At 37.9% G+C, this 126533-nt stretch overlaps 9 protein-coding genes and 1 non-coding gene across 11 annotated transcripts; 4 read left to right on the top strand and 6 right to left on the bottom strand.

Annotated features, from left to right (window-relative positions):
• The first annotated feature begins 9197 nt into the window (after positions 1 to 9197).
• Positions 9198 to 10124, top strand: LOC115525626 (olfactory receptor 4C46-like). Its single transcript, XM_030332878.1, has one exon. It carries the CDS (start codon positions 9198 to 9200, stop codon positions 10122 to 10124), a length of 927 nt encoding a protein of 308 aa, XP_030188738.1.
• An 8128-nt stretch (positions 10125 to 18252) lies between these two features.
• Positions 18253 to 19188, bottom strand: LOC115525964 (olfactory receptor 4P4-like). Its single transcript, XM_030333403.1, has one exon. The coding sequence runs from the start codon at positions 19186 to 19188 to the stop codon at positions 18253 to 18255; it is 936 nt and encodes a 311-aa protein (XP_030189263.1).
• A 9144-nt stretch (positions 19189 to 28332) lies between these two features.
• LOC115526371 (olfactory receptor 4P4-like) lies at positions 28333 to 29283 on the bottom strand. The gene has a single exon (XM_030333782.1). It carries the CDS (start codon positions 29281 to 29283, stop codon positions 28333 to 28335), a length of 951 nt encoding a protein of 316 aa, XP_030189642.1.
• Positions 29284 to 38872: 9589 nt separating this feature from the next.
• On the bottom strand, positions 38873 to 39802 carry LOC115526555 (olfactory receptor 4P4-like). The gene has a single exon (XM_030333962.1). It carries the CDS (start codon positions 39800 to 39802, stop codon positions 38873 to 38875), a length of 930 nt encoding a protein of 309 aa, XP_030189822.1.
• A 14545-nt stretch (positions 39803 to 54347) lies between these two features.
• LOC115525505 (olfactory receptor 4C46-like) lies at positions 54348 to 55277 on the top strand. Its single transcript, XM_030332724.1, has one exon. The coding sequence runs from the start codon at positions 54348 to 54350 to the stop codon at positions 55275 to 55277; it is 930 nt and encodes a 309-aa protein (XP_030188584.1).
• Positions 55278 to 69836: 14559 nt separating this feature from the next.
• Positions 69837 to 70769, top strand: LOC115525680 (olfactory receptor 4C11). Its single transcript, XM_030332967.1, has one exon. It carries the CDS (start codon positions 69837 to 69839, stop codon positions 70767 to 70769), a length of 933 nt encoding a protein of 310 aa, XP_030188827.1.
• An 11787-nt stretch (positions 70770 to 82556) lies between these two features.
• LOC115525646 (olfactory receptor 4S2) lies at positions 82557 to 83507 on the top strand. The gene has a single exon (XM_030332918.1). The coding sequence runs from the start codon at positions 82572 to 82574 to the stop codon at positions 83505 to 83507; it is 936 nt and encodes a 311-aa protein (XP_030188778.1). The 5' UTR covers positions 82557 to 82571.
• Positions 83508 to 89160: 5653 nt separating this feature from the next.
• On the bottom strand, positions 89161 to 90087 carry LOC115524530 (olfactory receptor 4P4-like). The gene has a single exon (XM_030330874.1). It carries the CDS (start codon positions 90085 to 90087, stop codon positions 89161 to 89163), a length of 927 nt encoding a protein of 308 aa, XP_030186734.1.
• A 12604-nt stretch (positions 90088 to 102691) lies between these two features.
• On the bottom strand, positions 102692 to 106348 carry LOC115525718 (olfactory receptor 4C16-like). Of its 2 annotated transcripts, XM_030333021.1 has the most exons (2): positions 105450 to 106348; positions 102692 to 102713 (listed from the first exon to the last, which is right to left on the bottom strand). In XM_030333021.1, exons 1-2 carry the CDS (start codon positions 106346 to 106348, stop codon positions 102692 to 102694), a joined length of 921 nt encoding a protein of 306 aa, XP_030188881.1. The 2 variants fall into 2 exon arrangements, with proteins under 2 accessions (XP_030188881.1, XP_030188880.1); XM_030333020.1 differs by lacking the exon at positions 102692 to 102713 and having other exon boundaries at positions 105416 to 106348.
• Positions 102939 to 103083, bottom strand: LOC115526649. Its single transcript, XR_003972697.1, has one exon. It is a non-coding gene; the product is annotated as a small nucleolar RNA SNORA18 (small nucleolar RNA).
• Positions 106349 to 126533: the final 20185 nt, after the last annotated feature.

Genomic DNA, 126533 nt, shown 5'->3' with positions numbered 1-126533 from the left:
GGAAGTGAGGTGGATGAGATAGGCACAGGGAAGCAGGGTTAGGCTACTACTGACCTTCTCACAGTACATCAGATAGAGATCGTCTGCCTCCAGACCGTGGTTGACAGAAGGTCGCCAAAACCATGGAACATGAACCATGGGTAAAGGGGACTGCTGTATTATTGCCCCTGTTTTGCAAATAAGGGAACTTGCATCCAAGGTTACATAAATCCTAAGGGGGAGATCTCCATCTAAACCATTTCTGTATGATTTGGAAGCTTATGCTTTTTTTCATCTATGCTTAGATGTCTCCTCCTAAGTGAAAATAAAGGCTTAAAACCCTCATCAGTTGCACTCCAGCATTTTCCTGAATGCCCTCTCAAAATTGCCACCAAGAAGGGGAGCCTGGGTCGCTCAGTCAGTTAAGCATCTGCCTCTTGATTTCAGCTCAAGTCAGTATCTCCCAGTTTGTGAGTTCGAGTCCTGTGTCGGGCTCTGTGCTAAAAGTGAGGAGCCTGCTCAGGATTCTCTCTGTCCCCCAACCCTCTCAAAATAAATAAATAAACTTTAAAAAACACCAATGAAATTACAGAAGAAATTAAAAATTTTAATTATGACATCAAATTTTGTATTAAACGAAGACTTGTGGAAATCATAATGATTTCATCTTTATCTATATATTATACGTATTTTTATATGTAATATTGTATATAAATGTCAAGGTGATCCTTCTGGCGGTTCCCTTTACTCTCTGTGTCTGTGTTATATTACAGCAAACATGGAGCATCTCCAACTCTCCTGTGAATCTTCCATCCAAAGAGCCTTTCACGAAAACATTGTTGGGAATACCTTGAGTTAAAGCATGAGAGGGTCCTGAGGGGAAATCTCCCACAGGCATTTTACAGAAGCAGATGTGTGTGTGATTAGAATTTAAAAAATACAGCCCATGTTATTATAGCGGTCATATAGACGACCTTGAGGCTTACTTCATTTATCTCTAGTAATTCAATACTTCTGAACGTTGTAATACTGATGTAATATGGGCATCTATTTTTCTCTCCCCCTTCTCCTAGAATAATTTCATCAAAGCCTGGAGATATGTATTACATACACATATAGATTTTAAATTGTTCATATCATCTAATGAGGTAGATATGCAAAAAGTGTATAGAAGAGTATTAATATTTTACTCATCAACATGGAATCATTGCCATTAGCATGAAGATTTTGAAATTATCCTCAATGGTTAATTACACCCATTGGAAACTTAGAAGTCATGCACATTATTTTGTGTTACCAGGTATCATCTAATATTAGGGTACCAGTTAGGATTTGGAAAGTGCCACAATGCATCGTTAGTTATTTTCCTTATTTTAGTTTATTTTTGTTTTACTTTGAGTAAATCAGGTTTAATAAATTGAAGCCCTTGGTTCACGCCAGGTCCATCTAAGGTCTAATTTTATTTTATTTTTTCTGCATTGCTCATTTCCACGTCTGCTTGCCACTTCTGTGCCCCCACTGTACTCAATCATACTCAACTCCATGAGCCCCAGGACCTTGCACATTCCTTGTGATTTTCCTCTAATTGTCCACGTCGTAAAAATAACCTCTCGCAACACTCCTTAAATAATGGTAGTTGCCTCTGTCTTCTGGCTGCAGACCCTGCTTCATGCATGCACTTAATAAGGTAGCCTCTAAATGCACACAACAAGGTTAGAGAAATCCACCTGAGGAAAAATACGAATCCACCTTCACAGTGGAAGATGGCAATGTTCCTTTTTCAATTATTGGTGAGGAGAGAAGGCAGGAAGTTCAGAGGGTCTGAAAGATCTGAACAACAGAACTTAAAATATATAGAAATGTATGTAAAATTACACATCTAGCAAGGAGTATATATTTTTGCATGCATAGATAGAATATGCATAAAATTGGTTATTAGACTATTTTTAAAAGTCTCACCATATTGTAAAGAAGGAAACAATACAACGTTCTGAGCACGATAAATAGCATAAGTAGGTCTAGATATAGATATCAGTGGTTCTGAATATAAACACATACACATATATACTATTAGGAAATTACATCTATATTCTGCAAAATAGCTAACTTGTTAAGAAATAAATAATACTGGAAAATAAAAAAACTACCTAGACTTAAACTATAAGGAACCTACTACCTGTCCAGGTTTATAGGATGCAGGAATAGTGGTGCTTTTGAAGAAAATTATAACCTTAACATTTTCATTAGAAACAAAGAAAAGCTGAAAAGGATGCTATCTTTAGAAGACAGGAGCACATAAAAAAGTAATAAGGCAAATGCCATATTATTTCACTCATGTGTGGAATTTAAGAAACAAAACAGATAAACATACAGGAAGGGGGGACGAGAAGAGAGGGAAACAAACCACATACCCTTAATGATAGAGAATAAACTAATAAGAGTTGGTAGAGGGAGGTGGGTGCGAGAGGGGCTAGATGGGTGATGGGTATTAAAAAGGGCTCTTGCTGTGATGAGCACTGGGTGTTGCACGGAAGTGATGAACCACTGAATTCTATTCCTGAAACCAATATTGTACTGTATGTTAACTAAATAAAATATAAATATAAGAAATGTTTAAAAAGTAATAAGAAAAAACATAAGGCAAATCAGAGTAGAAATTAAAAGGAAACAAAAAATACAAAAGAAAGAGCAACAAAGTTTAATGTGGGATCTTGGAAAAAGCCTTTCAGAATAGTTCAGCTTTTATCAATATGGATCAGTATAAAATAAAAAAGATAAATATATAATGTTAATGAAGGATAACATAACTACTGATAAAACTGGAGATGAAAAATATAAAATATTATCAACAACAAAATGCCAATAATTTTGAAGGCATACACAAACAAACAAACCAAGATGTTTCTACAAAAAATTATACCCAAACTAACTTCAGAGGAATTGCAAAAGATGGCTAGTCTATAACTAGTAAAGAACAGAATTCATTAAAATTAATCCCATAAAAGAAATACCAGTCACAAATGGATTTTCAACATTTTATCAAAATAGATTACTCCACTCTTTTACAGAGTTTCTCATAGATGAGTAAAAATCAAACTTTCATCCATTCATTGTGAAAGACTATGTTTCAAGGAAATACAATTGTTCACTGGTGCTTTTCCTCCTGAATTTAAGACTGTAAAAGTCTTAACAAAATATTAAATTACTTTGACTGTGTATAAAAATTAACATTCCATTACCAAGTTTTATCCATTCTATAATAGGTTTATTATTAGAAACTTGATAAATATATCCACAAAAGTGAAAATTAAAAGTGAAAAGCCAAATAGTCATTTCAACAGATGCAGAAAAAGTACGGGATAAACTTATATGTTTATCATCTAAATGTTTAGCAGTATTAAATTCAAAAGTATATTAATGATATAAAGGAATTTTCTTGACGCTAAAAATAATGGTTCTTAAAAGCTCTACTGAAAACATTATCCTAAAGGGATTAAGTTAGATACATTCTCCCTACATCAAGAATGAGACAAAATGGTGGGGCGCCTGGGTGGCTCAGCCAGTTAAGCATCGGATTCTTGGTTTCTGCTCAGGTCACAATCTCACAGTTCGTGAGTTCTAGCCCCACACTGGGCTCTATGTTGGCAGCGCGGGACCTGCTTGGGATCCTCTCTCTCCCTCTCTGTCCGCCTCTCCCCTTCTTGTGCTCTCTGTCTCACAATAAACAAATAAGTGGAGAAAAAAACGAATGAGACAAAATGCTCATTTCTATCACGATTTCTATTCAACACTATTATGCAGCGCAGTAAGACAGAAATCTGATATGCAGGTAATGGGAAAGAGGAAATAAAGTTAATATTATTTGCAGATGGCATGATCATTCACATGCAAAATCCAAAAATTTTATAGATATGATTAGAAATAGCAGAGCTGCATAGTGCCAACCATAAGATTAATATACAATATTCAAATACATGTCTATTTGCCATCGATAAACAATAAGACATGTAATTAAAATAGACATGATTTACACTTGTATTAGATAATGAAATATGAAGCAACTAAGATTTTCTTTAATTTGTTGTTTGGCTATGTCACAATTTGCTCATTCATCTACTAGTAAATTTTGAGATTATTTACAATTTTGGGCTATTACACATAAACTGTTAGAGTCTTTGTATGCACATACGCTTTTGTTATTCTTGCCTAAATACCAGCGGACTGTCTGGGCCACATGTTAGGTGTCTGTTTAGCTATTTAAATCACTGCCTAGGATTTCCCAAAGTTTAGGAACTATTAAACCTATTGAAAAGCTACCACAACCAGTGGAATGATTCATGAAGAAAGAAGCTGATACGCTTTGGGAAGAAAACACTGTGGAATTTTAACTTACTCCGCATTTCCCACTTCCCAACTCAGCTGCAGCCATGAGGATGATGGCCCACCTTCTTCATGTGGCTTTGCTGGTGCCACAACTTGGCCTTGAAAACTTGGGATGGTATGTTTTGCACTTTTGGGGGCGCCCTGAAGAATTGGCTCACTAGCTTGATTTTGTTGAATCTGCCTTAGAGACTTCTAGAGGATGGAAAGGCCTGCAGGGCAGATTTTATCAAAAGCATTTGAGCAAATGTACTGGCTACAACTGCCTGAGGCAAAGTATAAGATAAGGAAAGCAGTAAATCCACTGAAAATTTTAGGAAGAATGAGGTTTGGAAAGTAGATACATGTGAGAATAAAGGCCATGAGAACCACCTATGTATATACCAGGGAATCTAGAAAACCATCCGTAGATGCTCAGGGCTGGATGGGTGCTGAGAAATGTTCAAGAAGACACTAAAATATTCACCACTCATGAAAGCAAGAAGTGAAGGCTAAGGCAGAGTTTTAAACAGCCTGGCAAAGTACAGGCATACTTCAGGTATTGTTGACTCAAGTCCAGATCACCCCCATAAAGTGAATATCGCAACAAAGTGAGTCAGTGGCTATTTTGGTTTCCCAGGGCACATAAACATAAATTCAAGAATTGTTATAAAGCTCCATGATCAATGCTGTTTGGTATTGACGAAGAGGTAAACATTGAGACCTTGAAACCAATAGAATGCCCAGAAATAGGCCTGATCATGTGACTTTTTACAAAATGTCAAGTAATAAAATGGGGAAAGTATAAGCTTTTCCACAAATTATACTGGATCAATTGTATATCCACATGAGAAAAAAAATTAATCTTAACCACAATCTCACCTCATACCATGCACAAAAAATTAACTCAAAATGAGACAGAGACCTACATGTCAAAGTTAAATATCCATAGTTAAATCCATAGAAATTCCAGAAGAAACCATTTTGACCTAAGCAGTACACCAATATTTATTAGATACAAAATAATAAACATTAATCATAAGAAAAAAATTAAAAATTAGTATTCATCAAAATTTTAAAACTGCTGCTATTCAAGTAACACCATTTTTTAGATGAACAATCTATGGACTAGGAGAAAATTTTGTATATATACATAATATATGTATGACAAAGACCTGTACTATATATAAAGAACAATTGTAACAGTGATAAGGAAAACAGAACCGTTATTTTTGAATTATGCAAAGGACTTGAACAAAATTACACAAAACAAGGGTTACAAATGGTCAATAATATGAAAAAAAATCTCATCATTAGCCATCAGGAAAAGAAAATTAAAACCACAGCCATCCATCACCACACGTCTCCTGGAATGACTCAAAGGAAAAACTAACAGTACCAAGTGACAAAGATGTGGAGCAACTAGGACTCTCCACTCGTGTTCTGCTGTCTCGCCACAATTTCAATGTTGCCTAGTATTCTGTACTGACCAGACCATAAGTCCCTAAGATAACTCATTGGGAGCCTTGTAGAGTTTTTATTCACATCCGTAGCTTCCTGATACATGTGAAAACCAGCTTTTGGAGTCTTGACTTTAAAGGGGCTGCATGGGGGCGCCTGGGTGGCGCAGTCGGTTAAGCGTCCGACTTCAGCCAGGTCACGATCTCGCGGTCCGGGAGTTCGAGCCCCGCGTCGGGCTCTGGGCTGATGGCTCAGAGCCTGGAGCCTGTTTCCGATTCTGTGTCTCCCTCTCTCTCTGCCCCTCCCCGTTCATGCTCTCTCTCTGTCCCAAAAATAAATAAACGTTGAAAAAAAAAAAATTTAAAAAAAAAAAAATAAAGGGGCTGCATGATCTTATGCCCTCATCGATCTAGCTCTCAAGCAATCCTTAGCAGGTTCCAAAAAAGTTTTATTCTTGCCAAGGAGACAGAAGTTCTCTCTGTGACGTGAGTCAATGGATAAATTACATCACAAGCCCCCACACTGGAATTATGGCATTTTTCCGTTCACAGGACATGTAGCTTTCTTAGACACCAAGTTTCACATAGAGAAGGGAACTCTCACATGGTTAGGTTCCAAGTACAAGGAATGCAATTCCCTATTCACAATTGGCTATTTGTCAAACATGTCTCTTTAACATGGCTTGAACACAAGGTCTTTCCATCTGAGGAGATAATTAATTCCTGGGAGAGACAGTAGCAGCTACAAGACAAGGTCCTTGAACCTTTATGGAAACCTCTTTAAATATCCATGCAGTGCAAGTTGAAAATGGTTTCTGTTGATCACATTTTCCAGAGCAAGATTCATTATGGTTGGAATGACCCCTTTGAATGTGTTTCCTCCATGCTTCTTGCCTCTTGCCTATGGGACCAAAGCCATCTGTAGATCTTTTCTCCAAAGTGTTTCAAAAGAATCCATTCTAAGTTCAAATCCCAGGTCTTCTGTAAAAACTTTTTGAGGCTTTGGGCTAGAAGGGAAGCTTTTGACTTATAAAAACACTTCATTAAAAACTGGTAATTTGATATGGAATTATTTGAAGAGTCTCTTTCCAAGTGTCTCATATCTTTCATATTGAAAGTTACTTATCTAGAGAAGGCTACTTTGAAGATGGGATTATTTCCAAAACTCTCCAAACATCAGGAAGATCTATGTCTGTAAGGTAAGTGTTCAATATTGCTGATGTGTCTTAAAGATTGTTACTTCCCACATGTATTAAACATTGTTTCTGTCCCTTCAAACATAGTAATGGAGTATTTTATCCTCACCCCATTTCTTCAAAAGATAGTTGGTAAATATCATTTACCTAAGTTGACAGATGAAAACTTTGAACTTCATGGAATTTAAGCCAATTGTAGAACCCAGCTGTCTGTCACCAGACCACTTGCAATTGCAATGAGGTATCTAGTTTAATAATCTAGATTAATCATGAGAGAGAAAAAAATATAAATGTACTTCTCACATAGAAAAGACTGAAGTATGAATACAAATGACATATATCATCAGCCGTTTAGTCCAAGCATGAGTGGAGAATTCTTCTTGGTAACAAAGGCTATGGATAATGGAGTCTGTATGCCTTCTTTAAAAGTAAAATTGGAGTTGATGTTTCCTGAATGCTTGAATAATTAAATTATTGCATAATTATCACTCAACATGTCAACCATTCCATTATCCTAGATGCATAAACGTTGAAAAATAGATGAGAGCCCTCTGTGTGTGCAACACTGTGGTAGTCTGCTCAAATATATATCCATAATCGATTCTCATAAAAATCTGTAAGATGGATATTACTAATCTTGCTTTATAGGTGAGGAAACAAAGATGTGACGTGCTAGAAATATACTCCAGATCAAAGAAGATGCAAGTAGAAGAATCAGGATTCTAATCTGGTCTTTTTGATTTTCAAACCAAAACACTTAACCACATGGCAATCCTTTTCAACATTTTGCAGGTGTTTTGCTTTGGAAGTGGATTATAGTAGGGAGAACTAGGTCTGAGGGAGAAGTCCAGATAAAAAGATTTTTCAGTGAATGTAATACCACATTTGATAATTGGGAATTTAAACATGTCAGTGTGTGTGTGTGTGTGTGTGTGTGTGTGTGTGTGTGTGTGTGTGTGTGTTTGTGTCTACTAATGAAACCATTTTATATACCCTTGCCTCCAAAGTAATAATAAAGCAATTATAATTATTGTGGTCATATAAAGAGGAAATTACTAGTTCAATGTTGTTAATTATAAGAAAATAGGGCACAGGTAAGAATTTTAAGGAAAAAATTAAGAAATATAATCTGAACTAATCTTGGCTCTGTCCTTAATTAGAATATTGATATTGGCAGGATCTTTACCTTCTCTATGTTTCTATTACATAATGTATAAGACAAGTATTTAAAAAATAGCAGTGATTATCTTAGAAGGTTGTAGTGGGGATTATATCAACAGATGTCTACAAAATATTTACATCCACTAAACATTTAATTTTAGTTAATATTATTGTTATTATTACCATCTACATAAGTCTCTGAGACTGTTTCCTCATCGCAAAATGTATGAGATAATACCAGCCACACAGGATGTTACCAATATTAAGTAGGATCATATGTACAGAGCACTTGTTACAATGCCACGAACATAGAAATCAGTTATTGAGGTATATAAAAATTGTTAGCAATTGTAATGTTATTGTATTTAGACAACAAGCATTATGAATTATATTTATAGCAGCTTTGGTATACTCTCTTTACATACCCACCACCAATGCCCTGTTCCTCCTATGTCAACTGTTATAAATAATCTCCTAACTGGGCTTTCTGTCTCTGGCTTCTGTCTCCTTACTGAACCTCACCCCACCTCATCCAAGGCACAGTAAGATTTTTACTAAAATCATATCCCTTATTCCCCCTTCCTCAAATTCCTCTCCATTTTTCCACTTGTATTTTCAATTTGTGCCAATGGTTCCCCATTTCCTAAGAATAAAGGGAAAGTTTTTTTAACTTTGCATTCATAGACTTTACATCATGTTCCATCTCCCTTTTCTTACTTAGCTGCCACTATGTGTATGATGCACTATTTTCTGTCAGGCTTTGTCATCTCAGGTGATTATGTGCACAAATATGGTCTTCTACCTATTTGTTTACAAAAGTTTCTCATGTCTACATGCAACAGAATCTTCACCCCGGAGATAATGTAAGTAATATTCAAGAACTCAGAACTTATTTTCTATCTCAACAAACCTCATGAGAATTCATGACTTAGTAGAATCTAGGAATTTATTATTTACTACACGAAGAAGTTTAAATAATTCAAGGTTGCACTAATCACAAAAGATTTTTGTCAGGTAATGTAATGAAACATAATATGAAAAAATGGAGAAGAACAATGTGACAGAGTTTGTTCTACTGGGGCTCACAGAGAATCCAAAGATGCAGAAAGTCATATTTGTTGTGTTTTTGGCCATCTACATCGTCTCTATGGTAGGAAACGTGCTCACTCTGGTCACTATCACTGCCAGCCCATTATTGGGGTCCCCCATGTACTTTTTCTTGGCCTATCTCTCCTTCATTGATGCCTGCTATTCCTCGGTCAATAACCCCAAATTGATCGTAGATTCACTCCGTGAAAAGAAGACCACCCTATTCAATGCATGTATGACTCAAATCTTTGGGGAACACTTCTTTGGAGGTGCTGATGTCATCCTGCTTACGGTGATGGCCTATGACCGCTATGTGGCCATCTGCAAGCCATTGCACTACATGACCATCATGAATCGGCGGGTATGTGGCCTGCTAATGGGAGTGGTGTGGGTGGGAGGCTTTCTTCATGCAACCATACAGATCCTCTTTATCATCCCATTACCCTTCTGTGGCCCTAACGTCATAGACCACTTTATGTGTGATCTGAACCCTTTGCTCAAACTTGCCTGCACTGATACACACACTCTAGGGCTCTTCGTCGCTGCCAACAGTGGTTTCATCTGTGTCTTAAACTTCCTCCTCTTGATGGTCTCCTATGTGGTCATTCTGCGCTCGCTAAAGAACCACAGCTTGGAGGCAAGGCGCAAAGCCCTCTCCACCTGTGTGTCTCACATCACAGCGGTTGTCTTTTTCTTTGTGCCCTGCATATTTGAGTACATGAGACCCGCAGCTACTTTATCTATCGATAAAGCAGTGGCAGTGTTCTACACTATGATAACTCCCATGTTAAATCCTCTAATCTATACCTTGAGAAATGACCAGATGAAAAATGCCATTAGGAAATTGTGTAGTAGGAAAGCTATTTCAGGGGACAAATAAATATGCCTGGACGCCCACATTGATTTCACCAAGGCAAGCATCAAAAGCACATTTTGGATGATCTCAGCAAGAATACTTACCAAATAAAGAAAAAATAAACCACTATGAATTATAAATACTGCACTTAGTGGAGCAAAAATGTGTACAAGATTAATAAAGCATAAACATGGACTGTACTACAAACTATATATATATATATTCTTTATGTATAAAATCCTATATATTTTATTAGTAATTCTCTCATTTTTATACATCGGGGTTGACAGTAATATGTTGTGTATAAAATTATGGCAAAAAAATACCATGGGGTGGTAAAAGCAAAGGGCCATTTAACCTCTAAGGGGTAACAAAGATACCTCATGTTTCCAATTTCCTTGCAGATTTCAGAGCCATTTTGAATTGCTCATGCCACCCACTATAGACTTCTAACCCATCAGAAAGAGCAATGACTTGAATAACTGAATATTTTATTATTTGACAGGAATTTCTATTTATTAAATAAAGTCACTCTCCTTAGGGTACTTAACTACTTGCTAAAAATAGTTTCTACACTAAGGTTTAATGTCTGGTGCACAATAGATATGGAATGAATGAATAATGGTATAAAGGAAGATGAATGAAGTCTATAAAATGTTGAACAAATAAATAGTCCTGGAGATAAGGGACTTTTTCCTACTTTTATCTGATAAAGACTTTTATCTGATAAATCCTAGCTAGATCTCTTAGAGAAACCACAATTTCTTTTAACTCCTGCTTGGCCTGTGTAATGAGAAAGAATTTGAAACTCTGATTCTCAGTGAAGGGGAAAATAGCTTACCTTGATATTCTCCCTGCTCTCAGCAAGATTTCATCATCTTACGATTGTGGGCTGTTTATGTTATTCTTCTCTGATAATTAGTTTACTTCTTGGTAACATCTCATTATGAAAAGGTGTTTTTAAAAATATGTGGCTCCATTTACACACAAAATAACTTCAGGATAAATATATTCCATTTGTTCCTTCCATCCCTCACTCATTAGTCAACAGTAATTTCTTGAGCCCAAAGGTACATCAGCCACATTGATAATTGCTGGAACTTCAGTGGTGAATAGAGAGGAACCCAGATCTTGCCTTCACAGGCTTAGGATCCGCTGACAGACATCCAGAAGGGAGCAGAAAATGACAACACCATGTTATAAATGGTAAGAGAGTGGCAGCACAGGGTGCTATGAAAGCATGTTTGGGGGACACATGACAAAGACTCGGGAGTTCAAGGAGACGTCCTAGATGAAAACACAACTAAAATGGGATACAAAGCATGAAAGGAAATCATCAGTGTGAAGAGGCATGTGTTGGGATGAGAGTATTCTAGGAGAGGACCCATAACAAAGGCCACTGGGTGAAAAAGAATAAGCAGAAAACCTTATCATTTCAATATGGTTGTGGCTATTAATTCATCTATTTATTCAATAATGAATTACTGAGCCCCTCCTGTGTGTCAGGTTATAAGCTGGACACCGCGCTTGTAAAAGTCTAATTAGTAAGATGTGAAACTGGCAAATTAGCGACAGTGAAGATCAAGAAGAATCGTGTGTGTTAAAGTTGAACGCCTGCACACGGGGAAGACATTGCGATGTTCTTCCACATCTTTTCGTGGCCTGATAGCTCATTTCTTTTTGCACTGAATAATGCTCCATTGTCTGATGTCACACAGTTTATCTCTTCTCACCTACTGAAGGACATCTTGGCTGCCTCCAATTATTTTGACAGCTATGAATAAAGCTTTATGCATAAAGATCTGTGTGCAAGTTTTTTATGTGGACATAAGTGTTCAACTCCTTTGGGTAAATACCAAGGAGTGAGGTTGCTGGACTGTGCAGTAAGAATATGATGGTTTGGGAAGAAACTGACGAACTGTCTTCCCAAATGTCTGCACCAATTTGCCTTCGCACCAGCCATGAATGAGAGTTCCCATTGTTCCACATCCCCATCAGCTGCATTGGTGGCAGTGTCCCACATTTGGGCCAATCTAATAGGTGTATTGCGGGAAAACGTACGTGAGTCACCCACTTATCCAAAATGTGCAGATGAATTAACAAAAGAAAGCTCAGGAAGTTGAAACTAATTGGGCGAAGCCTCACAATTAAAATATGACAGGGTCAGAATCTATGCCATGTTTGACTTGACATAAACCCCAGCCCCATCCGTCATTGTGAATTCTCAGATCAAATTAGTGTGTTTTGGTCAACTTATGTTGAATTCTACTTACAACACTGCTCTTATACAAAGTAAGCTTTTATCCCAGGGGCAATGGGATATTGCCCACATTTTCCGAGGAGGGAGCAATAGGATCATATTTGTCTGTTAGAATGCTGTTTCCCTCAGTCTTCAACTCTACAGACTCACATTTTACAGGTAGACCCTTTACAGTTCAGATTCAAATATGAATGTCAGATTTCTGGGTGGGATGGAGTGACTGACAGCAGACACGCATTCCTACATGAAAAGGTGGAAAAGATGGAAACAGAGAATCATCTCCAAAGAGACTGGAGAGCTACTAAGGGAAGAAGAACTAGAAGGAATGAGATGAATATTGGGGGGGGGGGAGGTGGGATAAACACAGAGCTGAGGTGAACAGTGACAACCACATTTACCCTGAGAATTTTCGTTTCTGGGTACAGGATGGAACCGAGGATCTAAGTGTGTGTTTTTTTATTTTTTAAGTTTATTTATTTTTGAGAGAGAGAGAAAGAGAGAGACAGAGCACTAACATTGGAGGAGAAAAGAGAAAGGAGACAGTGAGTCCCAAGCAGGTGAGTTGAGTGGAACCTAGGGTTCCAACTCACCTATAGCAAGATCATGACCTGAGCTGAAGTCAAGAGTCAGATGCTTAACTGACTGAACCACCCAAGCACCCCAAGGTTCTACGTTTTTATACACATTTACAGCTACTGCTGAGACATATAGGAATCAGCAGAGCTTTGGTCAGAGACTAGAGAACCTCAAAGATACACCAGTTTTTCCCTCGATTCGTATGTGAAATATTGAAACCATAGAACACAACCAGGAGAGAAATGGACTTCCTTAAAAAAACGACGTAGTGTGTAATTTTGTTACCTTCTTCATTTACCATAATGTTTTAGAGGTTTATCACGTTGTATTATGGTAATTCCTCTTCATTACCGAAGAGTATTCACTGCATGGCTCCGCCATATTTCGTAGACTTATTCACCAGTTGGTGGACATTTGAATTGTGTACAGTCAATGGCTACGATGAATGATGCCGCTGTGAACATTCATGTACAAGTCTTAGTATGGAGATATATTATCGTTTCTCTTGGACTGATACTTAGGAGTTGAATTGCAGGGGTTTAGGTTAACTGTATATTAGCATTTTAAAAGTGGTGGCACTATGTTACATTTCTCATGAGCAATGTCTGAGAGCTCCCTGTTTCTCCACAACCTCACCAACACTTGGCATTGTCTGTCTTTTTAAATTTAGCATAGAATTGTTCAAAATATTCTCTTATGGCTCATAATTTCTGTAGGTCTACACAAAGAGTATCCCACTCATTTTTGATACAATTCTTATTTCCATTCTTCTGTTTGTTTCTTTGTTTGACTTATTGCTTGGCTAGGACCTTCAGTATAATATTGAATAATGTCAATTTAAATTGTTGATACTAAGGGGCATTTGGGTGGCTCAGTAGTAAGTGTCTGGCTTTGGCGCAGGTCTGGATCTCAGGGTTCGTGAGTTTGAGCCCCACATTAGGCTTTGCACTGATGGTGCAGAGCCTGCTTGGGATTCTCTCTCTCTCTCTCTCTCTCTCTCTCTCTCAATTCCCCTCCCCCCACTCTCTCTCTCTGAAAATAAATAAACTTAAAAAAATGTGTTAAGTTTAAACTGGTGATACTAAGTGTCACTTCTTCCTGATTTCAAAGGAATAACTTTTAGTATTTCGCAGTTCAATATGTTGTTTGTTCTACAAGATTTTAGGTGAGGCACCTTGGTGGCTCAGTTGGTTAAGCATCCAACTTTGGCTCAGGTAATGATCTCCTGGTTTGTAGGTTCAAGTCCCACACGGGGCTCTGAGTTGACAGTTCAGAGCCTGCTTTGGATCCTGTCTCCCTCTCTCTGCCACTCCCCAGCTTGCTCGCTCTTTCTCTCTCTCCCAAAATAAATAAACATTAAAACAATTGTAGATAATTATTTTAAATATTTATAGGGAACACTTTGGGGATTAAGATACAAGATACAATTAGGTTTATTTTCAAGTTTTTATTTCAATCCCAGTTAGTTAACATGCAGTGTAGTATTAGTTGCAGGTGTAGAGTTTAGTGATCCAACACTTACATACAACACCCAGTACTTTGGCTAAGATCAAGTGTAGTTACATTTAAGTGGAAACAAATCATCTATGGATGCCATAACGTATGGATTTGTGCTAGAAATTTACCTCTAAGCATTGGTATACTTTCTTTGATAAATCCTATTTTTATAGTTTTATTTTTAGTTATTCTTTAATTTCTCTTATGATTTATTTTCACTTTTTATTGTAAACAGTTTTTAAATTACCATTTGTTTGAGATTGAAAGTTGCCTTTATTTTTTGTTTCCTACTTTAAGTGAATTATCATCAGATAAGTTGCTCTAGTGGTGTGCAGAGAATTTGACACTTGTGGAGAATAAATCTGTGGCATCAAATTAGGTGAGTTCTTTTAAATAACTTATATTCAGTCACAAGCTGATGAGTGTAGCATTTTTATATATATCCAGAGCTGGCTGCTTATTGGTTTGGATCAAATCCTCTATATCTTTCCATATGCACACACATTCAGATTTGTAAATGCTTCAATGTTGCAAATTCTATCAATGTTTAAGAATTTGAAGAATTGAGAATGGCTCTTATCTGAAAGTCTGTTTGGTTTTATATATATACGTGTATATTTGTATAATATGATACATATCATATATATAATTTCTTCAAATGCCAACAGCATTTTGACTGTTCTAACATTTTCATGCCTTTATTTTCAATCTTTTCACGGCCTAGGGGTTAGGTGCATCTTTTGTAAAAAGTACATATCAGCAGATGATAGAGAGTCACCAAAACATGTTTCAAAATGTTCAAAGCAGCTCAACTCATACTATCCGTAAATTAGAAATGGCCTCAATGTCTAGCAACAAGAGAATGGATCAGCTGTCACATGTCCATGCAGTGAGCGACTACAAAGGAATGAAAACGACCAGAATATAGATAAAGCATGAAGACTGAATCTCACAGACTTGATAATGAGAAAAGAGACCCTTAGGAGCACAGGATGCACTGCTCTTTCTCTACAGAATCAAAAACTAGGTAATTTTAGTCGACTGTATAGGTGAAGAGAGTGATTACTTTCAGAAGGTGAGGATTTCACAGAAGCACAAAGAAGACTGGTGGTGTGGTCTACTGGTAACTTGTGACTGAATCTGATTGCTGATTACATGATACTGCTCATTTGAATGATCTACCTACTCTAAACATGAAAATTATTTTTCTTCTAGTACTGAAATTGGTTTTGCTTTGTTTTGTTGGGAGAGGGAGAGGGACAGAATCTTAAGCAGTCTCCAGACCCAGCACAGAGCCCAATGCAGGGCTCAATCTCAGGACCATGAGATCATGACTGAGCTCATGGCCTGTGCCGAAATCAAGGGTCTGATGCTTAAGTGACCTAGCCACCCAGGGGTCCTTGAAATTGGTCATTTTAAGCACATACCCCTTCAACCTTTCGACTGACAAATGTTTTTGTGATGTTTTTTAAGAGATAACATGAAATTTTGCAATATTTTCTTTCTTCCCTTAGTAGCTACTGTGATAGCAATTCACCCAATTTCTCTTTGCTATAAAAACTCTAATTTTATCTCCCTCATCACTTTTGCCTGCTCTTTATGTTTCTTTGCACAGTTCTCCCAAAACGATTGTACCTCCCGCATCGCACTTGCCTAACCTAAAACTCTTTCAGTACGGTAACTATCTTCCTTTTCCGAAAATTCCACTATCCAGTCCCTTCTCTGTTATCATTGCTGTGTTTCTTAGGCAATCTTAAGTTTAAAACTGTTAAGCATGAGGAAAAGACTTTACACTAAAGTTGAAAAGCTTTATCTGGTCCCAGTAGAAAATCTTTTTCAGAAGACTCTTCTTCATTTAGTGACAAGATGACTTCGTTTAGGTATTGTGCCACAAGGTATTTTTAATTAATAAAAGTGCCGCTATTCTCCCCCTTACTGGGAGAATCTCTCCCTGCAAAGCATTACATTTTTATAAGTAAATGAACTTACATCGACACGTCATTATCCCCCCCCCAAATTCAGTTTACATTAGAGTTTGTCCTTGATGTTTTACATTCTGTGGCTTTTGACACGTATAATCACAATATCCAAATGAGGTAACATACAGAACAGTTTCACTACCCTAAAGATCCTTTGTGGCCCACCTATTTACCCCTCTCCCTTCCCTAATCCTTGGCATCCACTGACTGATCTCTTTGCCGTTTCCATAGTTTTGCCTTTCCCAGAATGTCACGTATAGGTGGTCCCCACTTACAATGGTTGGACTTATACTTTTCTAACTTTCCCATGGTGCGAAAGTGATACACATGCAGTAGAAACTGTACTTTGAACTTTGAATTTGAATCTTTTCCTGGGCCAGTGATGTGAATTATGATATCTTCTCATGATGCTGGACAGGGGCAGAGAACTGCATCTCGCAGTCAACCAATCGATCGCGATGGTCAACCATAAACACACCTGTAACCGTTCTGGGCCCGTACAATCATTCTGGTTTCCGCTTTCAGTACAGTATTCAACAAGTTACATGAGACATTCAATACTTTATTATAAATAAGCCTTGTATTTGATGACTTTGCCCCCACTGTAGGCTAATGTAAGTGTTCTGACCACAGTTAAGGTAGGCTAGGCTAAGCTATGAAGTTTGGTAGGTTGGGTGTATTATATGCATTTTGACTTAAAATTTTTAAAGAGATGATGGGTTTATTGGGACATTACCCCGTTGTAAGTCAAGGAAGACCTGTAGTTGAAATCATATAAAAGATAGCCACGTTACATTGCCTTCTTTCACTTTGAAATATGCATTTATGTTTCCTGCGTATATCTTCTTAAGCTCAGTTTTTAGTGCCGAATTATATTCCATTCTCCATATTTCCAATAGTTGATTTATTCACCTACCGAAGGAATCGTTGTTGCTCCCAACGTCTGGTGATTATGAATAAACCTGCAATGAATACCTGTGTGCACCCAAAATGCATTTTGTTTCTTCATTTACTTTGTGCTATTCTCTCTCTCTCTCTCTCTCTCTCTCTCTCTCTCTCTCTGTCATGTCAGCAGGAAAAGTCTTAAGTTGTGGATCCAGTGACCAACCATGTACTTACCAATTTTAGGCAAATAGCAGTGAGTCAACACTTAAAGTTTAATAGATATAGTTTCTGAAGTTAATGGGAAATGTTGTTAAACTCTGCCCAGTAGGTGGAATACCAGTACGTGTGTTTCAGCATTCTGAATTCTAGACTTTCATTCTGTCGTCACTACTTATTATTATTGATTTCAATGGGACATGAGGAGAGCTGACCCCCAGGAAACACTTAAAAGCAGATTCTACTCTAAATATTTATTCGTTTGCACAACGGATTTCTACATGAACTAGAGGCTGTATATATGCATGTTGTACATGAAATTTAAGTTAATTCATTTAATTTTAGATTATAACCTTCTTTTTGGATTTCAAATTCTGAGCTACCCAAGAATGTCTGTCATTGTGTGGTCTGGCTTCTACGTCTGAAGTTTTAATAAAATTATCATTAAAATATTTTCCGTTATAATTCACTAATCAATATACCACTGGTTTATTTGCTTTGCCCCAATTGTTTTTTTCATGTAGGTTACCCTACATATACACCATAAAACTAACTTAGTTGCCAATTAATTTTGGCATGCAAGAATTAATAGTTGCTTAGTGATTACTTTAAACTTTAGTCCCATTGCTTTCATTCATTCCATTCACAAGAGTGACGGTTTACAAAATCTATGAGATAGTCCCCACCTTTTTCATTCACAAAGTTTCTCAAAGTTACGTAGCCAATAAGCTTCTTCACATTAATTGTGTGTTTCCTTTGAAAATAATGTGTGACGCCAAACTTTCCTCATCATGTTTTTCATCTCTGAGTTTCTCAGAGTGTAGATTAAGGGATTGAACATAGGAGCAATGATCGTGTAAAATAGAGCAAATATTTTGTCCTCAGGAAAAGTAGTAGGTGGCCTAAGGTAGATAAAGATTGCTGGTCCAAAAAATAAGACGACCACAGTGATATGAGACCAACAGGTGGAGAGGGCTTTGCGTCTTCCCTCAGCTGAGAGATTTCTTAAAGTGAATAAGATAATACCATAAGAAACAAATAAGACAATAAAGGTAACTAAGGCGACCAGACCTGAAAAGGCAATCACAAGGATACCAGTGACGTAGGTGTCGGTGCAGGCAACTTTTAGCAAAGGAAAAATATCACAAAAGTAGTGATCAATTTCATTAGGACCACAGAAGGGCAAACCAATCGCGGTAGAAAAGAGAGGGAAGGCATGGACGGCCCCACCAGCCCAGGCAGCTACGACTAGCAGATTGCATCTTGTCCTGTTCATGACAATCACGTAGTGGAGAGGTTTGCAGATGGCAGCATAGCGATCAAAGGCCATGGCGGTAAGAACGAAGATCTCGATGCCTCCAAAGAAGTGCATTGTAAACACCTGTAACATGCAGTTACTATAGGAAATGGTTTTTCTTTCCACCAGCAGGTCAGCAATAAACTTGGGTGTAACAGTAGAGGTATAGCAGATGTCTATTAAGGATAAGTGGCTGAGGAAATAGTACATGGGTTGGTGAAAAAGAGGGCTGCATCGAATGGAGACGAAGATCAGCAGGTTTCCTGCCAACAAGGCGACGTAACAGACTAAGAAGAGGACAAAGCAAAATGCTTGTATGTTCTGGTCGTAGGAAAGTCCCAGAAGGATGAATTCTGAGATGTTTCTCTGGCTTTTCATATATTTGAGTTTGGTGTATGCTGTCACAAGGACTTCTGTTTCTGAAAGAACGAGAACATAATTGGAGGTGAGAATTAACTGTATGAACACAATAATACAAAATTTATTGAAATACATGCTGACATTAATGGAGTTGATAACAATTGATTTCTTGAATTAGGCTAACTTTTTAATGCTGTCTTTTATAAATGTGTCATGAAATAATTTTGTAATGACAGTAATGAGGATAATTATATATTTTACTCAATATTACTAGAAGTTGTCTTAAATATTTAAATGCTATTTGGAAAATAAAGCATTAATACCATTAATTGTATATTTAGATAAAGAACTGCTAATTATATTATTTAGTCACATTGACCTAACACAAAAAAACTCCTGTATTTCTCAATTCTTGTAACTTACTGATAAAATCTACTTTCCTTCTTTTAAAATTATCTGAGTACACTTCCTTAATTTTCTGGAAATGAATCCCAAAGAGATTCACATTTGTTTAAACATCCAGTTTGAACTCCTGGACTTTAATTTGTGTAAAGCATACTACACATTGTTTTTTGGCCAAACATTGTCAATGGGTCATGTTAAACAAATGGAATTGCTCTTACATTAAAAAACAAAGAGTGTTTGAAAACTATACAGCAAAAGGAAGATGTCAATTAATGACTGGAATTGTGAAAAATACTCAGGAAATCTATTCATTTATCATTTTTATATTTTATGAGTTAAATACAATTTCAAAAATATATACTGTCGTATCATCCACATGGCTCAGTGGGTTGAGCACCCAACTCTTGATTTCAACTAAGGTCATGATCCCAGGGTCATGGGATCAAGCCCCACAGCGGGCTCCATGCTGAGTGTGGAGCCTGCTTAAAATTCTGTCTCTCTTGGGGCGTCTGGGGGGTTCAGTCAGTTATGTGTCTGGCTTCAGCTCAGGTCATAATCTCACAGTTCATGAGTTTGAGCCCTGCATCGGGCTCTGTGCTGACAGCTCAGAGCCTGGAGCCTGCCTCAGATTCTACATGTCCCTCTCTCTCTGCTCCTCCTATATATATATATATATATATATATATATATATATATATATAGTGATATGTATATACATATGGATATGTATATATAGAGAGAGATTGAAGTTTGTGATAGCAATTGTTAAAGAAAAGATAAGCATGTTAAATTGTCCAGGTATATTTGAATTATGAATATTCCATGGCTTACATGAAAAATTTCATGTTTTAATTATAATCTGAATATCAAATGTCAATAAAAGGAGGTAATACAAAAGCAACTTGAAGACAAACTTTGTGGTGAATTAGCACTCAGTGGTGTATGTTAATGAAAAATTCAGGAATTTGCATCTTTGTTTCTAATATGTATCTTAAACATTCTTTAGTTAGTGCAAAAGGAGTGTAGAATAGAGAGAAAGCATTTCCAAGAGCTATTTTACCCACTGTTGAGGAAATATGTGCTTCTAGTGGGTTTACAAAAGCTAGCACACCTTCCACCTTAGTCTGGATCTGGAGTGACAGTTCTATCTGGCCCCCAGATGCCTACTTAAAATTAAAAAAAAAAAACACAGAAAATGCTTTTGTTGTAATATTACTTAGAAACCATCATCTCTCGGGGTGCCTGGGTGGTTCAGTCGGTTAAGCTTCTGACTTCGGCTGGGGTCATGATCTCACAGTTAGTGAGTTCGAGCCCCACATCAGGGTCTGTGCTGACAGCTCAGAGCCTGGAGCCTGCTTCGGATTTTGTGTCTCCCTCTTTCTCTGCCCCTCCTCTGCTCACGCTCTGTCACTCTCTCAAAAATAAATAAACATTAAAAAAAGAAACTATCATCTCTAGGGACTCACAAATTTAACATCTATGTTATTCATAGTCTTTGAGAAGATTTCAGATGGCCAACGGTTGACAGTTACGGCATTTTTAAAATGGCCCATACTGTAAGACATCCATTCTATTTTAAATTACTAGTCAAAATTCTGCATTCCTAAAAGTATAAATGTTTGGTTTGTTCCTACTTTGCTTTCAGAATCGCTAACAAGGATTCTCCATCCCCACTGATATAACAAAGTGAAATAATTATTGTGACAGTGTCCGGAAGTTAGCAGTCACTAAGGAGTACTGAAAAGTTTTAGGAGTGTGAGGGGCATTGGCCCACCTTCTACCTGTTGCCTCTGATACTAGGTGGAAAGAATGTTAATTTTCAGATACACTTCTTGATATAAAACAAATTGATTTACAGGCAACCATTATTTCAGTAGACTGTGAGCAATATACATGTGGAAAACACTTGACCAATTCAAATCTCTGATTCTAGATAGAAGAAACATATCGAGAGTAATTTCTCAGGTTTGAAAAGTAATACGCTATGAATGTTAAAAGACAGAAATCCTGTTTCTTCCTCAATCTGGGGCTATGTTCCAAGGCAGAGTGCTGAGAGATGCCATGAAGGGCAGCAGTGAAAAGACTGTTTTGATTCCTCATCGGAGTAGAAAAAAATATGCAAGATGATGGGTTCACAGACACCCCATGTGTCTTTCCAGTATTTCTGTAAGTAAAGAGATAGGGAATATTTAAGATAGATATGTATTCTAGAATCCTCTGATTCTAAAACATTTGAAATTCTTTCCCTTCAGCCTTACAAAAATGCAAATTCCTCATCAAGATTCCTCCTTGTTTTCTGGGGCACCTGAGTGGCTCAGTCAGTTAAGTGTCTGACTTCAGCTCAGGTGGTGATCTCATGGTTTGTGAGTTTGAGCCCCACATCAGGCTCTGTGCTGACAGCTGGGAACCTGGAGCTTGCTTCAGATTCTCTTTCTCTCTCTCTCTCTCTCTCTCTCTTTCTCTCCTTCTCCCTCTCTGTCCCTCCTCTACTTGTGCAGGCTTTCTAAATAAATAAATAAACTAAAAAAAAATGCCTGCTTGTTTTCTAGATCATTATTGGAATTTAATCTACTATAGCTCGCAACCCTGCCAATGCTGTATGATCAATGCTGTTAGCAGGGGTGAAAGCAAAGAGGGGAAAAAATCAGTTGAAGAGAATTACTATCATCAAACAATATAGCAATCCTAAGGAACCCTCTTATGGGAAAACTGAAATCACAATGGATAAATAAGAACTTCGGGCAACCACTGAACAAGTGGCCGAAACACTAGCAACGTAGAAAGAATTGGAATCTCAAACTGACCAGGGCAATCCTTGAGTGAATTCTTTAAAATCTTCTAAGCATCATCGCACTCATTTTACAACTGACGTATCATTACAAAATTCAGAATTTTGATGAGGAATACATGAGGTGATATGAAATAGCCCAAGACACGTGTGGTTCAAAACATTTTTCTCTCACTGTCTTTCCTCTCTGAGCGATTAGGTTAGAACCACAGATTGTCATGCACACACATTCGACCAGCAGAAAAACTAAGGAAATAAAGAAGAAGATACATAACATGGATTTGACAAGTATGATCAGGTAAACGCCGATTTCAACCATCTGTTACTGAAAATCTGTTAACATCATAATCTATTGGTTATCTTAGCATGTTTGTCTACAAAATGTACTCAAACGATTACTTTATTTTTTGGTATTATTGAATCCAAATTATGTGTACTTTTTGGATCACGCTGTCCATAAAGGAATAGAAGGTCTTATACGTAACTACAAGTTACTATCATACGTTCAAATCTTCTCTTAGTGTAACAGATTGTAGATAAACTCACCATAGTTGACTCAGATAAAACTATTTTAGGAAGGCAGATGTTTTGAAATAAAACAATTTGTTATTGTACGTATTCAAGTATAAGCTGGTCTGTTTCTTAATAGTAATATGAAGGATGCCGTTAAACAAGAGTTGGGGACACGATGAAATTCACTGCCCACTTAAAAATGCTTTATCTCGTTCTACTCCCGTTCCCCAGAAAGGGAATTTTGCTTGTAGGTAATGCGCAGTTGAAACTAAACAAATGCCAAAGCATTGTTATCGTAATCTAATTATCCTATGCTGCAAAAGAAGTTATAGCCCTCAAATGAAATTATATAGAATAAATACAAAGTACACATAATCGGGGCACCTGGGTGGCTCAGTCAGTTAAGTGTCTGACTCTTGATTTGAGCTCAGGTCATGATCTCAGTGTCGTGAGTTCGAGCCCCGCGTTGGGCTCTGTGCTGTCAGCTTGAGATTCTCCCTCTCTCTCTGCCTCTCCGATGCCCCCATTCCCTCTTTCTCAAAAAACAAAAGAAACAAACAAAATACTTAAAAACACACACACTCTCTCTCTCTCTCTCTGTCTCACACACACATACGCACAATTAGCCTAGCACATGTGTTGTGGGACCGTTCCCAAACCAAGGTGACAAGGGTAATTCACTAACCATGAGATCGAGTGGCTGTCGGGTTAGCTGGGGCATGCATCAGGAAGCATTCCGTCCTCGGACACTCACTCTGCCAGTTCATCTCTAGCACCGAAATCTGGAATACGTTGCAGAGAGTTTACAAACCCATAATTCGAACACGTTCAGGTTTATTCTCTGCAAATATCTGGAAAATTTCAACATGTCTCAAACCTTCTACAGTTTACCAGGGAAACGGACTTCAAATATTCACTAAGACGAAGTGATGAAGAAGTGGATCTTCAGCCCCCAGAGAAACAGGAATATTGAAGGCTGATTTAACTTCTTAGTAAGAGCTCGGAAGAACAAATAAGCTACATGTATTTTTATATTCCTGCAAAAGCTAACACAAGTATTTAGGTCCCAGGAATCGTGCATTTATTTTATGTCTACACCCGAGGACAGTTTGGTTCAGAGGAACAGAATACAAACTGACGTGGCAAGAATTAATAGGTCTTTGAAAGCTCTGTGTAATTATATTCCCAAAGGCATTTCTAGACAGATCTTAGCCCAAGTGCTGCCAAAGCCACCGTCGATAGTAATGTGCTTGGTGCTCTTGGGTATGAACTTGCCATATTTGCCTCTTTGGAAAACAACTTGGCCCGTTTCCCCTGCAGGCCCAAAAAGGCTACAGTCAAAGCAATTCGTGAAACCCTGGCTGCCCTGTGTTCTTCCAAATTTCTGAGGAATAGGAGGGAAATTTTGGGCTGTAATAGGGTCAGGTTCTCGTTCTGGAAAATCTGAGATGAGGTAGGACAAGGAGAACCAAAGATGGCCGCTTACAGTCCTTTTGCGGGGATTATCAAGCTCCTTGGTGTGCGGAGCAGATAGATAAATAAAATCAATGACTTGTGATATCATACTTGGTATGAGGTTACCATTGATGACATACATGTTGAAAAATGGAAGACAAAAGAAAAGATAAGAGTAAACATCTCTTCCTCATAACTTGGCAAGGAGGAAAAACAGAAATGATATGGAAAAATCAGAGAAAGGGAGCAAAGACCAACAGAGCTTTTATTGTGTTTAACATCCGGTTCTTTCTCTGCTCACTGACTCTTCACATGTCGTTCAGACTCAGTCTCATCTGCAGGCACTGAAACCAGACAGTCTCTCTCTACCATTCATGTAAAGTTTTCTCACACAAAAAATGTCAGAAAATCAAATTTTATAATGTTTAATCTGTTTCAGATCAAACAACTTAGCCAAACAGTAGCAAAAATACACTGAGAGATGATTGGGCGGATCGGGTTCATCATATTATTCAATGCTTATAATAACACGTATTTTGACACAAATATTATTAGCTTTACTGGTAGATAAAAACACGGAAGGTCCTGGAGGTTAAGTAACTAGCTCAACTAGCCAGTAAAGATCTGAAGCAAGAAAACGTGTTGTTCTAAGTTTAGTGCTTGCTTCCAGGCTTTAAAAGGTTAAGAACCCTGAGTAAATGAAAGATTCTACAACTTCGGCATCAAGGACATCAGGGCCCAGTGATTTCCAACTAGTCTACCTCAACGTTATGCCCAGTGTTGACCGCGCTGTACTCAAGAGCTAGCCTGTAGCAATCTACAGCAGGAGATAGCCAGTCCTATCTCTAACCTTGCCCTGTACACACCTTCAGAGACAGCTACTAGTTGCATTTACGTCTGCCACTATTTAGTTCATCTGCCTTTATATAGTAGTTCTCCTGCATAGTCTTAATATTGATGAAGCACAAATCATCTTTTTTTACAGACACTTTTGCTTCACATGTTTGGAAAATTTTTGACTCCAATTCAAGGTCACAGAGATCTTCTACGTGTTACTCCACATGTCTTGTACCTTTACATTTCATATAACACTCATATTGCATTCATACATCTAGTCTTCCTGAATGACATGACACCACGAGTGTGAATTACATGTAAGACATGGACCCTGGAGCCTCAGGGTGGGGAATCCTAAGCAGAAGAACGGCTGAAGTAAAGCCACAGAGCTGATAGGTTCTAGAATATGTTTGGAGAATGGACGTGGACCCAGTGTACCTGGATGAAAGCTTCTGAGCTTAGGGACACACAGAGAGAAAAGCAAACAAAAGAAAAATAACTCACATGAGGTTCTGGTAGCCACGTGCCGTGCTAAAACTTCACACGTGTTAGCCAAAGTAATATTACATCTTTGCGACGTACAGTATCTTTTTAAAAGAGAGACTAATATAATTAGAGCCCAATGTCAAGACCCAGAAATAAAAGCTGTCAGGAATCACCCAGCTCTCCCTGACCCTAAAGCCTATCATTGTAATACCACACTTTCTACCAACGTAGTGATTTCTGAGATGGGCAAATTAGACTCAGATAACTTATGGAAGATTTCTAACAAGCAGGAAGGTTGGATTTCATTCCAAGGAAAATGGGATTTCTTACAAACTTTTGGAGAGGGGAGTGAGGGGAGAGGGGAAGCATCAGAGAGATGCTTCAGGCCATTTTTAGCTTCCTCACATGCAAGTGGGCACACGTGGAACCAGCTGGATCTTTTAAGGTGCAGATTGTAATCTGATTCCCAGTAACTTGTTTCTTTGACTCATGTGACAGCAGTCATGGGTAATTTAGCCCAAGTGTCCAGGCAAAGCTTATGTACTTTCTACAACACCTCAAATGTTAAATGCCTTTGCTACACAGGATCAAAAGCACGATGATTATCACTCATGTACATGAATTCTGAATGGGCCATTTTAGACCATGCCTTCCGCATGCTGGTTTTCATCTCCATGTTTCTCAGGGTAGAGATGAGACGATTCAGCATGGAGGCAATCACTGTGTAAAACCCCACATGTAGAACTTAAGGATAGACACAGGGGGCAAAGAACAAAACTACCACCGTTATGTGAGAGTTGCAGGTGGAGCTTTGCAGTACCTTGAAGAGGAGCGGGTTTAAGGTTAAATCACACGAGTAGGTAAGAAGCCAGTAGGGCAACAAAATGTCTGCCACCAACATCCCGGAATTAGCAATCGCGAAGACACTAACCACACAAATATCTTTGAATTTTTTTTTTTCAACGTTTATTTATTTTTCGGACAGAGAGAGACAGAGCATGAACGGGGGAGGGGCAGAGAGAGAGGGAGACACAGAATCAGAAACAGGCTCCAGGCTCCGAGCCATCAGCCCAGAGCCTGACGCGGGGCTCGAACTCCCGGACCGCGAGATCGTGACCTGGCTGAAGTCGGACGCTTAACCGACTGCGCCACCCAGGCACCCCACAAATATCTTTGCATACCTGTTTCAAAAGGGGCTTCACATCACAGATGTGGTGAAATACCTGGTTAGGACCCCCGAAAGGTAAGTTGAGTAAATTTGGTTAAAAGCAACACATTAAATAAAGGGTAAAGCTTGAACTTTTAAATCTGGCAATAGTTTTGTTTTATTAGTAACTTGACGAACTGATTATCTGTCCAATTTCTCTGTTATAAAAACTCTACTGAATTACATCTTCCTCATAAACTTTTCTACTTTTCTATCCTTCTGTATATAAGGCCTTTATAATCATTGTAATTTTAGTATTGCATTGACATAGGCTAAAACTATTCGTGTATTTTCATTGTCATTCTGTTCATATAATCTGGTTACACAATCTCTTCCGTTTTGTGATATTTCCTGTTTTCAAAGAAAGCATTTAGTTTTGCATCTTATTAGAGATACAAATGAACACATTTCATCAAATTTGTTTCAGGTTCTTCTAGAGAATCCTCATGTTCGTTTCAAAGATGATCTGCCATTTCCACGCATTTCCATGATTTGTATCAGAGGGTTTTTTGATTGAAGTTTGGTTGTTTGAACTCGCTTCTTGTGTAAATAAGAAAGACTCTGGATCTTATAAACAGTGTCTGTCCTCCTAATTTCTGGCATTTTATGATTCAGTTCCTGTATGGATTTTTTTAATGGACCAATATGTAGAAAATCAGTGAGTGTGTTTTTAATATCTTGAGTAATTGATTTCACTCTATGTTTACCAGTTTATTTATCATTACAAAAAATTTTAAGTGTATTTATATTTTGAGAGAGAGAAAGAGAGAGAGTGAGCACAGTGGCGGGGTGGGTTGGGGGGGGGGGGCAGAGAGGAGAGACAGAATCCCCAGCAGGCTCCACACCACCAGCCCAGAGCTCAACACGGGGCCCAAACCCATAAACGGCAAGACCACAACAAGAGCTGAGACCAAGAGTCAGACACCCAACTGACTGCACCACCCAGGTGCCCCTTTACTAGTTTATGTTTATTTCCAACGTGAAGTCCAGAGTTAAAACCACAGAATCACTTTAAATCATATTTCATTATGCCCACTTCTTGCTATGTAATTAATTTCTAAATACCTCTGGAGTTCATTTAGGTGACGATCCTATCATAAACCAAAATTTGGTCTTAAAATCATGGAATTTAACCGTCTCTTTGCCATACAGAATGGCTCATCGTGTGGTCTAGCCACCAAACCTGCATTTGTTAACGCAAGATAACTCCAATTTTCTTTTTCACATCACAATTCTCAGCTCCTATAATATTGTCTTAACTATGCATATAACTGATTTTGTGCATGTCAACCTGTTCATAACATCTCAAAGCCCGCAAGATGAACTAAGTTTTAAGCTGATATTTTGTATGGATGACTTACTATTTCTTTTTAGTCACTATGAAACTCCAAGTCCTATTTCTGTCACTCATAAAATGTTACCAATGGAAAAATTACTCTGTGAGATGGTTTCCTCTCTCCCCTATCCGTACCTAGCTGCCTCTCTGTTTTGTATAAAAGATATTGAGCTCCAATGTTTGATTCCAGACATTTCTCATGGCGTTTTTCATCTCTGAGTTCCTCAGAGTGTAGATGAAGGGATTGAACATCGGAGCGATGATGGTGTAAAACAGAGCAAATACCTTATCCTCAGGGAAAGTGGATGGAGGTCGAAGGTAGGCAAAGATTGAAGGCCCAAAAAATAAAACTATGACAGTGATATGCGACCCACAGGTAGAGAGGGCTTTGCGCCTTCCTTTGGCTGAATGATTTCTTAAAGTGAATAATATAATGACATAAGAAAAAAACAAGACCACAAATGCCACTAAGGTAACCATTCCTGAATTGGCAACCAAAAGGACACCGGTAACATAGGTGTCAGTACAGGCAACTTTTAGCAAAGGAAAAATGTCACAAAAATAGTGATCAATCTCATTAGGACCACAGAAGGGCAAGCTGATTACCAGAAAAAATTGAGGAAAGGAGTGCACGGCCCCACCAGCCCAAGCAGCTAAGACCAGGAGATTGCACCTTGCTCTGTTCATGACAAGCAGGTAGTGCAGAGGTTTGCAGATGGCAGCGTAGCGATCAAAGGCCATGACGGTGAGGATTAAGACTTCAATCATTCCGAAGAAGTGCATGGTAAAGACCTGTAACATACAGTTACCATAGGAGATGGCTTTTCTTCCCACTAGGAGGTCAGCAATGAATTTGGGTGTAATGCTAGAGGTGAAGCAGATGTCCATACAGGATAAGTGGCTGAGGAAATAGTACATTGGTTGGTGGAAAAGAGGGCTGCATCGAATAGAGATAAGGATCAGAAGGTTTCCTACCAAGAGAGCAGCATAACAGAATAAGAAGAACACAAAGCAAAATATTTGTGTGCGATGGTCATACGAAAGTCCCAAAAGAATGAATTCTGAGACATTCCTCTGACTCTCCATCTGTTTCAGACTGGCATATATTATAAACGAATGGGTTACACACCTGAAAAGAAAGAGAACATGAATCTTTATAAAAACAATTAGCAGCATGGCAACAATAATTAAAATTCACTAAAAAAGTAAATTGACGCCATTGAATGAGTAAAGTTAATTATTCCTGATACATAGATTTACACTTCTTTTTATTTTATTTTAGTCTAGTCTAGTTTAGTTTACTTGAGTTTAGTTTAGTTTAAGTTTATTCATTTAATATTTCTGAGAGAGAGAGGATGAGAGCTCAAGCAAGGGAGGGGCAGAGAGAGAGAGGGAGACACAGAATCCGAAGCAGGCTCCAGGCTCTGAGCTGTCCGCACAGAGCCCAACGTGGGGCTTGAACTCACAAACTGTGAGATCATGACCTGAGCGAAAGCCAGACGATAACTGAGCCACCCAGGCACCCCTATTTCTCTCAATTTAGAAATCTATTGTAAATAATTCTATAATGGGGAAAATGATGTTAACTTTTCAACATTAACAATAATGATTATGGAACATTTCAATGTTAGTTTGATGTTAAAAAATTAGCTATTGTTAATTTTGTAAATTAGATAACAAAAAGAGTATAATTTACGTCCTTTAAAAAAAATTGTGCACATTTTAAAATGCATTCTTTTATCCATAGAGTCAACTTTTTTTTTTTTTTTTCAGAATGATCTGGACAAATTTCCTGTTTGATTTGGGAGTATCCTTGGGAATAAAAATTTATCAAAAATATTTCAGTTTGTTCTCTATAGTTAAGAGTCTGCTTCTTGGTTTTCTCTTTTTCCTCCCCTGTGTTCATCTGTTTTGTTTCTTAAATTCCACATATGGGGATTAAGGACGGCACTTGCTGTGATGAGCACGGGGTGTTGTATGTAAATGTTGAATTGCTAGCTTCTACTCCTGAAACTAACATTACACTGTGTGTCAACTAATTAGAATTTGATAAAACGCTTGAAAAAAAAAGGAAAGAAATACATCAGCTTGAATTGTTTAATTTGTTTAAAGGATGAACTTCCTTGTCCTGTCAATATACATACCAGTTGCCCACCTTATACTAAAATAGTTTTAGGTACATTAAAAGCAAAGAATGGTTGAACACTAAGCAGCAAATAGACTGACAATGGATTAAAGTTGTAAGAAATAAAGCCAATTTATTCATTTATCCAATTTACAGTTTACAAGTTAAAATTTAAAAAATGGTTAAAATTAATCTAAATTTGTGATGGCAAGTGATAAATGAAAGATAAAAAGCAATTGCCCAAGCATACGTGCATTGTTCATATTTCATGACTTTTCCTAAGAATTTCACTCTAGGCGATAAAATTCAACAAAGGAAGATGATATAGAATGTAGCTCCAAGACAGATTTGTTTCAGCACTCAGCAACTAGATGTTGTATTAATGAATGGATCAAAGATTCGCAAATTTGCATCTTTTGGACAACCTTGAGATATTATTTATGTAGGGGGAAATAGTGTGTAGGATAGAGAGAATGCGCTCCGGGAGCCGTTTTCTCCAGTGCTGAGGACTGAACTGACACTCCATGAGATGCAAACACTATTCCACACTTTCCACCTTTGTCTGACCCGATGTAGCCACCTTATCTTGGCACTCTGGATGACTATTAAAAAAACAGAGACTGTAGGGGCACCTGGGTGGCTCAGTTGGTTAAGTGTCTGACTTGGGCTCAGGACACGATCTCACGGTTCACGAGTGTGAGCTCGGGGTCTGATTCTCTGCTGTCAGCGTAGAGCCCACTTCAGATCCTCTGTCCCCCCTCTCTCTGCCCCTCTCCTGCTCGCTCTGTCATTCTCTCTCTCTCTTTCTCTCAAAAATAAATCAACATTTTTAAAAAACCACCAAATGCTACTGTAGCAAAACTATTTGGAAGTCATCAAATCCCATGACACACAAATTCAAACTTTTGTCTTTAAGATTAGTTTAGATGGTGAGTGGGTAATTGGTGTAGCATTTAAAGGGGTCTATACTATGAGAAACGAATTCTATTTTAAATTACCATTCAACCTCATTTCATCAAGAAGAAAAAAACTCAGTCTCTTTCCACGATGACTTATTGCTACAAGGCTTCCTAACCTCTGTATTGTTCTTAACAAACCAAAAATAATTATCAAGTTCATCGTGTTCCATAGTGACCTGTTCTTAAGTAGAGGTTCATAATTTTATGATTTATTGATCAATTTTCTCCTTACCTTATTATAGTTAATGCTGATTCCTAATGTAGGAGATGGCATGCTGTGTACTTGACAGATTGATGTGTTTGCCTAAAACAAATTGACTTAAAGTTAATTGTGAGACAAGTCGGTTGGTCAACAACGTAAAATGGGTATCACTTGACGTATCCAAACCCCTGATTTTCAATAACAGAGACTCAGATCAAGATATTCTAAGTAATTTATTAACATCAGAAAGTAATATTCTGTGGAGGACAGATATCTGGATTCCCAGTCAGTCAGGGGCTGTATCCCACGCTTGTGAGCAGAGCAAGACAACGGGGTGTCCCAGAGGCCAGCAGTGAGGGGAAACACTTTGAATCGCGTCCCAATTTAAAAAGTATGCAAGGTCACAGATTACCAATCACCCAGTCTATGTTTGTGAATATTTGGGGGGATATAAACATGGGGTCCAGCCTTCTTGATTCCAAATCATTTTGAAATAATTTTAGGTCATTTTTAGCAAAATGTGTATTCCTTCAGATAGGATTTTGGCGTGTTTTCTAGATTATCACAGATGTTTCATCCACAGTAGCTCTTAAACTCTGATCCTGAAATCTGGGGAAAGTGCTATTATAATCACTGCTATTAGTTGAAGTAAAAGGGACATGTGGATGCAGCCCAGTGAGAGGATTATTGTCATTGAAACATGCAGTAGATTCCTGAGCACATCTTCCAATTTGTCAAATAATTGAAATCATAAGTGATGAGAGGAAGAAATATTATGCACTCCTTCTGAAGGTGGTTGGAATCACAGAACAATAAAGATGCAGAAACATGGAAAAGTATAATTACTGAATGGTGAACTGTTTTGATTCAAATTGTGTTTCTATAGAGTTATAATTTGAACGTAAAAAGAAAACCAATTACCTAAATATGTCTACAATATGAAGTGAAATATGCCCTTATATTTGCCTTATTTCACTTTAAATATAGTTATTTAGAGTTGAAGCGTAGAGTTTAAAATGGGCAATCTGGCCCATGTTCTGTGAGAAGTCAATCACCCCATTTGAGTAAAGACACTATGCAAACATTTTTCTTACTAACTTTATTAATGTCTTCCTTTCTTATAGACCGATAACTTCTAATAAGAACTCGTAAGCAGAATTCACTTTCTCCCCTTCCATGTCATTTATGAACATTGAAGTTATTGCTAACCTCTTAAAGCTTCACAGCCCACATTTATAGAATCGACAAACTATTACATAAGGCAAAAATATAATGAGGAATAAAAAATAATATGAAATACCCCAGGGTCATACGTGGTTCAAAACTACACATTATCTTCCTTATACTTTTTCTCTTTTTTTGAGTGAGGAGTTTCTGAAAATGCCATGCCTACATATATAACCAGTCTAACAAGGAAACAAGAAACCTGAAACTATCACTATGTGTTAATGAGGATGACCATGATAAATTTCAATTTGGAGCAATCTTTTAGTAAAAAGAAACAAAATTACTCTAAACAATTAGTTGTCTTTAGTCATTTCTTTTTTCGGTGTTTAAAACTTTTTATCAAAGTATAGAAAAGTATGTAATATATAAATCTGAATGACCCAAAAAACACAATCCATTAAAGATAAAGTTGGTAAATTGGACTCCATCAACATTAAAGCTTCTGGTCTTTGGTCATTTCTTAATGCTAACCATTAGCATGCAATTTTCCTGTACTCTAAAAATCCAGTCAGATTATTACTTTATTAGTTTGGTCGTATTGCATAAAAATGCTGCATTTTGACTGTGCTATTAAAACAACAAGAATTATTGCTCTCAAAGTAGTTTCCACTGTAAGTTCATATTTCCTCCTAATGATACCAGAATATGGCCCGCTATAAAGCTAACTTAATTCAATCAAACAAATCTAGTCCATTTTAGGGTAGCAAAATTTTTGAAAGTTAGAAAATAACTCATCATTGGGATATGCAGTCATAAAAGCTGGGCTGTTCCTTCAGAAGAATATGGGGGAAATATATAAAAGCACCAGAAAAGGACTCAATAAATTTTGCTGAAACTTGAAGATTTCCTTAACTTCGACTCACCTATTCTTGTTCACCCGTGGAATTCTTGATTCCAAATCATTTTGAAATAATTGTACTTTGCGAATAATGTACAATAAGACTAAAGTTAGCTACATTATTTTTATAGTAATCAAATTCTCTTGTGCTGCCACAGAAAATACAGTGTAAGAATGAAATTCAATGGAATAAACTTAAATAGCATAGAACCACCTCAAAGCAGGTGGTGGAGCATCTCCAAGGAAGCGGCATGGTTAATTCACTGATCATTAGATCTCAGGGGCTGTAAGATTAGTTTTAGACCAAATCAGGAGAGCCCCCTCCTGAGGTACTCACTCTACTGATTCTTCTCCAGTGTCTAAAGCTGAAAGAAAAAGGCAGAGATTTATACACCAGTCACGCAAACATGTGTAGGTCAATTCTCCAAAATTATCTTGAGAATCTCAGCATGTCTTAGAACATTTTATACATCTGCAAGGGGAGGGGGGCGGAGATTAAATATTCATTAACCCTCAGGGATGTAAGAAATGGACCTTCAGACTACAAAAAAAAAAAAAAGAAAAAAAGAAAAGAAAAACATGAAGTATTTTGAAATTCTTACCAAAACAAACACACATTTTAAGTTTTAGAATCTCATTTATTGCATGCCTATCCCTAAAGGAAAGCTGCTTTGGAAAAGCAGAATATAACATATGACAACACAAGAATTTATAGGTCTTTGAAAGTCTTAAGAAATTACATTCCCAGAGGCATTCCTGAACAGATCTTCACCAAAGGCCTCTGTACTGCTCTCCATGAGACTGGCCCTGGTGCCTGTGGGCATTTGGGCATCTTCTGGATATAACTTTACATCTTATCCTTTTTACATCTATCTTTTTGTTTAAGAGATAAAGAGAGTGAGGGGGGTGGGGGGTGGGGAGTGGGCAGAGGGAGAGGGAGAGAGAGAATCTTAGGCAGGTCCAGGCCTAGTGCAGAGCCTAAAGTGAGGCTTGATCTCATGACCTGAGCCAAAATCAAGAGTTGGACTCTTAACTGAGAAAGGCACCCTAGTACCCTTTTACTTCTTATCTTTGTGTTAGCCTGTGTCCGGCAGTTTCCCTGAAGGTTCCCCGATGCTCTATTCAGACAGAGCGATTCAGAAGCTCTGCCTGCCTTGTGTTCGTCTTACTTTCCGAAGAAAAATAATATAGCGTGGAATAGTATTAAGCTAGTATTGACTAAGAAAAAATTCACTGAAAATTAAAACATAGAAACATTTATTTGGGCAACTGCAATTGTAATTGGGGAGGCACAGATTCTGGTAGGAACCTAAACTGCGTTCCCAGGAAGACAAAGGGAGGCAGAGTTATAGAGGCAAAAGGCTATGAGTGTAATTCTCATTCAGGTCCCTTCTGCAAAACAGAGATTGGAATTAGGGTAACTGGGATTGGTTGGGTTAATATGCAAATGAAGGATTGGAACATTTTTAGAAGCAAAGAATGCTGATGACTCAGGTGTCATGAGGAGGAAGGAAGTTAAGTCCAGGCTAAAGGCTGCCAGCTCTCTGAAAAGTTCAAAAATCTTCACGGTTTCTCCAATGCGGATGTGCCTAAACGCTTCCTTACTTATGGCCTCCTGATCCTATTTGTAAAAAGAGACTATCTTAAGTAGGCTTGCTTGCTCCATTTTGGAATTTTCCTTTTATAGTAGCTTCAGAAAGATCTGACTTGGGGAGGGACAAACAGAACCAAACACACGCGGTACCGTCCAATGTGCATCATTATCCAGAGTAACGTATGTGGGTAGAGCAGACAGATGAATAAAATTAGTGACCTGTAATATCAGGACTGGAACCCAAGGTATTTGTTGCCGGGACCAATACTGATGAAATAGATGGTTGGGGAATACAGAACAGAAGAAAAGGAAAGATTCAAGAAGAAACAATCTATCTTATATATATATATATATATATATATATATATAATCATTAAGTGAGAAGATAATAAAATATGAAGGGACATCCAGTCTCAATATATAGCCCAACTTTTATTCTGTTTACCATTTGGCTTAGTCCTGTGTTACTTCATCTCTACAGGTTAGTTGGTTCAGTCCAAAATGAGCACACTGTTACGAGGTGAACCAATTCTCCTCCCTCATACACAAATTCATATATGAAAAATTTCCTTAATACATGTAAAACTTTAGGAGATCAACTTTTATAGGAAATTATCTGGTACAAAACAACAAAAATAACTAGAACTTATTGAGAGTTTATTTTGTGCTTTAACTTCCTTGTATCGTTTTATCTCACAACTGAACATATTGAGAGATAAATAGAGTTAGTTCTGTGGTTCCAATAAGAACACGAGCTTCCAGAGGTTAAAAAGATTCACTCAAAGAGCTACCAAATGAGCATAAGAAAAAGAACGCTGTGCCTTCTGTGTGTGAAAGAAACAGGTTTTTACGTGTTTACTGCGGGCTTCCAGGCTTTTAAAGTAGAGTAACCCTGAGGAAATGAGAGATTCTAGCATGTCAGAATGATGGATATCAGAGCTCATGTTTTACTGGTTGTCCATTTCAGTATAATGCATCTTGTTGACCACGCTTCACTCAAGCTGGCTTGTGTCAACACACAGAAGGAGGTAGCTGGTCATATCTCTACCCATAACGCAAAAACACAGGATCATCCTTATTAGACATGTGTATAAGTGACTCACTTACAACCCCAATCCCTGCATTTGTCTCAGTTCTCTGCTGAAAATTGATTTTGTTCTTTTTATCCCTCTTTTCTAATCCCCTTCTAAAACCTTCTGTTTTATGGAGTACATGGATTTACTTATAAAACCGAGATTTTAGGGGTGCTTGGGTGGTTCAGTTGCTTAAGTGTCTGACTTCAGCTCAGGTCATGATCTCATAGTTAATGGGTTCGAGCCCCACGTTGGGCTCTGTGCTGACAGCTCAGATCCTGGAGCCTGCTCTAGATTCTGTGTCTCCCTCTTTCTCTGCCCCTCTCCTACTCACGCTGTCCCTCTCTCAAAAATAAATAACCATTTAAAAAAAAGATTTAAAAAAATGAGATTCCAGGTATTTTTGAAGTTATTAAGTATTGTTCTATAGACCGGAAAGAGAATTCTAGAAAGAACAACTTACAACTGGATAACTAATCTTAGCTCAGTATATTTTTGGTGGGCTTACTATACAAAATAGTCATGATTTTTTGCCAATAAAATCTTATGAATTCTTGAGGAAAAAAACAAATGATAAGAAAATGTTTTGGTTTTGTTGTGTAGTATTCTTTCTGATGGGTCACGTATTTCCTCTGACCCGTCCGCAAGACCATCAACCTGCCCCCTACTACACACACACACACACACACAGAATTATCACACATACACAGGAACAAATATACACACTACATTTCTATATTAAAAATAATCCAAATATTCTTCGGAGAATTACTATATTAAGCCAGTTCAAACCAAACTATGACTAGACAGACTTGATTTCCTATGAAATAGAATGTTTATCTTTGATAATCCACAGGTTTTCCTGGATCCATGAAGAACAAAAAAGTAATTCGATGTGTGAAAAGTTCTAAGAGTAGAACTATCAAAGGAAGATTTCCTGACATTAGAGCAAACACTATCTCATTTATGTTTTGTCCTGGACTTCTCCTTGGCTCTAGGACAGGAGTAATTCAATCGAGGAAACTGTGAAAACAATGCAATCATTCTGCTAAGAAAGGCAAATACTTTCGCAGAGAGAAATGTCTACACAAATGGGAACCAAGACCCAGGCTATGTGATTCACAGGATAAGGAAGAAATGAAAATTAAAATAGTAGTACCTCAAAATGCAGAAAATAAGAAAAAAGATATTATAGGGGGCTGAGAGTCTGTTGGACTTCATCCCTGATTGCTACAGGGAATGTATGTTGAAGTTTTAACCTTTCTGACATTACACATTTTATTAATAATGCATGATAGCTCATAACATAAGGGGAAGTGCTGGATATGTGAGAACAATGTATAAAGGCCAATAAAAAGAGAAGATAGGATCTTTGAAAGTAATTCATTACCTGTTAACTTCTTAATTTGCACGGGTTTATTGCTATAAAACAGATAACAGAAAATAAATATATACCACTTCTTTGAGTTGGCTCAATCAAACTGGAAAAACACACAAGAAACACTAATATGGGGCACAGGATTATTTTAAAAGGAGTAGATGTATAGTTTCATATCAATAAAAGAACAGGGAAGAAATCAGAAATGCTTCTGGTCTGTCCATGAGTCAGCAAAATCTTCTGGAATAAGAAACATCAAGAGTCTGACTTATAGGTAAGACATGAACACTAAGGCATAGTGGGGGCAACATTATAAGCAGAGAAGAGAGAAGAAATAGTCATAGTGCTGACAGACTTTAGAGTATGTTTGGAGAATGTGGAGAAGTCCAGTGCAGCTGGTTGAAAGCATCCAAGCACAGGGAATAAATGAAGAAAGGTAGAGAAAGAACGAAAATATGTAACGTTTCCATCAGCCATATGGCCTGCTAAATCTTCACATGTGTTAGTGAAAGTAATATTACAATAGTACTCATTTCGTAGATATTTGAGAAAAGGGGAGGCATATGGGGCACTTGGGTGGCTCGGTCGGTGAAGCGTTGGACTTCAGCTCAGGTCATAATCTCACAGTTCATGAGTTCCAGGCCCATGTCTGGCTCTGTGCTGACAGCTCAGACCCGGAGCCTGCTTCGGATTCTGTGTCTTCCTCTCTCTCTGCCCCTCCCTTGCTTGCACTACCTCTCTCTCTCTCTCTCTCTCTCTCTCTCTCTCTCAAAATTAACTAAATATTTAAAAAGGGGGGAGGATGCATATATGAAGCAAATTAACAAGACACAGAGATAAAAACACACCAGAGTCAATAATCACCCACCTCTCCCTGGCCCCAATATCTGTCATTGTGACACCATGCTTTATACCAATGTAGTGACTTCTGACATTAGCAAGTTTGGCCAGGGGAAATTTTCACAAACAGCGAGAAGTTTGGATTTTGTTCCAAGGAATATAGGGTTCCTTGCATATCTTTGGAGAGAGTAGTGATATGATTGGGCATGTGTTTTAGAAAGGCATTCCTAGCATTCCTCAAACCCATGCAACCATATCCGGAACCAGTTGGAAAGTTTAGAGTGCAGACTACAATCTGAACTGCAGCGACTTCCTTCTTTGGCTCTACTATGTTAGAGGCCATTTGGTCCAGCTTCCCCCCAAAAGTTATATGTTTTCTATAACACCTGAAATAATATGCTCTGGGGACACAAAGTCGGAAGTGCAGTTAATACCACCTTTACTGGAAATTTGAATGTGCCATTTTAGACCACACCTTCTGCATGGCGGTTTTCATCTCCGTGTTTCTCAGGGTATAAATGAGAGGATTCAGCATGGGGGCAATCACAGTGTAAAACACGGAGATTTCCTTATCCTTGTTCTCGCTCCCCGCAGGTAGAACATAGATATAGATACAAGGCACAAAGAATAAAACCACCACCATTACGTGAGAGCTGCAGGTGGAGAGAGCTTTGCGTCGCCCTGCGGAGGAGCGGGTCCTAAGGTTATGTAATATGAGTACGTAAGAAGCCACCAGGACAAGAAAAATGAAAACCGCCACCATCCCTGAATTAGCAATCGCTAAGATACTAACAACACGAATGTCTCTGCACACCAGTTTCAAAAGAGGCTTCACATCACATACGTAGTGATCTATCTGATTAGGACCACAGAAAGGTAAGTTGAGTACCATGAGCAACAGAGCAATGGAGTGCCAAAAACCCACAGCCCAGGCCGTGAAGATCAACAGGTTACACCTCTGCCGGTTCATGACGACCGTGTAGTGCAGGGGCTTGACAATGGCAACATAGCGGTCAAAAGCCATGGACACCAAGATGAATATCTCCACACCCGCCAGCAAGTGGGCAGCGAAGAGCTGGGTCATACAATTGTTATAGGAGATGTTTCTTCTGGCGGCGCCTAAGTCCCTGAGTAGCCTGGGGACCACGGTGGAGGTGTAGCAGAGATCCATGAGGGAAAGGTGACAGAGAAAGTAGTACATCGGCTCTTCGATTAAATGGCTGCAGGTGATTGTGAGTAAGATAATGAAGTTGCCCATTAAGATTGCCAAGTAACAGAGCAGGAACCAGAAAAAGAACAGGAGCTCCATTTGCTTATTTCCCCACAGACCCATGAAAACAAATTCTGTGACGTTGTTCTGATTTTCCATGAGGTTGAGGTGAGTCCAGAATTAAACATAAAGTTAATTCATCTGAAACGATACAGAACATACATTGTCAATAGCACCTTTTGAGTTTGGGGGTATTTACACACTAAAAAAAGACGCAGGTCATAGAGAATTTGTCACAGGCTCAATCTTTGAAATCCTTTTGGGTTAAGGGAGTCATTATATTTCAAATGATATTTGTTTAATTTTTTCTTTCTTCAAATTTTTATTTACATTCCAATTAGTTAACATACGGCATAATGTTAGTTTCGGTTGTAGAATTTAGTGATTCGTCACTTACATACAACCCCTGGTGCTCATCACATTGCGGTCCTTAACACCCATTCACCCATTTAACCCACCCCCACCACCTCCCCTCCAGTAGCCATCATTCTATTTTCTATAATTAAGAGTCTGTTTCCTGATTTGTCTCTCTGATTCCCATTATTTTCATTTGTTTTGTTTCTTAAATTCCAAATATGACTGAAATAATATGGTATGAATCTCAAACTGACTTATTTTGCTTAGGACGATACTCTCTGGCTCCCTCCATGTCATTGCTCTATATACCCTACATCTTCTCTATCCATTCATGAGTCAATGGACATTTGGACTCTTTCCATAATTTGACTATTGTTGATAAAGTGTTATAAACATCAGGGTGCATGTATCTTTTCAAATTGGCATTTTTATATCCTTAGGGTAAATAGTAGTGCAATTGCTGGGTCTTAGGGTAGTTCTATTTTTTAACTTTTTGAGGAGCCTCCATATTGTTTTCCAGAGTGGCTGTACCAGTAGGGACTGTAAATGGTATTCAATGAAAGCATATTGTCTGTTTGAAACTCTTGTAAGCATTTTGCATTCATTTAATTCATAACAGACCAATGGTTACTATGCTGATACTCATTTTACATGTGGAGAAACAGAAAAATAGGTGGGTTCAGTTAATCCCACCAAATCATTAAGGTATCAAGTAGCAACCAAAGATATGAATTGTTTCAGATGCCATGTCCATGCTCTTAACAACTCCGCCATATTACCCACTGAGCAAATGGACTTCCAACTGTTTTCCATCTCCTTAAAAGATATGGGTTTTACCTCTCTCTGCCATTTGCCACCTGTATAACTTTAAACAAGTCCCTCCCCTTCTCTATGCTGTATATAATTTATATATAGTGTCCCAATACACACAAACATTGCATGTATCCATTGAAACTGAAGATATATTCTTAAAATAAGAACAAAATCAAGGCTCTTAATCATAGCAGAGAAATATCCTTGATTAGTGGATAATAGTTTCAGTGATTCCCCTTTTTGACAGGTTTGGTCAATATTTAGAACAAGGAGATACAGGAAATGGGATTTGGAAACCCTGTTTGGGCATCTGGAAATAGGAACACAGGTTCTTGTCATGTAAAAGCTTTCCCTTTTTCCTAACCATTCTAAAGACACATATTAGAGATTGTTGTTAACATGTTAGGAACATTGTGGAGAGTTAGGTGTTCTCTGTTGCCATATTGAAGAACCCAGTGTGATTAAAGAATGTCCTGAATATTTAACGGTACATTTAGAGCAATGCAACCACTTAGACGCAGTAGACACAGGAGCAGAGAGTGAATATGTGGAGACATCACCTTTTACCCATAACCAAGCATCCTCCTCAGCAAAATCATGATTTGCCTAAAAGACTATTAATGTCTATGAATTATTTTAATGGTGCCAACGGGGGAAACATATGACGTAGTGGACAGATTCTTCATCTGATGATTGTGAAGGTGAGAATCCAGGCTCCCATGTCTTGTTAAGTATTTCTTGTTCACACTGAGCAGTTCATTCTCCCCGATCCTACTCCTTCAGCTGGTATGTGGAACTAAAACTTCTGGATCCAAGAGCAAAATGAAGTTCATTTAAGAATATACAATAGAAGGCCTGACAGTTCTAACTCGTCAAGTCCCAAAAATGTTTGGAGAGGAACAAACTGTTGTATAAAAAAATAGATATCAGAACTTTCATTGGCTCATTGGATTTACCTATGGATTCTTTATTTGGCCACAATGGTATGGGTTGAAGTACTCATGTTAAATATACAGTAAGTACAAGGAAAAACTTAGCATTGGTATTTATTTGTCTTCCATTCAAAACAGAGCTTAGTCAAATACGTATTTATTTGTAAATTGAGAATATCTAAACCTAACCCTTGTTTGTGGAAGAATATGATCAGTTGAAGGACATATATGGATCTACAGATAATTTTTCATAAAGCTGTCGAATGAACCTGTAGCAAGTTCAGCTGTTGGTTTAGAATGCATCCTGAACAAGACTCAACTTGCATTCTTGTGCAAGATTCAACATCTCTCAACATTTGGTCCAGTGTTGCTTAGAGTACAAAGATTGAACATCAGTTGGGAAAACACAGGCCCATATAGAAAAATATTTTCCAAAGCAGAATATATATATACATATATATATATAAATATACATACATATATATGTATATATATGTGTGTGTGTTTATATATATTATATATTTATATATATATTTATATTTATATATTATATATTTTATATATATATTTATATATATATTTATATATTTATTTATATATTTATTTATATATATAATTTCATATGATCAAATTTTTATACAAGATGAATTGTTAAAAATCCTTCTTGTTTTCTCCCAATTTAAATATATATTACATATAAATGAATATATATAGAAAAAAATATATATAGAAAGAGACACACATATAATTACATATATATATATATATCACCATATGTATGCTTAGATGCACAGGGGGTTTGGAGTAAAGAATTTTTTGAGTCCACTTTTTTACATACCTTTTATTTAAAGAATTTCTTTCAAGAATCTCTCCTTAAACTTTAAATTACTTGAGAAATATCTCTGTGAGGACTGTTTGCAAATACACAACCATAGGTTGAAAGGGAAAAAAAGTTCATAAGGTGATTTGGAAGATGGATTTATGACTAAAGGACATAAGAGTCTGTGGATAATGTAAACATCCACCAAGGACAATCTGAAATGATTTTTCTGGCTTTTAAAAACTACTTATCACATCCATGAGGCACCTGTGTGGCTCGGTTGGTTAAGCATCTGACTCTTGATTTTGGCTCAGGTCATGATCTCACAGTTCATGGGTTTGAGCCTTGCATAGGGCTCTGCGCTGACAGTGTGGAGCCTGCTTGGGATTCTCTCTCTTGTTCTCTCTCTGCCCGTCCTCACCAAAAAACAAATAAATAAATTTAAAAAAATCTATTGTATCCATAATAAAGGAAAAATTGTGAAATAAAAAGTTATGGTCTTAACTAGGTGCTGTAGTTAGACTAAAATGTTTAGACACAAAATACTAAGTAATAATATATTCTAGGCACTTTAGTAAATATTTTTAATTTAAAAACCATTTCATCTACAGTATGACCTGATCAGCTATTATACTATTGTCCCCGTTTTTGCAAATAAAGAAACTTCAACCCAATGTTATACAAGTACTAAGCGGAAATCTGTATGTAAACCTTTTTCTGTATGATTTAGAAGCTCATACTTTATTCATTTTGCTTAATACTCTCTCACAAGTACATATAAAAGCTTTAAAGCCTCAATTTTCCCTCAAATTATCCATATTTTCTCCTGAATATTCTGAATGCCCCCTCTTGCAAGTAACCACAAAGAAAATGCATTCCAGAAGAATTTAAACTTAAAGATAGGAATTTCATAAGATCAAATTTTTATATAAAATGAATTATTGTTAAAAATCCCAATTATTTTCTCCAAGTTTATACATGCATATTTTTATATAAATGAATATATAATATATATTATATATTTATATTAATATATATATATGTGTGTACACACACACACACACACACACATATACTTACTGATCAGGAGGCTCACTTCTGCAACATTTTACGTCTCTTTGGAATGTGAAGATGATCCTTCAGGCTGTTTTGTTTTGTTTTGTTTTGTTTTGTTTTTTACTTTCTGTGCCTGTGCTATAAAACTGCAAACAGATGCGGAAGGCCCCTGACTTTCCTGTGAAGCTTCCAGCCCGATGAACCTTTCAGGAAAGCATTGTTGGGAATACCTTGAGGTGAAAGCACACGAGGGACCCGAGGGAAAAACTCCCGTGGGCATCGTACGGTGGCCAATGTGTGTGTGGTTATAATTTGAGAAACAAAGCCTATATTTTTATAAGGTCATATACATGGGCTTGAGGCTTATTTCATTTATCTCTTGAGAGTTATTACCTGAGTGATTCAATACTTCTGTAATGTTATGGCACTGATGTAATAATATAGGTCTTTGTTTTTCTTCCTCTCCTCTCCTTGAATAACTTCCTTGAAGACTGAAGAGTCTGTTGTTTATCATGATACATAATAATTAAATAAATGTAGAATTATTTATCATTCTAAGTATAATCCTTTTGTTTAATTGGATATTACCTACTTAGGATACTGGTTAGAATTTGGAAGTGCCACAATGCACATCTTCTCCCCTTATTTTGGTTTGTTTTTGTTTTGCTTTGTATTATCTCCCTCTCCATGTTGTGTGAGAGAGAAATAGAGTGTCAGTGGAACCTAATGGGAACAGATTGAATAAATCATAGTCTTTGGTTCACAGCAGAAGATCCTCCTAGCTCCATGCAAGGTCCATCTAAGGTTTCATTTCATAATATATTTTTCCTTTTTGCATTGCTTATCTCCACTTCTGCTCATCCCTTCTGTTCACGCACCATACTCTAACACACTCAACTCCACTAGCCTGAAACATTGCACATTCCTCGGGTTCTCCTACAGTGGTCCACATCATGAAAATTACCTCTTACAAACTGCCCTTAAATTACAGCATTTGTCTTCTCCTTGCTGCATGACCATGACTCATACATGCACTTAGTAATATAGCCTCAGAAGGCATGAAACAAAATTAGGTAAGTCCATTAAAAAAAATGAATCCACCTTCACAGTAGAAGATTTCAATGTTCCTTTTTATATTACTGATGAGAAAAGCAGGCAATATGTCAGGAAGGATAGAAAATATCTGAATAATGCAGTCTAGGGGCACTTGGGTGGCTCAGTCAATTAAGCGACTCTTGATTTCAGCTCAGGTGATGGTCTCATGGTTTGTGAGGTGGAGCCCGGCATTGGGCTCTGTGCTGACAGCGGGGAGCCTGCTTGGGATTCTCTCCCTCCCTCCCTTTCTCTCTGCTCCTCCCTTACTTGCACGCACATACTCCCTCTCTCAAAATAAATAAATAAACATTTTTAAAAAGACAATGCAGTTTAAAAGGATATAGATGTATATATAAAATTATATAAATAACAAAGAATACACATTATTTGCCTTGTGTAGATGGAAGACTTACACAATTAAGTATTAGATCATTTTTTAAAAAGCCTCAATATATTGTGAAGAAGCGACATCACACAAAAGTCTGAACACAACCGAAGATAGATCTAGATCTGTGTTATCATTATTTTTGTGTGAATTGTTCAAAGATGTCTCTGTCAAATACCTAGCTAACCACTAAGCTAATAGAAGATATAGTTCGGGGCTCCTAGATGGTTCTGTTGGTTAAGTGTTCGACTCTTGATCTCAGCTCAGGTCTTGATCTCAGGGTCGTGAGTTTAAGCTCTGAAATGGGTTCACACTGGGTGTGAAGCCTACTTAAAAGAGATACAGAGAGAGAGAGAGAGAGAAGTTTTCCTAACCACACATAGCAAAGAATATAGATTTTAGAAAAAATAATTTAGACAAATCACTCAACAAACATCCTCATCCCACAAAATATTTCTCTCAGAAAGTCAGAGCAATACCATGATGCTCACTCTCACTCCTTATATTCAACATTTTACTAAAGATTATTACCAGAGAGGGATGCATGGGTAGCTCAGTTAGTTAAGCATCCAACTTTTGCTCTCAGCTCAGGTCTTGATCACAGGGTCATGAGTTCAAGTTATGCATTCGGCTCCATGCAATGTGAGGAAAAAAAACATGTCACTTGCAAATATGTCCTCCAATCCCATATGCTGCCTTTTAGTTTTGGTGATTGTTTCCTTTGCTGTGCAGAAGCTTTCTTTCTTGGTGAAGTCCCAAAAGTTATGTTTGCTTTCATTTCCCTTGCTTCCAGAAACATGTCTAGTAACAAGTTGCTCTGGCCAAGGCCAAAGAGGTTGCTGCCTGTGTTTCTTTCTATGATTTTGATGGTTTTGTCTCCCATTTAGGTCTTCCATCCATTTTGAATTTATTTTCACGTATGGTATAAAAAAGCAGTCCAGTTTCATTCTTCTGCATGTCTCTTGCCAGTTTTCCCAACACCATTGGCTGAAGAGAATGTCTTTTTTCCACTGGATATTCTTTCCTGCTCTGTTGAAGATTAGTTGACCATAGAGTTATAGGTCCATTTCTGGGTTTTTTTTTATTCTGTTCCATTGAACTATGTATCTGTTTTGGGGGCAGAACCATGCTGTCTTGATGACTACAGCTTTATAACACATCTGATAAATGTCTACTATCCAAAATGTATAGAGAACTTATCAGACTCAAAGTAAATTACCCAGTTAAGAAATGGGCAGAAGACATGAATAGACACTTTCCCAAAGAAGACATCCACATGACTAACAGACACATGAAAAGATGCTCAACATCACTCATCATTAGGGAAATACAAATCAAAACCACAATAATACACCATCTCACATCTGTCAGAATGGCTAAAATTAACAACACAAGAGACAACAGGTGCTGGTGAGGATGAGGAGAAAAGGGAAGCCTCTGATACTGTCGGTGAGAGGGAAAACTGGTGTAGCCACTCTGGAAAACAGTATGAAGTTCCTCAAAAAACTGAAAATCGAACTACTCTATTACCCAGCAATTTCACTATTAAGTGTTTACCCAAAGGATACAAAAATATGAATTCAAAGGTGTATATACATCCCAATGTTTATAGTAGCTTCAACAACAATATCCAAACTATGGAGAGGGCCCAAATGTCCATAAATTGCTGAGTGGATAAAGAAAATGTGAGACTTGTAATTGTATATATACATACAATGGATGTATGGAATATTAGTCAGCCATCAAAAGGAATTGAATATTGCCATTTGCAATGATGAGGATGGAACTAGAGAGTACTATGCTAAGAACAATAAGACAATCAGAGAAAGACAGATAGCACATGATTTCACTCACATGTGGAATTGAAATAAAACAAATGAACACATGGGAAGGTAAGGGGAAAAAGGACAGAGGGAAACAAATCACAAGAAGTTCTTAGCGATAGAGAACAACCTGAGGGTTGACAGAAGGAGGTAAGTGGGAGTGGGGTTAGATGCATGATGGGTATTAAGGAGGGCCCTTGTTGTGGTGAGCACTGGATGTTGTATCTAAGTGATGAATCACTGAATTCTATTCCCGAAGACAATATTGTACTGTATGCTCACTAAATAAAGTTTAAGTTAAAAATAAATAAATAAATAAATAAATAAATAAAATTTTTAAAATATTTTTTTTTAATTTTTTTTTCAACGTTTATTTTTATTTTTGGGACAGAGAGAGACAGAGCATGAACGGGGGAGGGGCAGAGAGAGAGGGAGACACAGAATCGGAAACAGGCTCCAGGCTCTGAGCCATCAGCCCAGAGCCCGACGCGGGGCTCGAACTCACGGACCGCGAGATCGTGACCTGGCTGAAGTCGGACGCTTAACCGACTGCGCCACCCAGGCGCCCCTAAAATATTTTTACTAGAGAAATTAGATTTAAAAAATAAATGAAAGGCATCTTATTGAGAAAGGAAAAAATAAAGAAGTTTCAAAACATTTTTTCTCTTTTTATTTATTTTTTTAATATGAAATTTATTGTCAAATTGGTTTCCATACAACACCCAGTGCTCATCCAAACAGGTGCCCTCCTCAATGCGCATTACCCACTTTCCCCGTCTCTCATGGTTTGCCTCCTTCCCTCTCTGTTTTTTCCCCCTTCCCTCCCCCATGGTCTTCTGTTAAGTTTTTCAGGATCCACATAGGAGTGAAAACACGGAATCTGTCCTTCTCTGTATGACTTATTTCACTTAGCATAACACTCTCTAGTTCCATCCACATTGCTACAAAAGGCCATATTTCATTCTTTCTCATTGCCACGTAGTATTCCATTATGTATATAAACCACAATTTCTTTATCCATTCATCAGTTGGTGGGCATTTATGCTCTTTCCATAAACATTTTTGAAAGAAATTAAAGAAGCCCTATAATAAAAAAAATCTCATATTCATGGATTAGTATAATTAAGATAGCAATACGTCTCAAAGTGATCTACAGATTTAGTGGAATTTCTATCAAAATATCAATAACCCTGTTGGTAGAAAGAGAAAGTTGACCCTAAAATTCTCCATAATTTGTCTCAGAAATAGAGGAAAGAATACTAAACACATCATTTTATGAAGCGGCATCGTCTAAAGGTCCTCACATTACAAGAAAGAAAATGGCAAATAAATATCTTTTACAAACATACGCACAAAGATTTTAAACAACATACTAACAAATGAAATCGATCATTTTTTAAAAATAATAATTTACTGTGACCAAGTAGAGTTTCTGCCAGGAATAAAACATTCAACATTCAAAAATCAATCAATGATTTTCACTGAATTACTAGAAAAAAAGGAGAAGAAACACACGACCCTTTTAATAGATGCATATAAAGTGACAAATTCCAGCTTAGGTTTATGATCTTTTAAAAAATCTTTAAACAAATAAAGAATAAAGAGGAACTTGCTCAACCTGATAAAAGCATCTGCATAAAACCCACAACTTACATCCTACTTTATGGTGAGTACTAAGATTGGAAGCGACAGTCTTCCCAATCCCCATTTCATTTCTGCATTGTACCTTAGGCTCCACCCCTTGCAATAAGGCAAGGAAAAGAAATAAAGGACTCACAGATTAGAAAGAAAAATATTGAAACTGTAAAAATTTATGTATGTGCAGATGACACAATTGTATAAGTGGAAAATGTTAAGGCTCTACAAAAAAAAAATCTAATAGATCTGATCAGTTAATTTAGCAAGGTTACCAAATACAATGCTTGATCCAAAAGATCAAGTGTATTTTTATAATAACAACAATTAGAAATTAAAATTACAAATAAAATGCTATATAAAATCCTACTAGAATCATGACATTTGAAAATTACATTTTCAAAATATATTCAAGACCCGTATAGGAAACTCAGAAGACACTACTAATGTGTGAAAGTAAATACATAAATAAATAAATAAACAAACAAACAATGATAATGGATTCAAAGACTTGATATATTTACTACATTAATTTCATAATTTCAATAGAATTCCAGTAAACTCCCGACAGAATGCTTGGAAAAACTGGCAATCCTATCCTGAAATTGTATTCTATTGTATAGAAATATACAATAATAAAGGAATCTGGAATAACAAATCAATCTCAATAAAAAGAACACAGGTAGAGAGCTGATTCTGTCTAAATAAAAAAAAAGGCCTTATTAAGCTCCTGTAAACAACATTGTGGTATTGATATATACACATATAGATCCTTGAAGCAAAATACACTGTCCATAAATACACCTCAATGGGTGAATTTTTTACAAAAGTATTAAGTAATTTAGTGAGGGAAAGAACAGACTCTTTTTTTTTTTCCAAAAAAAAACTATGCTGGGTCAATTGGATATCCATCTGAGAAAAAACCAACCTCCACTACTACCTCCCACCACACACAAATATTAACTCAAAAGGAGTCAGAGATCTAGGTGTGGAAGGCTAAACACATAAAAATACTAGAAAACTTATTTTTAGCCTTGGAGTAGATCAATACTTATTAAGTATCACACGATAAGCACTATAAGAAAAACTGAAAGTTGAAACATTAATATTTTAACTCTTCTACTGGTCAGATGTTATCTTATTAAAAATGAAAAGGCGAGGCGCCTGGTGGCTCAGTCCGTTGAGTGTCCGACTTCGGCTCAGGTCATGATCTCACAGCTTCTGAGTTCGAGCCCCACGTCGAGCTCTGTGCTGACAGCTCGGAGCCTGGAGCCTGCTTCGGGTTTTGTGTCTCCCTCTCTCTCTGCCCCTAACCCACTCGCATCTGTCTCTGTCTCTCTCAAAAATAAATATTATGGGGCGCCTGGGTGGCGCAGTCGGTTAAGCCTCCGACTTCAGCCAGGTCACGATCTCGCGGTCCGGGTCAGGATCTCGGGGTCCGTGAGTTCGAGCCCCGCGTCAGGCTCTGGGCTGATGGCTCGGAGCCTGGAGCCTGTTTCCGATTCTGTGTCTCCCTCTCTCTCTGCCCCTCCCCCGTTCATGCTCTGTCTCTCTCTGTCCCAAAAAAATAAATAAAAAAAAAAAAAAGTTGAAAAAAAAATAAATAAATATTAAAAATTTTTTTTAAATGAAAAGGCAATCCATGGACTAGGAGAAAACTATATAAATATATTATGTATAAATATTTTACATTATGTACAACTTATATGCATGGCATTATATATAAGTTATATATAAATATATATATAATTTTTAATATATAATTTATAGTCAAGTTGGCTAACATACAGTATATACAATGTGCTCTTGGTTTCAGGTGTGGATTCCATGATCCATCGCTTACATACACCACCCAGCGCTCATCCCAACATGTGCCCTCCTCAATGCCCATCACCCATTTTCCCCTCTCCTGCCCCCCCCATCAGCCCTCAGTTTGTTCTCTGTATTTAAGAGTCTCTTATGGGAAGGAGGCAAACTATAAATATATATTTTATATTTATTACATATATATATGAATAGGTATGAAGAAAGATCTATATCTAGAATGTATAAAGAATTTTTATAGTCATAAAAAGCCTACAACTGCCATTTTTAAATTGTACAAAGGAGTTGAAGATAAATTTTTTTAAAAATACACAAATGGTCAATAATATGAAAAAAAATGCTCAACCTCATTAGTCATCAGGGAAAGCAAATTAAAACCACAATAATATAACACTACAAACCTCCTAGACTGACTAAAAGGAAAATAATTAACAATAGCAAGTGACAAGAATGTGGAACAATTCTGGTGGTTAAAATTAGAACTTTCTGCCTGTGTTTTGATATCACTCCACAATTTTAATGTTGCCTAGTATTCCTTACTGACCAGACCATAAATCCCAGCGATTACTAACTGGGAGACTTAGAATTTCTGTTTACTTTCCATAGCCCTCTGATGAATATGACCAACAACTTTTGGAGTCAAGTTCTTTCATGGCTGCCATTCCATTGACTTTATGCCCTCACTGCTCTAGCACTCAAGCAATCAGGAACAGGTTTACAGAAAAGTGTTAATATTGTTAAGAAGGCAGAAGTTCTGTCTGTGACACAGGTCAACAGATTAACTCCATCACAGGTCCCCACTCTGGAATTATGTCATTTTCCTATTCCCATGACATCCAGCTTTCTTGGAAAGCTGGATTCACATAGAGAAAGGGAATTCTCGTAAGTTCAGGTTCCAAACACAGGGAATGCAATTCCCTATTCAAAATCGGACATTTCTCAAACATGTCTCTTCAGCATACCTACTTCTAAGACAAAGCCTTTCTGTCAGAGGGGATAATTAATTCCAGAGAGAGAAAGCAGCAGTTAAAAGACAAGGTCCTTGAGCCTTTATGGAAACCTCTTTAAATATCCATGCAGTGCAAGGTGAAAATATTTTGGAGAAGTTACATCTTCAGAGCAAGTTTCATTATGGTAGGAATGATTCATTTGAAAGTGTTTCCTCCACACTTCTTACCTCTTGCCTCTAGGACCAGAGCCATCTGTAGGTCATTTCTCCACAGTGTGTCAAAAGAATTCACTCTAAATTTAAATCCCAGGCTTTCTATGAACAATTTTGGGCTTTAGGCTAGAAGGAAAGATTTGGACTAATAGAAACACTTTCTGCACAGCTATTGATTTGTTACTGAATTACCTAAGTAGTCTCAGTCTGAGTGTGCCATAACTTTCATAGTGTAAGTTTCTTACCCAAGAAGAGGTCAGTTAGAAGATGGGATTATTTCTGAAAACCCCCAAACATCATTAAGATCATCTAAGAGTACAAGGTAAGTTTTTCAACAGCGTTGAAGCATCTTAAAGAGGGTTACCTTCTCTATATAGTAATCACTATGTTTCAACACTTTTAAGTATAGTAATATTTTATCCTCTCCCAAGTTCTTCAGAAGATAGTTGATAAGTGTCATTGGCCTAATTTGGCAAATGAACAATCTGAGGCTCATAGAGATTATGAAATGTTGTAGGACCCAGCTCTCTGATCAACCAGGCACTTGGTATTGCACGAGACCTCTCCCTTAACATCCAAGACAAATCATGAGCATGAAAATCAAATGTAAATACACTCCAAACACAGAAAAGACATACATATGAGTAATACATGAAATAGATCATCCGTCATTTAGCCCAAGCATGAACAGGGACAGCCCTTCCTTAGATTAACTGCTACAGATAATGTGGGTCTCTGTGCCTTCCTGAAAAGTAAAATTAGAGATTAATCTTCCTGAGCTTGTTGCATGGTCAAATGTTTTTCTGTATTTTGCTCAAAATGCCAACTCTCCCTATCTCCTAGGTGCAGGCACAGTCACAAAAATTGGTGTAAGTTTTTTGTGTGCCCACAGTAATGTGGTGGCTATGTTCATGTATGTTTCCTCAATCAATTCTCATAACACCCAGGACATGGATATTATCATTCTCACTCTATACCTGAGGAAACAAGGATGTAGGGTGCCAAGAAATGTTCCTGGGATAAAAGAAGTTGCAAGTGGAAAAGGCAAGATTCCAATATGGTCTCTCTAGTTCTACAACCAATACATTACACTTAACAACTGTGGTAGTCATTTTCAACATTTAGCAGAGTCTGGGGACCCATGCTTGCAAGCAGATTGGGAAGGGAGGAAATGGGGCTGTGGAAGAGGCCAAGGTCAAAGGGATATTCAATGAAAGCAGCACCACATTTTTGTTAATATTTAGTGATTCTGATGTATTTAGTGATTTTGATGTGTTGATACTTGGTGATCATGTGTGTGTGTGTGTGTGTGTGTGTGTGTGTGTCTGTTGATGAAATTACTTCATGAACACTTGCTTCTGAAGTGGTATTAAAGTCATTATAATTATTATGGTCATATCAAAAAGAGATAACGAGTTCAGCATTGTTTGTAATAACATAACAATGTAGGGAATGGATTAAAATTTTGGAAGAAAAAAGTCAACAAGTATAATGTGATATAATGTTGGCTCTGCCCTTTATTCTCTGCTTGATCTTGGACAGGACCCTTAACTTCTCTATATTGTATTGCCTACTGTATACAGTAAGTATAAAATAATAGTGGTAATCATATATATATATATATATATATATATATATATATAGTTTGTTTTTTAGAGAAAGAAAGAGAGAGAGCACTAGCAGTAGAGGGTGAGAGAGGGGAACTCAAGCAAGGCTTCCCGTGGAACCTGACACGGGGCTGGATCTCACAACTGCGAGACCATGACCTGAGATGGAACCAAGGGCTCTGCTTAACGAATTGAGCCATCAAGGTGCTCTATCATCTCATGGGTTTGTAGTGACGATGAAACAACCACATTTCTGCAAAACCAGAACACAACAAGTATCCAGAGATATAGTATCATTTTAGTTAATAGTATCATTATTATTACTGTAACATCAGTCTCTGAGATTGTTTCTACATTTGCAAAATGGATGAAATAATGTAAATCACACAGGTTACTACTATGCCATGCATATAGCAATAAATCATTAAAAATATACTTATTATCTATTATAATATTACTGGCATTTGGTAACGTGCATTATCAATTACTTTATAGTAACTCCTAGAGCCCTTTATAATATTCTCTTAAGAAATACCCTGTTACACTTTTTGTCAACTATTATAAATAGTTTGGATATGGGGCTTTCTTTCTTGGACTTCCATCCCCTTACTGACCCTCAGCCGACTTCATCCAAGACGCACAAAGGTCTTTACGAGAGTTGTATCCAAGATTCACCCTTCCTCCAACTCCTCTTCGCCCTCTCATTCATATTCTCAATTACCTTCCATGGTTCTCCATTTCCTAAGGATAAAGGAAAAATTCCTAGCGTTGCATTCATAGCCTTTGGATCCATTTCTTACCACTTTTTTCACACTTAGCTGCAATATGACAACTTCAAGATAGGCCTTAAGTCTTCTCAGATGAGGAGGTGTACACAGATGATCTCCTGCCTGTGTGTTTGCAAAGTTTTTCATGTCAATGCTCTTAACAGAATCTTCACCCAGGAGATAATTTAAGTAATAGTCAAGAACTCAGATCTTACTTTCTATCTCGAACAAACCTCGTGAGAATCCACAACTCTACAGAATCTAGGCATTTGTTATTTACTAGATGAAGAGCCTCAATAAATTCAAGGTTGCATTAATCAAAAAAGCTTTTTCTTTTCAGGTAATGTAATCAACCATAATATGAAATAATGGAGAATAGGAACAACGTGACGGAGTTTGTTCTACTGGGACTCACAGAGAATCCAAAGATGCAGAAAATCATATTTGTTATGTTTTTGGTCATCTACATCATCTCTGTGGTAGGAAATGGGCTCACCGTGGTCACTATCACTGCCAGCCCATTATTGGGGTCCCCCATGTACTTTTTCTTGGCCTATCTCTCCTTCATTGATGCCTGCTATTCCTCTGTCAACACCCCTACACTGATTGTAGATTCACTCCGTGAGAAGAAGACCATCCTATTCAATGTATGTATTACCCAAATCTTTGGGGAACATTTCTTTGGAGGTGCTGATGTCATCCTGCTTACGGTGATGGCCTATGACCGCTATGTGGCCATCTGCAAGCCATTGCACTACACGACCATCATGAATCGGCGGGTGTGTGGCCTGTTAATGGGAGTGGTGTGGGTGGGAGGCTTTCTTCATGCAACCATACAGATCCTCTTTATCATCCCATTACCCTTCTGTGGCCCTAACGTCATAGACCACTTTATGTGTGATCTGAACCCTTTACTCAATCTTGCCTGCACTGATACCCACACTCTAGGGCTCTTCGTTGCTGCCAACAGTGGATTCATCTGTCTGTTAAACTTCCTCCTCTTGATGGTCTCCTATGTGGTCATTCTGCGCTCCCTAAGGAACCACAGCTTGGAGGCAAGGCGCAAAGCCCTCTCCACCTGTGCCTCCCACATCACAGTGGTCATCTTATTCTTTGTGCCCTGCATATTTGTGTACATGAGACCCGCAGCTACTTTATCTATTGACAAAGCAGTGGCAGTGTTCTACACTACGATAACTCCCATGTTAAATCCCTTAATCTATACCTTGAGAAATGACCAGATGAAAAATGCCATTAGGAAATTGTGTAATAGGAAAGATATTTCAGGGGAAAAATAAATATGCGTAAAGCACAACATTGATTCAATGGAAGCAAGGATCGAAAAGACATTTCGGATGATCTCAGCAAGGAATACCTATAAGATATAGAAGAAAAAAAATGACTGGTATGAATCATAGATTCTGCATTGAAAAGAGCAGAAATGGGTGCAAGAAAAAGACAAAAAACTAACCCAGGATCACTCTTTGCATATTTGAACAACTCTACCAAATTGGGGCTTAGTTTTCCTAGCTTCATTCATGTATATGGATTCATAAGCTTTCATTCTAATTAAGAAATTAAAAATTTAATTCTAATGTAAAATTATATTGGTATTGAGCATCAATCTCTAGGACAATCCAAAGAAATAGGCACTGTTATTATCCCCACTTTATAGGTGAGGAAACGGAAGGGGGAAGTATCAAAGTAGGTATATGAGAGTCATTAATCAGAAGCTACCTGATTTATAAGACCATGCTCTTACACGCTCTGATACAGCACCAGGCAAAGATGATAGAAAGATAATTATAATAGCTACCATGAACTAAAGGCTATGCCGGATGCCACATATATAATATATAATATGTAAAATATGGTATATGTACACATGTCATATTATTATATACACATATTATATATCATAATTATATATAATTATTTATACTATTGTATATGATATTTATATTAATTCATTAACTATAACTAAATTCTAAGAACTTTTCATTAATAACTCAATTTTATAGAAAACTATAACATAGTTTATGATAATTAGTTCACTGTAATATTGTGGTATGTACCCATTTAACCTCTAAGAGCTAAGTGAAGAATATTATGCCATGTGTCCAAATTTCCTCGTAGACTTCAGAATCATTTTGTATTGTTCACGTCACCCATCTTATGCTGATAAGCCATAGAAAATGCAATGACTCAAATAAAAGAATATTGTAATGTCAGACTGGAATTTTTATTTTTTAATATACATTTATACTCCATAAAGTACTTATCTGATAACTCAGAATACCTTCTACAAGTAGAATAATGTATAGTGCGTGATAAATAGTGAATAAAAAATAAAAGTATAAAAGAAGGTGAACAAAGTCAATAAAACGTAGAGAAAAAAATACTGGTGGGTAGGGAATTTTTTTTCCTCCTTTTATCTGATTCCGACTCAGAATTCTGGCTAGATCTCTTAGAGAAACCACAATTTGTTTTTTACTTCTGCTTAAACTGGGTAATGAGAAAAAATTGAACCTGAGATGCTCAGTGTGAGAATAGCTTACCTTGATATTCCCCCTGCTCTCAGCAAGATTTCATCATCTTATGAATGTGAGCTGTTTCTGTTATTTTTCTCTGTCAGTTAGATTACTTTTTGGTAACATTTCATTATGAAAAGGTGTTTTTAAACATACGTGGTCCCCCTACACAGAAAACAACTTCAGGATAAATATATCCCATTTATTCCTTCCATCCCTCCCTCATTAATCAACAGACATTTTTCTTGAGCCCAAAGAATAGATCAGACAGATTGATAGTTGCTGGGGCTTCAGTGGTGAATAGAGAGGAACCCGGGTCTTTCTTCACAGAGCTTAGGATCCACTGAGAGGCACCCGGAGGGGAGCAGAAAATGATGACACCGTGTTATAAATGGTAAGATAGTGGCAGCACAGGATGCTATGAAAGCATGTTGGAGGGACACACGACAAAGACTCAGGGGTTCAGGAAAGTTCCCAAGATGAAAGGACATAAAAAATGAAACTTCAAGCTTGAAACCAGGTTTGCAGAATGAACATGTATGCATCAGGGGGAGTGGCAGCATTCCTACCAGAGAGAATGTATAACCAGGGCCAGAGGGTGAAAATCAGTGTGCATGTGGTTGTTAATTCATCTGTTCATTCAACAATTGTTTATTGAGCTCTCACCACGTGCCAGGTGATGTGCTGGACAATGAGCTTAAAAATGGTCAGCAGTGTGACATGAACCTGGATAGACAGGAACAGGGAAGATGAAGACTGGTCTCAGAATCATGTTCAATCTTACCGCTAAATACCACAGGGCAAATACGGAAAGAGCTTTTAAGCCAGTGAGTGATGCACTTTAATATGAGTTTGAGATAACTATATGGGTTGTCAGTGTAGGAGGTATAATCCACGAGGAGCATATTACACTCCAAAATAACAACTTGAGTTTTCCAATTTTTAAAGACATAAATCTGTGGAATACATGTGGGAATGGATACTAAAAATACAGGATAGGGGCTCTTGGGTGGCTCAGTGGGGAAGCATCCAACACTTGATTTTGGCTAAGGTGACCCAGGGTCGTGGAATCCAGCCCCGCGCTGGACCCCATGCTGGGCTCCACACTGGGTGTGAGGCTTACTTAGGGTTCTCTCTCTCTCTCTCTCTCTCTCTCTCTCTCTCTCATTCTGCCTCTCTCCTCTGCTCCCACTCTTTCAAAAAAAAAAAGGATAGGATAATCATGGGAGAAACAAAATTCAATGAAGCCAAATTTATTTGTTTGTTTGTTTATAGAGAGAGCAGTAGAGGGAGAGAGAGAATCTTAAGCAGGCTCCACACCCAGCACAGAGCCCCACTCAGGACAATACACAGGACTTGATCTCACAAACTGTGAGATCATGACCTGAGCCAAAATCAAGAGCTGGATGTTTAACTGACTGAGCCACCCAGGCACTCCAAACCAAATTCATCGATATGGGTTCACTAAGTAGAGATTCTTTATTTATTTATTTATTTATTTATTTATTTATGTTTTTATTTATTTTTGAGAGAGAGAAAGAGAGACCAAGCACTAGCGGGGAAGGGGCAGAGACAGGGAGACACAGAATTCGAAGCAGGCTCCAGGCTCTGAGCTGACAGCAGACAGCCCGATGCGGGGCTCAAACCCATGAACCGTAAGATCATGACCCGAGCTGAAGTCGGACTCTCAACCAACTGAGCCACCCAGGCACCCCGAGATTCTTCATTTAATGTTGCAGCTGGGGGACTGAGGAAAAGTTAACAGCTTTTCAGCTTGTTAGCTAAAACATGAACCAAAGGTAAGCAAATTAGAAACCCACACCTGCTTTGGTTTAATGTGGAGGGAGAGATTTAAGGGTATAAAAAAGGGGCGTCTGGGTGGCTCAGTCAGTTAAGGGTCTGACTTGATATCGGTTCAGGTCATGATCCCGCATTTCATGAAATCAAGACCCAAGTGGGGCTCTGAGCTGACTGTGCAGACCCTGCTTGGGGTTCTCTCTCTCCCATTCTCTCTGCCCCACCCCATGCTCTCTCTCTCTCTCAAAATAAAATAAAGGTATAGGGAAATTGTAGGGTTAGAATGGATTTGTCATTTAAGATACTTAACCATCCTGGGAGTGTCCAGAAGATACATCTTTGATCATGACCATAAGAAATAAATTTGTCAGGTGAGTGCCAGCACCCTTGAAAAGCTCTGCAACACTGCTTTCTGTAGGCCAAAACTCTCGTGGGAGCTAGGGTCACTGAACTGGGAAATTCCAGTGCAGTGGGAGTTATGTGATCCCAGGTAACAGTGGCCAAGTGGTAACACTCAACCTTTTTATTTTTTTTTTAATTTTTAAAATTTATTTATTTATTTATTTATTTATTCCAAGAGAGACACAGAGAGAGCATGAGAGAGAGAGGAGCAGAGACAGGGAGAGACCGAATCTCAAACACGCTCCATGCTGCCAGCACAGAGCCCAATACGGGGCTCAAACTCACGAACTGTGAGGTCATGACGTGAGCCGAGATCAAAACTTGGATGCTTAACTGACCGAACCATCCAGGTGCCCCAATACTCAGCCTCCTTAAAGGCAAGGTGGGTGTGCTCCCCATAAACGACAGCGGAATCAAAATAGCAGTCAGAATAATCAATACAAGCCAACTTAAAGTGTTCACTAGGTCATGATGGTGTTCCTAGAAGCGAAATCGAGAGGAAGCCTATTCAAGTCTTACTTGATCCGTGTTAGCAAAAAAAGTTCTAGGTTAAGTAAACAAAAGTGTAACTTAATCATACAGACAGAGATTCATGGTCTGGCAATCAATTTCCAGACCGGAACCAGTTTATAGACTCAAAATTCCTTGAATCAAGGGGAGATTGGATCCCTTGCAGAAGAACCCCAGGACATTGCCAAAAATGTGTGTGTGTGTGTGTGTGTGTGTATACACTTTTTTTGCAAAAAATGTATATATTAATCCTTCCCTCAGTCTTCTCCAATAGGGGCCTATGGTCTTTTATTAACCTAATTGTGCACTGGATAAAAGGAATAAGCAGACCTATTTTATTATTGTTGTTAACTGCTTATTGTGCCTAATTTATAAATTAAACTTTGTCACAGGTATGTATGTATAGAAAAAAACATGTATGTATAGGGTTCAGTACTATCCAGTTCCAGGCATCCACTGGGGATCTTGAAACATATTCCCCCAAAATAAAGAGACTGCTGTATATGTGATCTGACCCAAGCAGGAACCGAAGGCAAAATTACATGAAAAAAATGGCCAAATGTTACGGTCCCCACTTTTGCAACAATGCCTTCTCTCTCCCAGCCTACACCCAAGGCCTTATGGGGGGGGGGGGGGCAGGGAGTTCACTGTGATCAATTGACAGAAGGATAAAAGACTTGGGCCTATACAGATAATTGGGCTATTAGATAATTCGACTTGGGCTATTATACAGATAATTCTGCAGCAATATGTGGGCATAGCTCAAAAGTGAATAGATGCAGCACTACAGCCCCATTACGGAAAATCCCTAAAGGTCAATGGCATAGGGAAATTATTTCAGTGAGTAGAATTTCAAGCAGTGTACCTGGTTCTTCACTTTCATGGGAGGAGAAATGGTCAGATGTGCAATGTATACTTATTTATGTGTTTTAGCCAATGGTTTGGCTAAATGGGCAGGGACTTATAAGAAACATTATTGGAAAATTGGTAACAAGAAAATTTGAAGAAGAGGCATGATTACATACCATTATGAATGAGTAAAAACACATGAAGATATTTATGTCCCTTGTGAATGCTCACCAAACACTGACCAGCAAGGGAGGATTTTTAATAATCAAGTGGATGGGATGACCCATTTTGTGGATACCAGTCAGCCTCTTTCCCCAGCCACTCCCATCATCTCCCAATGGGCTCATGAACAAAGTGGCCATGGTGGCAGGGATGGAGGTTATATATGAGCTCAACAATATAGACTTCTACCCACCAAAGCTAGCCTGGCCATGACCACTGATAAGTGTCCACCAGCAACAAAAACAACATTGAGTCTTCAATATGGCACCATTACTCAGCATGATCAGCCTGGTTTCAGGTTGATTACACTGGATTGCTTCCATCATGGAAGGGTAATAATTTGTTCTTACTGGGATAGGCACTTGTTTGGATATGTATTTGCCTTCCCTGCATGCAATGCTTCTGCCACAACTACCATCCATGCACTTAAAGAAATTTTTATCCACCATCATAGTTTTAGATACAGCATTGCTTCTTATCCGTGATTTCACTTCACAGCAAATGAAGTGTCACAATGGACTCATGTTCATGGAATTCACTGGTCTTGCCATATTTGCCATTATCTTGAGGCAATTGTCCTGATAAAATGGTGGGATGACCCTTTACAGAATTAGTTATAGTACCAGCTGGGTGGCAATACCTTGCAGGGATGGAACAAGAGTCTTCAGTTCTCTGGAAGGCCGTGTGTGTTCTGAATCAGCACCCATTATATGCTGCTGTTCCTCCCATAGCCAGGTCCTGTAATCAAAGGATAGAAATGGGAGAGGCAGCACATATTGTTATCCTTAGTGATTCACTAGCAAAAATTTTGCTTCCTTTTTATAATGCCATTTTTGTATTTCTTAGTTTCTATCACAGTATTTAACTTACTGAATATCAAGAAGAAAATAGTCACCCCAAAACTCTACCTTCCCTTCTTGTGGAGAGTTTAGTGCATTTTCAGTTGTATGCAGGACAGTTGTATAATGTTAGGTGGAATTGTGACCTTGTGTTGTATTTATTTAGAGATTAAGTATGGCTTAAGGTGATATGTATAGGTGCTAGGTTGATAAACAATGGACTTGTGTTGGCTAATTTTATACGTTAACTTGCCTGGGTCACAAGGTGCACAAATATTTTTTTGACTATTGCTTTGTGTCATGAGTATGAGGTTTTTCTGGCTGGGATTAACACTTGAATTGATAGACTGAATAAAGCAGATTGCTCTCACTGATGTAGGGTCCTCATCCAACCAAATGAAGACCTGAAAATTACAAATGGCTGATCTCCCCTGAGTAAGAGGGAAGTTTCCTGCCCATGAGCCTTTGAACTGAACCATTATCTCTTCCTGTCTCATGGCTGGCACACTGACACATTACTCTTCCTCATTCTACAGCAGCCTTCTGCCGCTGGACCCTAACTGGGACATCAGTTCTTACTGGTTTATAGAAGTTTCTGGTCTTTAGGCTCAGAATGGGACATTGGCTGTACAGCTTTTGCACTTTCTAGCCTCCATATACACAAAAGCCAATTCTTGATAATAAATCTCTTCACATGTATGTGTGTGTGTGCGTGTGTGTGTGTGTGTGTGTGTGTGTGTGTATACTCTGAAAGATACCACATTTTTTCATGGATCAGGAGATTCAATAATTGTTTAGATGTCGATAATATCTAAAACAATACATATTTAATATAACCCCTATAAAACCTCAATGATAATTTTACAGGTAGAGAAAACTCAGTTGAAAGGTTCATATGGAACCTCAAGTGATCTTTAGCTTAAAAAAATTCTTGAGAAGAGAAAGCTGTATGTCTCACATCTCCTGATTTTAAAGCTTATTATAAAGCTATAATAATCAAAACAGTGTGGTACTGGCATAAAGACAGGCACATAGACAAATGGAATCAATTTGAGAGCCCAGAAATATACCATCACAAATATGGTGAAAAGACAAGGGTGCCAAGATCATCCAAGGGGAAAAAGAGTTTTTTCAACAAACGGTTTTGGAAAAACTAGATATTCATGTGGTAAAGAATGAAGGTTGACCTTTAATATATACCATATGCAAAATAAACTCAAAATGGATCAAGACCTAAATATAAGAGCTAAAACTATAAAGTGTTTAGAAGAAAATATAAATGAAAAAAAAAGCTTCAGGACCTTAGCTTACACATTAAGTTCTTGAATATGACACCAAAACACAGGCCCAGAAGAAATCAATTAATTAATTAAACTGCCTCAAAATTAAACATTTCTACATATCAAAGGTCAATATCAACAGAGTAAAACAGCAACTCGTGGAATTCTGACACCTCAGTATCAACAAAGGACTTGAATAAATATTTCTCAAAACATATCTCTATGCAAATGGGCAAAGAGCATGTGAAAAGATACTCAGCATCAGTAAGCACTTGTGTACACACTGTTCATAAGAATATAAAAATTGTGGGGCGCCTGGGTGGCTCAGGTCATGATCTCACAGCTCGTGAGTTCAAGCCCCACGTTGGGCTCTGTGCTGACAGCTCGGAGCCTGGAACCTGCTTTGGATTCTGCTTTGGATCCTTCTGTCTCTGCCCCTGACCCACTCACATTCTGCCTCTGTCTCTCTCAAAAATAAATAAACATTAAGCAAATTAAAAAAAATGGATATAAAAATGGTGCAGCCACTGTGAATCACACTATGACTTTCTTCAGAAAGTTAAAAATAGACTGACCATGTGATCCAGGATTTCTACTTCTGGGTTATAGCAGAAGAATTGAAAGTGGGGACTGGAAGAGATATTTGTACACTCATGTCCATTGCAGCATTATTCATGATAGCCAAAATATGGAAGCAGCCCAAGTGTCCATCAACGTATGAATAAATAAAATGTGGCATACATCCAATGCAATGTTACCCAGCATTGAAAAGGAAGAAATTTCTGAGCCATGCTAAAACACAGATAAACTTTGATGATGTTTTAAATGAAATAAGCTGTTTATTTTTAATAAACTTTATATTTTATAACAGGTTTACATTTACACGGGAATTGTGGAAATGATACAGAGAATTCCCATATACCGTGCACTCAGTTTCTCCTGTTGTCATCTTACATAGTATGGTACATTTGTCACAACTAATTCACTTGATGTGAACACATGATTTTTAACTAATATCCATCCTTTATTCGGGGTACAGTAAAACCTTGGCTTGTGAGCATAATTCATTCCCAGGAACATGCTTATAACCCAAAGCACTTGTATATCAAAGCAAATTTCCCCATAAGAAATAATGGAAACTCAGATGATTCATTCCACAAACCAAAAAATATCCTTATAAAAATGATTACGATACTGTAATATAGTACCAAATAATAAAGAAAATACAACATATAAGAAAAATAAACAAATTAACCTGCACTCACCTTAGAAAATCTTCGTGGCTGGTGTGAGGGTAATAAGAGAGTGGAGAATTATTACACGGAATGACTTTCACTATCAGTAACAAAACCATTGCTATCTATTGGCTCAATGGAATCTTCTTCTGCATCTTTTGCTAGCATGGATGTTAACTGTAGTACAATATTAATAAGCACTTGTCATATACTGTATTTGCTATAACTGTCAAAAAGACAGCAGAGGAAAGGGTCTGTATCTGCAGGCAGCCTGACCTGGAAGGAAGCAAAGGATTCCTCAGCTTACTCTTGTATGGAAAAGCAAAGGACTGTCCATAGATGCTTTGAAGCGATAAAAAATACACTAGTTCCAGTTGTGGGCACCTTCCAACCTCCTGAAAAATCACTGATTTCTACCAAACCCCATGGCCTGAGACCAAGCATCTGAGCATAGGAGATGATCACCCACAATCCCACAGTGAGAGACAGAGAGAGAGAGAGAAGAACCATTGGCTCAGTTGTGATCATGTGATGTTAGGCATGATGTAGTACTTGTATTGCAAGACATCGCTCGTTTATCAAGTTAAAATTTTATTAGAAATATTTGCTTGTCTTGCAGAACACTCACAGAACAAGTTACTCGCAATCCAAGGTTTTACCGTACTTTGTTTTTATTTTTTTTTTATTTTTTTTTATTTTTATTTTTTTATATATATGAAATTTATTGACAAATTGGTTTCCATACAACACCCAGTGCTCATCCCAAAAGGTGCCCTCCTCAATACCCATCACCCACCCTCCCCTCCCTCCCACCCCCAATCAACCCTCAGTTTGTTCTCAGTTTTTAACAGTCTCTTATGCTTTGGCTCTCTCCCACTCTAACCTCTTTTTTTTTTCTTCCTTCCCCTCCCCCATGGGTTCCTGTTAAGTTTCTCAGGATCCACATAAGAGTGAAACCATATGGTATCTGTTCACCAAAAAAAGAAAGAAAGAAAGAAAGAAAGAAAGAAAGAAAGAAAGAAAGAAAGAAAAGTTAAGCATGCACTTATCATGATCAGCACTGAGGAAGGTGTAGAACTGTTGAATCGTTGTATTACACACCTGAAACTAATATATAATAAAGTATGAAACTGTGTGTTAGTTATACTTGAAATCAATAAATAAGAGAACAGTTGGAGGAACTGTCACTGTCTGGAAGTGCTGAAGAAGACATTGACAATGGAGTGTAAGGTGGCATGCTGGATGGGGTTCTGGAGAAGAAAAATGGCATTAGTTAAAAACAGATACCTAATGATACCTAATGCCATTTTTCTTCTCCAGAACCCCATCCAGCATGCCACCTTACACTCCATTGTCAATGTCTTCTTCAGCACTTCCAGACAGTGACAGTTCCTCCAACTGTTCTCTTATTTATTGATTTCAAGTATAACTAACACACAGTTTCATACTTTATTATATATTAGTTTCAGGTGTGTAATACAACGATTCAACAGTTCTACACCTTCCTCAGTGCTGATCATGATAAGTGCATGCTTAACTTTTCTTTCTTTCTTTCTTTCTTTCTTTCTTTCTTTCTTTTTTTTTTTTTTTTTTTTTTTGGTGAACTTGACGTTTTGAGAACTAGCCAGACATTTTATATAAAAACTTTCATTTGGGGTTTGTCTGATATTTTACTCAAGATTAGACTGGTGTTGTGGGTTATGGGGAGAGAGGTCACAGAGGAAAAGTGCCATGTTCATCACTTCGTACAAGTGAGTATATACTTTCAATGGGACTCATCACTGTTGATGTTAACCTTGATCACCTAGTTGAGCTCGTGTTTGTCACATTTCTTCTCCTTATAAATTTACCTCCCCACCCTGCCCCATTCCACAATGTGCCTTTTGGAAGGATTGAGAGTTATCCTATGACTCTTTGAGCACAGGGTACCTACATAATCATTAGGAATTCTTTTTTATGGGAGATTTGTCTATTACCCCCTATTTATTAGCTATTTATTTCATTGCTACATCAATATGAACTCATGCATTTGTAATACTATGAGTTATATTTCAATTCAGTGTCATTTATTTTGTTGCTCAATTTTTTTTCCTGCTTTTGGCACTAGGGGCTATCTCAGTTTGCTCCTGTGTCCCCTTGGCATATTGTCATCACAGCGTGAGTGTACGTGTGTGTGCATTAGCACTTTCTTACTTTCTAGCATTACAAGGTATTCCAGTTCATCTTGTACATTCCCCACCCCATACCTAGAATCAGCCATTTCTTTAACAAGTCCCAATTCATTTTCTTGGATAATGGAATCAGGAACCACGTCTTGGACACTGGATTATAGATAATATTTTTTCTTATTCCAATCAAAAGATGACATTTATGATTCAAATAAACAGCTTTAACTGCAAGAATATATCACCTTTTTTCTCATAATCTAATTATATTAAATATTAAGTTCTTTATCACATCTAGTTCATGCTTCTTAATTAAAAGGGAAGGGACACTTTAGGGAATGACCTTCCCCAGACTCTATCATCATTAATATTTAAATACTACCATAGGAAAAGGAAAAGAGAAGCATTTCCCAGTCAAAATTCCGTGTGACCGTGGATTTCAGAAAGTGTGGGATAAATCGGAGACCAATTTTGTCTTCTAGCATGCAGGTAAGAACCTGAGTCTTAGTGACATTGAAGAGATCCTGGTTCCAGATAATCAGACAGAACTTTAGAAACAATTTTTTTTGTTCTTTTTAATTCTCATTTGAGTAAAGAGTGGCCAAATTGCCTTGTGAAGAAAACAGAACAACTGAACGTCCTAACCTTTACATAAGCTCTTATCAAAACCAGTAAGATTTGTGTTGGGAATTAACTTAGTTGTATTTAATACCCAGGGAAAATTAATCTGATCAATGCCACAGTATGCATCTAATACATAAAAGCCATTTGTGGGAAGGAAAGAAAGTTTGGTGAATTTTCTGGAAGTACTTTACAATCTAAACTGAGAAGATGGAAATAAAATAAATGCACAGCAGCTCCTGACATAGAGATAGTCAATTGGAAATAACATTTTTTGAGTGTTCCAGTAAATGCTCCATGGAGATGATGGCTTTATTTTGGATGGAGTAGGCTTCCCTTTTCAGTGGTAACTGAGTATTGAATAGGACCAAATACTATTGGGTTGTATCAGTAGGAAATTCTCTTAATTATTCCATTCACTCAAAGAATACTTATATTAACTAGATACATTTTTTCTAGGTGCTTAAATCCAGAAGTGAACAGATAAAAATAACCTACCTTATGTTGCTTCATTCTAATGTAAGTCACTCTTATACCTATTTTTATGTGAACTATACAAATGTTTCAGTCTCTATCAGGTAGATGATAGATAGATGATAGATAGATGATAGAGGATGATGATAGATATATACATATATAGATGATAGATAATGGATGATGATGATGATGATGATGATATAGATAGATGATAAATAAGTAGATGATATATAGATAGATACATGATTGATAGATATAGATATAGATAGATGATAGATGATATAGATGGATGGATAGATAGATAGACAGACATAGGTATAGAGAGGATAGATAGATGATAGATAGATGATAGATAGATAGATAGATAGATAATATATAGGTGTTTTTTTTATAATACTTAATCGTTAGAAACCACAAACAAGTTTTTATTACTGTTTGCTGAAGTGTTTGACCAGGAGCATATCTGGCAATCTCCTAAGACTTCAGGAGCACATGTAGCGAATGGCAGTGTGGTGGTACATGATGGGGTAAAGAGCCTTAAGTCCAAAACTGTCCCTATAGCCAAATCACCCTCTTACTGAGACTCCTCAATCTTACTCTAGCTCTAAGAATCTTGCTGTTCCCACAGCCTACATCAGAAGACAGTGTTATGAATGAGTCATATGTCAATGTGAATAACAAACCATCTACTAAGGTGTTTAAAATCTTTATTTTTAATGCAACATGATTATAACATATTCTCACTCACCAAAGACAATATTTTAAAAGGAAGGTCATCCCCCTAACTGTGTTACCAAGAATGCAATTTCCCCACCCTGAGGCCACATATATTATGCTATTTGGTACTCTCTCAAATACAATTAGTTGATATGAGTCTATGCGTGTGTGATATTGTTAATAAAAATATTACTGTCCTCAGCAGACAGTCCTGAACTCTTTTACTTTACAGCATATTTTAGAAATCATTGCATATTGTGTTGACAATTTCATTTTTTATCAGCGATTGCATAAAATACCATTCCCTGATTCATTTGGCTCCATTGTGAGGGGCATTGAAGTTGTTTCTTACTGTTTGCCAACATGGAAAAGGCTGCTATGATTATCTTTGTACCCATGAGTGGGATTATCTGCAGCAAACAGAATCACCAGACCTATGTGTAGGTGCAGTTGAAATTAGCATCCATGTTGAAAATCACTCCCTGAGAGATTGCACCCACTTAAACTCCTACCAAAAATGTGTGGGGTTGATTGTTTCCCATATCATTTTCAGCACTGTTTGTTAAAAGACATTCATCAAAAAGGTCATTTTGTTAATCTGATAGTTGAAAAGATATATAACTGGAATTTAAATTTGAATGTATTTAACTATGAGTGACATTGAGTATCTTTTCCCTTGCTTAATTATTTTTAATAAGAAGAGTTCCTTTTGAAATCAGCTCTTTTGCCCATTATTCATTTGTGCTGTGTTTTTAAAGATTGACCTCTGAAACCCATTTATATTTGAGAAAACTATGCTTTGTCCCGAATATATGTTGTAAATATACTTAAACGATTTGGCACCTTCTAATTACCTTTTAATTGTGCTACTATTTGGAAGATATATGTGATGAGAATAAAAAAGGATTTTTCCATTGTTTGGTATATATAAGGAAATATTTGTTTCCTTCCTGTGTCTATCTTCTCTTACTGAAGTCTGGGTATGGGACACTCAAGAATATAGATTCCAAGAATTCTTTTGAAAAGTTTCAACTATGATTTGGAGCTTCCTTAGCTAATTTTCCAAATCCCTGGTGCTTAAGATAACATGACATTTGAAAAAATATTTTGATTTATGCCAAATGTTCTCTATTTATCCTTAATTTCATTCTCAATCTCTCCTGTGTCTCAAGAAAATTGGGCAGCCTGAGTGACTAAGTCGGTTAAGTGTCTGACTCTTGATCTCGACTCAGGTCATGATTTCACACTTCGTGAGTTTGAGCCCTGCGTCCTGCTCTGCACTGACAGCACAGAGCCTGCTTGGGATTCTGTCTCTCCCTTTCTCTTTGCCCGCCCCCCCCCACCTCAAAATAAGTTTAAAAAAAACTTTAAAAAATAATAATTAAAAAAAAGAATGTATGATAAAAGACCCATAAAAATTCTGAATGAAGGGACAACATAATATAGTATAATTATTGTATAACTGTAAAAGTACAAAGTTTAATGATAGATACCAAATTTAGAACTGTAAGCAACTAGAAATTATTGAGTGGTAAAGTAACAGGAAATAAATTTAGTCAAGGTAACAGATTAAAATAAGTTTCACAATTGAGTGGACCAATTGATTGAATGATCACTGTTAAGACTCTCTCTCTCTCTCTCTCTCTCTCTCTCTCTCTCCTCTCTCTCTCTCTCTCTCTCTCTCTCTGTGTGTGTGTGTGTGTGTGTGTGTGTGTTTAGGTTTTTGTTAAGGAAAACACTCTCAGTGTTTCTACATCATTCCTTCAATGTTCAGAATGTTTACTAGAAGAGACTTTATAACTGAACTACCAGGTTCAAGTAATAGGAAAGTACAGCATGTAAATCATGCATGAGTTGTCTCCATTTTGCAACATTCTATTCTCATAGGTCCTTGTTGTAAAGTAAAGAAAGACATTCAGCTCAAAAAGATACCCTCTCATAACAAATCCCCTAAATTAATGTTTATTATGCCTGAAGAATCAGGTACTCTTTCATTATCGACATATTTCATCATTTCCATAAGTAGTCAGGTGAATAGATTGTGAATATTGTGATTTCCACTTTATTCAAAAGAAAACGAGGGATTACCCATTGGTAAGTGAACCTTCCATGATCAAGCATATAGATTTGACCTCCAAATGGAGAATTCATTTCATACTTTTTTCTTTGCAGATCATTTCTAAACTGCGCTTTCTCCAGTTTGCCTGAAATTATGCAGCAAAATAACAGCGTAACTGAGTTTATACTATTAGGATTGACCCAAGATCCTATGAGACAGAAAGTGGTATTTGTAATCTTCTTCATTTTTTATGTGGGAACTGTGGTAGGGAATTTGCTTATTATTGTGACCATCAAGTCCAGCCGGACACTTGAGAGCCCCATGTACTTTTTCCTATTTTATTTGTCACTTGCTGATTCCTGTTTTTCAACTTCCACAGCCCCCAGACTAATTGTGGATGCACTCTCTGCAAAAAAAATCATCTCTTACAATGAGTGTATGACTCAAGTCTTTTCACTACATTTATTTGGCTGCATGGAGATCTTTGTCCTCATCCTCATGGCCGTTGATCGCTACGTGGCCATCTGTAAGCCCTTACGTTACCCAACCATCATGAGCCGGCAGGTCTGCACCATCCTGATTGTTCTTGCATGGATAGGGTCTTTTATACATTCTATAGCCCAGATTATCCTGGCCTTGAGATTGCCTTTCTGTGGACCCAATTTGATTGATCATTACTGCTGTGATTTGCAGCCCTTGCTGAAACTTGCTTGCATGGACACTTACGTGATCAACACGCTGTTGGTGTCTAACAGTGGGGCCATTTGCTCAAGCAGTTTTGTGATACTGATGATCTCATACATTGTCATCTTGCATTCGCTGAGAAACCACAGCGCAGAAGGGAGGAAAAAAGCTCTCTCTACTTGCACTTCCCACATCATTGTAGTAGTCTTATTCTTTGGTCCATGTATATTTATTTATACACGCCCCCCAACCACTTTCCCCATGGATAAGTTGGTGGCCGTATTTTATACTATTGGGACACCATTTCTCAACCCACTCATCTACACACTGAGAAATGTAGAAGTGAAAAATGCCATGAGAAAGCTATGGCATCTCAAAATTACCTCAGAAAACAAAAAATGAATCAAGGGTTTTGGCTGATTATTTAATCTGTACAGATAGCAAAGCTGATAGTGTATGTTCCGACTTCCCCAGTGCTCTCTAATATAATCCATCTGATTTCCTTACTTTATTCAGTGCTTCTGCCCACAAGCTAGTAGCTTCTTTCATATTGCCATCCTGGTTCTTTCTTTTCCTGAGAGCTCAATTCTAACATTGCCGATTGTGAAATATTCCCCACATCTCAGTCTACACTTTGGTTTGATAAGAAAAAAGATATTGACACAATCACAACTGTTCAAACAGTGAGCATCCATAAAGTATAGCCTGTTCTCTATGACCTGTAATTCTGACTATAGCACATTTCAGATAGGATATCCTGTTTTGTCTTGAACACTTTCAGAGCAAAGAAATTAACTTTGTGTGTCAAGAAGTTCTTTAAATTCTATCATTAGTTTCACTTTTAAAAGTTCCACGTTAGTGAACCAAAGCCAAATATATATATATATATATATATATAATTTTTCTTGTTATTTTTTGACTATTAAGATAACGGAGGCATTACGTGTGAGATTTTTTAAATGTAGTGTTACAAAGGCCTTGAGATATTCTGCTAGTTTGTATGATTGGTATATAGGAATTACAACAAGAGAAATCTATAACTCTAAGAGGGAAAGAAGTAAAATAATATATGTTGTCAAGATGGAATAAATATTTCAAAATACACAAGAGATACAACATATTTTTTGAGATTGAAGTACAGAAAGGTAGAGCCTAGCTTAAAGGAAAAAAATGGATGATATTATTTCATTTAAAGTTGTATTGTGTCAATGGAATAAAAGAAAGTATCAGAGGCATTCAGAAATACTCACTAGACTTGTCTCTAGTTAATAGAGGTAGAGAGAACCCACTTTTGCAGCAGGAAGCCTCTTTAATTCTCTATTTGTTCTTCCCTAGTAAAGGAGTAGTATGGATTCTCAAGTTAGGACTGCCAATAGAATTTCGATGCCCATAGTGGGCAGAGCAGATTAGCAGATGTGCCTTGATTACTTGCATGCCAAAGTTTATATCATGAAGCTTTAAGATTCATTGATTACAGAGAATACAATAATTCAAAGGGATACATGCACCCCAAATTTTATAGCAGCATTATCTTCAATAACCAAACTATGGAAACAACCCAATTGTCCATCGACCGATGAATGGGTAAAGAAGATCTGGTACACATACACAACGGACTACTATTCAGCCATCAAAAAGAATGAAATCTTGCCATTTGCAAAAACATGAATGAAACTAGAGAGTATTATGCTAAGTGAAATAGGTCAGTCAGAGAAAGAGAAATACCATGACTTCACTCATATGTAGAATTTAAGAAATAAAGCAAACCAGTATGGGGGGGAAAGAGAGAGAGAGAGACAGAAGAAAAAAAAAGAAAAAGAAAAAAAAAGAAACAGACTCTTTATAGAGAACAGAGTGATGGTTATTAGAGGGGAGGTCAGTGGAGGGAATGTCAATGGGTAAAATAGGTGATGGGGATTCAGGAGGGCACTTGTTGTGATGAGCGCTGAGTGCTGTATAGAAGTGTTGAATCACTATATTGTCCACCTGAAACTAATACCATGCTGTATGTTAAATAACTGGAATTTAAATAAAAACTTTAAAAAACAAACAAATAATACAATTCGTTGATTTCAGTGTATTAAAGTATATCACATCCTTGGTAACTATTACAAGATTCCATTTTATTTTGGGGGCACCTGGGAGGCTTAGTTGGTTGAGCATCCAACTCTTGATTTCAGCTCAGGTCATGATAACACGGTTCGTGGGCTGAACCTCACCTTGGGCTCTGTGTTGACTGTACAGAGCCTGCTTGGGACTCTCTCTCTCTCTCTGCCCTTCCCCACTTGCGCTTTCTCTCCTCTCTCTCTCTCTCTCTCTCAAAATAAATACATAAACTTAAAAAAATTCCGTTTCACTTTTAACGCTGTTCATTATTTAACTGGGAACCCTTTCCAACACTAATATTTTATTCCTGTCAAAGATTATTTTAAAACAAATTCAGTAAAATAACAAGTTTTCAGTGTTCTCACTGCTTTTTGCTTTCTGGGATATTATGAAGCTTCATGACTGCACTAGTGGTCCCAAAATTGGCATGTTGACATACAAAGATTATATATATTTAAGTGGTACAAGTTGATTTTTTGATACGCATGTAATGTGAAAAGATCACCACAATCAAACTAATTAGCACATATGTCTTTTCTATATAGTTACCATTGTGTGTGTGTGTCTGTGTGTGTGTGTGTGTGTGTAAGAAGATTTAGTGTAAGATCTATCCTTTTTGCAATTTCAAGTATACATTATGGTATTGTTAACTACAGTAACCATGCAATATAGTAGATCTGTGGAATTTATTCATTCTGCATAACTGAAACCTTGTACCCTTTGGCCAACATCTCCCCATTTCTCCCAATGCCATTCTACTCTCTGCTTCTGTGAATTGAACTATATCATTTCCACATATAAGTGAGATCATGCAGTATTTCTCTGTGTCTTTCTTGTCTCGCTTAGCATCAAGGCCTCCAGCTCCATCCATGTTATGCAAATGGTAGAATTTCCCCCTTCTTAAAGTCTGAATAATATATATCACACATTTTCTATATTGATTCATCACTCAGGGATGAGGTTGTACCACACCTTGGCTATTGTGAATAATGGTGCAATGAACCTAGGAATGCAGATAGCCCTTCACAATCATGATTTCAGATCCTGTGGATATATACCCAATGTGGAATTGATGGATGGTAGTTCTATTTTTAATATTTTGAGGAACCTCCATACTATTTCCATAATGGCTGTACCAATCTACACACCCATCAATGGTCCACATGGGATCCCTTTTCACCACATCGTCAGCAACATTTCTTATCTCTTGTCTTTTTGATAATAGTCATTCTAAGAGATATCAAATGATATGTATTATGATTCTGATTTGCATTTCCCTGATGACTTGTGATGTCGAACACATTTTGATGTACCTGGTGGTCATGTGCATGTCTTTGGAAAAATATCTATTCAGACCCTCTGAAATCAGGGAACATGAAGGTCCATGGGAAATCTCCACAACTTCTATTCAATGTACCTGTGAACCTAAAACTGCTATAAAAAAATAAAGCCTATTATTTAAAAAAGAAGATGTTAAAAGAAGGTAAAATTGAATAATAGATGAAAATCATCTACTCAATTAGCTCACAATAATATAGAAAAGAAATAAAATAAATTATAAAGGGGACAAAAAAGTAAACTCCAATAAGATGAACTTATTCCAAAAAAATTAACAATTACATTAAATGCAAATACATTGCTCTTGAAAGACAGAGTTGTCAGGATAGACAGAATAGTCTTTAGCAAAGAAAAGTAATGGACTAATGACACACACTTCAATATGATGAATCTAAGAACAAAGAGACCATACACTATGAGTAAATGCTATGATTCAATTTACATGAAGCTATAGAATAGGTACAAAACACTAAAGATTGAAACAGAGTGATATAGGGGGGTGGGATGGAGGGGAGGGTGGGTGATGGTTATTGAGGACGGCACCTGTTGGGATGAGCACTGGGTGTTGTATGGAAACCAATTTGACAATAAATTTCATATAAAAAAAAAAGAAACAGTAATACAAATAAGGACAGTAGTTACATCTGGGCGAATTAACTGAAGAAGAACATGACAGAACTTTCTGGATTAATGAAAGTATTCTAGATCTTTAATTTGTTTTTTTTAATGTTTATTTATTTCCGAGGCAGAGAGACAGAGCATGAGTGGGGGAGAGGCAGAGAGATAGAGGGAAACCTAGAATCTAAAGCAGGCTCCAGGCTCTGGGCTGTCAGCACAGAGCCTGATGTGGGGCTTGAACTCATAAACTGTGAGATCATGACCTGAGCCGAAGTCGGTTGCTCAACCGACTGAGCCACCCAGGCACCCCAATCTTGAATTTGTTAATGGCTATGTGAGTACATACATTTACCAAAACTTATCAGACTATATACTTAAAAGGTCTTCATTTCATTGTATGTAAAATTCATCTCATGAATAGAATTGTATTACCAAAAAAAAAAAAAAATCAATCAATATCTCTAAGTCCTACATCCCCCCACCCGAAGTGCCTATCAAATCTAGTGAAAATTTCTACAGGAAAAAAGCAGAACAGTGATGGTTATTAAGAATTTAATTCCCATGAGTGGAAGATATAAAATATTTTATTAGAAATGAATGCATAATAGTGACTTTGAAAGATGCATTGGCTTCACCAAACTGAAAAACTTTTGTACTGAAAATTATGTCATCAACAAAGTGAGAGCCAACCCACAGAGTAGAAGAAAATACTTGTGTCTGATAAGAAATTTGTTTTCAGACTATATAAATAACTCCTACCCCTTAATAATAAAAAGATAATAACTCAGCTTAAAACTTGGTAAAATATCTGAATAAACATATCGCCACAGAAAACATACAAATGGCCGAAGGCACCTGAAAAGATGTTTAACACCTTTGGTTAATAGGAAACGCAAACCTCAGCCATAATGCGATACCACTTTATACCCACTAGGACATCTAGAATCAAAGAAGACAGAAACTAACAAGTGTTAGCGAGGATGTGGAGAAACTGGAGTTCTCATAAATTGCCAGTAGGATTGTAAACTGGTGCAGCCACTTTGCAAAGCAACTTGGCATTCCTTAAAAGTTTTAAACATGTATCAACAATGATCTAGCAATTCTACTTTTAGGAGACATTAAACATATATCCACACAGAAACTTGTACGCCAGTGTCCATAGGAACACTATTCCTAAAAGCTGAAATTGAGAAACATTCTACATGTCAATCAATGGATGGATGAATTATATATTCATAAGATGGAGTTTTATTCATCAACAAAGAGGAAAGAAATACTGATGCTTGCCACAGCGTGGATGGCACTTATGCTAAGAACATTATGCTAAGTGAAAGAAACAAGTTACAAAAGATAACAAAGCATATAATTCCTTTTATATGCAATGTCTAGACAAGCAGATCTATAGTGGAAGTGGATTAGTGCTTTCTGGGGACTGCTGATGATGGTGAGGGAGAGGAATAAGAAGTGACTGTGAATGAGACAAAGCTGCTTTTCAGGTGGCAGAGATGTAAAATTAGATAGTGTTGATTGTCTCACAGTCTTCTATATTAACAGCTATTAAATTATATACTTTAAATAAGTGAATTGTGTACTATGTGGATTATACCTCAATAAAGCTATTAAAAACAGATACTATTATTACAAATTTATTTCCCATAAATAGAAGGTATATAAATGACCTATTAAAAATCAGTGCATAACAATGACTTTGGATCTCTATTATGATTAAGTGTTTAAATGGTGAGCACTGTATTTGATCTTTTAATTTGTATAATTCATACAGAATGACTCTGAGAAATTGTATTATTGGGAAATCAATAGCATGTGGAATACGAAAAGACCAGATGGGGCACCCAGGTTTTTCAGCTGGTTGAGCGTCCAACTTCAGCTCAGGTCATGATCTCATGGTTCGTGAGTTCAAGCCCCACATTGGGCTCACTGCTGTCAGCACGGAGCCTGCTTCAGATCCTCTGTCCCCCTCTGCCTGTGCTCCTCCCCCGCTCATGCTCTCTCTCTCTCTCTCTCTCTCTCTCTCTCTCTCTCTCTCTTTCTCTCTCTCAAAGGGGTGTAGGTGGGAGCCAAACATTATAGTCAGAAGATCTTGACAGGTTCAGCTTTAACTGAACAGCTCCAAATTTCTGCCTTCATAAAAATGAGATATTGCTCTCCCTTTGAATATCTCCATTTGCAAAGGTGGATGGATCTTTATGGGCATTATGCTAAGTAAGTCAAACATAGGGACACCTGGGTGGCTCGGTCAGTTAAGCATCTGACTCAGCTCAAGTCATGATCTTGCTGTTAGTGAGTTCGAGCCCCTCATCAGGCTCTCTGTTGTCAGCACAGAACCCACTTCAGATCATCTGTCCTCTCCTCTGTCTCTGTCCCTCCCCAGGTAATTCCTCTCTCTCTCTCTCTCTCTCTCTCTCTCAAAATAAATAAATAAATAATGACTTAAAAAAACAAGTCAAACATAGAAAGACAAATACCATATGATTTCACTTATCTGTGGAATTTTAAAAAACAAATCAATAAACTGAACTTGTAGATACAGAGAAGAGACTGGTGCTTGCCAGAGTGGGGGATAGGGAGGCCGGGTGAAATGGGTGAAGGTGGCAAAAAGGAAGGAACTTATAGGTATAACATAAACAAATATTACATATGGGAGTGTAATCATGTACAACATAGTGTCTACAGTTAATAACTCTATTCTTTATTTGAAAATCACAAAAGGTAGCTCTTAAAAGTTTTCATCACAAGAAAAAAATATAACTATGTGTGGTGATGGATGCTAACTAGACTATTATGGCGATCATCTTGCAATATTGAATTTATGCAATATTAAATCATTAGGTTGTACAGCTGAGACCCATAGTAATGTTATTTGCTAGTTATAGCTCAATTAAAAAAAAGTGGAATCTATCTCTCCATGCTTTTATCTGGACTAAACATGTGTGACACAGATAACCTTTAACCACATAAGAAGAATGTGGCAAAAGTGATTTCGATTAATCCCTAAAGGTTGGCTTGAGAGGTCTTGAAGCTTTTACTTTTGTGAAAAAACCTTTGCCCTAAAACAACTGTGGTGTATATGGTAGAGCCCAATCTACGCTCCTGGAGAATGAATGAGAACTGGCATATCTGAGCCAATTGCTGAATGTGTGAATGAGGCCATCTTGGACCAGGTACTCCATTCAAACTCCATTTGCACCATTCAGAGTGTTTCCAGGTGAAACGAGAAGAAGGACCACCCAGCTGAATCCAACCCCAACTGCAGAATCATAATCAAATAAATTGCTTTTATGCTTTTAAGTCTTTAAATTTTGGTTTTGCAATTTAAAACCACCAATTTGGGGATTAAACTTTGTGGCTGTAAGCCATGAATTTCTGGCCTAGTGTTTGCCAGTCTGTAGCAGTAGATAACTTACACACCTCCTAAGTTCACACAAGGCAGAAAGCGGTAGATAAACACTGTGAAGTGTGGGGGGACTGTCACATGGATAGAGTTCTTAAGACTCCTGTGGTCTGGGAGACACAGAGATTCCCTCAGTTGAAATAGAAAGTGTTTTCTATTCACATCTCTTACCAGTAGGAAAGAGACACAGTATTTTATGGGCCTTTAAATTTGGGAAGTGACATATACTGTATGTGAGGGTGCTAGTCCAAATCTTTTATCATGTGACTATAAAGATGATTAGTTTTCAGGAGGATCCACTGACAAGGGCAAAGCAGGAAAGAGTCAAGTCCCTTTGGGGTGGAAGTGAATGTCACCTGAGCAGTCAAGCAACTGAGAGCTAACAGCTGAGTGTGAGGTGCATCAAGCAAGATTCCCAGATTGTTATGTCACCCAGGGTCCTGAAATTCTCTTGCCTGTAGCCCAAGATGCCTTAACAATGGCCTGCATTTTATTATGATATTAAGAGACCATAGACCAAGAAATTTCTGGAAACTATTCTCCATCTTTAGGTCGTTTGTGAGCCTGACGTGACAGGACTTTGGATGTGAGCCACATGGATGTGAGCACTTCTGAAATCCTACCCACGGACATTTCCTATTGTTGCTGAGGTAGAAGAGACTGTGTGACATGATTGGAACCTAAATACGCCCAGTGGCTTTCCCACAAACCTTGCCTCCTGCTCTGAATGTCCCTGCTGCCAGTTCAGACTCTGCCTTTTCCCACAGCTGTTGGAAGAGTCAGTGACATGGCCAGACTGCAGTGCAAATGGCTCACTGTGGGGTGAACTTTGACCAGTGGGAAAGGGAAGCCAATGGCTACATTCTCCCCCTTTGTGGCTATTTACAGATTGGAAAAGGAACATACAGTCTCCCTTAAAAGGTCCAGTGAGATCAAAAAATCCACTGTGCAAGTCGCTACACTCCATCTAAGAGTAGAAACAAGTAAGGGTCTGGAATATTGGGCTTTATATGCAAAAGGAAGCAGGAGGTTTGATGAGTAGGAAGGAAAAAGAAAGACCAGCAAGAATGAGGAGAAAGAAAGAGTAAGGAACAGGAGAGGAATAAGAAAGAATATTAGTGGTCAAGAGTCAATGTTAATGGCTTACACTCAAAAAGTAAAAGACTGAAAGCCTGCAGTACGTTTGTCCCAGGTATGAGCTAGAAGTAAACTTCCCACCAATTTCTCCAGAAATCAGCAGAGATTCAATTAAAAAGAAAAACAGTGAACCCCAGTGACACTATTGAATCAACTATTTTCCCATCAAATAGAACTTTCAAAGGAGTAGAATTAAAATTCAATAAATAACCCCCAAATCGATATTTTGTATAGTTAAACATATTAATCCCATGAACAAGATATCAATACCTTTGTATAGTTAAACATATTAATCCCATGAACAAGATATCAATCATACACGGTTACTTGTGCTTACTGAAATGCTTTGGATTAGTGGTAGGGTCCTAAATGCGACAACTGACTGGTTTTTAAACTTAGCAAATAAAGAAAAATTTAAAAAAATTTTAACACATTGACAAGATCATTGTTAGTTCTCTATCGCGGTTCTGAATATGGAGGGAGACTTTGGGAGAAAGGCTTTCCCCAAGGTCATTAACATTTTGCATCATTCGCTGAATGCACCACATAAGAAGTAGAGAAAGGAGCATTTGTTGCCAAAGATACTGTGAAATTGCAGGTTTCAGCAGGTGAGAGACAGAACCAGGAATGAGGAAGAGCTGACTTTTACCAGCCCTTGAGTTTTGGAGGTCAGAGATTCTCTGATATTAATTATTCACAAAGCAATTCCTAAGGCATTACTCTCTCATGGATAGCTGCACCCAAGTTATCTCAGAAGAGATACAAATATAAAACAAAATTTGAGCCCTGAACAATACTGGTGAGAATTTTTTCTTCTAAAACTTAAAATAAAAAGGGTTATTGAAAAGGGCAGTTAAATAAAATTGCTATATCTTGAAGACCTGCAAGATAATTATGAGACTCTGTTCTCAGAAATAAGGGGAGAATAAAATCGTTAAGACGATGATTAGATAATAAAGGGCATCTACACATGATTATAAATTACACATATTTATAATCATGTATAAAATTATGGTAGCATGATTGTGAACAAGAAAATAACAATAATTTCAAAAGAAATGGAGGCATTGTCGTGTTCGAAATGCTCAGAAACAAGAGGAAGAAATTATTGGAGATGAGTTTTGATTCAAAGAGAAATGAGTTCCTTTAGGACCATATATATAGACTGAATAAAAGAAGGATAATACCCAGGCTGTGTTTAGATGCCAGTTTCTTCTAAATGAAAACCAAGCGACATAATTCAGTTATCAAAAACTATTATCAAGCCCTCTTGAAGGGCTCTCTCCAGGAGACAATAGCTGTTTTGTTTTGTTTGTTTTTGTTTTGTAATTCAGAAAGAAAAACGAAGGAGAAGGAACATGTAAAATCAGGGAGGGTAATCTTGAGTCTGAGTCTGAATTATTATCGCCATTTCAATTTTTTACCATTGTTATGATCATCATTATTTTGTGCTGAATGAGAGAAGACACGCCTGTAATGACTATTCTGTTAGCTCTAATACACAGACTTGAGGAAGCACAGCCTCGTAGTTTCCCAAAAGCTGGAAGTGAGGGGCACCACACCATGTTACTGCAGAAAGACAGTGGAGAGCACAGACTTAAGTAGAAGCCGAAAGTGCTGTATGTGACAGATCTTGAGGGGATATGGCCTCAGATGGACAAAATTCCTAATGATGAGCTAAGACACTGTGAAATCCCACCCTAACCTACAACTAAAGGAATCATTTCCTACAACTAAAGGAATCATTCCTAACCTACAACTAAAGGAATCATTTCCGTCTGTGGCTCAGTTTGGGGAAGAACTTGTACGTTTAAATCAAAACTATTGCACGTACCCCTTTCCATACATACATTCAGGTGACCTCACTAGAGCACTGGAGGTCCCAGCACTGAAGATGCAACTATATCGTCCTCTTCCTAAATCGATTTAAAGCATTTCCAGTGATGACCTCTTTGAAATATGTAAAGCATCCTCAGTGGGAGAACTGATACATAACTAGCATGAAACCTGAAAGATTAAAAGGATGCATGAAGGAATTAGTGAGATTAAGGGCGGAGTCCTTCCTTTTCTTTTCTGTTTACTGTTTTTTCGTCGACAGACAAATGTTTAAAATAACTAGGGCAGGGGCACCTGAGTGGCTCAGTCAGTTGGTTAAACAGCAGACTCTTGATTTTGGCTCAGGTTCTGATCTCACGGTTAGTGGGTTAGAGCCCCCAACTAGCTCTGTGCTGGGGCCTGCTTGGGATTCTCTGTCTCTCTCTCTTTCTCTGCCTCCCCCCACCCCCCCCCTCTCTCTCTCTCAAAAATGAATCAATCAATCAATCAACCAATCAATCAATCAATCTACTAAGGCAAAGTAATCCCCAGGGAATCCTCAAACACTGAATCTAAAGATGAGAATTTACCCCTAGATTTCACTTCCCCTCCTTTCAAATCCAACGGGTTTTGATGTGTCTGTAAAAGTTCCTTTTAAAAAAATTGTTTTAATGTTTATTCATTTTTGAGAGACAGAGATAGAGCAGGAGAGGAGTGGAGCAGAGAGAGAGGGAGACTCAGAAAGCAGGCTCCAGGCTCTGAGCTGTCAGCACAGACCCCGATGCGGGGCTCTAGCCCACTGACAGTGAGATCATGACCTGAGCTGAAGTCAGACGCTTAACCGACTGAGCCACCCAGACGACCCTCTAGCAGTTTCTTTTATTGCTTTATCTTCTTTTTCATTTTATTTTATTTTATTTTATTTTATTTTATTTTATTTTATTGCTTTTATCAGGGTTTCATGGCTATTCTAACTGACAGAACTGAATTGATTTCATAGTAGAAATAACTGTTCATATGATAGCGTATAACGAAATTGAAACTTTCTTATTTCACAAACGGGATAACAGAAGCCCCTGAAACTAAATAATTTATCTAGAGTTACAGCACCACTGTCTCAGAATGAGATAATGAGAATTTTAGTCCTCTTTTTAACTACACCCATCACCACCTCTTGGCTATAAGAGCTTGATGTCAAATAGGGGACCATAAATTCATGGACATAAAAATCAGAGTTTTCTAAGAAGATGCTGCGGAGGTCACCCACCCCCAACTACTTGAACACTCATGGCGATATTCAGAAGGGAAAATGTGGTACATGTTTTCATTTCTGTGACAAAAATAAGGCAACCTTTTCCAGATATGTAAATTTTACCATATCCCTCAACACCGAATTGTTTCAAAATTAAGTTGAGTGCCTTATACAGGATTAGAAGTAGTAAATTTATAGAAACAAGCAGATTTTTAAAAGCTTTTAAAAGGGTGAGATTCTTGGTTAGATGTATGGCTTAGAGAATTTGCTTTATCTCTCTGGACTTTGTTTCCTCATCTGAGGTGAAAAAATGGGCTATCAGACGGAGGCAAGATGATCAAAACACGTACATCTCAATTTCTTTAAGTATGCATGCAAAGCAGCAGCAAGTACCCATTTTTCCATTTTCAACTACTGTGATTCTCCATTTATTCTGAGTCAGAAATAAATGTCTTTTTTGCTTGTTATGTTTCTCTTTCAGGTAATTTCGCTGTCTCTTGGGAACTTGGCATGCTAGACTAATTCCATGGAAAAAATAAACAATGTAACTGAATTCATTTTCTGGGGTCTTTCTCAAAACCTAGAAGTTGAAGAGGTTTGTTTCGTGGTGTTTTCTTTCTTCTACACGGTCATTCTTCTGGGAAACCTCCTCATCATGCTGACCATTTACAGGGGCAAGCTTTTCAAGTCTCCTATGTATTTCTTCCTCAGCTACTTGTCTTTTGTGGATATTTGTTACTCTTCGGTCACAGCTCCTAAGATGATTGTTGACCTTTTGGCCAAGAGCAAAACTATCTCCTATGTGGGGTGCATGTTGCAACTCTTTGGGGTACATTTCTTTGGTTGCACTGAGATCTTCATCCTTACCGTAATGGCCTATGATCGTTATGTGGCTATCTGTAAACCCCTACACTATACGACCATCATGGGCTGTGACAGATGCAATAAAATGTTGCTGGGGACGTGGATAGGGGGGTTCTTACACTCCATTATCCAAGTGGCTCTGGTAGTCCCGTTACCCTTTTGTGGACCCAATGAGATCGATCACTACTTTTGTGATATCCACCCTGTGCTGAAACTTGCCTGCACAGACACATACATCGTTGGTGTTGTGGTGACAGCCAACAGTGGTACCATTGCTCTGGGGAGCTTTGTTATCTTGATCATTTCCTATACCATCATCCTGGTGTCCCTGAGAAAGCACTCAGCAGAAAGCAGGCGCAAAGCACTCTCCACCTGTGGCTCCCACATTGCTGTGGTCATCATCTTTTTTGGTCCCTGTACCTTCATGTATATGCGCCCTGATACTACCTTTTCAGAGGACAAGATGGTGGCTGTATTTTACACCATTATCACCCCCATGTTAAATCCCCTGATTTATACACTGAGAAATGCGGAAGTAAAGAATGCAATGAAAAGACTGTGGGGCAGGAAGGTTTTCCCAGAAGCTAATGGTAAGTAGTTGAAAGCGACAATTTAAGCTGGATGATCTTAAATTTTCTGATCTGTTCAGTGAAGACAGTAATAACAACAGCACAGGGTTTATTTGAGGAACAAAAGAGAGAATAACACATTCTAGACAACTGAGGTATTATTTATCGTCATTATTAATTGTTATTATATTTGTTCTAATGTTTCATAATTAGATAAATTTTCTGAAATATCGAGGCCAGAGGAATTTTATTAAACTCACAAGTTCAGCATGATCTTACTCAGCACCATTATTTTCTCTTCCCCATTTTGGCCTTTCTGCATTTTCTTTAAAGATTGAGAGCCCTCTGTGAAGCATTTAAGGCGGTTTTCTAGCATTTAGAACTGTGATTGAAAAATAGTGAGCACTCAATATGTATGTGTTGCATGCACAAAAGTATACTTGAAAAATAACAGAGATCTGAGCTACAGAGCTCTGATATAAGTCCTCCAAAATACAGTGGAAACTAGCCTAGTGAGGCCACAAAGAGAGGTGAGATGTGTGCAGTGTGTGAAAGGTAAAACACGCTTGAAAAATGAAAGACCTGTTCTCATCTTCCGCTTTTGGGAGAAAGCTTTCCCTTTCTCCTTTTCCTCTAGGACACATTTTCTTTACCCAAACAATCCGCAAATTAGGGAAAAAATTACCTCCAAGATCCCCATTGTAATTCTAACACCCCATTAATATGCTTCGGCTAACTGACTTTGACTTGCCCAGCAGTCTCCATTAATGTAAAGTGACTAAAAGAAAAACTAAAGAAACTCAATGAAAGCAAAGGCATCTGTGATGAGCAGGTGACCTGATTCCACCCACAGGGCAAATACAACGTTGAAATGCGTGGTTTGGAAACTGTAGTTCCTCCAATGTTTGAACAAAGCAGCTTTACTGAATTCAGTGAACCATTCATCGCACATCCCTCCTTCACATCACACAAACTGAGCTTTATTTTCCTATAACAAATGTACACATCACTGATTATCCCTCTCATTGTTTTATTATTTTTGCACAAATCTGATTATTCAATTACTGCCCATACCTGGGTAAGTGTTTATGGCTGTGGAGTGTATGTGTATGTCTGTGTGTGTGTGTGTGTGTGTGTGTGTGTGTGTACGTTATGTTGAGAACTGTACACAGTGCTTTAAAAAACTATCTCTGATGTTGATACATTCAAAGAAATAAAGATAAGAAAGATCAAAGGTGGCACCATAATTAGAAGTTATAATTAAAAAACCCTCTCCGTGGAACCACACAAATCCATGTTTATTGTCCCAGCTTGGAATCTCCATGCACTTCCATTTGCTCAGTTTTTAATGGTTAGGTCAGTGCTTCTCAAACTTGTCCAATCATGGGAATCATCTTGAGAAACTTTGAACAGGTAACAGAATCTGTGCTGACAGTTTCTAATATGCGAGGCCATGATTAAAGGGTATTCAAAAATCTGTATTTTTAACAAGCTCTTGCCATAATTTTTGTACAGTCAGTGGCATATCTTAGCACTTAGATTTAGAAACACTGGAACTAGATGATATTTGCTGTTCTTAGAGCACAAGAGGTCTGTGAGCCAATAAAAGCCACGAAATCCTATATTTGAATATATGCCCATGTCTATTCTACTAAGCAATGCAAAGGGAGCTAAACTTGAACTAAATTTAGGAATCAGTGGAATAAATAAACATTATCCATTTGTAAATTTCCTCCACAATACTCTTCCCTTCATGTCTTGGCACTAATAACATCTTGAATACCAAGGGATGTTAGTTCTATTGAAGGTCTGACATCCCTAAGACAGTAAAAGCTGACAGATTTATTATTCTCAGGGGCCAAGAAGCAGGACATATGAAATAGTATTCGAGTTTTTACCAGTGACTTTATACATCTATATCTGTTCACAAAAGTTCCCCAGGGTCATTCCCAGTCAGAGGAGCTCAGAGAGTCTACTCTTGGTTCCTTGGAAAGAGATGACCAACAATCATTGGAACCTAGACTCTCCCCACTTCCAATAGGGGTGAGTCTGGCTTATAAGATGACTTTATCTCATGTGCCTAAAACCACAACCTTGGCTGAAAAACACTGGAGTTTTATAGGTTTTGTAGTTTTACACCCTTGCTGTTACAAATGCTGTTACTCAGATATGACTCCGAGCAAAGCCTTCGTTGATGAAAATAAATGGCAATGCTTCTCACTTTCCTGATGGATAACTTAGTTTATTTCATAGTGGAAAATAATAAAAATGTGTCTCCTTATGTCTTCTAACCAGCAGTTATATTTCTGTCCCCAAGCACAGCAAAAACATTTGAACACGTTTTCTTACACTGCTCAATAAGGTGCAAAACTAGTCTTCATGTTTCTCCATATTCCATCCTCTTTTTTTCATTTAAACATATCTGGGAGATTTGTCACAGGTCAGAACCTCTAGAATTTCACCATTTTTATAATAACTGAGTGGGAAATCCTCATTTTGATAGCGTTTTGATTATGTCCATACCTTACACAGTGACCAGTGTTGCTTTGAGACACAATGCAACTTTATCACTCGATCCAAGTCTTCAAAATAGTCTTTATTTCACATTTGATTATTTTTAATTTTTTCTTTTATTTATTTTTGACAAAGAGAGACAGAGCGTGAGCAGGGGAGGGGCAGAGAGAGATGGAAACACAGAACCTGAAGCAGGCTCCAGGCTCTGAGTTGTCAACACAGAGCACGACGTGGGGCTCGAATTCGTGAACCACGAGATCATGACCTGAGCCGAAGTCGGCCGACTGAGCCACCCAGGCGTCCCTTTATTTCACATTTTAGTATTAAAAAAAATCCAGAAGTTAAGTGCACCACAGTGTAAAGAGAGACAGACAATGCCAAACTTCTGTAACAATCAATGGTAATGACAAACATCACATGTATAGAACATAAACTTTCAATTTCAGCAAAGACTAAGATAACATTTCTATTTTATGCGTGAGAAAGATAGAGCTGCATGAAGTACACTGAACCTACCCTTAGATCAGCTGAACCCCAGCGTTTGCAAAGACACACTAAATGCTTATTGTATAAGCGACAAGGATTGCAGTGGCTCGATATGCCACATTATTGAGGGGACTGATTCAAGAATAAATAGCATAGTCAAACTATAGAAGTGGGAATTCTGAACCGTACTCTTGAATTAATAAAACCCCCAATATATTGAGTGTATGATACCTTGAAAGGAACAGTATAAAAGGCCAAGCCAAGAGAGGTTGGCATGAGGCACATAGCACGTAACCTTGGTTATACACATAGAGGACCAATTCTAAATACCTAAGCATGCAGCCAGCCTCCCTCCTACTATTTCATCCATGGATAATATGTAGGAAAACAAGGAAGTATTTACCGTTCTTGGGTAGGTTCCTTTCCACCCCTCCTTTGTTGATAATTTATAAGAAGAATGTTAACAAAAGATACAGACGAGCCATTTACAAATAGACTTCTGAAAGGCCTGTCTTTGGAGAAAAACCAAATAGCAAATTTGTCACAAAAAGCAAATTTAATTCATAACCAGAGAATGTGGCCTATATATGTGTCAAAAACAGGCTTATTAAAAAAAAATAAACACCAGATTTAGGCACCAGCCCACGCAGCTCTAGACATTTCTGTTCACCTTGACCTTTCTGAATTGGAGAATCCCATCAGGAATAATCACCAGGACATCAACATCAAAACAAAATCCTGACTTAATCTGCCTTCATCTTTCTTATCTCCTTTTCAATATATTTCATTATTTTTCTGCCTCCCCTTATGTCCTAAATTCCCTGATTTCAGGCATGACACGTCAGGGTCTTTTGGGAAGAGAAAAACTATTGCTGAAATCATCATCCACTATGGCTAATTTCCATAAATGGACCCTTCACCTTAAAACCCAGGTTCCTTCAGACCCAAGGAAATATGGGAAACAAACTGATGGTTGCCAGAGGGAAGGTGGGGTAGGGGCTTGGGCAAAACGGGTGAGGCTTGCAGTTACGGAATGAATATGTCATGGGAATAAAAGGCATAGCGTAGTGATTATAGTCAATGGTATTATGGTAGCCATGTGTGGTGACAGACGGTAGGTACACTTATGCATAGCACAGCGTAACATATAGACTTGTGGAATCGCTAGGTTGTATGCCTGAAACTCATGTGACATTGTGTATCAACTATGCTCCAAAAACAAACACAAAAACACCCTGGATTTTTGTGCACAAGAGACAATAATAGTTCGAGTAACTAAAACTCAATTTCTTTGTGACGACTTGGTGAAAAGGATGGGACACCGGAAAATAACAGTTCTGTGCCTCTCATACTTGAAAGCTTGGTGACCCCACTCTTCTCTGGGCCTCCATTCCTCTTATTGCGTTAGTGGACGACCCTCGATGATGTCAGAGACCCCTTCCAATTCACAAAGCTCGAATATTCTTGTACAAACTAAGGAAATATGTCAATGCACCAAAGGTGGTCTTGGCCAATGCCCCAGTTTTCAGTGAATTACCTCTGCTTCTCAATCTAACCTTCTTTATTTCTCGCTGGTATAGGGGCCTGCCTGGGTAGAAATGAGACAGTTTTGCATTGCACGAAGAATTGGGAAGAAAACGTCAAAGTATGCCATCTGCATAAGCAGCAGTGAAGATTAACAAAATCACCCCAGGGATGTCCATGTCTCCGGCTAGGTGGCTTCCTAAGCTCGGGGTCTTCTGCAGGATGGGAGGTTTTCCCTGTTGCACAAGTACAGAAAGCATCAATTTGTATACTCGTGAAGGATTTCAAGATGAGGTGGAAAATATGTCATGGAATTACATTTAAAGGAGCGCAGAGTGATATCCATGATCTAATTTGAAAGTTCTAATTCCAGGAATACACCATCAATAGGTACTAAGAGTTAATTACAATAACTTCCATAAGTACAGTGTGAATTGCATAATGACATTGTGTTACATTATTTGTGTATGTAAAGAGTTAAAATATACCATAACACTTGCAAATGTGGTGAGTTGCTTTATTTCTTTATTGTAATGGGTACCTCCAAAAAATGGAGTGCTTAGGACCCTTCTCTCTCTGTCTGTCTGTCTCTCTCTCTGTGAGGTGTCTCAGTCAACAATCTGTTTCCCAAAGCAGGACATAACTGTCAAACCATCCAGACCTTAAAGTGTGCCCTAAAAAAACTACTATAATGCCCACAATGACTGGGACCATGAAGGACAGACCTATAATGTTCCAGAATGCCAGACATAAGTTCCAGAATGTCAAAGCTAGAAGGGACTCGGAGGTCATGGGATCCATTCCCCTTATACAAGTTCGGAAAAAGAAAGTAAGAGAAAGAGGGTGGCTGAGGGGCCTTCTCTCTTCAAGTCTTGCAACATTTTTTTTAAAGTTTATTTTTGCAAAAGAGAGAGAAAGCTGTGGAGAGGCCGGGGGGGGGGGGGCGGGGGGGGGCACAGAGGCTCCGGGGCTCAAACTCACAAAGCGTGAGATCATGACCTGAGCTGGAGTCGGATACTCCACTGACTGAGGCACCCAGGTGCCCCAAGTCTTGCGACATTGGAGGACAGCACAGCACCTCACTGCACCTGTTGTATCTGTTGACATGAGGATTCTGTAGATAGAAAGATCCAGGAAAGGGTTTGAACACCAGAGACTTCATTTCCCTTCAGACCGTTTGCACCAACACCACACTTTCCTCATGGCGTTCTTCATGTCTGTGTTTCTCAGCGTGTAGATGAGAGGGTTGAACATGGGAGCAATCATGGTGTAAAACAGGGCAAAAACCTTGTCGTTACTGACAGAATCAGCCACGGGGACATACGTGAAGATGAGGGGCAGGAAGAACAGGAACACGACAGTGACGTGAGAGCTGCAGGTAGAGAGGGCTTTGCGGCGGCCCTGGGATGAGCGGGTCCTCAGGGTGGACAGGATGATGAGGTAAGAAATTACCAAGGCAACAAAGGTCAAAATGGACATCACTCCTGTGGTGGTAATGATCGTAAAAACCAACAGGCTAGTGTCCATGCAAGCCAGCTTCAGCAAGGGGAAAACATCACAGAAATAGTGGTCTATCCGATTGGGGCCACAGAAGGGAAGTTCGACAATAATCAATACGTGGAGGATTGAATGGATGAATGCTCCGATAATCGAGGCCATCACAATGATATAGCACACTGGTCTGCTCATGATGACCATATAGTGAAGGGGTCTGCAGATGGCTGCATAACGGTCATAGGCCATGGCCACCAAGATGAAGATCTCAGTGGCACCAAAGAAGTGGGCATAAAACATCTGGGCCATGCAGCTGTTGTAAGAGATAGTCTTCCGCTGGGCCAGCAGATCTGTGATCAGTTTGGGGGCCACTGTGGACGTGAAGCAGACATCCATGAAAGACAGGTAGCTCAGGAAAAAGTACATGGGCTGTTCACTGAGGTGGCTGCCCCTGATGGTGAGAAGAACGAGCAGGTTTCCGGAGAGAATTGCAATATAGCAAAGCGAGAACAGCACAAAGCAGGCAATCTTTGCATCCTCATCACTGAAAAGTCCCAGGAGGATAAATTCTGTGATGTTTTCATGTCCCATTGCTCCTGTGGGTTTTATCATTTAGAGGGGAAAGTTAACATACTTGAAACATCCAACTTTTTAAAATTACTGGTTTATTTTAAAAGTCATCCATTTATTCAATAAACATGTACAGATTATTTATGATGATACACTCTAATTAGTGCTAAGGGTCGAGCAGTGTATAAAGTACATGCAATCTCTATCCACAAGTGGATACAGTTCATTAGAGTAGACATATACTAACAATAATAGCACAGATAACTAATTGAAATTATAATAATTCCCAAAGTTTCACACTTACTATGAGCAACATGATGAATGAGGACAAGATGAATGTTCTTTTTTAGGTCAAACTTTGAGATGCAATTTCTGCATTATATTTTCAAGAGTGATTTTTGAATCTCCGGTGTGTATAAAAACGGCACTGAGGTTATCTGTTCTTCAAGGGTGGTCCTATCATTCTCAGCCCTTCCCGGTGACTAACTCTGTGCTAAATCCTTAAAGTTCAGTAACATCATTAGACATCGATGAGCTCATAATTTTAAATATCAGACCTCTAGGTGACAATTTCAGAAAGTGCCTTTAGAACCTTTCCATGAACTTTTGTAAAAACGGAGGGAGGGAAAGAGCCACGATGAGATCTTTGGGGAAAAGGATTGCTCCATTGCATGGGGTTCTGGTATATTTCTGGCTTCCTGAAATTGACCTCATTTCCCAGTTTACTCTCCAGTCTAACCCAGGAGTTCTCACTGTTTTTGTTTCACTGTTTCACGCTTTCTGGGGCTTCCCAGTAGGACAGTTGCCTTGGAGGGCCAAATTGCATCCAGAGATTCTTTTTCACTAGATCTGTTCTACTACTTTGTATCTCTTTGAATTGAATCGCTTTCTTTCCTTCACAGGCTCACAGGCCCCAGTCCTGAAATATGTTAGTTAAAAAGGACATGTTGCTCTGGTGCAAAGTGTTACGCTCTTACTTCCTTTTGGCAACTTTATCTAAAAGTATCACAAAACTGCTACACTCAGTGCTCACTTTTACAAAACCTACACCTCCACACTGATAAAAGGTGTCAGCCTGTTTATGAAGGGTTATAATGGTCATGGAGCAATGCCTTTTACTTTCTGTGAGTTCTTATGAGATTACTTTAGAAAAATGTACATTTGGCATAAAAAGAGATTTTTTTTTTTTTGAGGAGGGGGAGAAGAGGGAAAAGGGGACAAAAAATCCAAGGCAGGTTCCATGCCGAGCATGGAGCTTGATGCAAAGCTTGATCTCACAACCAGGAGGTCATGACCTGAACTGAAATAAAGAGTCAGATTTTTAATTGACTGAGCCACACAAACACCCCACAAAGAGATTTGTAATAGGATTTTAGGGAGTTTGTGGACTTTCGGATTGAATTCCACTCATGAACCCCAAATTAACACCCTATGGTCCAATTTCTTGCAAAAATATCTGGAAACATCACCACCACACAAGCAAAATCGTGTGTTTCTGGGCTATGGTGTGATTGGTTTAAAATAAGCGGTGAACGATTATTTTATCTGTAAGCTATCTATTCTTTCTCAAAAAAAAGAATTTCTGGGGTGCCTGAGTGACTCAGTCCGTTAAGTTTCCGATTTTGGCTCAGGTCATGATCTCGCTGTTAGTGGGTTCGAGCCCCCACATGTGGCTCTGTGCTGACAGCTCAGAGCCTGGAGCCTCTGCTTCGGATTCTGTGTCTCCCTCTCTCTCTGCCCCTCCTCGGCTCACACTCTGTCTCTCAAAAGTAAATAATAAGCATGAAAAAAGATTTTTAAGCAGAGAATTTCCTTATTGAGTACATAATGGTATTAAAAGATATAAAAGGATTGAAACAAGTTAAAAGATTATACCATGTTTATGGTTAGGGAAGATCAATATAGGAAAGATGTCAATTCTTCCCAAATTAATCAATACACTCAATAAGGGGAACAAAAATTCTGACAAAATTTTTCATGAAAAACTGATTTCAAAATTCAGAAAGAGTTAACATCCAGAGTAAGTACGTTAATTTTTTTAAAAAGAGCAAAAAGAATAGACATACTTTTCAGAATTGACATATATTATAAAACTATGGCAATTAAAAAGTTGTAGGTAGAGACATATTGCTGAACTTGAACACAGTCAATAAATAAACACATATATACTGGAATTTAATCTATATGTAAGTTGAAATTTCAAATTGATATGAACTCCAGAGAATTCAAAATGATGTGAATTTTAGTAACTGATGTTAGGACGTTGACTCTCCCTCTGAAAAAAATATATATATCTCACAAGGCACAAAAAACTATAATTCATGTGGTTGAAAGATACAAATGTATCAAACAAAACTAGGAAAAATATTTGAGAAATAATTAGAATGGGTTTATAGCTTATGTAGGAACAGTTTTTAAGCAAAGCACAAAAAGAAAACTTATTTAAAAAATAAAATCTACTTAAAATTTCTATATGACAAAACTTCCTATAAACCAAATATTTTTAAAAGTGGCCAATGGGAGTAAATATTTATAAATTTTGCGAATCAATCATATAAAGATAAGTAGGCCAATTTTCTCTATTTTTCTCTAAAAGAGCAAAATGTTTGACAAGGCAATACACAGAAAGGAAATTACTGCTGGCCAAAAGTGTATATAAAAATATTCAACCTCATTAGAATCAGGAAAATACAGATTAAGCAAGAATGAGATACTATATTCCCACTCATCAACTTCATAAAAGATAAAATTCAAAAGGCTGTCCATGTAAAATTTTGATGAAGGACCCAGCAAAACTACCCCAGAAAGCATAGAAAAGGGCATTCTTTGCAGACATTTAAATTTGGAAAGTAGATGTGATCTAAAACCTGGTAATAGAATGGAAATAAGGAGTGGTATCTTCTTGTTATGGAGAACTAGACAAGCTTAAATTTTGATCCCTAGGAGACATCTACCATGATACAAATCACTAAGATATATTTTTGAGTGGAAAACATAATCAGGTGCACAAAAATAATCACAGTATGATAACATGCATGTTAAGAAGAAGGAGGAGGAGGAGGAGGAGGGGGAAAAGGAGGGGGAAAAGAAGGGGGGAAGGAGGAGGAGGGGGGAGGAGGAGGAGGGGGGAGGAGGGGGAGTGCTTATAAATTAATAGGAAAAAGTGTGGAAGGAAAGATTTACTTTTCAGAAATAAGGGGGTGATGGCCAAAGGGGATTTCAGTATTATACAATGTTTTAATTTCTTTATTAACGAGATAATATTTCATTATTACTTCTGTAATTTAAGTTAATTTTAAAACTCATCATTTTACGGGCACCTTGGTGGCTCAGTTGGTTGAGCGTCTGACTTCAGCTCAGGTCATGATCTCCCGGTTCATCAGGCTCCCTGATGTCATCCGGGCAGTGCAGAGCCTGCTTCAGAACCTCTGCCCCCCTCTGTCTGCCCCTCCCCAACTTGCACAATCCCTAAAAAAATAAATAAATATTTAAAAAAACTCATCATTGTATAATATGGTTTAAGAAGAACACAATACATAATGAATGAAATTAAACAAAAATTAAACCTTTACCAGAATTCAGTAAATTTATGACTCATCACTTATTACTGCATTGTTTCCTCAATGACTTTAGCAAGTGTAGACATAAACACTCCTCCTCAAGCATTTTACGCATTAATTGTCATTAAAAAAATGTAAATATAACTAGATGGATACATAGGTACCCAACTTCCATACTCCTCCATGAGGAGATATTTGATATAAGGAAACAGGAAACACATCTACAACTGCACCTACATTCACACTAATATCTGCATCTCTTTTACACCTATATCTGGATTTTGTCTTTATCTCAGCATTAGAACATCTACTTATACTGTTACAATCCTGATAAAATTTAAAGACATTTCAAGACGATTTGCTAACTCTATCGCTGTTACCGTTGAAGATTCAAGTTCATAGTTTGCTCTTTTCTCATGGCTCCTTGTTTTGTTGCACGAACACCAGCTTTTATTTGGTTTTAACAAAAGGAAACAATAAGTCTGCAACAGAGATTGCCGAATAATCAGGATTTACCGCACAAAAGGTTAACAGCCTTCAATATGTGTGTACTCAATAGAAATGCCACAATATTTAAAATTTCTGCTTACCTGAAATCTTCGCCTCTGGTGCAACAAGTTCATTAAGAAAATCTACACCAGACAACATCCTAAAAAGGACAGTCAGGACACTGATGTTCACTCCACCTTACCCCAACCTCTAAAAAGGGGAATAAAAAAACACTCAACCTTTGACTGCCAGGATCATCTTGGTGTCCTTAGTCTCACAGAAAATATTTCTTAGGATACAAGACTGACTGGCTAGTTCCTAAAATAAAAATTGGCAATTGTATTTGCAAGAGAGACAGCTTATAGAGGGAGAAAGTGCTTGAATTAGGCTGAATGCGTTCCGGCATACAGTCCACTAAACCTGAATGGTCTTAGGCAAGTTACACATCCACTGAGCCTTGTTTTCTTCATCTGTAAAACAATGATAATAATAGTACCCACCACATTAGATTTTGGGGAGAATCGAAATAATAAAGTCATATAAAACCTTCAGGTACAGATATGTACATCTAATATTGTAAGAATTAACTACATATTAATTTATTATTAATTTTAAAAGGACTAATATTCTATAAATGCTTCACCATTCGTAAGACAAGGGGAGCTCTGGGAATAATTTTTCCTCAATGAGTTTAACATGCCACTGAATATAGATTTCTACAGAAGTTTTGACAACTAACCGTTACTGAAAATCCCAAACGAATGACTAAGACTTGGAGTAGCTTAATAAGATTTCCCATTTCACAGATAGGAGAACGGAAATCAAAGTAAAAATTTATTCATGAAGATGTCCAGGGGCGCCTGGGTGGCTCAGTCGGTTAAGCGTCCGACTTCAGCTCAGGTCACGATCTCACACTCCGTGAGTTCGAGCCCCGCGTCGGGCTCTGGGCTGATGGCTCAGAACCTGGAGCCTGCTTCCAGTTCTGTGTCTCCCTCTCCCTCTGCCCCTCCCCCGTTCATGCTCTGTCTCTCTCTGTCTCAAAAATAAATAAACGTTAAAAAAAAAATTTAAAAAAAAAAAGACGTCCAATATCCTACAAAAGATAATCTCTTATTTTAGAATAAGTGATAAGAGATTATCTTTTGTAGGATATTGGACGTCTTCATGAATAAATTTTTACTTTGATATTGTAGGATATTGGAATAAGTGAATCAAACACTTCAAGAAAATAATTCTTTTATCCCTCTATTTTACTTAGGTCATTTAGTACTTTTCTGCATTTTTTTTTTTTTAATTTTAATACTAGGGGCACCTGGGTGGCTCAGTCAGTTGAGCATCTGACTTCGGCTCAGGTCATGATCTTGCTGGTTTGTGGGTTCGAGCCCCGCCTTGAGCGCTGTGCTGACAGCTCAGAGCCTGGAGACTGCTTCAGATTCTGTGTCTCCTTCTCTCTCTTAACCTCCCCTGCTCATGCTCTGTCTCTCTCACTCTCAAAAATGAATAAATGTTAATTTTTTTTAATTTTAATGATATATGTATGATCTATCTTTGTTACAGAAACATTCATCAGTTTAATAATTGGAACTTCCCTAAGTGTGATCACTGAAATTTTCTTCCATACCACCCCTATTCATTTCAAATATCAGGGATTATTGCTCAGTATTACAGACCTGTGGCACAGTAGGGCAAAAACTGGAGGTTCTTGTCCTGATCTGCCACTCCCTGCTTATGTGATTTAGGAACAAGTTCCTCAGATTCTTTGGGTATGTATTTCCTCTTATGAAAATAAGGAATAGTAATTTTCATGGATTCTTCCAGCTGCAAAGAACTAATTCTTTAGTGCTTTACTAGCTCATTTACCAGTTTATCAAAATTATCCATGAATTTTCCATCATTTTCTTACTATCTTTATTCTCTTTTTTTAACTGATCCAATTATTTGATTTTTTCCAAACTTTTATGTTTTGTTTTTTTTTTTATCATTGCTTTTCTATCCAAAGTAGAGCACACAGCATTCCACCATTTCTCTTAACCCCCTGACCTGGCAGCTTAACAGTTTCAAGTTTGAAACCAAGATTTCAAAATAGCCTTCCTAGTTTTCATTTTCTGTTAGAACAGACCTTTTAAAATTGTTTTGTAAACTATTAAAATGAAAAATTGTTACATAAAGTAGGAGCCTAAAAGGTTATAAAATAAATCCTTACCAGGAAGATATTTTAGAATACTATTCATGCAAAAAAAAAAATTGTAACTACTTTAGAAAACAAGCAGATTAGTATAGATGATCCTAGATGTGTTCAGAGAAATGACAGAGGCTCAGGCATGCAAAAATAGAAAAGGGAAGAAAAAAGAAAAGGTGGAAACAGACAAAAAGAGAACTCACATATTTAGTATCAGCCAATTCCAATTAATATTTAAAGGGATATATCCTTGTCTTCTTGAACTCATGACAGCAGATGAAAAAAAAAAAATCTCTTCTAAATCCAGAGAATAAGTAGATCTCAGGAACAAAAAAAGCAATGAGAAAAAAGTCTCATGCTTTGTAGGTAGTTTTCAAATTACATTTAAAATAAAAATACATCTTAGGGATGGCTGGGTGGCTCTATCAGTTAAGCGCCAGACTTCGGCTCAGGTCGTGATCTCAGGATTCGTGAGTTCGAGCCCCGCGACGGACTCTGTGCTGACAACTCAGAGCCTGGAGCTTGTTTCAGATTCTGTGTGTCCCCCTCTCTCTGTACCTCCCCTGCTCGTGCTCTGTCTCTCTCTCTCTTTCTCTCAGTAATAAATAAATGTTAAAAAAATTAAAAATAAAATGAATATACATCTTAAAAACTAACTGTATGTCAGAACAAGAATGAGAATTATATCCCAAAACTGGAAGGAAAATTCCAAATGCATCTGGGCCTTTCTGTCTTGTCGTTTTGCCCTTCCATGTGGTAATGAGCAGCAAGGTCTACTTCCCTAGATGCACTGGGCTTGGAGACTCTTGGAGAAGTTGCAGGGGAAGAATCAGGAAGAGTATTTAAAGGCACTGGAGGGACGTCGGTGCAGTGTTGATGGCAATCCTTATGGGAATTCTTGGACAAGACTGCTAAAAATAAACTCTGGTGATTTTAATCTGCTATTGCTTTGGCTTTTCCAAGGTGCTTTCTATAATAGATGTCTTCTAGATTTCCTCAAATATATGACGCTAAACATCAAACGTAGCTTTTATGGTGGGTGACCTAAAAGTTTTTAGAGTAGCCTTATTATTTCTATGCAAGGAATAAACCCTAATGCATTCATTATATTTATTGAGGGTCTTCCACTGTTTCTTTTACGAAGGCCAATTATTTATTAATACTGAAGGGATAAAGAAATTGTGGTTTATGTACACAATGGAATACTACTTGACAATGAGAAAGAATGAAATATGGCCTTTTGTAGCAACGTGGATGGAACTGGAGAGTGTGATGCTAAGTGAAATAAGTCATACAGAGAAAGACAGATACCATATGTTTTCACTCTTATGTGGATCCTGAGAAACTTAACAGAAGACCATGGGGGAGGGGAAGGGGAAAAAAACAGTTACAGAGAGGGAAGGAGGCAAACCATGAGAGACTCTTAAAACCTGAGAATAAACTGAGGGTTGATGGGGGGTGGGAGGGAGGGGAAAGTGGGTGATGGACATTGAGGAGGGCACCTGTTGGGATGAGCACTGGGTGTTGTATGGAAACCAATTTGACAATAAATTTCATTAAAAAAATTTAAAAATAAATAAAAATCAATACTGAAGGTAGTCAGCGTTCCCTTAAAATGATTACAGTCAAACATAAATGTCCCCATTCCCACAAAACTTATCCTCATTGTATCACCTTTCCTCCATCTAATTCCATCCCCCAAGTCATCCCATAAAACTCCCAATACCTCATTTCACGAGATCATTTGATTCCCTTTTCATGGGTAGTCTGAGGTTTTTTATTATGTTTTGGAGTTTTGTGCCTATCCTTTAAATATTGGTGTTCTTCTGTCATCTTTTCAACAGACTATTAACTCAATGAAAATAGAGCCTATTCTTTCCCATATTGTACTTAATAATTTAAATTTTAATGATGAAGTATAATAGCAATAATTGATAACAGTCATTACAATATGCTAGTAATTGTGCTAAGGGCTTAAAAGGGATTTTTAAAATTTAATGCACGTAATGACCCTATGGGATGATATTATTAATGTTTCCACAAAGCCACAAGAGATCATTGAAAAGGCTAGGCAGCTAGTAACTAGCATAGTAGAATTTGACCTTGGCTAAGATGTTTTACTAACCCTACATTGGCCGTGAACAGTACTACCACACTTTACACAGACCAAGTACTTATTTAATATTTCTAGATTTTTATTAAAATAATAAAATAATATCCTGCAAAGTTCAAAATTACACTTACATTTTCAATTGTGTAGTTAGGAGTCATACTTTGTTTCCCCAACTAATACAGTCCATTCATTGTGGAGCCTCAATTGCACCAACAAAATAAATAAGATAATGTTTATATCTATATAATGTTTGATTATTTGATGATGGCAAAGTAACAACATTTCAAGGATTTGTTTTTAATTTATTGATCTACACTTATAATTGTGTTTCACTACCTAAACAATTTAATTGTTGTGCTTTTGATAGAAACATTGCAAGGAGGAACAGTTATCCTTATGTGTCCACATGCATGTGCACATGCATTTGTGCATGGAAATGGTAACAGGAAGATGGCTGAAGGATGCACCGTAGTAACAATGTCAAAACCCAATCATATATGCATCTTTTTTGCAAATTTTGTTTTAATTTTTATTTTTGAGAGAAAGAGAGACAACGCATGAGTGGGGGAGGGGCAGAGATAGAGGGAGACACAGGATCCGAAGTAGGCTACAGGTTCTGAGCCATCAGCACAGAGCCGAATGTAGGGCTTGAACTCCGCGAGATCATGACCTGAGCCGAAGTCGGATACTCAACCAACTGAGCCACCCAGGTGTCCCTAGTCAGATATGCATCTTAAGTATTTAGAAGAAGAGCCCACTTTATGTGAGATGCATTTATGAGATGTCCGGGATGATTTCATGTTTACCATTTCAGACATTGAAGTCTGAGGGTCTGAATTTGAATCCCAGGTGTGTCTTTGACCGGCTATGATTTTGGGTAAGACACTTATCTCGCTGGAATTTAGGTTCTTCACCTATAAGTACAATTATTTTACCATACCTAAGTAACATGTATTCACTGTCATTATTATAATCATTTATTTATTCATTATTATTATTATTAGAAATTTTCTGATGCAATTTCTGAAGAAACTTGGAAATATCTATGGGACAAAGCATTCAGATCACAATCTTTAGAGTGAAGGCATTGACATTTAAGGATGAAACAGGGGCGCCTGAGTGGCGCAGTCGGTTAAGCGTCCGACTTCAGCCAGGTCACGATCTCGCGGTCCGTGAGTTCCAGCCCCGCGTCGGGCTCTGGGCTGATGGCTCGGAGCCTGGAGCCTGCTTCCGATTCTGTGTCTCCCTCTCTCTCTGCCCCTCCCCCGTTCATGCTCTGTCTCTTTCTGTCCCAAAAATAAATAAACGTTGAAAAAAAAATTTTTTTTAAGGATGAAACAAGACAAATAGCTCAATGAGCAAAACTCTGTGATAATGAAATTTCAGTTCCTGCTTCCAGCACTTGTCCATGGTGTTGACGTGTTCACGCATGTAGCCAGCTTGCTATAGCTGAGTTGACTGTGTAAGATATTTGATGAAGATCATATACTTAGTGGGATTCAATGATTAAGTTGATATAAAATGTTACTTATATTTTCTCCAAGACTATTCCACACCTAAGAAAATGTCATATTTTTCTCAGGGATAACATTTGGAGGAGGGTGTAAAGGTGGCATATTTAATAGATATGGGAACACCATCCCCAGCTTGGAGATATTGAGTTATACATTCTCTGACTCTTGGGTCAAAGCTGTAATTTTTTCAAAACTCCTTCACCACTGTGACAGACATAATTCCAAAATGCCCCTCAGGATCTCCTGCCCTATCCCCTGGGATTATAAATGTGGTGATACGGCACAGATTAAATGTTAAATGTTGAATTACATGTCAAAAGGGATTTCAAAAATGTAATTAAGATTATTGATAAGTTGACTTTTAGTTATATGTTTGGATCTGATCTAATCCCTAAAGTTCTTTACAAACAGAGAACTTTTCCTGACTGGCAACGGAAGAGTAAGTTAAAAAGATTCAAAGTACAATCGGAAAAAAATGCACCATTCCTGTCTTTGAAGACAGAGGGAGCACATGCAGAGACCTCTGGAAACTGAGAGTCACCCCCCACCCCCACCCCCGCCCTGACTGCAAGCTAGGAAATTTCTGGATACCAGAGACTCCATTTTGAAGTTCCATTTTCCTTTCTAACTAATTAACTCTTAAACTGGGCCATCGCAGTCATTGTTTTACATGTAGTTGCTCGTAAAATCCAACAAAACAACTGTCACTCAGACTATAAAACTGTTGGCAAGTTTATGAGAACAGGAAAATTAACTACAGCATAGCGGGAATAGTTTTGTTTGCCACCATCAGTAGAATCATCAATTAGATAGTAATCAAAAGCTGTTCCACCTCAGCATCATTTTTTTCCCTCCTGTTTTTTTATCTAAATCATGTGATTAGTCCCTCCTTCTTTCTCATAAAAACCTCTTGCTTCCCCCCTCCCCCACTTTTCCTGGTTCCACCAAAATCTGTACTACCCAAATTGCAATTCTGAGACCTCAAGTAAAGGCCTGTGTACTTTTTCATGTGTCCTACTCTTCTCACTTGCAATAATAATGAGGGGACCTTGACAAGACAAGGTCTATTGCTCACAAGTCACAGAGGGTACATCACATACCTGCATGATGGTGAAAAGAGAGGATAAAATAGGCAGAGAGGGAAAGGGTAGGACTTGAGGTCCCTGGGTGGGGAAAAATACATATTTGGGAACAATGCTGGGAGCCTCTGACCACAGCCAACTCCCTCGAGCACAAGGTTCCTCTTTAAAATGTAAGACACCACCAACTCCCACTCAGGTTTCCCTCAGGAATTTGACAAAAGACCTAACTAAAAATGAGTAGTAGACAATAAAATGTAAGACCCACAAGGAATGATATGGCCCTAGACCACCCCTTGTACAATGGAAACGAGCCAATCAAAATGGGATAACGAGACATTTAGAGTTACCTAGACAATAGGGGCAGGACCTGAGAGGAAACAAAGGAGAATGAAGCAGGGGTCTGGGCGGGGAGAGGGGGACCAAAAATGTGTAAAACAAAGACCCTTCCCTATAGTCGCAAGCATTCACTTTCAGATGTCCCTCTCTGCAAAGAGAGTGTTCATACTATTCTTCCTTTCTCATCTTATACTCTAATAAACTTTTGCCTGCTGCTCATTTTCATTCTTCGAAGCAGCAAGACAACGAATCCTGGGTACCGAGGTAAAAAATCCTGCAATACCTGGGGCCACACAGTTTGGTTACAGGTACAGAGACAGAGAGAGAGGCAGAAAGAGCTTGCTAGTCTGAGGTTCTGCCTTTACTGGGGTCAAGAGTGGAGTACCCAGGGTTTGGAGGTGCACTACTGGTGAATTTAAAACATGAGTGGAAAATTTTTTTAATTAATTAATTAAATTTAAAAAGGTTGCCTGGTTGGCTCAGTCAATTGAGCGTCCAACTCTCGATTTCTGCTCAGGTCACGATCCCAGGATTGTGGGTAGAGCCCAGTGTTATAGGCTCTGCACTGAGCACGGAACCTGCTTGAGCTTTTCTCTTTCCCTCTGCCTTTGCCCCCTCCTCCATTTGTGCAAGCTCTTTCTCTCTCTAAAAATAAATAAAACATAAGAGTGGGATTAAAGTATGGGAAGGAAAACACAGGGCCACTCAAATGGTCAGTTATAAGCCACACAGGGCTTTCCAAAGGAGGAGTTCATAGGCCAGGCAGCCTGGCTCTCCACCTCGTTGTGTAGTTGGTGGGCATTGTGTTCATTTCAGATGGGATGTCTTCGAAATGGATGTCTCAGCAATCAAAGCTTAATATCATCATAATCAAAAAAGCCAATTGTCAGGCACTTACACTACTTCGAACTAACATAACACTCTGAGGTACTGGGGATGAAGACTCCAACATAACTTCTTGTGGGACACATTATGCTTGTTTTGCCGTTCGGTTATCACAAACCACAGTTTTGAGTCGCTATGAACAGCTGTGTACAAGTTTTTGTGTCAACATAGGTTTTCATTTCTCTGAGATAAATGCCCCGAAGTACAGTGGATAGATTGTATGCAAATTTTAGTTAACGTACAGTGCAATATTAGGTGGCAAGCTGCATCGAGAACAGTGTATTATCACTGAAGAGAAGTTATACCATTCTGCAACGCACGTGGAGAGGTGCTTAAGAGCACTTGTAATAAAGATGCTTCTAAGAATGCTAAAAGCACAAACATAAAAATCACACACACATGCATACACACATACCCTATGCTCAACCCTCAGTTGCCATGTCCAGCTGCAATCCTTTTAGTTGGACTTAGTTTATCTCCAGTTGAATATGGACGCACTGATGACTTCCCGATGGTATACTTTTCCACCCAGAAACTTTGGGATCTAATTTCTTCACGCAATTTACATTAGGGCCCCCTGAATAAGAACTGAGTTTCCATCGTATTCACCCCTGAACTAGCACACCCAAGACTAATACAAACTTTGAGGATATGCCAATACCTAAGATTTAAAACATAAACGGATAAAAGGTAAGTCTTTTATGCTTTTAGAAGCTACATCTTATAGTTCTTTTCCACAGACCAAACAAATAAATTCCATGAGTAAAACAAACAACATAGTTATTTGACGAGGCATCTCCAATGATGTGGGTCTGCAGGAAAAAAAAAAAAAAAAAAACCCATCAGGATAGACCTCAACTCCAGACTTCTGTTTCACCACTCTTAGATAACATTTCCCCATCATGAAGTGCTCCCGTAGGTCACACGTGTACATAGAGACCATAGAAGCTTATAATGCCCTCATGTATGACATGTCCTTCCAGAGCAAGACTGGATTTTCCTGCTTGGACTTCCCTGTGACTTGCAGCTGGTTAGATGTTTGGAAGCAATGAGGACTATAAAAGGAAGCTCAAGAGGAAACCAAATATCATTTTTTGACAACTTGTACAGATGCGATCATCACAAGGTGTCTAGGCTAGAGAAGAGTGTCGTTTCTCCTCTTTTGAGGGAGACAGGGCTACTTGTGACAGCCAAGAGGATGAAAGATAATCTATGCTTTCATAGTTCTCACTCTTTCCCCCACAAATGTGTCTACTTTCAATGTCAGAGTCCCACTCTTTCCCCATAAGAACACTGACTTAAAAAAATATCCTGGTGAGGTTGCACACTCCGTCAGCTTTGCAATTCCACCATCTTTATTACAAAATTCGGAATTGGAATTAGATCATACACTCTGTTGGCAAGAGATATGGTGATGGTAGCCACGGGACCTCCATATTAGAAGCATGTCCAGAAGACATGTTGGATAGAGTGTCTCTGGGGAGGCACCTAAATTGGATCCAACATACACCCCTTTTCATATTTTCCTTGCCTTGAAATAGAACAGGACTTTAACTAAAACTCTGCCAACTAGAATCTACTCATGTGTAAACCTTCCAAGAGCAAAATCAGCAGCTGCGATCAATGATAAACTGCTTGAGATGGATAAACTCTGGATCTGAAAAATAAAAGTGATGTATATACGCCACTAGTGTTCATTGTGGAATTCACAGAGGGAATTCCATTCCCACACAGAGAAATAAATAACTTTTTTTCAAGCCAAGAAGTTCTTTTTTTTATTGTTTTTTTTTTTTTTTTTTCATTTCAATTAGGTTCCACACCCAGGATGGGGCTTAAACTTACAAGTCAGATATCAAGAGTCACATGTTCTACTGACTGAGTCAGCCAGGTACCCCTCAAGCTAAGTAGTTCTAACATTCCTGGTGCAACAAATTGAATACAAATTCAGTAATCTTAACATAATTTAGTAGTTTATAAATAAAAATATGTTTGAAATAAACAATAATACTCATGTTAAATTTTCTATATGGATAAAAATACAAATAAGAAAACAGGTTGAAATTGGAAAGATTCTTAGTGATCATATACTTCGATACTGCAATGTTGTCAGATGGTGACAAAAGTGACGGATGGTAATATCCCTCTCTACTGCATACAGTTTTCACTCAAAAATCTCAGTCCCTCTAAATTACCATCATTTTTGGATTATATTAAAACTCACTAAAATAATTCATATCTGTGATGTAGCTATATCTGTCTCAAAGCCTAAAGAGACTCATCTGAGTTATGACATTCTTTCTTTATCAGTTATTATATTCAGATTCCCTATTTCAACCATCAACTGCTTGTACACTTTACTTCTAGCCCACATGAATATATCTACTTAATTTGGGACACCTATGGTACAACCATAATACCTTAGCGTATAAAGAATTATTATAATTTGTATGACTCAAGAAAAACTTAATGCTACTATAAATCAGAAGGGACAATTTTAGAAGCAAAAAGTTTTTACAAAAAGAATAATAATCTGAGTACAACCCCAACAATCAGAACCTTCCTAAGGTGAAAAGATTCCTTCAGAAGGGTGAATATTCACACTGTGTTCTGTCACTGTTCTAGAAGGATCTAGATAAATAGGAGAAGAATTCAATGTATAACCCCCCCCCCAAATAGAAGGGAGATTACCCTAGATTATAGATTATCCCTTAAAACACAAAGATTTTATTATTATTTGAATCTGGTGCTTTCTGCTTAGTCATGAAGAACAAACAAGTTTAAGGTCTATGATCAGAAATTATGCGATTCAACAGTTTAATTAAGAGAGCCAATTGAAACAGAAAAAACCTTCCAGGCTGTGGTTATAAGCATATAAAAGTGTAACTATAAACAGAAGTCAACATGAAGAAGGACATGGAAAGCACCATATCAAGATTACAGTGATACTAGGCAGTCAAGAAGGCAGAGGCACAGCTGAACATCTAAGGCACGAGTCTTTCCACGGTTGTTTGTACCTGGTGCTGTCTCTTCCTCTCCATGAAACTGACTCAACACTAACCAGTGTGTATTTTCATTCCTGAAGGAATTAATTCTCATACCTCCTGATTATGGTAACATCATAATAAAAAGATAACATTCTCTGTAGACTTCTAGGCAAATCCAGACTATGAAGAACATTTTGAAGATCTCATTCATCTTTTGTCACCTAAGATTAACTTCTTCTTCCATAACTTCCTCATGGCGTTTTTCACTTCTGCATTCCTCAGCGTGTAAATCAGAGGATTGATCAAAGGTGTTCCAAGTGTATAAAATACAGCTATCATCTTATCCATGGGGAAGGTGGTTGCAGGGCGTGTGTATATAAATATGCAAGGACCGAAGAACAAGATGACCACAATGATGTGGGAGACACAGGTGGAGAGGGCTTTTCTCCTCCCTTCAGCACTGTGGTTTCTCAGAGAATACAAGATATTAACATAGGAGCACATCAGCATGACAAAACTCAGGGTACAAATGGCCCCGCTATTGGACACCAAGAGTAGATTGATTACGTAAGTGTCTGTACAGGCGAGTCTCAACAATGGCTGCAAGTCACAAAAATAGTGATCGATCACATTGGGACCACAGAAGGGTAAACTCAAGGCCAGAAAAATCTGAGCTAAAGAATGTACACAGGACCCCACCCAGGCCATAGCCACCAGCACAGCACAGACCCGTCGACTCATGATGGTTGTGTAGTGCAGGGGCTTACAGATGGCCACATAGCGGTCAGCGGCCATGAGGATAAGAATGAAGATCTCCAGGCAGCCAAAGAAATGGAATGAGAAGACCTGTATCATGCACTCACTGAAAGAGATAGTGCTCTTCTTCAAAAAGGCATCCACAATCATTCTAGGGGCTACGGAACTACAGAAACAGGTGTCAGATAAGGACAAGTGGAAAAGGAAAAAGTACATTGGACTCCCGAGGGCCCGGCTGGTCTTGATAGTAGTAATGATCAGAAAGTTACCCAGCAATGTCCCCAAATAGAAAAGCAAGAAAGTGACAAACACTATTTTCTTCCTAACAGGATCCTGGGTCAACCCAAGGAGAATGAACTCTGTCACATTATTATTCAGCCGCATGATTTCGCGAAAGAGGAGAAGGCTGAGTGGGAAGTGGTTGATCTACAAAAAAATAAAAGAATTAATTCATGGTGTGATGTGTGATTTTATGGACTATTTTAAGAAAAATAAATATTCTTCATCATGAATATTTTAGGGGTCGCTTCTTACAAGTCACTTCAACACTTTGTTCCTCAATTTATAATGAGAACTTCATAGGGTCATTTTAAGTCTCAAACAAGCTTGCTAAAGGTACACAAGCTTGTATACAAGCTTGAATCTAACCAAGGATACAATCCTTTAGATACAATCCTTTGTAGCATTTAAATGATTCTGTGTAATTTGGACAATTCAATGAATACAACGTGAAAAGACATGGGTCAATTTTATTAACTTCATTATTTTTTCATATTTAATAAATCTTCAAGCACACGTTTTGATGGTGTATTACCTGGCATTTTGGATATATTTGACTGCTGCTGGAGGTTACAAATATAAAATCATAATATAAATATAAAATCACAACCCACTTTCATACCATAAAGAACATCTTTATGCAACTATTTATCACCACATATTTGTTATACATATTTATATAAATGTATAATTTTATAAATATGTAATATGTTATCCTTCACTGAATTTCTCCCAGATATTACAACTTGAAAAGAGGAACAGGAAATACTTATGGCCTCTAAATAATATGCTATTACCATAAAACACCCTTACAATATTTAGTATTTTGCACACACTAATGCAGACAAGTGATAAAATGGTCTTTGATAATAAATAATCACTTAAATATCTGCATTTCTATTTCCTCCCCTCCCTCCCACTTCTGAAAAGCATCTGTTAGAGGACCCCAAGTCCCCGAGGTTACATATAAATGAAAGGGGGTATTATTCCTCAATAGTTCATGTTTACAATAATCCAAATTTAGTTTAAGCACTTTGGATTCTGAGATCTTTTGGAAAGATGTCACCAGGCAGTTCATGTAGGACCAGATCATGACTGTAAACCCCAGTAAAGTCTGTACTATCCAGGTACTGAAAATCTGATGTCTTTTTAACAGAGTGTAGACTCTGAAGAGGGAGAGAGAAATAGACAAGAGAAATAGTAAATAAATAATAACTGACTTCATTCAATTTGTTTTCTGTCCTGGAAAAGTCAACAATCATTCAGCTTTGAAATTTCATTCCGTTGAAATGAAGATTTCTTTTTTCAAATCTGGGAAAAAAAAGATTACCATTGGCTTCACTTCCAAGAACAAAATCTTTTCTTTACCTCTTTCCTGTCAAGATACTTTTGAAAGGGACACTACATGCAAGTAAAAATATAAACTTAAATGTGATGTATTTAAATATAATTTGGAAGACTTATTTATCCCATTGTGTTCCTCCTCAAACTCATCCATACCTTCAATACTCTGTCTTGAAAGTTGTGAGCTTCCAAAGCACAGATGGACTAAATAGAAAATTTCCTTTATATGTTTGTTTCTCTGCCTTGGTAAGGTTACTTCTCCCCAACATACTTGAAATGTAACTTATCTTCTTCCAAATCAACTTTCAGGATGGGGCACCTGGGTGGCTCAGTCGGTTGGGTATCTGACTCTTGGTTTCAACTCAGGTCATGATCTATGGTTCGTGAGTTCAAGACCCACATCAGGCTGTGTGCTGACAGTGTGGAGACTGCATGGGATTCTCTCTCTCAAAAATAAATGAATGAACTTTAAAAAAAAATACTACTCTCAGGAAAGTGTCTGATGAAGTTATTTCCTTTAGAATTCCAGATTTTTTTTTTTAATTCTCTTTGGACTCTGTAGTCTTTGGCAAAGATCTTACTTAAACCACAAGGGAAATGAGTCTTGGTGTCATAGTCAGTACAATAAGCTCATTCTTTCCTTAGTTATTTAAAAGACGTCCATCGTAAAATATTTGTACCTAAAAATATAGCCCATGATTGTGACCACTAAAACAAGATTATTTACACACGTGGACATGTATTTTTAAGATAAATTAAGAATCAGAGGGGCACCTGGATGGCTCAGTTGGTTAAGCATCTGACTCTTGATTTCTGCTCAAGTCATGATCCTAGAGTCCAGGGATCGATCCCTGTGACAAACTCCTCAATGAGTATGAAGATTCTCTTTCTCTCCTCTGCCCTTCCTCCACTTGCATGCTCTCATTCTCTCTCTCTCTCTCTCTCTCTCTCTCTCTCTCACTCTCGCTCTCTCTCTCAATAAAAAAAATTAAAAAGAATTATAAATACATATGGTTTCATTAACTTGTTAATAACTGTGAGTTCTAATCAAATATTTAATCAAGAGTTTAATCAATAATCTCCTTCCTTCCTGGAATGTCATTTCATTTCTAGCTACTTCAATTGTCTCAAAACTTCAGGACCCAAATGCTAAGTAATATCCTCTGAAGGCCTTTAGTAATTCTTTTGTGATAAGAGAAATTATTACTCCTTTTCTCTAAGGACATCCTTTATAGCTTTTCTTATAATGTTACATACCATGCTTAAATTCTGTTACATGAGCGCTCTCTTTAGCTTCTTTCTTGGAAGAAGAATCTCTGAAAACTATTCTCAGGATTTTATTCTGCACAGTTCCAAACCCAGTGATTTGTACCGTGTCCATGGTTAGTATTTTTAAATTAAAATTTCTCAATTAACTCTTAAATTATAATACTTATCTGATTATTTTGCACTATTCTGATCACAAAACATATTCACACCATTAATCTGCTGTGGCCTTGTATCTGTTATGTGTGGTAGACAGACAGATATGTTCTCAATTTATACATCCATGAAGAAAGCTGAGATCAATTTTTTAAAAAATTAGTAAGTGTGGATTAGGAGATATACTCTGAAGAGCACCACACACCCACATAAGATTTCGAGACCCTGACATCCATAAAAATGATTATGGATCTTAAACATTCACCTTTTCACACGAACCCTTATCCCACGAAGCATTCAAGGAGAGCCGTACATTTTTCATATCTTCCTGCAATTGATGCATGTTTTTGTCCATGTTTTTGTGGACGACCATATCTCCATTTTTTCCCAAGCCATATTAACACCCTTCATCCACTTCTCCAAGGAATCTGACACAAAAACGGGGTTGCAATGATGTGGAGACAAAACGGCACTAGTAAGATAGCACATCTTCTAATAACTACTGCACTTACCTCAATTTTTCAAACAAGTTTAGCCAACTTTAGAATGGCTACATTTGTCAGAACAGTAACGAACAAACTACATCTTGGATTTGGAGATGACAGAGGAGAGCTGAAAGGCACACAGAAAAAAAATGGAGAAGAAAGGAGAGTGGAATATGGACTGTGAGGTGGATCATTCTACACTAAAAATCTGTTTTACTGCAGCATCCATGGTGAGAACCATTGCTTTCCTTGAGGTCTTTCTTCTACTACCCAACCCTCCCTGATTGGATTACACTAGACTTCTATCTTTGGGAGAATCTTTACACTCCTTTCTATGCAAAATCCACCATTTTCTGTGGGAAGGTTAACAGGTTGTCCCCATATTCTTTATCCTTTAAGTTCCCAAACTGAAGAAGGATAAAATGAAACCCTCCCACATATATGGTGCACCTTTCATCATACCATTTTGCGTGTAGCAAGTTAAACTCTTACCATCTTATTTTGGAAACACACACAGAGTAATCATTCTATACTGTGATGTACGAGTGTCTATTGAAAACCGTCACCTGGAGATGGGAAAGCAGCATTCTCCAGAAGCTGTCAGGGTCACTGTCGCTACTGACCTTTTCTCTAGTTTCTCACCAGGCGTACATAAGCTCTTCACACTTTAAAATCCATCCCGAGGACTTATCCTACTCAGCTACCTTACATGAAAAGCACTTGTGAACTTTTCTACATTCTGCCATCTCAAGAAACTCTTAAGACATGAAATTAATCCTTCTATCCCTACACAGAAATGAAAAGCCACACATAGGTTTTCACATACCTGGTACTCATAAAATATTTGTTGAGTGTCAAAGATGGTTTTATTCCAAAGCTTCTATTTATTTTTATTTATTTGCTATATTAAGAGTAAATTTTGAAAAAAAAATCTTTTTTTTTTCATGTTCCTTTTTTGGAGGAAGTGGGAGCAATAGCCACAAGATGTATGGAAATATACTTTTTTTTTTTAATTTTTTTTTTCAACGTTTATTTATTTTTGGGACAGAGAGAGACAGAGCATGAACGGGGGAGGGGCAGAGAGAGAGGGAGACACAGAATCGGAAACAGGCTCCAGGCTCCGAGCCATCAGCCCAGAGCCTGACGCGGGGCTCGAACTCACGGACCGCGAGATCGTGACCTGGCTGAAGTCGGACGCTTAACCGACTGCGCCACCCAGGCGCCCCAGGAAATATACTTTTTAAATATGTTGGATTATTCTATAACTATGCTTCTTTGAGTATAAATATATAAGTAATCTGTCCCTTATTGTCAGAACACTGAAAATTATTAGTGTCAAATATTTCCATCCCTATTTGAAAACAGCCTTCCCATAGAACATTGAAAAAAGATGCCCTTTCTGCATCCCAGAAGGAATATTTTAAGACATAAAGATATAAAATATTAGCACCCTAGAGAATACTATTCCCTAAAGTTTTCCTTTCTTTGTTAATCAGAAACATCCCAGATGTTGTAATACATTTAACTTTTGGTTCATCCATTTAGTCCATAGAAGAATAAGTTAACCCTCCCCAGACTCAGGAACCAAATACAGACAAGGATTTGGTGGTATTAGATGCCTCGGGCTAACCAAAGATATAGAGAAAAAAATAGGAAAATACAAATTAATGGTGCTAAACAATAGGAAGAAGAGAAAACAGTGTCCTTAGCAAAAGACAATGTGGGTCTCCAAGAAACTACTCTAATCCCACTCAGTGCTCTTACTTACCTTTCTGTGCTTTAGGAGACAAACTTTTCTAGCCCTTGCAATTTATTTGCAAGTACAATCCAGGGAAGGAAATATGGTGTCCTGAAACCAAAGGTTCTGTTCTGTGTGTTATAGCCATCCCCCAACAAAGAACCACAGATTTGTAGCAAATGATCTGAAGATTAGTATGTATACTGAATAGATATCTCATGTTTTTCAAATTCATTTCCATTGGTTTTGCTAACCAATTGTTAGTAAAAAGACACTTATAAAGTTAGTTCATTTTATTCGAATAATTTTACTTCACCAAATATATATTGAATGTCTTTTATACACTATCTTTTTGTGACTTTACATAAGTGTATCTTTTCATTTACCCAACTAAGTAGGTATTAACAATGACATTTTGTATGGAAAAACAAAACAAAACTAAAACTCATGGAAGTTAAGCAGTTTGTCAGGTTACAAATTTAGTAATTCAAGGTAGAGATCTCTTTTAATGACTCTCTTTTGTCATAGTTTTCCTCATTCCACACATTTTCCTGACACCAGCCAAATCGAAAACCAGGAAGTATTAGAAAGCGATGATAAGGGAAATTTCTAGTGGCTAACAATGATATCTCAGGTTGAGGCATTTAGAATTAATAATAAAATAACGAGAATAGCTTGATATACAGGTGGCCATACGATATACAAATGAAAATGCTCAGTAGGCACTTGGATATTTTTTTTTTTAAGTATGAATTTCAAGTTAGGACTGTAGAAGTAGATTTTGGTGTTATTACCATTAGATGATAATTTAAATCAAGAGATTGGATGAGGTCACACCCTCCCCCCACCCCACCGCGCAAAAACAAAAACAAACAAAATAAACCAGGTAGATGCTTTGGAGAAGTGAGCCAGCTACAAAACGAAGGGTTATATCAACACTTAAAAGAATACCTGAAAATTCTGATTGAAATGATCAGTTACTGAGAAATTAAAAATCGGAAAATTTTGCATGAGAACTAGAAACCAAGAAAGAATTCCTATTTTATTCCTCAAATTCTTCACAAGTTCCATAAACTTTATTTTTGTAATTGTTTTCTTAAAGTAGGCTCTACACCCAACATGGGGCTTTAACTCATGACCCTGAGATCATGAGTTGGATGTTCTACCAACTGCGCCAGCCAAGCACCCAAATTCCATAAAGTATATACTCATTGAGGGTGGGGATCACAACTATCTTGTTCTCCACCAAATCTACTAATAAACATTTATAAAGAGAAGTTCATAGTAGGCTTTAAATACTAATAAATGAATGAATGAATGAATGAATGAATGAATGAATAAAACAAATAAACCAAATTGAAAAAAGAATTTGGGTGATAATTTATAATTACTTCTTCTGGGGGTTCCTGGATGGCTTACTTGGTTAAGCATCCGACTTCGGTTCAGGTCATGATCTCATGGTCCGTGAGTTCGAGCCCCGCATCAGGGTCTGTGCTGACAGCTCAGAGCCTGGAGCCTGCCTCAGATTCTGTGTCTCCCTCTCTCTCTGCCTCTCCCCCGCTCATGCTCTGTCTCTCTCTGTCTCTCAAAAATAAATGAATGTTATAATTACTTCTTCTGAAAAATTACCTACATGGTGGTAGGTGAAATAAGTTGAAGAGATTCTTTCTGAACTACCATAAAACTACTAATTTGGAAGGACAGCAGATAGAAGTGAGGTCAGGTCTTGAGACACAACAAATACTTCCCTAGGAGTCCCCCCACTAATGTGCCTCAGCAGCACTTAGAATCAAGAGCACTGAAACATTGAACCCCACTAAGCATGAAATGGGACTTTGAAAGCATCAGGTTGTCCTCATAATGGAGTGTGATACTTTTCATGATGGGATATGGAATGTAGCATCAATAAGATAGACCTTTGGTGGACATCTGCTGTTTTGCTGAAATATATGTAACACTTCTGCAGATACACCTTGCCTGCCTCATAAAGATGTGCTATAAAAACTGTCTTAGTGGGTCCTGATGGATTCTTCCTGACAAGACTCCATTTTCCTTCTTTGAATGAACCTTGATTTTCCTCTGAGGACCCACAGTATAAGAGTTACCAGTAGTGTTATTCCCCAAGGTAAGGAATATGACTCCTATGTGGTCAATGAGAAAGCATTTCCCCCTGTTGTAATAACTGGGACAGGGATCTATTAGCAAATGAGAGGACTCAAAAATTTTGTTCAGACTATTGAGAAAAGTCATTTTTTTTTCCTAATAGTTTCTGGAGTAGAGACCCGAGTTCTTGCCTATGATCTTGTCATAAGTGGAAAGAGCCTGATGGAAAATGGAGCCAACACATAAGCAAGCAAAGTCAACAGATAAGCAGAAGAAACCCATCCCTATCATAAAATTTCAACTAGAATTTACCCATTTCCAAACTATTTTACCATCTTTTATTTTATTCATTTTATATTATTGCCTATTTACATTTATTTAAATGATATAATGAATATTTACAAATTTAAATCTACCCCAAAATCAAAACTATTACCAATAATTAAGTCCATTTTTGGCTCATTCCTTATCTTGTCCCCTGATTCACCCTAAGTTAACCAGTAGTCTGCTTTACTTAATATAAATGATCTTGCTTCTTAAAAAGAAAATATCTTTATCATATATATATATATATATATATATATATATATGTTTGTCAGTTTTTCCTGGTTTTGAATTTTAGACTATATGCAGACTTCTAGAAATTGTTTTATTTTTTATTCAACATGATGCATGCTACCAAGTTTTGTGTTGGCTTTTGAATGCAGTTGTCGATTCATTTTTATTGTCATAACATACTCTATTCTGTGGTTATTTCCAATGTGCTTACCCATTAACCTGTCAATGAATATTTGACTACTATGAACAATAACTACGAACATTTACAAACATGTGTCTTATGAGTGTAATTGGTAGCTTGTAAGATATGGCAATATTCAGCTTTACAAGATAATGTCATACATTTCCACAAGGGGTCCAGGAAATGCAATCGAACTATGTACCAAAAAGAGAGAGAGAGAGAGATTGGAATATTTGTGAACAGATCTAATACCTCCACTTGATAACCGAAGAATTAAGAAAAAAAAAAGTTCTATTTTGTTGTTTCTGTTTTAATTAAAAACATGGATACATTTGTCATCCGTAAAAATCCGGGTCTATATTTTTCACTGTCAGTTTTGAAATGTCAGCTGGTGGGAGTGCCTGGGTGGCTCATTCAGTTGAGCATCCGACTTCGGCTCAGGTCATGATCTCACGGTTCATGAGTTCGAGCCCCGCATCCGGCTCTGTGCTGACAACTCAGAGCCTGGAGCCTTCTTCGGATTCTGTGTTTCCCTCTCTCTCTTCCCCTCCCCCACTCGTGCTCTGTCTCTCTGTCTCAAAAATAAATAAACAGTAAAAAAAGTTTTAAATGTCAATTGTTAGCAATATAATGGGACAGATGGTAGCTATACTCATGGTGAAAGTAGTAAAAAGTATAAACTTCTCAAATAAAAGTTGTACAACTGATATTAATGCAACATTGTGTGTCAACTATGCTCAAATAAAAAAATGTCAATTATTAGACACATTATCCTTTCATATTTAGGGTAAAATTTGTGAGCACTAAAATAGACTGATGTCCTGTGAAGAGAAGAGACTGTCTATGAGGCAGAATGTTTATTCATTAAACACTATTAAAAGATGTGATCTAGAAAGTTAGATTTGAGGTATATGATTGCACTTCATTAACAAGAAACATAAGTATAAAAATATTTCCATCTACTCCTACATAGCTATATTAATTAAAGATAACTTGCAGGGGTTAGGAGAAGCATGGTAATGAATTTGGGAACTACATGATACCATAAAGTTCTTTGTTCCCTAGAATACAGCCTGGGTTCTAAAGTCTAGTTGAGTAGAATAAGATCTTCTGCTTGGAAAATTAAAATGAGATGCATCATCTTTACTCTCTTATTGATAGGTTACAGGGCTCTTTAAATAGATGAACTTCCGGAACGTTGAGTCCTAAGTGGAACTGATGCCTTCTAATAGACTGCCTGTGGATACTTTAGACTATACACAAATTTTGTAAAGGTGAAAAACTCAGACCGCCTAATTAAAATAGATTTATCTTCATCCTATTTCATAATTTAAAAACCCAATCTGAACAGGTAATGGGGATAGACGAATAGGTAAAGCACAGAGGATCCTTACGGCATTAAAAAAAGTCTGTATGACACTCTAATGATGGATGTATGTCATTATACATCTGTCCAAACCCACAGAATGTGCAACACTAAGAGTGAACCTTAAGGCAAACTATAAATTTGGGGTGATTATGATGTGTCAGTGTCAGTTCAAGTGCAACAAACATACAACTCTTGTAGGGGATGTTGATAATGAGGACGCTATGCAAGGGGGGGGGGCAGCTAATATAGGGGAAATTTCTGTGCCTTCCTTTAAGTTTTACCATGAACTTAAAAGTACTCTAAAAAAATAAAGTCTTTACTAAAATGCTTTACTAGCTGATATATAGATACATATATGACATGATTTTAACCAAGGTATAATCTGGGGGGTCAAGAGCTATACTAAGGCTATGACAACAATGCATTCTTTAGGTCAGCCTTACTTACAGATGCCGTGGCTAGCCCTGCCTTTGTCTTATGACACAGGGAAGGAAAAAGGGCATTCCCTGAGGCACGCAGCCAACTTTGGTCAATATCTCCTTCCAACGTGGTCTCTTGGTCTCCAAGGCTGATGCAATGCTTTAATTATTCAGAATTCTTGGTGCCAAAACCATTTCCACACTAACAGGCACGCACTTTTGTTTATCAGCTCCCCAGTGACAACTTCTTCTAGCAGCCAATGGATTCTTGGCAAGAAGCTTTGGAGCTGAATACTACTATGGAGCTACTGGAAAGGGCTCCTTCTAGCAGGCGCCAATTCCCCTAACATAATAAAAGATTCTCTGAAGACATTACATCAGCCACCTTGAATGGTATCTCTGTCTCCAGTGCCCTGCCCAGTCATGAACTGCAGCTGAGGCCTCCTTCCTTTCTTCCTATCCATGAGCTGATGCCAACTCCCTGCCTTTACACAGAACATCTTCCTGTGATCACAGTGCAAACAAAATTGCACTATTTTTTGTTCTGTTTTCTTGACTTAATCCGTCATGGATAGAGAAAGGAATTCCATTTTTTTCTTCTTGCCTCAAACTCATTAGTAAAATTATCTAATAGGATGAGCACAGTCCTGTAATATTTAAATTTTAATATTTAATTCTGAAATGTTTAAATCTATTAAAGTATAAAATTTATCTTTTAAAATAATTTTTTTCTTTTTGTTTGGTTTGGACATTTGTAGAGAATGATGAACAATGAAGAGTCTTGATGGGACAAAGAAGAAAATTTCCCTCCAATGGGACAAAGAAGAAAATTTCCAAGGTAGGGTAGAGAGGAGAAAGAGAAGAAAGAAAAGTTAAGATGTAAGATTATGGATCAAGTTAGAAACACTGTCTTTGAAGGGAATGAAAATACAAAACCACATGGGGATTCTAAATGTTCTATGTACCACTTCTGGTACCCACAAAGATTTCTGTCTAGATTGCTTCCCAGAAGGGCATGCTACAACAAAAACGGAACTGTGGTTCCCAACTACTAACATAAAACTAAGTAATTAACAATTGCCATGAGTTCTATTCTTGCATGTTTTGATAAACTTGAAGCATACAAGGTATAATGAACAGATAAATCTCAAACACCTTGGATCATGGTAGGCTGATCCCTTCTGAGAACATGAGGCTGGCCTTTCTTAATCATTCAAGTTTTTCCACAAATACTCATAAGACTAGGAGAAGTTCCCAAAATATAAACCACAAAACCTTCTACTTCCTGTAATTTCAAGAAAATTAACACTTTTACTGTCCTTTTTTTCCTTCTCACTTCTCCTCAATCGTTAACTTTCCCATCTGCTTAATCTTGTTATGAAAGTCTTTCACTTCCAACTTCGATTCCAACTCAAGTCTGCTCTTGACTTCTGATCTTATCCTTGTGAGAGGCTCCAAGCTGATGTCACAGAGCCTGCTTAAGATTCTCTCTCTACCTCTCTTTCTGCACCTCCCTTACTCATTCTCTCTCTCTCTCTCAAATAAATAAATAAATAAATAAATAAATAAATAAATAAATAAAGGGTAAATATATGTGCAAAACAAATAATATGATTTCTATAGCAGCAAAAACCCACATTAACTTTTTTCTGTTTTGTTTTGGTTTTTTTTGTTTGTTTGTTTGTTCATTTTTACTGTAGATGGTGGACTTTGTCATAAATAGGAGAATTTCGTTTTAATACTTTCCCATCCAGGTACCAAATATTAAAGACCTAAACTTAAATGTCCTCTTGATACAGCCGGCACCTGCCTCCTAAATCCCCAGAGAGTTGTGTGCTGGCCCCCAGACTACAGCCACGAACCAGGCTAAAACCTGAATGTGTTGTATTTTTTCTAATTTATTTATTTAAATTCAAGTTAGTTAACACACAGCGTAGTATCGATTTCAGGAGTCGAACCCAGTGATGCATCACTTCCATCCCACTGCTCATCCCAACAAGTGTCCTCCTTAATGCCCCTCGCCCATTTAGCCCATTCTCCCACACACCTCCCATCCAGCAACACTCCAGGTTGTTCTCTGTTTTTAAAAGTCTCTTATGGTTCGCCTCCCTCTCCATTTTTATCTTATTTTTCCTTCCCTTCCCTTATGTTCATCTGTGGTGTTTCTTAAATTTCACATATGATTGAAATTATATGATACTTGTCTTTCCCTGACTTATTTCACGTAGCATAATATACCCGAGTTCCATCCACATCTTGCAAATGGCAAGATTTCATTCTTTTAAAAAAATGCTTATTTATTTTAAGAGAGACAACAGGTTTGGAGGAGAGGCAGAGAGACAGGGACACAGAGGATCCCAAGCAGGCTCTTCACTGTCAGTGCAGGGCCAGACACGGTGCTTGATCTCACAAACTGTGGGATCATGACCTGAGTTGAAGCCAAGAGTCAAATGTTTAACCGACTGAGCCACCAAGGTGCCACAGGATTTCATTTCTTTACTGGTTATGGGCCTGTTCAAATTTTCGATTTATTCCTGCTTAAGTTTGGTAGTGTGTGATTTTCCAGGAATCTGGAATTTCTTCCAGATTGTCCAGTTTTTTGGCATATAATTTTTCACACTATTCTCTTCTAATTGTTTGTGTTTCTGTGGCGTTAGTTGTGATCCTTCCTCTTTCAGTTCTAAATTTTATCAACTTGGGTCCTTTCTCTTTTCTTTTTGATAAGTCTGGCTAGCAGTTTATCATTTTTTTCTTATTCTTTCAAAACACCAGCTTTTAGTTTTATTGATCTACTGGATTTTTTTGTTTCTATATTGTTCATTTCTGTTCTAATGTTTGTTATTTTCCTTCTTCTGCTGGCTTAGACTTTATTGGTTGCCCCTTTTCTGGCACCTTTAGGAGGAAGTTTAGGTTGTGTACTTGGGAACTTTCTTGCTTCTTGAAGTAGACCTGAATTGCAATATACTTCCCTCTTAGGACTGCCTCTGCTGCATACCAAAGGGTTTGGTTTGTCATGTTTTCATTTGCATTTTCTCCCATGTATTTTTTATTTCTTCTTTAATTTCCTGGTTAACCCATTCATTGTTTAGTAGGATGTTCTTTAACCTCCACCTATTTGAGGGCTTTTCAAATTTTTTTCTTGTTTGATTTCAAGTTTCATAGTGCTATGATCTGAAAATATGCATGGTATGATCTCAATCTTTTTGTATCTGTTCAGGGCTGATTTGTGACCCAGTATGTGATCTATTCTGGGGAATGTCCCATGTGTCTTAGAGAAAAATATGTATTCTGCTGCTTTAAGATGAAATGTCCTGAATTCATCTAATAAGTCCATATGGGCCAGTGTGCCATTCAAAGCCATTGTTTCCTTTTTGATTTTCTGTTTAGATTATCTGTTCATTGCCCTAAGTGGGGTATTAAAGTTTCCTACTATTATGTCATTATTATCAATGAGTTTCTTTATGTTTGTGATTAACTGATTTACATATTGGCTTCCAAGTTGTGAGCATAAATATTTATAATTGTTAGATCTTCTTGGTGGATAGGTCCCTTAGTTATGATGTAATGAACTTCTTCATCTCTTGTTACAGCCTTTGTTTTTAAATCTAGCCTGTCTGATGGGGTGCCTGGGTGGCTCAGTCAGTTAAGCATCCGACTTCAGCTCAGGTCATGATTTCGTGGTAGGTGGGTTCGAGCACCGCGTTGGGCTCTGTGCTGGCAACTTGGAGCCTGGAGCCTGCTTTGGATTCTGTGTGTGTCTCTCTCTCTCTCTTTCTCTGCTCCTCCCCTGCTCACACTCTGTCTTTGTCTCTGTCTCTGTATCCCTATCAAAAATAAATAAACATTAAAAAATTTAAATCTGGTTTGTCTGATATAAGTATGGCCACTCTGGCTTTCTTCTGACCTCCATCCCCTCACTTTCAATCTGCAGGTGTCTTTAGGTCTAAAATGAGCCTCTTTTAGGCAGCGTATAGATGGATCTTGTTTTCTCATCCATTCTGATACCCTATGTCTTTTGGTTGGAGAATTTAGTCCATTTACATTCAGAGTGATTACTGAAAGACATGAATTTAGTGCCATTGTGTTACCTATAGAGTTGATATTTCTGGGGATATTCTCTTGTCCCTTGTAGTCTTTATTGCTTCTCTTTTCTTTTCTTTTATCTCCACTCAGAGAGCCCCCCTTAAAATTTCTTACAGGGCGAGGCACCTGGGTTGCTCAGTTGGTTAAGCAACCGACTCTTGATTTCAGCTCAGGTCATGATCTCAAGGTTCATGTTTTCAAGCCCCACGTTGGGCTCCACGCTGACAGTGCAGAGCCTGCTTGGAATTCTCTCTCTCTCTGCCTCTGTGTGTGTGTCTCTGTGTGTGTGTGTGTGTGTGTCTCTCTCTCTCTCTCTCTTCCTTCTCTCTCTCTCTCTCTCAAAATAAATGAATAAAAACTTTTAAAAGAAAATAAAAATAAATAACATTTCTTACAGAGCTGGTTTAGTGGTCATGACCTCCTTTAATTTTTGCTCATCTGGTAAACTCCTTATTTCTCCTTCTATTTATTTTCCCATTTAGTACATTGAACATTTTCTGCCACTCCCTTCTGGCCAGCCAAGCTTCAATGGACAAGTCTGTTACTAACCTTATGTGTCTACCCTCTTAGGTCAAGGACCTTTTGTCTCTGGCTGCTTTCAGAATTCTCTCTTTATCTTTGTATTTTGCAAGTTTCACTATAATATGTCTTGGTGTTGACCTGTTTTGTTGACTTTGAGGGGAGTTCTCTCTGCCTCTTGGACCTGATTGCTAATTTCCTTCCCTGGATTAGGGACGTTCTCAGCTATACTTTGTTTGAATAAACCTTCTGCTTCTTTTTCCCACTCTTCTTCTTTTGGAAATCCTACAATATGGCTGTTGTTTCATTTCATGGAATCACTTAGTTCTCTAAGTCTCCCCTCATGACTTAGTAATTTCCTTTCCCTCTTATATCCAGCTTCATTATTTTCCATAATTTCACCTTTGATCTCCTCTATTCTCCCCTGTTACTTCAATCTTCACTCTCACTGTATCCAGTTTGTTTTGCATCTCAGCTATAGCCTTTTTTCATTCATCCTGACTAGTTCTTAGGTCTTTGATCTCTGCAGCAAGGATTTCTGTGGTGTCTTCTATGCTTTTTTTCAAGCCCAGCTTGTAGTCTTATGACTGTTGCCCTAAATTCTTATTTGGATATATTACTTATATCTGTTTTGAGCAAGCCTTTGGCTGTGATTTCTTCTTGACCTTTCTATTGGGGAGAATCCCAGCATCTTCTCATTTTTGGCTAAGTTTCTGTCTTTGGGGTACTTTTAAATCTTGGTATGTTTCCTGCACCTGAGAGTACTGCCATATTACAAAGGGGTCATACACTGTCCAGGGCCTGGCACTTCAGAAAGTGTTTCTCGTGTATGCTGTGTACGCTCAGTTGTTGAGTTTTTTGGCTGCTCTTTCCCACCCGTCAGTCCCCTGCAGAGCTACTCCTTGCTTGCAGTGGGGAGTGTTTGCACCTTTAAGTGTGTGTGGTTCGATTTGTTTGTTGAAATAACCCTCACACCTACCAGGCTATCCCCCTCCAACTGTGGTGGTCCTTCTGCCACCCTGCAGATCAATTTCCTAGGTGTTCCAAGTGAACTGCCCTCGATGCAAATGTGCTCAAGGGACAAGAAAAGCCCAGGGTCCCCCTACGTCTCTGCTGTCTTAACACGTCCCCAAAATGTGTTGTAATTTTTAAAGCCTTGTTGATTTATGTTAGAAATACCAAAAATGTATGAAAAATGTTCTCATCTTAAACAAAGAATCAGTAGATTTTAAGGATTGACTCTATAATAATTCTGCTTTGACAGATATCTCTCAACTGAGATAACCTCCTGCCCCCTGAGATTGGAAACAGTCAACCAAAGAGCAGAAGCTACATGGGCCAGCCCTAGGGTCCTGGCACTGTAACATGCTCTAGGTGGGAAATGAGACCATGTAAGTAAAGTGATTTTAACCATCGATCCCATGAAAACTGATTTGAAAAACATTTACACTGATAGGTATGACCAAGTGGAAGGATCTTGCTAATTACAGGAAGAGTTAGCAACACCTATTTAGGTTCCAATCAACAATAGATGATGCTGCCCAGGCTGCTGCTGGGTGGGAACAACAGGGTTAAGTCCGCCTTGCTGCCAGACTTCAGGTGCCAAATAGACCATTTAAAGAACTCTTAACTAAAGCACAGCACCTTTCAGACCTTTCCAGAAAAATAAAGAGAAAAGATTCTAAACCTGGAGGAAGAAGGAAACGCTTACACTGAAAAGAATGAACAATACATTTTTTAATTGGGGGATTTGTCACAGCTGTGGACAGATGAGCTAAGCCAAAGTTATGATATAGCTTGGTTAAACACCAATTTCCAGGATGATTTCCTAGACAGGTAAAGGACAAAGCCGCCCATCCTCCTCCTGTTCAGATGAGGGCAACCTGGTCAATGGTGATTTCTCTAACAGCTTCTACAACCCTTGGGTTGATTTGGCTCTTCTGCAATCTTGCCACAAGGTGGCGATCGAGTGAGGTCGTAGTGCAAGTTCCAGCTCCAGGTTTCTTTCACCTAGGACTAGAGGATTTTGTATCTTTGCGGGTCCAGAAAATGTTCGCGGATTGTGTGAAGTTTTAACCACGTTGTACTTCATCCTGTGAGTGGTATGGAGGGACCACACTAGCCGATTCCACCCTACATTCACCACTTGGATCTCAAGTGAGCCATTGATGCTGCTGGGGTATTATACTGTCCACAGTCCATTTACTCTCTGTTGTCCTAAAGGGACTGTCATTTCACTGGTAGCACTTGTTAGCGTCAGCACTATTGGTGACAACTGTATCCTAAAGAATTATTTATCTTCTCCTGTATCATTAAATTTTTAAAAATTATTTGAGAGAGAGAGAGACCAAGCAGAGGAGAGGAGCAGAGGGAGAGAGAGGATTTTAAGCAGGCTCCTTTTTCAGCACAGAGCACGAAGCAGGGCTTGATCCCAAGACCCTGAGACCTTGACCGGAGCCGAAATCAAGAGTCGGTCACTTAACCAACTGAGCCATCCAGGCACTCCGATTCCCTTCTGTCTTTAAACCCCAGATAATTCTCTTTTCTCAGTCTCAACCAATGATTTTACTTTCTAATTCGTTGAGAAACTTGAAGCAATCTGAAAAGAATTCGTATAAACACATCACCCCATCTACCCCACCTCAGCATCTGTACCCACATAAGCAGCCCCCTGCCTGTTATCATGGAATTTGGCTCCTTAGAAACCATCTGTTCCACCATCTGAAGCCAATGTTCCACTATGTACTGGATCCTATTTCCTTCTGTCTATGTGAGACCAGTGGTCTGATAATCATCCCTCTTTCCTCAGCACCTTTTCATCCCTTCATGATCACTCCCATCATCGTGGAACCATCCAGTTGTTTCCTCTATCTGAAAAAGGCCCTTCTCTCAACCTCATTCCTTGCCAGCTACTTTCTGCATTGCTTTCTGCTCAGGTCGTGATCTCATGGTTCATGGGATCAAGCCCCGCATCGGATGCCATGCTGACGGTGCCAGTGTGGAACCTGCTTGGGATTCTCTCTCTTCTTCTCTCTCTGTGTCCCCCACCTCCTCAAAATAAATAAATAAACATAAAAAACCACCCGTCACTTAATCTGACCTACAAGGTGTCAATGTGTCACCAAAACACAGAACTTCAAAGGTCTCTTCAAAACATCTCATCATGGGGCGCCTGGGTGGCGCAGTCGGTTAAGCGTCCGACTGCAGCCAGGTCCCGATCTCGCGGTCCGTGAGTTCGAGCCCCGCGTCAGGCTCTGGGCTGATGGCTCAGAGCCTGGAGCCTGTTTCCGGTTCTGTGTCTCCCTCTCTCTCTGCCCCTCCCCCGTTCATGCTCTGTCTCTCTCTGTCCCAAAAAATAAATAAAAACGTTGAAAAAAAAATTAAAAAAAAAAAAATCTCATCATGTATAAATTATACTACTATACGCATATTTTAACACATATTAACATGTTAGCTACTTAATAAATTTTGAAAATTGATATCAGACAAAATGATCAGTCTATTCCTGGATGGACATTATTCCAGTTACCAAGGAATTCCCATTCTGCTTCTTCTTTCCTTTCCCACATTATAAAGACTTTAAAGATCTTCCTATATGAGTCTTTTTTTTTTCTTGCTAGCAGCTTTAAGGGTACCTGAAGGACTCAGTTGGTTGAGCGTCTGATTCTTTATTTCTGTCAGCCCTGCAACAAGCTGACACCGTGGAGTTTGCTTAGGATTCTCTCCTCCTCCTTCTCCTCCTCCTTCTCCTCCTCCTCCTTCTCTCTGCCCCTCCTGAGCTTGCACACACTCTCTCTATCACTATTTAACCCTCTATCAAATTAAATAAACTTTAACAAAAATAATAAAAGTTTCCTGGGGCACCTGGGCTCCTCAGTCAATTAAGCATCCAATTCTTGATCTCAGTTCAGGGCTTGATCGCAGTGTCATGAGTTCAAACCCTCCATTGGGTTCTGCACTGGTCATAAAGCCTACTTAAAAAAAAAGAGAGAGAGAGAGAATAAAACATTCTTGGCTTCTTTCTGTCTTCTGATTGTCGTATCATTCCTGGGAGGCTGGAATACAAACAAGGACAAGTTGAGGGTCAGCACTGGAAAAACACTAAAGAAATACCATTTAATGCAGGATATAATATTTAAGTAATGAATGGGAGTCACCAAGAGATCAATTGTGCAGGTGCTAAAATAATTATGAATGAGACACAAAAATTAAAAATTGGCAACAGCAAATCAGGAAAAAAAATAGGATCCTAGGAGATAATGTAAGTCAGTTTGTCTATCTCAGAGTAGAGAATCTTGATGGGTTAGGAATTCTTTTATGGAAGCAAAGTTCTGCCTTCCACTTATGATGTGGAGCTGGACGAAATATATGAAACACTGTTTTCATTATTGGACAACTGGCAACACAGGGAAGGGATCCTTTAGAGAAAGGAAACAGATCAGGCGAGCACTGGGTCAGACCCAGGATTTGCAGGAACACATCAGACCACAGTGCAGGAAGGCAGTCTGATGCTAAAGTTGTCCCTGAGACAAGGATTCAGAGCACAGGGCTCAAGGCACCTGAAGAGGCTGCATCGGGGGGGAGGTTCCAGAAGTTTCTGAAAGGTCCTTTGCCATCGAAGTTTTGCTCAATACTGAGAATATTAAATTATGTATGTGGGATGAAACCACAGAAGACAGAGTAATGAACAGAAAAAGACATTTTCTCAGTCACCCTACACATTCCCTGCAACTGGGGTCTCTGCTTCACATAGTTGGTCTAGAACAGGCAGACTAATTCCATCAGCTTGTAACTGAAAGGGTGGTCCCTTCAGTGGCCATGCTCGGCAGAAGACCCCAGACACTGGCGATGTGAGCTGGTTTTCTTAACGCTTTAGCCTCAGACTGGTGCACAAAGCCTCCACTCACATTCCTTAAAATGTAAGCTATACCTTCAACATCCACAGGGGCCAGGTAGATAAATTCTAAGACACTTGCATGTAACTGAAAGGCAGCTGGGAAATGAGAGGAAAAAGGAAACTTTTCCTGTGAGTAACTTAACTCTCCCTGGTGTAACTTGTCAGTGAAGCACTAAATATATATCCTGCTCAGTCCCATGTTTGAACCCTTTTAACTAATTTCTCTAAGCAATGTTTTTCAGAACATCATCTTGGTTGTTTCAGAGAGATGACACTTGCTTTTTAAGTTCTTCGAAGAGTTTAAAAATATTTCAGTTTATTTAAACATTATTGATTATGTGTATTGTGATAGTGCAAATATAAGCAATAATAATGAAGGGTATCTATTGTGCATTTATCATATCACAGGCACTTCCCTAAGCACTTTATCAATGTTAACTCATCTCATCTTTGCCACAAATCTATACATTCACTATTGTTGTGCTCCCATTTGGCAGATGAGCTACCTGAGATACAAAGAGATCAGGTGAATTGTTCCAGATAAATTTCTAAGCCTAGTTTAAAGCTCAGTTTAACCCCATGCTTCTAAATTACTCTATGCCAATTCCCTGGAGATAGGAAATGTAAAAGCCATGGAAAGGTACACAAATTAATTAAATTCAACAAAATGTGATGAATATGTTGAGATGTAATTTACAAGTACTAAGGGAGTGTAAATAAAGAGCCTTTGGCTGAGCCATTTGGGCCAACGAAAAGCTTCCTAGAAGAGATGACGTTGAAGTTGAGTCTGAAAACACGAGTAAGGTGTTTCCAAGTTAACCAAAGTAAAGGACATTCCAGGTAATGGGACCAGCATGAACAAAGACGTAGAGTATACTATAGGCACTGCTAAGGATGAAATCAATTAAATTCTACAAAACACGTTGAAAATTCCCTGGCACGTGGTAAGCATTTGGGCCAGATTTATTACACTGGGCCCACAGTTATTAGCCTCCCTGTATCTACACTGGTTTCCTTGTAACTTTGCAGACCTTCCCTTTCTGAGTCTGGAAAGTCCTTGTGACTCACTTTGACCGATAGAACGTGGTAGACACCCCAACAGAACGCCCGTTCTGAGCCTCTGCCTCAAGAGGTTTGTGCACTTTCATTTGCTCTCTGAGACAATTCTGCCA

This window comes from Lynx canadensis, chromosome D1, assembly GCF_007474595.2.
Source record: "Lynx canadensis isolate LIC74 chromosome D1, mLynCan4.pri.v2, whole genome shotgun sequence".
In the NCBI taxonomy this organism is placed as follows: Eukaryota; Metazoa; Chordata; class Mammalia; order Carnivora; family Felidae; genus Lynx; species Lynx canadensis.
Note: the sequence above shows the minus strand (reverse complement) of the source record. Positions and strands in the feature narration are given on the sequence as shown.

Excerpts from the sequence above, each read along its gene's own strand:
- LOC115526555 (XM_030333962.1), bottom strand. The coding sequence starts at position 39,802 with ATGGAAAATCAGAACAACGTCACAGAATTTGTTTTCATGGGTCTGTGG.
- LOC115525646 (XM_030332918.1), top strand. The coding sequence starts at position 82,572 with ATGGAAAAAATAAACAATGTAACTGAATTCATTTTCTGGGGTCTTTCT.
- LOC115525680 (XM_030332967.1), top strand. The coding sequence starts at position 69,837 with ATGCAGCAAAATAACAGCGTAACTGAGTTTATACTATTAGGATTGACC.
- LOC115526371 (XM_030333782.1), bottom strand. The coding sequence starts at position 29,283 with ATGGAGAGTCAGAGGAATGTCTCAGAATTCATTCTTTTGGGACTTTCG.
- LOC115525718 (XM_030333020.1), bottom strand. The coding sequence starts at position 106,348 with ATGCGGCTGAATAATAATGTGACAGAGTTCATTCTCCTTGGGTTGACC.
- LOC115524530 (XM_030330874.1), bottom strand. The coding sequence starts at position 90,087 with ATGGGACATGAAAACATCACAGAATTTATCCTCCTGGGACTTTTCAGT.
- LOC115525626 (XM_030332878.1), top strand. The coding sequence starts at position 9,198 with ATGGAGAAGAACAATGTGACAGAGTTTGTTCTACTGGGGCTCACAGAG.
- LOC115525505 (XM_030332724.1), top strand. The coding sequence starts at position 54,348 with ATGGAGAATAGGAACAACGTGACGGAGTTTGTTCTACTGGGACTCACA.
- LOC115525964 (XM_030333403.1), bottom strand. The coding sequence starts at position 19,188 with ATGAAAAGCCAGAGAAACATCTCAGAATTCATCCTTCTGGGACTTTCC.